This window comes from Megalobrama amblycephala, linkage group LG20 (assembly GCF_018812025.1).
Source record: "Megalobrama amblycephala isolate DHTTF-2021 linkage group LG20, ASM1881202v1, whole genome shotgun sequence".
Classification (NCBI taxonomy): domain Eukaryota; kingdom Metazoa; phylum Chordata; class Actinopteri; order Cypriniformes; family Xenocyprididae; genus Megalobrama; species Megalobrama amblycephala.
This window is the reverse complement of record NC_063063.1, coordinates 7,732,462-7,864,306: the sequence shown is the minus strand read 5'-3', so window position 1 is coordinate 7,864,306 and position 131,845 is coordinate 7,732,462. Positions and strand designations below refer to the sequence as shown.

At 35.7% G+C, this 131,845-nt stretch overlaps 7 protein-coding genes across 7 annotated transcripts in view; 2 read left to right on the top strand and 5 right to left on the bottom strand.

The window, feature by feature from the left end:
* Positions 1–899: 899 nt before the first annotated feature.
* On the bottom strand, positions 900–14,051 carry LOC125254943 (cytochrome b-c1 complex subunit 2, mitochondrial). Its single transcript, XM_048169761.1, is given in 16 exon segments — positions 900–1,378; positions 2,326–2,479; positions 2,606–2,682; positions 4,661–4,741; positions 4,826–5,025; positions 5,483–5,578; positions 5,725–5,782; positions 7,966–8,034; positions 8,036–8,064; positions 9,782–9,906; positions 9,994–10,050; positions 10,336–10,400; positions 10,492–10,560; positions 10,562–10,642; positions 12,252–12,365; positions 13,974–14,051. Coding segments are annotated over 16 exon segments (1,392 nt in total). The 5' UTR covers positions 14,007–14,051; the 3' UTR covers positions 900–1,294.
* Positions 14,052–14,198: 147 nt separating this feature from the next.
* Positions 14,199–16,320, top strand: snu13b (SNU13 homolog, small nuclear ribonucleoprotein b (U4/U6.U5)). Its single transcript, XM_048169764.1, has 3 exons — positions 14,199–14,559; positions 14,741–14,861; positions 15,905–16,320. The coding sequence occupies exons 1-3, from the start codon at positions 14,557–14,559 to the stop codon at positions 16,165–16,167; spliced, it is 387 nt and encodes a 128-aa protein (XP_048025721.1). The 5' UTR covers positions 14,199–14,556; the 3' UTR covers positions 16,168–16,320.
* Positions 16,321–18,356: 2,036 nt separating this feature from the next.
* crym (crystallin, mu) lies at positions 18,357–26,246 on the top strand. Its single transcript, XM_048169762.1, has 8 exons — positions 18,357–19,081; positions 19,168–19,318; positions 20,516–20,578; positions 20,659–20,760; positions 20,840–21,023; positions 24,927–25,048; positions 25,191–25,275; positions 25,996–26,246. The coding sequence occupies exons 1-8, from the start codon at positions 18,915–18,917 to the stop codon at positions 26,058–26,060; spliced, it is 939 nt and encodes a 312-aa protein (XP_048025719.1). The 5' UTR covers positions 18,357–18,914; the 3' UTR covers positions 26,061–26,246.
* Positions 26,247–27,721: 1,475 nt separating this feature from the next.
* Positions 27,722–36,598, bottom strand: rac1a (Rac family small GTPase 1a). Its single transcript, XM_048169763.1, has 6 exons — positions 36,278–36,598; positions 35,652–35,723; positions 33,587–33,704; positions 32,972–33,034; positions 32,446–32,605; positions 27,722–29,043 (listed from the first exon to the last, which is right to left on the bottom strand). The coding sequence occupies exons 1-6, from the start codon at positions 36,310–36,312 to the stop codon at positions 28,913–28,915; spliced, it is 579 nt and encodes a 192-aa protein (XP_048025720.1). The 5' UTR covers positions 36,313–36,598; the 3' UTR covers positions 27,722–28,912.
* Positions 36,599–37,974: 1,376 nt separating this feature from the next.
* Positions 37,975–67,094, bottom strand: sun1a (Sad1 and UNC84 domain containing 1a). Its single transcript, XM_048170868.1, is given in 22 exon segments — positions 37,975–38,728; positions 39,160–39,252; positions 40,355–40,522; positions 40,645–40,760; positions 43,073–43,157; positions 43,265–43,528; positions 44,119–44,263; positions 44,378–44,451; positions 44,650–44,742; positions 46,882–47,154; positions 47,894–48,036; positions 48,138–48,193; positions 48,986–49,034; positions 52,057–52,137; positions 53,935–54,066; positions 55,621–55,725; positions 56,019–56,246; positions 56,582–56,608; positions 57,703–57,871; positions 57,873–57,903; positions 58,197–58,373; positions 66,933–67,094. Coding segments are annotated over 21 exon segments (2,547 nt in total). The 5' UTR covers positions 58,301–58,373; positions 66,933–67,094; the 3' UTR covers positions 37,975–38,617.
* Positions 67,095–71,451: 4,357 nt separating this feature from the next.
* Positions 71,452–110,519, bottom strand: myof (myoferlin). The gene is given in 56 exon segments (XM_048170244.1): positions 71,452–71,875; positions 71,974–72,121; positions 72,230–72,339; positions 75,399–75,586; positions 75,685–75,784; positions 75,865–76,006; positions 76,865–76,960; positions 77,036–77,124; positions 77,225–77,364; positions 77,460–77,608; positions 77,696–77,866; positions 77,953–78,044; positions 78,163–78,318; positions 79,852–79,980; positions 80,924–81,022; positions 81,157–81,165; positions 81,993–82,049; positions 82,159–82,235; positions 84,220–84,385; positions 84,559–84,720; positions 84,893–84,994; positions 85,085–85,243; positions 85,530–85,711; positions 85,818–85,895; positions 86,000–86,102; positions 86,195–86,365; positions 86,447–86,586; positions 87,770–87,872; positions 88,075–88,189; positions 89,299–89,462; positions 89,550–89,642; positions 89,644–89,682; positions 89,778–89,933; positions 90,185–90,377; positions 90,542–90,651; positions 93,213–93,337; positions 93,433–93,610; positions 93,696–93,809; positions 93,915–94,039; positions 95,675–95,710; positions 95,853–95,935; positions 96,232–96,275; positions 96,373–96,441; positions 96,518–96,621; positions 97,612–97,738; positions 98,275–98,390; positions 98,474–98,504; positions 98,591–98,641; positions 98,751–98,813; positions 101,647–101,775; positions 101,888–102,009; positions 102,296–102,389; positions 105,342–105,450; positions 109,522–109,613; positions 109,875–109,930; positions 110,028–110,519. Coding segments are annotated over 56 exon segments (6,183 nt in total). The 5' UTR covers positions 110,116–110,519; the 3' UTR covers positions 71,452–71,836.
* Positions 110,520–117,640: 7,121 nt separating this feature from the next.
* The window catches only part of tubgcp2 (tubulin, gamma complex associated protein 2), a 19,426-nt gene continuing 5,221 nt past the window's right edge, over positions 117,641–131,845 (bottom strand). The window contains exons 7-18 of the mRNA XM_048171073.1: positions 131,150–131,349; positions 130,014–130,203; positions 129,019–129,164; positions 127,330–127,510; positions 125,010–125,190; positions 124,000–124,172; positions 121,825–121,953; positions 121,620–121,740; positions 121,234–121,377; positions 118,422–118,505; positions 118,097–118,260; positions 117,641–117,905 (exon numbers count right to left, since the gene is read on the bottom strand). Of these exons, the coding sequence (XP_048027030.1) occupies positions 117,830–117,905; positions 118,097–118,260; positions 118,422–118,505; positions 121,234–121,377; positions 121,620–121,740; positions 121,825–121,953; positions 124,000–124,172; positions 125,010–125,190; positions 127,330–127,510; positions 129,019–129,164; positions 130,014–130,203; positions 131,150–131,349 (1,789 nt within the window). The 3' untranslated portion in view covers positions 117,641–117,829. The remainder of the gene's footprint in view (positions 117,906–118,096; positions 118,261–118,421; positions 118,506–121,233; positions 121,378–121,619; positions 121,741–121,824; positions 121,954–123,999; positions 124,173–125,009; positions 125,191–127,329; positions 127,511–129,018; positions 129,165–130,013; positions 130,204–131,149; positions 131,350–131,845) is intronic.

Here is a 131,845-nt window from a genome sequence, read left to right as displayed (position 1 = left end):
TTCAAAAAATTAGGACATTAAAGAGACCTTTGTACCGACTCTGAAAAACACCAGAAGAAAGATACTCTGGGTCCCTGATCATCTGCGTGAACGTCCCATAGACCTGCTGCAGATCTCTCTGGGAACAGAGCAACAAACTGCAGTGTCTGTAATGTAAGATGTCTGAAGACAGTGCTACAGGCAGACAGGAAGGACAGCCGATTGTCCTTGCAGTGCCAAACCACATGTAACCATCTGTCCCCCAAGATATGTTCGGGAACTTGCAAGTGCCTTGGAGTAACATCTCACAGCAAGAATTGGCAGATCTGGTGCAGTCTATGAGGATGAGATACGCTGGAAGACTTAAAGCAGCACATACTGACTGCTACGTTTGATATTAACTCCTGCTCTGTTCAAGGAACCATTATTTCATATTTACACATTAAAAAAAATTGCTGGAAAAAAGCAGTTGAAAGTGAGAGGATGTTTTTTTTTTTTTTTACAGTCTATGATGTGTGTGTGTGTGTGTGTGTGTGTGTGTGTGTATGTATACAAGACACTTTGGACTGACCTAAAATGTTATGAGAAGAAAACAGTAACTGTACTATTCTGGAAATACGATTACAACTGGGTGGAAATAATATATATTTTTATGGCCAATGAAATTAAGAGATTCCTTCCATTTCATAAATTTCAATGTGTGTAAATTGTAATGTTTCTATAATTGTGAAATAATGCAACAAGGCTATTAAAGAATGTAATATTTTATTATTATTTGATTTTTTATTTGCAGGAGAAACATTTATTTTATTTAGAAACATTTTATTAAATATATTGTTAAATATGGGCTTTTGTTTGTTTTTACCTTTGGTTAATTTAACTTTTTTTTTTTTTTTTTTTACATTTCCAAGGTTTCATGATGGTTTGAACGATGTTTATTGTAAAAACAACCCAGTAATACTCCACAGGTAAATTACCACAATTCTTTTATATTCAGATTTCCAAAAGGTCATATTTTAATAGCCTGATCCTTTGATGTTATAAAGATCTCAAAGTGTAAGTGGTAAGAGGATCAAAATCACAACGTCTTTCATAAATGTTTGTTGGTGTTGGTAGATACTTTATTAATTTATATCTATACATTTCAAATGGACAAGTGCTGAGTTCTACTCTACAAGTATCAAGACCAACTGTTGATAACCCTTTTTTTTTACAGGAACAATAAAGATATCATGAACACGATCTCATTTCATTTTTTGTGAAATGAAGAGTTAGACACTGTTGAAGGATAAAATGTGTGAGTACTGATTGCCCATCAGATTTCATCAACAAAAGGTGTGTTGACCAACTGTCCACTGGAGGCCATAGTCTTTTTGCCAGACATGAACTTCTTTGCCACCTGAAAAACAGAATGAGACCAATTTTGTTATACAAAATTCCAATCCAAATGATAAAGCCTTAAATACACTATTATTAGCAAAAGATACATGACCATGTTGGACACCCACTTATGGATTATTACTATTTTTCAGAATATATTTTTAAAATAGCCTTAAAACCAAACTATACTTCGGCCGTCCGTGTTCCGTGAAAGGCCCATGCACTGTCCACTACTGGACTGCTGTTCTCAAAGGTGCTCAAGTCACTTGCACATACAATGCGGACCATCCCGATTTACATCAAGCGGATGGTACACGGATACGGACGGCCGAAATATACTTTGGGCTTAATTTTTGTGTGCGCGTACAGCAGCGGATAAGCAAGGTGAATGTTGAGACAGAAGAGTCCACTAGGTGGCAATATGCACAGTTGTGATGTACTGTGCAGTAGTCAAAGAAGAGTACAGAAAGAAAAGATACATAACAGTAAACAAAGCTGCCTATCCTTCTCTATCATTTTTGTGTTGGTTCTTGTTGTAATCTTTACATGCAAGTATAGCGGCTCCGCTACTTTTCTTCTTCTATCCTTCTGAGCGAGTCCTGTAAATGACAAGACTGATTGCTGCCCTCTGATGTCTGGTAGAATTAAAAAAAAAAAGTCATTGTACTGCACATGTCCAAATTGTCTATCTGAGCTTCAGCAAACGAGTATACTTTGAAAGCTGTGTGGAAATGATGCGAGACGCAGCGGAAAGTGGAAAATTAAGTATACCTGGGTCTTTTTTATGCCAACTATAAATAACACCAATGGATATTATGTAGTGAAATTATGTAGTGACCAAAAAATATTAAACATTTTGTACAGCACAATGGTGGGAGGTTGTCTTTACCCAGGATTGAACCTATGATATCCTTGTGTTACCATCCTAGAGCCTTTGCACTGGGATAAGAGAAAACATTTGCTTACGTTGACAACATCAGCCGAAGACACAGCATCAATTTTCTGGGTCACAGCCTCAGGGGAATGGTAGGTACCCTCTGCCAGCGCTTGTGATCCAATAGCTTCCATTAAGCCCTCGGAACTCTCAATAGACATTAGGTACTCGGCTGTCAACTGATTCCTGCTCAGACCAAATACATTAATAATTACGTGAAAACAAATACATGAATTGTGTACAATATAAAATGTACTGCACTCAAGTTCTAAAATGTACTGCACTCAAGCTACCCAGATGATGAAAACTCACTTAGCTCTGCTGAGGTCAGCCGCTGAAAGGTTTCCTTGAGCAATGTCATTCACTTGACCAACTGCTGCTTTGATTACCTGAACAGAAAAAAACAACATTTTATATAAATAACCTTTAGTCTCATGGGTAACACCATGTACTAAAGTCTTTTTTCAACAAAAGGGGCTTTTGCACCAGGTAGTTAAAGGAACTTAGTTATGGAACTAGCCACCAGGGTGGTTCCCCAAGAACAAAATGTTTCCCCTCGGACCATTTTCCTGGTTGCATTCGCACCGCCAATAGGAACTCTGAAGTGATGTAAGCTGCGCTTGTTGTTGTGACTTTTATTTTTACATCATACATACATACTGATAACACAGCGCTCCCATTCTCCATCTTCATTAGTTTCCTGTCTTATACATTATTAGATAGAACTGTGATACAAATAAAGAAAACAGGATATGAAAAAGTATTAGCGTTTGCCGTGCGGTTGATGCCCAATGTCGATTGCTAAGAAATACATGTTTCATGCTTCGCTTGGTCCCCTCGCGTTGGATTTTCTCCTTACCGTAAAGGTTGAGCGGTCCATCTGTCACTGTTTTCCATGTTTGTAGAGTTATCGCAGAGTAAAAATATAGGCTAATCTGTGTGTGTGTACACATAAAAAAAAGAAACAAAAAAGCGGGTGCTGGTGTTTCACGTGCGTTCATCCAATCAGCGTACGCTTACTTCACGGGCATTTCCTATTGTGCTGGGGTAGACCCTACTCTGAGGTAGGAGCTAATTTAGTTCCCCAACAGGCATTCCTAGAAATAAAACTGTTCCCAGTTCCAAAAAGTGAGTACTTCTGCTATTAGTTCTAAGAACTATAAAAAGGTTCCTCCGGTGCGAAAGCCCCTAAAATGCTGCATGTACTTTACAATCACTGGCTATTTTACTAAAGCTTCACATTTGTATTTGTGTAAAAATAAAAATCACCCAAAAATGAAATTAATGTCATTAATTACTCACCCTCATGTCGTTCCACACCCGCAAGACCTTCGTTAATCTTCCGAACACAAATTAAGATATTTTTGTTGAAATCTGATGGCTCAGTGAGGCCTCCATAGTCAGCAATGACATTTCCTCTCTCAAGATCCATTAATGTACTAAAAACATATTTAAATCAGTTCATGTGAGTACAGTGGTTCAATATTAATATTATAAAGCGACGAAGAATATTTTTGGTGCGACTTATATAGTAATGACCGATTTCAAAACACTGCTTCAGGAAGCTTCGGAGCGTTATGAATATGCGTGTCGAATCATGATTCAGATCGCGTGTCAAACCGCCAAACTGCTGAAATCATGTGACTTTGGCGCTCCGAACCGCTGATTCGATACGCTGATTCATAACGCTCCGAATCTTCATGAAGCAGTGTTTTGACATCGGCCGTCACTATATAAGTCGTTATTTTGTTTTTTTGGCACACCAAAAATATTCTCATCGCTTTATAATATTAATATTGAACTACTGAACTCACCATGAACTGATTTAAATATGTTTTTAGTACCTTTATGGATCTTGAGAGAGGAAGTGTCATTGCTGGCTATGCAGGCCTCACAGAGCCATCAGATTTCAACAAAAATATCTTAATTTGCGTTCAGAAGATTAACGAAGGTCTTACAGGTGTGGAACGGCATGAGGGTGAATAATAAATGACAGAATTTTCATTTTTGGGTGAACTAATCCTTTAAGAGCGAATCACTGACTCATTCGTTCAGAAACACTGATTCATTCATGAATCAAACACCATTTCTGTGTGTTGTTCAGAAACACACAATGATTAATTCTGCTTTAAATTAGTTTGGAACTATTTCCAATAGAACATAAACAGTAACTGGCAATATTGTTTCCAAAATTAAGATAATATTAATTCCTTGTTTCTTGAACATTTGCTTATTTATGATTTCTTTCATCATAATTAAGTCAATCATAAATGAGATGTTTCTTAGAGATCAAACCCATAGCCTTGGCTAGCACCACGCATAAAATAAATTAATGTTAAAACAGAGCATAATGTAAATCACACGTACGTCTTTGGCAGCGTTAGCCTGGCAGATGGTGTACACTCCAAACAGACCAGAGTCAGTGTAGTTGGCATTGAAGGCAGAGGCCTGCAACAAAGCAAGACAGACACAGTTACAGAGTCCTTCATAAAAGGCTTTTTTGAGCTGAAGGTCTCATAAAGTGATACTCACATCAAAGGGCTGAGCTGTGACCTTTGAGATGGCCTGACTCAGTATGCTTGTAGTGTTGGAGCCTCTCTTAACACGTGGTCCTGCTCCGAGCACATGCTGCAGTATGCTGAATGCCATGGCATCAGCTGATGTTGCACTTGCACCTTCGCTCGTCACCACCGCATGAACCAGTCCTCCTCCGGTCTGATGCCTCAGCTCACCTGGAGAACAGGGCCAGAGATTTTTATAATGCATTAAATATAAAGGTTAAGCAAATTGTTACTGTGAAAGCCTATAAAGTGTAAAAGCATTTCGCTAGCACACACATGACCTGAAAGCAAACTACATATTGGACTACTGAGCGATCGTGTCACTACAGAACACTAGGATTAAAATATAAAAATATGGATTTCATATGCATTTCTTTTACGATCACTTTATGAATGTTTTGAAGCGTCAGATTTTTGGGTGAAAAGACTTTTCATTTTTGGGTGAGCTATCCCTTTAAGTGTTGCTGTCCATTAGAGTGATTAAAATCAAGTCAGGATGCGCACTAGATTCAACAAATGTCACAGACAAGCTCTTTACATTATGTAATTTAATTCCTAACAAATAATGTGTTTTGTATGATGTGTTTTTAACATGCATTACTGTTTTAGGAGTAATAATGTTCTCTACCTCCACGGTACACGGCTTTGGATCCAACAGTGCCTGTTCCACTGCGGATGTTCAGGAACTGCTCGCCAACCTGCTTAAGTATGGTATGATCCACACCTACACAATAACATACAAGCAATCTTAATGTACCACATCATTTACAAACACTATAAAAAGTGGCAACCTGTACAGTACAAATAACTGATTTCATTGCCTTTTTTGGGTCAGATTAAATGTTTTTCTGTAAAAATATAATAACATACCAAGACCAACAAGGGCCATTCTTGCACTTGTGAAGTTGTTCTGAACAAAGCTGTGCATCTGTGTAAAAAGACATAAAAATACAGAAAACAGCAAAATTGAACTTTTATTTGCAATGCATAATACACAATTATTTGCTGTACTATTAAATACCATGGTAGATATATTTGTGCAGTTGCAGGATTGTTATTTACATGTTGTTTACTGTTCTTAAAGGGTTAGTTTACCCAAAATTACATTTCTGTCATTTATTACTCACCCTCATGTTGTTCCAAACCCATAAGACCTTTGTTCATGAAATTAAGATATTTTTGATGAAATCCAAGGGTTTTTTAATCCCCAATAGAAAAGTAAAGGCATTGTTAAAATAGTCAACGTGACTACAGTGGTTCAACCTTAAAGCTGCAGTAGGTAACTTTTGTAAAAATGTATTTTTTACATATTTGTTAAACCTGTCATTATGTCCTGACAGTAGAATATGTGACAGATAATCTGTGAAAAAAATCAAGCTCCTCTGGCTCCTCCCAGTGGTCCTATTGCCATTTGCAGAAATATACCGCTCCCGGTAAGAAACAACCAATTAGAGCCAGGAGGAGTGTCTTAGCAGTGTCAATCAAGCTTGCGTGAGCGCTGATCACACTCCTCTTATGCACAGCGCCAGCGCCGCGTACAGGCGTCAAATTCAAGATTACCGGTGTGCCGCAGCTTTGCTTATGCCGGACAAACAATCCAAACTGCCAATTCCTCGAGTGGCACCTGCTCATAAAATAAAGACGGGTAAACGGAAAAAGACAGATGACGATGATAAAAAGCCAAAAAGAAAGAATTAGATAGAGCCCGAAATAAAACGAGGGTAAATATCGGAGCGGCTTTTCCGAGGTGGAGGGAGCTACGTGTCCTGAAAGGATTAAAAACTGATGCAGAGTTAGCCACATTTCTGCTTCACAAGTAAGTATCCCTGCTTGATTTGTTTAATTTTTTAAGAACTACACAACTAAGATAATTTCAAAACAGGCCTGCCCGTCTCCTGCCTGATGCTTCCTCTTCTCCCCGCCCGTTGACTCCTCGAAGTCGCTGTGGGTGTGAATTCCTCGTCGGAGCCCATTGACTCGGTGTCAAAACTCTAGCCGCATAACATACAGATAAAATGTCACGCACTGTGCAAAGCAAATATTGAAACCTGCTAATTCACTGGCTTGTCATGTTGCTGAAATAATGTACTAGCAAACCTTATTTAGCATTACATATTGATAGAATAATTACTTGCATACTGTAACGTTAGTTACCGTTATATTATCTTACTAGCTATTTATTACTTATACAGAAATAGTGCAACGTCATATAGTTACATTACATGTATTGCAAAATACGTAATGTTTTGAGGACCAAGTTTGTAGTCAAAGTATGGGCAGGCCATAGTCAATGTAAATCATATTGTTGATGTTTCGTCTGTACCAGTGAATGTGCCATAACTGTTTATCCCTTACTAGCCTGCGCGTTCACGGCAGGCTCCGTTGTGATGGGGAAGGAGCTGTGGAGGGAGGGCTGTAGCGCAGCAGAGAGCAAGGGGGAGTGACCTGTGAGTTGTGCTTGTTCAAATTTTCAGGCTAAGTCAATGTTTTCTAAAAACTCCCTACTGCAGCTTTAATGTTATAAAGTGACGAAAATTTACAATTGAATGCCAGCTCATTATTGGCCGACGCCGTTCACGTGAGCACCAAGACACATGCGTGTGATGCTGACGCAGGAGCTGGCCAATACTGATCCGGCATTTGGACATAAACACGGAAGCTCTGGGCTGCGTTCACTGCGTCAGTGTAGGAGTCTGACCGGGTAGAGAAGAAACCACTGTACAACCACTGTAGTCACATTGACTATTTTAACAATGTCTTTAATACCTTTCTGGACCTTGAATGACGATAATTACTTTCTATGGGGCATTAAAAAAACCTCTCAGATTTCATCAAAAATATCTTAATTTGTGTTCCAAAGATGAAAGAAGATCTTACAGTTGTGGAACAACACAAGGGTGAGTAATTAATGACAGAAATTTCATTTTAGGGTGAACTAACCCTTTAAGCAACGTCCTAAATTGGTGCATTAATAAAGAATGTTAGGAATTGATGTGTGGTCATAAGTGTGTATATTAACTATTATACATCAAATACATTATACTTGAAAAGATTCAAATGAGTTTGTGCAAAGATACAAAAAAATGAATTCCTCCCAAAATGTTGTTTTACCTGTTCTGTGGTGATTTGGCCAACCATGTAGTCTGGACAGTACAAGGAATTGGACAGGGCATTCTTATAAGGCTGCAGCATGCAAATTCTCAATGACACCTGAGGCACAAACAAATAGAAATGAAAAATAGAAACAGGAAGTAGAAACATTAGAACTGCCATCCACCAAAGTACATCATAAACCAATGACAAAATTATATAGTTCATTCTCCATCAAAATTAATCCCTCCGTTACTCCTCATTTAGGGGTCACACTTGTAATCCTTGGCGGTCAAAACAGACCAAAGTGTAACATTTTTATTTTTTATTTTTAAGTTATATATATATTTTATTTTATTTACTAGACTACATTCACCTCATATTTATGCACCATTCATTTCTAATCAAATAATAAAAAAAATTAGAAATATTATTGTACAATATTAAAAATATTTCATATTATTTTCATTAATAATATATATATATATATATATATATATATATATATATATATATATATATATATATATATATATATATATATATAGTACAGTCCAAAAGTTTGGAACCACTAAGATTTTTAATGTTTTTAAAAGAAGTTTCGTCTGCTCACCAAGGCTACATTTATTTAATTAAAAATACAGTAAAAAACAGTAATATTGTGAAATATTATTACAATTTAAAATAACTGTGTACTATTTAAATATATTTGACAAAGTAATTTATTCCTGTGATGCAAAGCTGTGAATTTTCAGCATCGTTACTCCAGTCTTCAGTGTCACATGATCCTTCAGAAATCATTCTAATATGCTGATTTGCTGCTCAATAAACATTTATGATTATTTTCAATGTTGAAAACAGTTGTGTACTTTTTTTTTTTTTCAGGATTCCTTGATGAATAGAAAGTTCAAAAGAACAGCATTTATCTGAAATACAAAGCTTCTGTAGCATTATACACTACCGTTCAAAAGTTTGGGGTCAGTAAGAATTTTATTTTTATTTTTTTGAAAAGAAATTAAAGAAATGAATACTTTTATTCAGCAAGGATGCATTAAATCAATCAAAAGTGGCAGTAAAGACATTTATAATGTTACAAAAGATTAGATTTCAGATAAACACTGTTCTTTTGAACTTTCTATTCATCAAATAATCCTGAAAAAAATATTGTACACAAATATTTTGTACAATTGTACACATTAAATGTTTCTTGAGCAGCAGATCAGCATATTAGAATGATTTCTGAAGGATCATGTGACACTGAAGACTGGAGTAACGATGCTGAAAATTCAGCTTTGCCATCACAGGAATAAATTACTTTGTCAAATATATTCAAATAGAAACAGTTATTTTAAATTGTAATAATATTTCACAATATTACTGTTTTTACTGTATTTTTAATTAAATAAATGTAGCCTTGGTGAGCAGACGAAACTTCTTTTAAAAACATTAAAAATCTTAGTGGTTCCAAACTTTTGGACTGTACTGTGTATATATATATATATATATATATATATATATACATATAAATAAAATCAGACATAATTACTTACTTTTATTAGGTTTTGCATTTGGATACACATTTAGATTTATCAAAAACTACAAATTACTTCCATCATCATGGTTGATTTGTAGGTTGTACCCCCCAAAAAATTGCTTGTTATTTTTCATTTTTCCCATTCAAGTTTAACTATTTTTTAAGGCCTTTTCTAAGTCATCAAGTGTGTTCATATAGCAAGTGCCACAAAAGTCACCAAGTTTTGCACCATTCAAATTAAGTAAACAATTAAAAAAATTCATAAGGTCTAAAGTTACCATCAGAGGGTTAAAGACTTCATACCAATCTGTGGAGTCTGCTTGGCAAGTTCCTTATCCACTTTCACCCTGGCAGTGAGGTCTGACACTTCCCAATGACGAAACTCCGGTGCAGTGGTCACATTGATCAGATACTCCATTACAGTGTCACTGTGAGAGGACACACAGACAACATGTTTCCAGTGAAACACTAATCTTTACACATTATCAGACAAACTAATCGTGTGTACAACTCACATATGATCTCTCAGGCAGTCTACGGTGTACACCATGTTTTCCCTGGAGCTTGACACACTGCACATAAAAAAAATATTATATACATTTACTCACAAAATATACCATAACAGATATGCTTTGTGCATAATAATGCACCATATATAATATGCTAGTTGTTCTCAAATGCTGGCTTGCAAACCAAAAGTGGGTGGTCTGATATGGTCTTGAACAGCAAAAGGGCAAAAAACAGAAGGTAAACCTGGATCCTGAAGCGAAACCAGTTGAGAACCACTATATTATGCCACATATTTTATACATAAAAGAAGTTCAGGAGACGGTGTTCTGTGACATTATTAAACTGACCTCAAGCTTCCCCCTACAGCCTCAACACCACGGCAGATCCTGAAGGCAGATGCTCCCTTGGTTGTCTGGAATCAGCAGTATAGAGAAGTGAATGCTAACAAGAGTCACTGTACACTAGCAGTACGGCTGTCAAACAGAGTCATGATCGATGTATACCAGAGAGGCAGCCAAACGAAGCATGTGTGTGACACCGAGGTTGTCAATCGCCTCATATCGGCTTCCGGCTCCTGACGAGCACACCAATCCGAGAAGCAGGAGAATAGTTTTCCAAGGAAGCAATCACTAGCCCACTGGGCAATTTTGTCACCTGGAATGGGGAAAAGAATGAGTGCATTTACACCTTCCAATTTGTACCAATTTCTTACTCATATCATTGTTTTGGCATTTTCAAGTTAGGCTAAACATTAACACGTTATCTCGACAAACTGATTCAGCTAAGTTGTAGAAGTGTACTGATTTCATTGATTGATGTCACACTATTTTGTTTGACTTATAAAAAATATGTCAAATTGTCACTAAGTTTTAACAACATTTTTGTAAACTCTTTTTTTATTTTCATGTATACATGTATATTTTCAACAGTTGGAGGACCTCATTTTGTTGTGTCCTAATGGGGATACTAGATTTAAAGCACAGGTGACGGAAAGACTTTCTTGACTGTTGTCATTTCTCATCTCATTGCAAAGCTTTTGTTTTCTATATTATTAAATGTGTATAAAAAATATGACCGCACACTCAACTTGCGAATAGTTTATTTACCAACGTTTCAGGCAAAAAGCCTTTGTCAAGGTATTATTAAAACAACTGGTGTATGTGTTTTTTATGGATGTTCCAACTAAGATACAGAATTTGCCATTTTCAGGGAGTTTAAATGTTCATGTTATATTTTGGTTGTATATATGAGTTCATTAAAATGTAACTATTGTGTAAAAATAGTCACATAATATCAATATATTAATTGCAGGGCTCTACTTCTTATTAAATTGTAATCGTATCACAGTATGTTTTGCAGTATCGGGAAAAATATGGCTAAGAAAATTGTTGAAATGTTCAGTTTTTCAATTTAATTCAATATTCCTCTATAAACACACAAATAACAATAATACTTATAAAAAATCCAAATTGCACGGATGTTTTTTTAAGGAATGTGAAATAAGGAATAATTTAATTTCTCAGGTTTAAATTACCCATAAACGTGATCAAACACACAACATAGGAATCTAGAAAAAAAATATATATTAATAATCATCTAATAACATTGGAAATGCTGTATATAGAGATATAATTCACATATATTTTATAATATTTATTCAATTAATAATTAATTAATTAAAATGTAAATTAATACTTAATCCTCATTTACAGAAAAACATTCACAGAATTAATGGACTATGAAATTATCTAATATGTTTAATATTAGTGTACCTATATAGCTCAATATATTATGCAATCAATGTGTTAAAATATTGATGTCAATATTTATTTTTATAAAGTTACCTGAAAACAATATGACCAAAAAAAAACTAAAATTTCTTTTGAACATATCTGCTCGGTTTAAAAAAAGTTGTATTGTGCATTTCAGGGAATAAATAAGCATAATTAGTTAAAAAAACTTTTTGAATTGAATTAATAGTTTAGTTTAATCACAAAACTTGCATTGCTCTAATGAACATCTTTCTGGGATTGCAGTGCAAATTTCAATTCACCATGGGCACCGCAAATTTAATTCAAATTCTAATTCGTAGTCAGAGCAGAAACCCTCCCCAGCACCCACACATACATGAACATCCTGGTACGTGTGAGGGGCACCTGCCGAGACCTTGACCCCCGACAGAGGCACAGTCAAGGGCTGGTCCCTTTGAGTGGCCGCATAGAAGCGTCTCTGTGGAAAGAGAGACATATCATCATCCACTGACCTGCACTTCCTGCGGCAGAAACTTTAGTGGCTCCGCGGCTGCCGCAACCTCCACCTTACGGGCAGCCTGGGCGGCATAAAGCCTCCTCTGAAAATCAGAAAAGACATCACGCCTCTGAAGAAAGAATGTGTGCAAAAAGAGTAGAATAAAGAGGGGAAGTGCGAGGCATGGGATGGCTACTAAACCCAGGTTTCATAACAGTCATAATGACACCAGAAATATGCAATTAAACATTTTAAGCTGTATAAAGTAATGGTCTCATCTAATAGAGGTAAGAAGTTAAATTATCATCATAATGTTGCTACTCCTTCCTCTTATCACCCTATAAAAACGAAGTCTCTTATGCTCATTAAGGCTGCATTTAGTTAAATAAATACTGAAAAAACAATAATATTGTGAAATATTATTACAATTTGAAATTATGGTTTTCTGTTTTAATATACTTTAAAATATAATTTATTTCTGTGATGCAAAGCTGAATTTTCAGCATCATTACTCCAGTCTTCAGTGTCACATGATCCTTCAGAAATCATTCTAATATGATGACTTTGATACTCAGTTATTATCAATGTTAAAAAAAAAAGAAAGTTATTTTGCTTAATACTTTTTTGGAACCTGTGATATTTTTTTCAGGATTCATTGATGAATAAAAGGTTAAAAAGAACAGCATTTATTCAAAATATAAATCTTTTCTAACAATATAAATCTTTACTATCACTTTTATCAATTTAACACATCCGTGCTGAATAAAAGTATTAATTTATTTCAACAAAAAAAAAAAAGAAAGACCCCAAACTTGAACGGTAGTGTATATTGTTACAAAAGATTTCTATTTGTGTTAGATTTCCAACATTGATAATAAATCAGCGTATTAAATGATTTCTGAAGGATCATGTGACACTGAAGACTGGAGTAACGATGCTGAAAATTCAGCTTTGCATCACAGAAATAAATTATATTTTAAAGTATATTGAAACAGAAAACCATAATTTTAAATTGTAATAATATTTCACAATATTATTGTTTTTTTCTGTATTTATTATGAAATAAATGCAGCCTTAATAAGAATAAGAGACTTCGTTCAAAAACATTAAAAATAGTAATGTTTCCAAACTTTTGACTGGTAGTGTATATATATATATATATATATATATATATAGATAGGGGCAACAAAGTTTAATGAATCGCACGACAAATAAGATAAGTAAACTTTTCTCACTAAATTTTTATTCTGTTGTATTTTTATCCTGCTGTAGTACTGCTGACCTGAAAGTGCTGTCATCAGGAAATCAGTGTATAAGGGCCCATGGAAATGATAGATAGATAGATAGATAGATAGATAGATAGATAGATAGATAGATAGATAGATAGATAGATAGATAGATAGACTAAAAAGCCATACATTGAACAGTACAGTACTATAGTGAGTATAAAAATCATCTTTGGTCTTTAATACAAACAACTATATAGATATAAGGCTTTTAGGATGTGGTTCTGTTGCATTCAAAAGACTGAAAGCCGCTGCTCTACATAAATGAATTTAAACCAATTCGTTAATAAATTGACATGTTGAGAGAAGAACTGACAACTGTATCGTTATCTCTCATCTTGAGAACCAAGGCCAGCGTCTGTCTTATCTGGACCGCCTGCACAAAACAAGACACAAAACTATGCAGCAGAGCCTCTGATAGTCATCGTTAACCCCGTTAATCAATGTCTCACCGGTAACTGGCTTATTCCCCGGATCCCCCTCATCTTCTCTCTCTCCTTCAGATAGACCACAGCAATATGGCTGACCTAAGGATGTCCTACCCAAAATCCTTCACTCTCTGCTTCTTTACGTCGAAACCAAAATAAAGCGCAAGTGCATACTGCCACACAGGCGACTCGGAGTAGTGACTACTTCCGTTTGCATAGCGTACGCAGTACATATCTGAAAATAGATGTGAAAAATCTTAGTTCTTTTAAAATAATTTATTATAATCATTTTTTAAATATTATTATGATGTTTAATATTACATACGCCATGACTTTAATATGACATGTAAAAAAAAAAACTACAGGAAGTAGTTTGAATTGTGCGCATGCGCAGTGTGTCTATCACAAACACGTGTTGCGAGCACAGTCTATTGGTTGCGAGTCGCGCTTCTAGTGAAGATCTCTAGTCATTAAAGCGACTTCTGTTGTTTATTTGCTAAATTCTCGACTTTTCTGTTTAGTTAAATAGTACTGTCCTCCGTGAAGCTATTGCCGAGAGGACCCGTGTGTATTTACGTTAAACATCGGCTAAAACACAACAAACACGATGGTGAGTATCACGTGTGGGGCTTCTTACTATTTCTCATGTTGGGTCACTACATTAACTGTTTAAAAGTGTGTTCATACACCGAATCTTATATTGCGTTATGTTTTTTAGTGGCTGTGTTAACTTAATGTAGTCGGGTGTCTTGCTAATAACTCTTTGCTCTTGTCTGTCCATCTTCACACAGACTGAAGCTGAAGTGAATCCGAAAGCCTATCCTCTGGCAGACTCCACGCTCTCCAAAACCATTCTGGACCTGGTGCAGCAGGCGTCCAACTACAAACAGCTGAGAAAAGGGGCCAATGAAGGTAAAGTTCCTCAACATGATGAATGGTTTCTCCATTAGGACCATTAACAATATCCATGATGAAATAATCTTGCATCATTGTCTGCTAGTGATGGACGCTTTCGAAACTCTTCATGAAGCTTCGCAGCGATTTTATTTCTCGAATTAGTACTTCCAAATTATCCTTCATTACCTCGTACTGTTTTGAACCTTGAATATTTCCGATGGTTCGCCGGTGGATGGCGTTGGTCTGGGACAAGTGTCTAATTGTCTAGTGTCTAATTGTTTTAACTGATCTCGGGTCAGTTTTATAATGTAGATTAATACATTTTAATACTTAAGCGTTTAAAATACAAAAAGGGGAATATTTAAAGGTGCAATATGTAAGATTTGTAGAAATCAGTAAAATATACAAAAACCACTGGGCCAGTGTTTATATATTTTGTTCTCTTGAGTACTTAAAATATCCCAAATGTTTCCAACTATTTGTAAATCTTGAGAAAACTGCAATTTTAACCAAGGCTCCGGGACATGTGAGTCGCCGCCTATCAATTGCGCCATATCCAACCCCACCCCCTAGATCTTGTGTTCTGCAGTGAGAACCATCTCTTTAATTGACCTAATTTGCCATTCCCTACCAAATAACACAAAACAAGCACTATACATTAACAAAAGAACATACTTCTTAGATTCTTTATATTTAATGTATTATATGTAGATTATAGTTAATACATTTGTTGCATTTACATTGTCTATTACTTATTGCACATTATCAAAAATACAAGTGATCAAGCTCCTGCTAATAACCAAAGTTTGAATGAGTGATTTGCTTGTCTTTTGTTAGTGTATTGATACAACGATACAAAAAACTTGCACTTTCAAGCTCTTTGGTGTCAAGTCAGAATGGGAGGAGAAAAAAAAAACTCCAATAACCAAATAAAATTTACACACTTCAGTGAAATGGGTAAATTATTAAATATTAAGTAATATAATATAAGATCAGCTAATTATCTACCTATTAGGAATGTTACTTTTGCCTGCTCTGATTTTCGTTGTCTTCCACAGCCACTAAAACTCTTAACCGTGGGATTTCGGAGTTCATTGTCATGGCGGCTGATGCTGAACCTCTAGAGATCATTCTGCACCTGCCGCTGCTGTGTGAGGATAAGAACGTGCCGTATGTGTTTGTGCGCTCTAAACAAGCTCTTGGACGTGCATGTGGAGTGTCAAGACCTGTCATTGCCACATCAGTCACCATCAAAGAGGGATCGCAGCTGAAACCTCAGATTCAGTCTGTGCAGATGGCTATTGAAAGACTCCTAGTTTGAGCTCATACCTTTTGTTTTCAGGTTTTTTTTTTTTTTTTTTTTTTTAAACAATGATCTCTTTGTACAATCCTTAAGGTTTTTTTTTTTCTTGTATGCTAAAATCAAACAATGTTGAGTTTCTGACAGCCGAAATAAAGTTCGGTTAAAACGAAATGACGTTTGTTTGGTTGTTTGTGCAGTATGAACATTGATCAAATGCTTCTAACATTTAAAAAAAACAATGGTGTTTTTAAAATAGAATATGGTCTTCTATTTTTCTGATGTTATGCAATGTCCTGTCACACATGACACACAGAAAATAAAAAAACGTATAAAAACTTGTTTTTAATTGCAATTAATCACAAAAAATTGTGATTAATCTAGTTCATTTTTTAATTGACAGCACTAATATATAATTTTTTTTCCCTCTCCATAGTATAGGGAATATAAAAATACAAATATAGCTGCGAGCAGCGATGGCGGGCCCAAGCCCGGTGGCACCGCCACCCCGGTGGCTTCAGGGCAACTGTGCACAGCGGGCAATAGGCACTTAAAACGGTTAAACATCAAAGGACTATGTCAAATTCACTCCACATTTACTGCACTACAAGGTGCCACTATAGAGCCCCTCCTCCCTGCCCATTTTCAAAGGATTACATGTGCCAAGTTTTAACATTATTCTGATGAATTTTGAAGCAAATCAGGTAAAAATAAGAGGGTGATCTCAATGTATGCTGAAAGTGACACATTTTCTGCTTCCAGTTGGTGGCGCTATGACTTTGAATCACAATAGTCACATCCATGTGATCAGCCTTGTACAACGAAGACTAAGCCGAAGTTTCATCAAAATCAATTAATGTATGCAGAAGTTATAACACTTTGTTTCCCTTTTCTTGCCATAAATTCGTTGCCTCGCCACGGCCAAACCGTTTGAGATATCCAAAATCCGTTTGCAATTAAACAACTTCAATGTGTTAGCAACAAGTTAAAAAAAGCTTGGTGTAAATTGGATAAACCCTGTAGGAGCAGTAGTATAAAATTCATAGCCTGTTTTTTCAAAAAATTAACATTCAAACCAAAATAGCTGACTTCCTGTTGGTCGGAGCTAATGAATGTAAATTAGAAAATTGTCCGGCTTGATGAGAACAATATGTGTACCAAGTTTGGTGACTGTAGGAAAAACAAACCCCCCCACTTTTGTCAAAAGGTGGCGCTACTGAGCCCCTCCACCACGCCCATTTCTATGGCTTTGTCCAAGTCTACTGGTTGACAATATTGATGTGTGTGTCGAGTTTCATGCAATTTGAAGCATGTTAAGAGCCTCAAAAACACTCAAGAATATTATTACAGTTTGACCTGTTGCCATGGCAACAATATTTCAAATATCAAAAATCCTGTCATAGGTCTACATCTGCTGTGTATTGACATTACACTGATGAAGTTTGAAGCAAATCAGGTAAAAATAAGAGGGTGATCTCAAAACATTTCAAAAAGTGATACACTTCCTGCTGCCAGTTGGTGGCGCTATAACTTTGACTCACAATAGTCACATACATGTGATCAGACTCCTATAACGAACACACTTGTGAAGTTTCATAAAGATCAATATATGTATGCAGACGTTATAACACATTTCCTGTTTCCTTTTTCTCGCCATAAATTCGTTGCCTCGCCACGGACAAACCGTTCGAGATATCAAAAATCCCCTGGCAATTTTTAATCATCAGTGTCTTGACTTCATGCTGACCGAGTTTGGTGGCGATCGGATTAATCGTCTAGGAGGAGTATATCAAATTCCAGAGCATGCGTTTTTCAAACAACCCTTAATAGCTGACTTCCTGTTGGCGTGACGTTTAACTTAGAGCACGAAAGTTGTTCGGCCCGATGAGGTCTATATGTGTACCGAGTTTCAGACTAATACGTGCAAGCGTGTTTAATATATGGACCAAATTTTCAGACCTTTTTCAAGGGGGCGCTGTTGAGCCCCCCTGCCACGCCCGGGTACCAGCTTCTGCCCGGCCCTGTTGGCCGCGGATTCCAATGTGTGTGCCAATTTTCAAGAGTTTTTGAGCATGTTAAGGCCCCCAAAAAGCCCCGGAAGACGGAAAAAAAATAAAAAAAAAAAAATAAAAAAAAATAAAAAAATAATAATAATAATCCTTAGAAAAACAAGAGGGCCCTGCGCGAATTTTCGCTTGGGCCCTAATAAATATTGTCAGATGCACACATGTATAGGTGAATATTGCATTTTAATTGTTTATTAAACGCTAGAATTCACTGTAGTGAAATTGAGATTTGAAGAACAAATAAAACATCTTAGGTTAATTGTCAGAGGGTTTTGTCATTTTTACTTTTTTGTGCATTTCATTGGGGTTATTTGGAAAAAAGACCAAGACTCAGTTTAATTTCGATGTACATTAAGTAATGTGGTTAACAAAAAAGAAACTATTTATATTGTTTTTATATTTTCGTTACATAACTTTGGACTATAGGGTCCGAAAATGACCAAGTGAGCTGCTATTCACAAACCAGTTGTGACGTCACGTGTTCTGTGGAGGTATTAGTTTGTGGATTTTTTGCATACTAGTTTACATAAACGTTTAATGTAGCAATTCAGATTTTGTTTTGTATGAAGAGGTTTTTATTATTTTTATTTTGATACAAGATGAAAAACGCGAGCTGGACTCGAACGAGCCACGTGACTGAAGAACTAAAGTCCAAAACAAACCGAGAAGTTTTTGATAGCAAGACAGACGTGTGAAACAGCAATGGCAGAGTCTCACGTTTTATTAAACAAACATGAGGTGGAACGTTTGCTCAGTTACGATGATCTGATTCCCAGACTGGAGTCTGTTATGGGAAAGTTTTCTAAACGGGACAGTTCAGAAATAATTCAGCCTGTGAGATCTGTGGTCCCAATACAGCAACACAGTGGGTATGAATGAATCCATGTTTCAGAATATCGCTATTGTTTACTGACATAAATCTATAGTAAAGTAAAACTCTTGATGCATTTGTCAGGTTTTTAGGCGTGATGCCTGCATATATGGCCGCTGAGGGTATTTTATGCACTAAGATGGTGACTTTTTACCAACGTCCAGAGGGCTCCAGTTTACCATCAACTCAAGCCACAGTGTTACTGTTTGATCCCGAGCATGGGCATGTCACAGCGGTGAGCCACACAAACATGATTTATTTGGCAAACTCCTATGCACATCTGTGTATGTCTGAGATTTCATCTGGGTCAATCACATAAGAGTCTACAATAAAGAAAATGAAAAAAATATTTTAAAAATGTGTTTTAATAAAACATGTACCTAGACACGTGCACGTTACATACAGCTTTGTTTCGTATGGTTTTGAAAAACATACTCCATTTTAAAGAAAAGTTTATATTTAATGATAATTAAATGTAAAAATGTAGAGTGTTATGTGGCGTAACCATTAATAATAAAATGTTTATAAAACCATTACATTAATTATGTATTGTTAGATATTATATATGTTATTAAAAATTAGTAATTTTTACTCATGTGTTGGATACATTTGAGAGTACTGCAGGTATTATATTAAAAGTGTTTTTGGTTGAAAGGTGTTTATTTTTAGATATACTATATATATATATATATATATATATATATATATATATATATACATACATACATACATATATATATTATTGTAATGACATGTTTAATGACATTAGTTTGGTGTAAAAAGTTTTCCAAATATTAATAGTAATAGATTTTTTTTTCCTTTTACTTAGTAAAGTTTTTATTTTTAAGAATGTATTATTTAATTGGTTTATTTTAATATAGAAGTTAAAATGTTATATTAAAATTACTGAATGTATGAATTGCATTTTTATTAAATGCCTTATTGATGAATGTTATGTGGTGTAACCTTCAATAACAGAATTTTGGAACCATTAAAATAAAAATTAATAACATTTTCCTTGCCCCTTAGATACAATTATTATTTTCAAATATGTTTTTTTTTTTTTTAAATAAATATAATCAATTATTAATTCATAAATCTAATCAAATGTTTTTCAAATATTACTAAAAAGTAAAGCAGATTTTCTTTTTGTACTTGGTAAGGTTAATTGATTTATTTCAGTATGGAGGTAATTCATATTCATCAGAGAAGAGGTATATTAAAATCATTGTATGTCTGAATTGCATTTTTATTTTAATTTATCTTCCCATCCATCCATTAGTGATCAGTCATTTTACTATGAAGGATGACCGAACTACCATCTTACAAATAACTGTATAAATTCAGAGTATATCAATGGAAAGTAAATGTTAGAACAGCATAATTCAGCTCTGGAAATGCTTTAGTTCTGTAACTGTATCTCTAATGTCAGATCATGGATGGGGAGGCCATCACAGCCAAACGAACCGCAGCAGTGTCAGCCATATCAGCTAAAGTAGGTTCCTCAACAGACCCCAAATTTGTTATGGTGTAATGTATAAAGTCACTTATTCTGAATATATTTTCTCTCTCCAGCTGTTCATGCCAGCTCTTTCAGAGGTATTGTGCATCCTTGGTTCAGGGCGACAGGCTAGAAGCCATTATGATGTCTTTACAAAGGTCTTTAAGTTCAAAGAGGTAAGTAGTCTGAACATGGGAAATATGTCCAGGTTATTGAAAACTATGTGTGTGTCATCCAGTGTTGTGTTTACTTCAGGTCCGTGTGTGGAGTAGAAGGAGAGAAATGGCTCATCGGTTTGTTAATGATCTCCAAGGCCCTGTCAGAGTTTGTTCTTCGGTGAAGGAGGCCGTGACGGGAGCTGATGTTATAGTCACTGCCACAGGTGCTAGTGAACCCATACTCTTTGGCGAGTGGGTCAAACCAGGTGCCCATGTAGCAGGTCAGTTGCCCCACAGATTTCCAATAGAGATATTTTGTGAGTTATCTAAGCAATATGCTACAATAGACCGTGACATATTGTGAATATACAGTATCTCACAAAAGTGAGTACACCCCTCACATTTCAGCAACCATTTTATTATATATTCTCAAGGGACAATACTATAGAAATGAAACTTGGATATATTTTAGAGTAGACAATGCTTGTATAGCAGTATAGATTTACTGTCCTCTGAAAACTTAACATACAGCCATTATTGTCAAAATAGCTGGCAACAAAAGTGAGTACACCCTAAGTGATAACTGATGTACAACTTTTAACCATGCAAAGCCACATGTCCTATTCATGTTTTTGTCTGCTTGACAGGACCATACAAATGTGTTGATCTTGTATTAGAGCAGTTAAAATTTGGTGCTTTGAGTACAATTCTCTCATACTGATCACTGGATGTTCAACATGGCACCTCATGGCAAAGAACTCTCTGAGGATTTGAGAATTAGAATTGTTGCTTTCCACAAAGATGGCCTAGGCTATAAAAAGACGCCATGAAACGCCATGAAACTGAGTTACAGCACAGTGGCCAGGGTCATAGAGAGAGATTTTCCTAGATGGGTTTCAAACCAAGAAGCTTTCTGTTGGTCATTGTGGCAAATTCGCTTCACCAATTTGAACAGTTCAGGGAAGAAGGAGCAAAACAACAAAGCAAAAGTAAAGCGGAAGCCCTCGCGGCATTAATCTTGCCACTGGCCTTGCTCCATTCCCACAACTCTTGGCCCCGTCCTGCTTCTCATCACACACCCCATCACCCTTAGCAGGCAGGGAGGTATCTTTGAGACTGCGCTCTACCAAAGTCCCTTTCAAGGAAAGTCTGTTCACTCAGCAGCCATATTTGCAATGCCTTGGTGCCGCTATTTCAGGCATCCAAGACCAAGTCTTATCTACTTGAATTTGGGAATTCTGACTTCTCAAAAACTGCTTGCCGAACTCACAATTAAATTACATATTACAAAACAGCAACAAAATCTGACATGAACTGTCCCATAAATGTGGTTTCTCATGCTCAGATAGTGTTAAAAGCTTATTTTTCAGGCTAGATGCGCCAGTGCGCATGTGCAGTCCCAAGTGCGAGTCTCAGGTTTCTATGGGAACCGGAGCTTCTAAGGGGAGCTTCCATAACGCAATGACTTTTGCAATCAGAGATTGGCTCTTTTGCTTAGAAGGTGGAATGCTTTCCACCATATGGTGCGTTGAAGTTTCTGCCATTCATAAGTAATAAGAGTGAACTGTCTTTCTATATCTATAGTCTTTGGTCCAGCCCCAGTCACTCCATCCCACCGCCTAGAGCATCCATGGCGGACTCTGCTCAGCCCTATTCGATGATACCGCAGATTTCCCACTGTGGCAAGGGCTCTTTGACAGTGTGTTCCTCCTTCCTCCCGGTGAACTTAACTTTAGTAATTATATAAACATAAACAACAACACAAAAGTAAAGTTTTAATCTTTTAATTCTTGCAACTTGGAACAATACAAGTGGACACCATTATGACAAAGTTTGCTAAGAAGTATTTCCTACTATAGCAAGACAGTATTTGACTCTGGTAAGCGTAGCAGACAGGTGGGAGTGACCTTGGATGGCAACATGCCCAGTGTATTATGGGTGTTGAAGTTTTCCTACCTGTTTAACAGAAGGGGGAAGACAGCAGCCTTATTTCTCTTTTTGTCTACAAACCCGATTCCAATAAAGTTGGGACACTGTACAAATTGTGAATAAAAACAGAATGTAATGATGTGGAAGTTCAATATTTTATTCAGAATACAACATAGATGACATATCAAATGTTTAAACTGACAAAATGTATAATTTTAAGGGAAAAATAAGTTGATTTTAAATTTCATGGCATCAACACATCTCAAAAAAGTTGGGACAAGGCCATGTTTACCACTGTGTGGCATCCCCTCTTCTTTTTATAACAGTCTGCAAACGTCTGGGGACTGAGGAGACAAGTTGCTCAAGTTTAGGAATAGGAATGTTGTCCCATTCTTGTCTAATACAGGCTTCTAGTTGCTCAACTGTCTTAGGTCTTCTTTGTCGCATCTTCCTCTTTATGATGCGCCAAATGTTTTCTATGAGTGAAAGATCTGGACTGCAGGCTGGCCATTTCAGTATCCGGATCCTTCTACGCAGCCATGATGTTGTAATTGATGCAGTATGTGGTCTGGCATTGTCATGTTGGAAAATGCAAGGTCTTCCCTGAAAGAGACGATGTCTGGATGGGAGCATATGTTGTTCTAGAACTTGGATATACCTTTCAGCATTGATGGTGCCTTTCCAGATGTGTAAGCTGCCCATGCCACACGCACTCATGCAACCCCATACCATCAGAGATGCAGGCTTCTGAACTGAGCTGATAACAACTTGGGTTGTCCTTGTCCCCTTTAGTCCGGATGACATGGCATCCCAGTTTTCCAAAAAGAACTTCAAATTTTGATTCGTCTGACCACAGAACAGTTTTCCACTTTGCCACAGTCCATTTTAAATGAGCCTTGGCCCAGAGAAAACGCCTGCGCTTCTGGATCATGTTTAGATATGGATTCTTTTTTGACCTATAGAGTTTTAGCCGGCAACGGCGAATGGCACGGTGGATTGTGTTCACCGACAATGTTTTCTGGAGGTATTCCTGAGCCCATGTTGTGATTTCCATTACAGTAGCATTCCTGTATGTGATGCAGTGCTGTCTAAGGGCCCGAAGATCACAGGCATCCAGTATGGTTTTCCGGCCTTGACCCTTACGCACAGAGATTGTTCCAGATTCTCTGAAACTTTGGATGATATTATGCACTGTAGATGATGATAACTTCAAACTCTTTGCAATTTTTCTCTGAGAAACTCCTTTCTGATATTGCTCCTCTATTTTTCGCCGCAGCATTGGGGGAATTGGTGATCCTCTGCCCATCTTGACTTCTGAGAGACACTGCCACTCTGAGAGGCTCTTTTTATACCCAATCATGTTGCCAATTGACTTAATAAGTTGCAAATTGGTCCTCCAGCTGTTCCTTATATGTACATTTAACTTTTCCGGCCTCTTATTGCTACCTGTCCCAACTTTTTTGGAATGTGTAGCTCTCATGAAATCCAAAATGAGCCAATATTTGGCATGACATTTCAAAATGTCTCACTTTCAACATTTGATATGTTATCTGTATTCCATTGTGAATAAAATATAAGTTTATGAAATTTGTAAATTATTGCATTCCTTTTTTATTCACAATTTGTACAGTGTCCCAACTTTTTTGGAATCGGGTTTGTAGTCAGGTAGCACAGATTTCAAAAAATGTTTCACCTTTCTACTGTATAGGCAGCCAAGTTTTATTGAAAGCCCATTTTGCCAGCGGTGAAGTACCCCTTTAAAGTCGGCATAAAATAAAAATTCATCATATTTTCTAATTGCATGTTATAGATCTTATTTTTCATCCATATGTTTAATTTTTTTTAAAAATTGACCTCGTAATTTTTAATCAAAATGTCATAACTGGATCTTCTGGTGAAATGATCTCTGGTGACATATGCAGGACTTCTCCAATTATTTAGGGCGCATAAACCCTGCCCGTGCAAGCTTGCATTCACCTGCCACCATTGTTGAGTGCAGCGCCCACATTTCGAAATCAGATCCATTAAACTCATATGTACGTCACAATATGGAAATTAATATCAATTGTTAATTACGTTTCATGGCGACTTTAACAAGTATTGAAGCAGATTTTTTTTTTTTTTTTTTTTTTTAAATAAAAAATTACATAACCACAATAATTTCGCTGCTTTAATAGTTGCCACTCTGGATGCTGTGCAGTAATACAATAGCACTACATTGTGTTTTTATATATTGTGGTGCTGTTTTGTGACAGCGGTTGGTGCTTGTCGGCCAGACTGGAGGGAACTGGATGACGTCTTGATGAGAGGGGCTGTGGTGTATGTGGACAGCAGAGAGGGGGCTACAGCAGAGTCAGGAGACATCATTCTGTCTGGAGTATGCATCACTTCCTTTAACACTGTCTGATCAATAAAATACAACTGATTTCACCAACATTTATTTGAGTTACCTTATTACCTTACAATACATATGATATGCCCAAATTCCTGAATGTTTAAATGCTATTTTTTTTCCTCAGGCTCAAGTTTTCGCAGAGCTCGGAGAAGTTATAAATGGATCTTTTCCTGCTCAGCGTGAGAAGACTACGATATTCAAGTCACTGGGTAACTTGTTGTTTTTCCACAGCTGTGATCAAAAAATCAAGTTCAAGATGTACTGAAGATTAAAAAAAAAACATTTTCATCACTGATAGAAATTCATAGTAGCTGAATGTGCCATAAAAAGCTTGATGTTTGCATTTCAGTCCTCTCAAGAGACAAAAAAGGAAATATTTCTATTTATAACTTTTATTATGTAAGCTCAAGCAACCCCTACTTAGCCGGAAATTTGGGCCTGTCATGTCAGTTATAAAACACACATTCGATCAGTGAATATCATTCTGCGTCAAAATTGAGGAACGAATTACAGGATTTTTAAAGGCAAAAATTGATGTGAAAATGGTATGTGTACGCCAACTGAAGAGAATACAAACCTTTTGTGCTCATCTATACTAGTAATTAAAATAAATAAATGTAAAGATAGACAATCACAATATGCATTTTTATTAGTTGTAGTCAATTAGCAACTGCTTTGTGATATATATATATATATATATATATATATATCCTATATATATATAGAGAGAGAGAGAGAGAGAGACACACACATACAACATCGATACACATGCACTTGAGTTTAAGATGATTTATAAAGTGAGATGCATTTAGGAACATTTTTGTGCGGAAATTGTTGTACATTTATGTTTAGGGTTATTGGCATGTGTCAGGAAACTGGAGGAAGCTATTTGTGATGACTAGCTGAACATTTTGTATTTTTAAATGCAGGCATGGGGATACAAGATGCTGTCTCGGCCAAACTTGTGCTGGAGAAGTGGAACAGCGAACACTGAACAACCAACCAGCACGATTTCCTCCGCTGATTGCACAATTGTCTTGTCTGCCTTTTTTTCTTTTTCTTTTTTTTACTTTCAAAACTACAGAATTCAACAGCAATTTCTTGACACAATTCACACATTTTGTAAATATAAATTGAAACAACATTAATTTAAATAAAAAGGAACAAAAATTAAAGGGCATCACAAACATATGTTAAATTTAATTTAGCAAAGATACAGTTCTTTGGGCTTTTCGATTTTTGGTAAACTTTACAGATTCTAAAACTTTAAAGGCTGTTTGAAAATCAGCAAAATTCAGTTTTGAGTTACTCCATTTAGTTTGATGAATATAAAATGATCCTAATAACAAAAATAAATCGATAATATATATTTTTCTTTTGGAAAAGTCATTCATTTGAATGAAATAAAATAGTTAACACAAATAAATGCATAATAGACTCTCTTTCACAATTACAAAAAGAGCAGTTGTAATCAATATCCAGATGAAAACGCTCTGTCTTTCACAGGATATATTCTGTGAGCAATTTTAATTAATGATAAATGCAGTAACCAATCGATTAGGTCTCTTTTTGTTAATATCTCTTCTCCATCTAAATTTGTTTGGTTTAAAGGTGTGAAAATGTGTAAAATTTAGGAGGATCAATAGACAGAAATACAATATAGTATACATAACTATGTTTTCAGTGGTGTATAAAGACCTTACATAATGAACCATTATGTATTTATAACCTTAGAATGAGCCATTTCTATCTACATACACCGCGGGTCCCCCCTCCATGTCAAGTCGCCATTTTGCGCCGGCAAGTTTCTACAGTAACCCTAAGCGGACAAACTGCTCTACCGAGCGCGTTTTGTCTCAATGTTCGTTGGTGTTTTTAGAGGCAGCTTGCATCCTCACTACTTTGAATACGCAGGAAGTAGTAGTAGTAGTAGTAGTAGTCGTCTGGTTTATTAGAAGCAGAGACCGTTCTTTGTTAGAAGTAAGAAGAGACCTCATTGCCTGGTTATCTGCTGTCTCAGACAACATTTTTGTCTTTGTGTCGGCCACCGTAGCTTCTCTAAAAGTGCTTAGTGAGCACAGTGCTGAGCCGTTGGTTGCAATTCGCAGCCTCACCGCTAGATGCTGCTAAAATTTACACGCGTACGTACACACTGCATCTTTAATACGTTTCCCTCATGTGAGTGGGAACATTTTTGGGTAGTTCTTAGTCGATATTGTGTAACAAAACCGAAGAATTCTTGTCTGCCATGGTTGTCACGTCATCTTTACCTCAATGATTATGTGAACAAACAACTCTCACTCTTTACATAAATGACATAGTACAGTAGGTTCATTTGGTTTGAAACAAATGTCATGAATGAAAACTGAACGTACTTTTCGCCTACTGTTTTATGAATACTATTGACTACTACACTCACATACTGTTTTTCACCTACTATACAGTATAGAAGACATTCAGATGCAGCGTTAATAATAACAATAAAAATACGAGGGCGCACTAATAGTATTTATCATATAATAGCAAACTATCATAGTGGTATAACCAACCCTGTATCCTAATCACACACGATCTAGACAAATTACTGGTTGTGACTCAGTGTAATGTGGATAAACAAATGATTTCAGCATAAATGGAAAACAAAGGACAAAGACATATGTTTTTAGATTTCTATTTCAGACATAAAGGTTAATACATTGTAGTTTTAGTGGAGACAGTAAAATCATGAATAAGCATTTCAAACTGCCATTGTTACAGGATTTTCAAAATGAAACATTTCATGTGGCAAATTACAGCCGTTTCCTTTTTTCTTTCTTTTTTTTGGAAACAAGACCAATTAGAAGTTTAATACTTGATGTCTGTAGCCTAACAACAAATCAGTTAAATTACCGTTCTTAAGAATCCACTACATTTAGCACAGTGTTCATGGGAATCTTTAGAGGACATGAACCCCATGCCATAGTGTCTACAGTATAGAAATTTCTGACACTCAGCTTTCCAACAAAATCCTGGTCTGATACTAGGCACTGGTAGATCTGTAGTCTAAATACAATACTGGGACTGTAAAATGCATAAAACACTGCCAGACTCCTCCAACAGACGGACTAAAATACAGAGAAAGATTAAACAAGAGGTCTGCCCTTCTGAATATTCAGATACAGTAGTGAAAATATGCTATATGCTGAAAAAACAACGCTATTATATGCATTTTAACTAGGTTTGTTTCCTATACAGTTAAACAAAATAAACTCTCCAACATGGGAACCATAACACAGGAACCAATAAAGTGTTTTCTTCAGCTGTCCTCTAGTAAAATAGTTCCTTCAATATTACTGCAATCTCCGTCTCTTACAAGTACACATGATTAACACCCCCCACCATTTAGGAATAAAAAAAAAGAAGAGATTGTTAGTGTGAGCAAATTGAAATCCATGACATGTAGGTTTAACTTTTGGCAATAATTCATTTTCTACAAAAATGCAGATTGTAAACAAAATATATGGGCTCACAAAGATGGAGAAACAGAAACTGAAAGGAGTATTTAGTTTCTTATCATCAAAATGAGGGGGAAATAAAGAACATCATTAGAAGGCAGCAGGAATCTCTTAGTGTATGAGGGGAAACAACTATACATGCCATTCCCATTTCTCAGAAGCAAATACTCTGGCGTCTTAACAGCTAGTTAGTGGCGTAATTCTAATTACAATGCAAGAGAGAGAATATCTGTATGCATACACTGTGCAGACTGTTTCTTCTTCCCCAACACACATTTCCCATCATCCCTGCCTCCATTGTTCTCCTCTCAGGTGAGCTCAGATTGCAGCTGTTGCTGTGTGTGCAGTCATTTCAGAGGATTCTACACTTCCTCTTTCTCTTCTTCACCGGCGGCGGGCACAGGACCGCGCGGATGGCTTCATCGAACACCGTCTTAAGGCCGCGCTGCGTTAAGGCTGAGCACTCCAGGTACTTCACAGCTCCTGTGGGGGAAAAAAAAAAAAAAAGTTTGTAAAGTGGATCCAGACAGCTAAGGCTGGGGTATACTTCATTTTCCGTGTTCCACTCCATGTTATATCAGCACAGCTTTCAAAGTATACTAAACCGGAGATGAGTGTGGATGGGCGACAATTGCTTTTTAATACTCTACCAGACATCAGAGAGCAGCACTGAGTCGTGTCATTTATAGGACATTCGTTCGAAAGGATAGAAGAAAAGTAGCGTGCGAGTTTAGAACAAGAACCAAAACAAATGGAAAAGGATAAGCTGCTTTGTATTGCTCTTTAAACACTTCTTTGACTACTGCAAAATACATCACAACTGTGCATAATGCCACCTAGTGGACACTTCTGTCTGTGCACGGATGTCCGTGGACCTTTGGATGATGAAAATTATGTCATGCGGACTAGAGTTGTCAATTTGACATTCGTCGTAGTAGAAGTCACACTGCAGGACTGTGTGCCGAATCTTCAGACACTGCCAGAATTTCGTCGGTGGTAAAATTTGATCTGTGAACATGTCAAACTAGCGATCAAAGACTACAGATTTTAGCCTAGAATTATAGGAATCTTTTCGGATTTGCAAAATTTGTCTCAGACGACCAAATCGTGGCCAAAACCGCACAGTGTGAACCAGCCTTTAGGGATGTGACAGTGAAAAAAATTTCCCCACCGGTTAATCGACGTGACAACAGTTTTTCCTTTACGTTTGAGTTTTTCTTTTGCACCTTGCTTTTAAATTGCTAATTGGAAAGCGAAAGTAAAATGCACACAGGCATTCATTCATTAGCACCAATTTGGGGGAGGCAATTGCCCATTGCAGGCTCCCTATTAGCATTGGGTTTAAATCCAAAATACTGCCAAATAGGCGCTTTTATGAGAGATTCATTGCGAGTTCGCAGGAGTGTATATCTCAGCGAGCAGGTGCCTAAGTGATTGACAGCTTCAGTGATCATAAAGGGAGCCCTCTTTCCTCGCTTTCGGTTTATAACTCGTATACAATTTGAATGCTGCTCAGTACACTGCAAAGTTTCTGGATTTACAACTGTATTTAAATGCATGATTGAATTTGAAATGGCACTGATTGATAGTATTATAACCATAGCAACAGACAGGCCAAAACATCTAATACTGTACATGCATGTCAAAATAGATGTGCAAACTAATAGACCTGCCACTTGCTCTATGTTATGTGTATGTTTCTTTGTCCTTCATATTACAATTTCCAGGTATCAACAGTATGCTATAAGGAATACATAAAATATATTATATGATGCAGCAAATGATTTTTACAGAACCTAAACCTTTGAAAAAAGGTTTAATGTATTTAAATGTAATGTAATTAAAAGTTAAATGTATTTAACAACCAACACTCAAAAACTCATTTAAATTGCACATAGGGAAGTTATACAACTTTTTAATGTCTTTACTTTTAAATATTCATTGCTGAAGTAATAAAAACTTGGTTTCATGACTTTTTAAATAAATTAGACCTCACTAAGGTTAACTAAAAATATAATGAATATGTAATATAGTGCATTTTTTTTTTTTTTCTAGCTAACTAGCAAGCTATGGACATTGAATAGCTTTCCTGAGGTAAATTCTTGAGGGTTACGTGACATTGTTTAAGAGCCGTTTTACTGATGTCTTTCCGCTGTTGAAACACTGGTTGAGCGATTACGTGACACATATGGATTTTAGTAAGTTGTACTGCATCTTTCAACATACCTACTGACATTCATTAAATGTTTATTTCATGCTGTAACTAGTAGTAAAGAGAAAGAGATTACCCATATTACAGAGCATTAAAGAGCAGTATTTAAAGGGACAGTTCACCCAAAAATGAAAATTCTGTCATTTTCTCCCCCTCAAGTAATTCCAAACCTGTATGAATTTCTTTGTTCTGCTGTACACAATGGAAGATATTAGGAAGAGTGTTTGTAACCAAGCAGATCTCGCCCCCCATTGACTACCATAGTATTTATTTTCCTACTATGGTTGTCAATGGGGGTGAGATCTACTTGGTTACAAACAGTTCTTCAAAATATCTTCTTTTGTGTTCAACAGAAAAAAGAAATTCATACAGGTTTGGAATTACTTGAGGGGGAGAAAACGATGACAGAATTTTCATTTTTGGGTGAACTATCCCTTTAAATTTTGAATTTCACAATAAAATTGACGGAATCTGAAAGCTGAGACTTTCATATCAAAATAAAGCACAAAGTTTATTGAGATTACTGGATGGTAGACGTGCTGCAAATAATGTTTGTTCACACATCAAGTGAAAACAGCAAAGACTAAAAAGAATGATTTTGGAAGTTAAGAATTGATATCGGTCCATCGAAATGAAGATTAAAGGTGCCATAGAACATCTTTTTAAAAGATGTAATATAAGTCTAAGGTGTCCCCTAAATGTGTCTGTGAAGTTTCAGCTCAAAATACCCCATAGATTTTTTTTAATTCATTTTTTAACTGCCTATTTTGGGGCATCATTAAATATGAGCCGATTTAGGCTGCGGCCCCTTTAATTCCTCACGCTCCCCGCCCACGGAGCTCGCACTTGCCTTAAACAGTGCATGAACAAAGTTCACACAGCTAATATAACCCTCAAAATGGATCTTTACAAAGTGTTAGTCATGCAACATGTCTAATCGCGTAAGTATGGTATTTATTTGGATGTTTACATTTGATTCTGAATGAGTTTGATGGTGCTCTGTGGCTAAAGCTAACATTACACACTGTTGGAGAGATGAATGAAGTTGTGTTTATGAATTATACAGACTGCAAGTTTTTAATAATGAAAATAACGTCAGTCTTGTCTCCGTGAATATAGTAATAAACGATGGTAACTTTAACCACATTTAACAGTACATTAGCAACATGCTAACGAAACATTTAGAAAGACAATTTACAAATATCACTAAAAATATCATGATATCATGGATCATGTCAGTTATTATTGCTCCATCTGCCATTTTTCGCTATTGTTCTTGCTTGCTTACCTAGTCTGATTATTCAGCTGTGCACATCCAGATGTCCTGCCCTTGTCTAATGCCTTGAACATGGGCTGGCATATGCAAATATTGGGGTCATACATATTAATGATCCCGACTGTTACGTAACAGTCGGTGTTATGTTGAGATTCGCCTGTTCTTCGGAGGTCTTTTAAACAAATGAGATTTATATAAGGAGGAGGAAACAATGGAGTTTGAGACTCACTGTATGTCATTTCCATGTACTGAACTCTTGTTATTTAACTATGCCAAGATAAATTCAATTTTTAATTCTAGGGCACCTTTAAATAAAATTGATATTGTAAACCCAGCCCTATACACATGTGTTCAGAAATGCATTTAAAGGCCAGTGTGTTAATATTGAAGTGCTGACCTATTTCTTTGGCCATAGCAAGGCCTTGAGGGTAGGTGATCGGAGTGAGCTTCTTCTCTTTCAACTTTTCAATAGTGTCCTTGTCGTCTCTCAGATCAAGCTTAGTCCCAACAAGGATTATGGGAGTGTTGGGGCAATGATGTCTGACCTCTGGATACCACTGTTGAAGAAATCAAAACAGACATGTTGAGCTTCCAATTACTAATAGCATGTTGTTGTGCCATTTCCAAACCTAACCTATGTTTTACCCGTGGATAAACACAACCTCCTCCTACCAACAACAGCAAATGTCACTTGATCCTTGGAAATATCGCTTGGATATTGTGCAGACACAGTAGATTAAAAACAACTTTCTGTCTGCTTCATTACAGCATCAACATGCTATTTTGAGGCTTTTAAACCACATTTGCTCAATCTCTCAAGCCAGACAAACTATTCTTAGAGCTTCTTCCTCTTTTCTATTCATTGTGATCATTTCGAAAGTCGTCTACATTGACTTCAACAAAATATCCGAGGGCTTGCTTACCTTCGCACGGACATTCTCGAACGAGGCTGGACTCACGAGAGAGAAACAGATCAAGAACACATCCTATAAGAAAAGAAAAACACAAATCAGACAAAACCCTCCTTTCATGCATGCTTTCTTTTACAATTATTTGACTATCTGTAAAACACAGCATTGACTAGACTTTGGCATTAATGAACTGTAAATCGACTCCACTTGTTTCCCAAGTGAAACAGAGCAACAAAAACACAGTGAGGTTTGTGCCTAAACGACAACAGCAAACAATTGAGCCATTCACTCTCGCAGCCTTAGTAAGAGAGACAACGACAACACAGAGCTGCCATTAATGCTCTGAGCAACATAAGAAATCACTTTAGCCTACCAGGAATCAAGACCTGGGCTATTTTTAAACATTTTACCGTACTAAGGCTTAGTGTTTATTATGCTGCTTAAGCAGTATGTCAAAGTAGTTTGGAGATCCTTCCTGGTCTCATGACTTAAAGAGTCATAACTCTCTCAAAAATGTTATCCATATGGCTTTTTGCTGTTACAAAATAAAGGTTCCTCTGATAAAACCTCAAATAAACATCCAATTAATAAAAAACATATTGTGATACATGTGCTTCAGCTCTATACCGTCTGAGGGTAGGAAAGCGGCCGAAGCCTGTCGTAATCCTCCTGCCCTGCTGTATCCCACAGTCCCAGGTTCACCGGCTTTCCATCAACCATCACATTGGCAGAATAATTATCAAACCTAAATGAGAGTTAATAGCATAAAACAGATTATTCAATGGGGAAAAAAATATTTTATCCATTGGAAAGTGACGGGGTTAAAAAGAAAGCGATTCAAAAAGAACAGTTGTTTTAGAGGCAGAGCTGGATATTACATTTAGATGAAAGTTTAAAGACAAGCACTTTTTACTTACAAGCATTTTTTTTTAACTTACTTTTTTTTTTTTTTTTTACTTAAGCACAGGTGAAAAGGACAGTTCACCCAAAATAAAAACTCGTTCTAAGCCTGTATGATTTACTTACTTTTGTCTTAATATGCAGGGGGAAAAAAATTATATATTTTTTTCAAAGAATCCTTGTTTTAAAGATATTATGTTTAAAACCTAATGGAGATATAATTAATTTTGTAGTTTTATTAAGTGTTAATAATGAAATTATGTGGTTTTTATAATCAATTAACACTGCTTTTGTCATTTTTTTCCGAGATGGACAAAATTTGTAATTCGGTTTAAACCAAAATTTCAGTTTTACCAAATGACACTTTTTGGTTATACTGAATGACGATATTTTCAAACAATGCTAACAGACTGATATCTAGCTAGCTTGCTAAGAACATGACAATCAAACATTTTATATTTAGTAAAAGTTTTTAAAATATTACAACATTTTCCATGTTTTATACCAGTTGTACTGAATGACCTGATGTTTCGGGACCAAAATGGTCCCTTTATATTGGTTACTCCGAATGACATCAATGAAATTCTTTTTTCCGGACATTGTTTAGGTGCGTCCCAATTCGTGTACTTGTGCACACTTCTATGATGTTTTTAAGAACAAATAGTGTGAGTAGTGCGTTCACACAGAAAATTCCAAAAAGAAAAAGTGCACTTTAAATACCCGGATGATGCACTAAATTAACAGAAAAAACAAAGTGTGGAATGTTGGACACTTCATGCACTCAACTGTCGCAGCTTTAATTACATTGCAGCGGGGGAGGGGGATCAGAGTCTGTTGTTTAATGACAAAATAAACGTGTAAAATTCATACACTACATGGATGAGTACAAAAAAAAAAAAAAAAAAAACGATTTATTTAGTGAAGGCCGATTTCAAAACACTGCTTCAGGGAGCTTCGGAGCACAATGAATAAGTGTATCGAATCATGATTCGGATCGCGTGTCAAACTGCCAACGGCTGAAATCACGTGACTTTGGCTCTCCGAACATCAGATTCGATACATGCTCATTTGTGCTCCAATGCTTCCTGAAGCAGTGTTTTGAAATCGGCCATCACTAAATAAGTTGTTATTTTGTTTTGTTTTTAGGCGCACCAAAAATATTCTCGTCGCTTTATAATATTAATATTGAACCACTGTACTCACATGAACCGATTTAAATATGTTTTATAGTACCTTTATGGATCTTGAAAGAGGAAATGTCATTGCTGTCTATGAAGGCCTCACGGAGCCATCGGATTTCAACTAAAATATCTTCATTTGTGTTCCAAAGATTAACGAAGGTCTTACGGGTGTGGAACGGCATGAGGGTGAATAATTAATGACAGAATTTTTGGGTGAACTAACCCTTTAATACCATTTTGAAATATGATGTTATAAAATCATGGCAGAATAAAAATATATATATATATATATATATATATATATATATATATATATATATATATATACACACACACATTTTAAAGCATTTTGATCACAAATGAAATGGCTGTATTGGCCTTTGGACAGTTAAACCGAATGACCTTTTGAAACTTCAAAATCTTTAAAATACCTTTATATGTAGCAAAATATAATTAAACCTTTTGGATTCAATAAAAGAGATCTAGTTGTACTACCTTACATACTTTGGATGTCATATCTTTGTTTTTTTATGTATAACATGATAACAATTTTTCAGTTTTGGCTGAACTGTCCCTTTAAGAAACTCGGGGTAAGAGTGAGGTCGGCTTACACTGTGGGAATGTACTCCCCAGGAAAAGCATTTGTGGTGTAGCTGATCAGGAGGCATGTTTTTCCCACAGCCCTGAGGAAGAAAAAAAAAAAAAACAACAACTCAAATATCACTCATACATCCTTATACAATATAAACTGATGTCATCTCCTATAATCGTTTTTTCAACTAAACAATGATTCATTTCCAGATTAAACAGGTCATACAATTATTTTAAACATGACATTGTTACTCATATTAATAATAAAAGTGGGTTTGGTTGACTTGCTCAAGTTTACTGTATATGACGTAACATTTAAAGGAAGCTCAGGGAAGGGCAGTTTAGCAGCAATGAAAAACATAAAACAGTTCAGACTCCAGTCTACAAATACACGGACTTTTAAAAGCTTAAGTCTAAAATCATTTATAAGTATTTTTCGCTGCCACAAAATAAAGTGAAAAGCAAATTTAATGAGAAATATACGCGCTTTTAATATATCTGTGTGAGCTAAGACGCCCAAAAGTTCCCAAATCAAGGGCCTTCAAGTTACCTCAACTTAAAAGACGAGAGCAAACCAAGAAACGTCTGAGAAGTGTAAAACTTTATTCCACAACAATTATAATACTGAAAATAGGGGTAAACTCACCCGTCCCCGACGACCACACACTTTATGGCCTGCATCTGTGTTCCCTTAGCACGCTATCCCGCTAGCTTTATCTGTGAATGAATCAATAAAAGCTGCTCCGACCGGGATAACCCGCCCTCAAAATTCAACACGCACAAAACAAGAGCGGAGTCGATAAAAGATGAATGACGATGTGAAATTTCGCTCAAACTCGACGGAGTAAAGTTAGCTAGCCGACCGCATTCCAGCGCATTTACTGCTGCTGCTCCAGTTAAACAAACAGCCACCACCCTAAAATCTCAGATCCCGGTCTACACACACAGATCCCGTCCCGTCCCGAACAATAAACACGCTCTCTGCTGCCTCCTGATGGACTGGAGCGGCTCTGCGTCTCGCATGCATCTAGCGTGCGATTTCAAATATTACTTATCGTCATCAAAAGTTTAATATCTTGAAATAGAAAAAGTGTATTTTAGTTTTTGACTTTTTAACTCTGTACAGCCTGCCGTATGAAATAATTGTTTTGAAATTGAAGGTTATTGAACATATAGACAAAATATTTAAAAAAATACTAAAGCTGGCATATATATATATATATATATATAGAGAGAGAGAGAGAGAGAGAGAGAGAGAGAGAGAGATAATTTGATGCATCAGGCTTTTATGGCTCATATAGTATGATCAAGGAGAATATGGAGTTCACTCAAGGAGGCAAAGGACACAAACAAAAAAAATAAAATAAATAAATAAAAAGGATATGCTTTATATGGCCAAAAAGAAAGGCGAAATTCTTGAAATTTCCTGTAATGTAAAGCATTACTGTGAGATTTCTATAAAAGTACAGCAGATTATTTACATCAAATGCATATAAACATCATCTGTCACTCTATATTCCTAATAATATGTCTTATGATATTTAAATGCTTAGTTTTTGGATCAAAGTTTTGTAGTTTTAATTGCAGGGGTCAAAACATTTAATGCAATGTGATGATTGAAATAAATGTTCCTCAAAAGCTTGATGCATCATATTTGAAACTTAATTTAAATTTTACTTTTTTCCCTTTAAAAAAAAAAAAAAAATTGGTGATCAAATAAACCAGCTGCTTCAGTCCAGTAAACATTCATCTTGAAATATAACAATATAAAAGTTCTTATGTTTGTTATAAAAAAAAAAAATCAGAAAAGTTTTCACAGCAAAAAGCCATAACCTAACCTAAAAGGCCCTTTACTTGCTAAAAAAACCTCTATAAACTATCAATCAGATGACAGAAGGCATGCAGTATATTGTGTACAACAGGTTTTCAGAAAAGCTGATCATGCTGATAATTTAGATGCCTTAGAAATTCACATATCAAATACAGTAGACTTTATATGGTTAACTTACAAATTAGATTAATAAATGACACGGAGTATATTCTGAATAAATTTAGGGAATTGAAGGATGATTTGAACGTTACATTTTTGATGTAGAACATTTTAGAAAGTCTCAGTCGATCCATTCCAAGCCCTCTTGCATGTCTAGTGTTAGAGCACTTGACTTTTATAAACTTAAGATTGGTTAAAAATAACAAAGCTGCACATTAATCATAACTAATTTTTGTTGATCAGGTGGCAGCGAAGTGTACCACAAAACAGAAAGACGAGTAGGCCATTTTCTGCTTTTCCCCCTTCGTCAAAAATGACTGCTCTGCCTTATCCATAATAAATGCACACAAGCCTTTTTTAAAATGATTAAAAAAAAATAGAATTTTATTTCAAAAGCCAACCTATGAAGATCACATGGCAGTTACAAAATCCTGTTGCATAAAGATCATGAAAAGCATTTACAAAAATACACAATCCAAACTCGCCTATATCAACTTAAATACAGAAAAATAAATAGTGATTCTTATCCAGCCATTCTTAAATAGGGCACGTCAGCTAGCAAAAAACAGAAAACAAAAATAAGCACAAAACTGAAGAACTTATTAACAAGATTTACATTTAGTCTAAAATACATTCTTCACTTGTTTGTTTGTAGAATTGTCATGCATTTGTTGCTGGTGAATTCTAACATATATAATAATAATAATAATAATAATAATAATAATAATAATAAATAATATCCAAAGAAAAAACATTACCCTGATGACTGACAAAAGTGGAAACAGTGTGCTGCATCAGAACGAGACAAGAGTGCAAGTGCTGAGTCTGGCCCTGAGGCCTCACAGTACATGGACCAGCATGCAATCATGAATTACCAGTGTAGCTCTATGGCACATTATTTGTTTCTCAATAGCGACTCCATTCCTCTTTTTTTCCAGTGCATGAGTGACAAATTGTCAGGAGTTCATAATGTCCCAAGTGATTGCAAGTCATTCATCAACAACCTTGCCCGTGCACCCGGAAACGGTACACACAGGTGTATTCAGGATGACCCCAGTTAGACAGCACTCTCATCTCAATGATCTGAAAAGCTTGTGTGACCTCCTCCTGGAGGAAGACAGAGATACAGAATTACAAGATTACAATAAAGATTACAAATAAATAACACTGCGTCAACACTGAAAGTGGCTAAATTTAAGATTACGAGGGCACATGAATTTAAAAAAAAAAAAAAAAAAAAAAAAAAAAAAGTCATGGCTAAATCATTTATAATAAATACCACAATATACCATTAAAATAAATAAATTTGTCAATTGTGATTTCATGGTGAATTAAATGGTGACTTCTCCACAAAAGTTGTTCAAATAAATCCCTGTATTGTGAGAAATGTTTTTGCTAAAAAATTAAATTCAAGATGTAACTGATTGGCTGATGGATTTATTTAGCTAAAGCCTGATTGAATGACTGAAATAAACAGAAAAAAAAAAAAAAAAAAAAAAAATCACAATATACAGGAAATTGTGTGATACATTACTTACAGAGACCAAGAAGGTCTGCAGAGCGTCTCCATCTTCTTCATAGACAAACTGTCCGAGCAACTGCCCTTCTTCCTGCTGCTCATCATCAAGACCCTTTAACAGAACAGAGAGAAGAAAAAAAAAAAAAATACAAAATCTGTTACTTTCAACACATTACATATTAGACAGTCAGTGCCGGGTAGTAACTGATTGAGTAATCTGGATTACGTAATCAGATTCCAAAAATTAAATACTTGTAATTAGATTATATTACCTTTTAAAATACTCAGAATATTTTTTTACTGAATATATAATTACTTGATATTCACAAAATGGCAGTAAATTAGAATTATAAATGTTTTTTCTTTTTTGTATCGTTTAAATTACATGGTCAATTGAGCTGCACAGCATAAAATATTTTTTTTAAGTTAGGCGTTTTATTTTGATTGTTTTTATTTACTTATTTCTAATAATTTAACTTGATTTAATTAAGCTTTTCATTCATTTATGAACCGCTGCAGACCCTAGTTTGGGAAATCCTGACATAATATAATGTTTAATGCAAAAAGTGGTATCATTTTTCTCTCTGTCATTTGTTTATCAATATGGTACATTATTATATTACTACATTATATTATATATGTATTATATTATTCAAATCAGGGTTATAAACAATTTAGGTCAAACGTAACCAAAAAGTAACCCAATTATACTATCTAAAATGTGTAATGTAATGGATTATGTTAATAACTACAATTTTTATTGTTTGTAATCAGTAACGGACTAAATTTATAGTTCATTTGCAAGTAATGTACCCAGTACAGTAGACAGTCAAGAAAACCAGGAAATATTAAAACTGAAATGTTGACTACTAGGTTTGGGAAATTATGGATATTAATAATTTTTTTTTTTTTTTTTTTTTTTTTTACAGTGGATACACACTACTGGTCAAATAAATCAAATCAAATAAATACAGTCTTGCTGAGCATAAGATACTTAAAAAAAAAAAAAAAAGAATAAATAAATAAATAAATAAATAAAATATATATATATATATATATATATATATATATATATATATATATATATATATATATATATATATATATATATATATATATATATATATATATATAAAAAAAAATATAAAATATATTATATATTCATTGGAGAGATGTAGAAACCCTGATATGATTTGAATTTCATGTGTACTTACATAGACATTGAAGTCTCGAGGGGCACTGCTAATGTTGCCGGTGGGTGACAGGGATTTGGGCACATGATCCAAAGAAAAGGCTGTAGGCACAATCTTCATGGATAAGCCGATCACCAGATAACCATATGAACCTTTAAATGCCCAGCAGTTCCCAGGATGCACGTCTGGCTGTAGGGACAAATGGAATAAGAGAAACAGTGATTAAAAACAGAAGGGAAGAGCCATTAGAAATCAAAGCTTGACTTTACAAATGAATGCACATGAAATCAGAATTCTCAAAGGTTTCAGACCTGTATGACAACACGTGGTGACTGGGAGAAGTACCACAGCGGGAGACCAAACAGACTCAGCAATGCCGTTTTGGTGTTGAAGGACTCTGAACAACGAGTGCTTATGATGCTGCCACCTACAGACACAAAGAAATGCAGATCTTGTCACATTAAGGCTAGTCTCATCCTCAGACGTCTTGCCCACAGACTGATGGCTGAATGGTCTGATGCATAAGGCACACAAAATGGGAAACACTTCGGGAGTTTCAAAGGATTGGTTTAATTCAACAGGATTTCTGGGAGACGTGTGTGTCGCATTCTTTATAGTATTGCCCTAAATAGTATTGAATATTACTAATATCACATACTATTTAGTAATGAATAGTATGCACATTGAGACACAGGCTATGGCTACACTCAAAAACTTAAGCAGCTGATAAGGAACCTCACAAAACTCACCTCACGAAGGCACCTTTGGACAGCAATGTTACGGTTTAATGGTCTACAGCAAAATAGAGCGAGCTTTGGCGATAACCAAGCGAATATTTAATTACTACAACAGTAATTTCTCGCTAGAAATGACATCAAAAGTGGAAAACGTTGGTCAAAAATGTACATTAAACACAATCAGATGAAGGTATCTCAGGAGACAGGAAGTGAAGCTAACACTGAACACGCCTTCCTACCTTGAAATGCAGCCTCTGAAGGCAGCATTTTGCAGTTTTTGGACACAGCCTATATTTGGGCTATCTGAAATCTGAGTGGTGTAGTGTGGTACATTTAAATGCAAGATTGCAATTCACATTTACATAGGGTCAGGTGATACAGTGGAAGCATTTTTCAGTATTTTAACAGTACATTTAAATATTATTCACCAAATAAAAATCCATTTCAGTCAAACAGCCATTGTAGCAAAGCAGATTAACCATGCTTAAAGGGTTAGTTCACCCAAAAATGAAAATTCTGTCATCAATTACTCACCCGCATGTCGTTCCGCACCCGTAAGATCTTTGTTCATCTTCAGAACACAAATTAAGATATTTTTGATAAAATCCGATGGCTCAGTGAGGCCTGCGTCGCCAGCAATAACACTCCATTTTTCAATGCCCATAAAGCCACTGAAAACATATAAAACAGTTCATGTGACTACAGTGGTTCAACTTTATTATAAAGTGACGAGAATACTTTGTGCGCCAAAAATAAAAAAAAATAAAAATATTCAACAATATCTAGTGACGGGCGATTTCAAAACACTGCTTCATGAAGCTTCGAAGCTTTATGAAGCTTTACGAATCTTTTGTTTCGAATCAGTGGTTCAGAGCACCAAAATCACATGATTTCAGTAAACAAGGCTTCGTTAAGTCATAAGTGTTTTGAAACATCAATAGTTCACGTGACTCTGGCAGTTTGATACACGCTCCGAACCACTGATTCGAAACAAATGATTAGTTAAACTTCGAAAGCTTTAAAGCTTCATGAAGCAGTGTTTTGAAATCACCCATCACTAGATATTGTTAAATAAAGTCACTATTTGGTTATTTTTGGCGCACAAAAAGTATTCTAGTCGCTTCATAACATTAAGGTTGAATCACTGTAGTCACATGAACCGTTTTAAATGTGTCTTTAGTAGCATTCTGGGCATTGAAAGTGTTAATTATCTTGCTGGCAATGCCAGCCTCACTGAGCCATCGGATTTTATCAAAAATATCTTAATTTGTGTTCCGAAGATGAACAAAGGTCTTATGGGTGTGGTGTGGAATGAAATGAGGGTGAGTAATTAATGACAGAATTGTCATTTTTGGGTGAACTAACCCTTTAATACAACCAAAATGCGGAAAACAACATTGTTTCAATGGTTTCCACATTGCTTGTAATATGTACACACTAACCATTTACACTACACAACGTGACATACCCAGGTAAGTTAATGAATAAGAAAGTGGATAACCAACTTTCAGTTCCAAAAACTGATGTAACTTTCAGGTTATGCAAGTGTATTACTGATTATTACTGAGTATTATTGATGCAACTTTCAGGGTATGCTGGTACGCTAGAATCACTACCGATACTGTGAAAAAAACAGAAGTGCCGCTCTGCCTGCACATACACCGGGACGTGCGCGATTAGTTTTTAGACTAGTTTATAGTCAGGTAAACAACATGTAGCAGTGTTTTGTCATCATTCATTCCTCAAGCCTGTGGAAACACAGGCAGATTGCAACAGGTTCCAGTTTGCCGGGCTAAGAACTGGCCGAGAGCCGTGTGCGGCACGGGGGAAAAGGTAGTATAAAGTGCATAGCGTATAGTAGGTCATTCTTGAGTCCTCTAATATCCACAAATACTTCTGCAGGGAATGCATACAATCTCTAATTCTGTGTTGCACAGTCCTACAATAAGTGAAATACATGTTTAAAAATAATTTAAAATCCATCCCGTTAACATTACTATACCTCCAGATTCCAATGCATAGTCCACCAGACCAGTGCGGTCTTCAGAGTAGAGCTTCATTGCATTATTGACAATCAACTGTACATGCTGTGGAGAAAGAAATAAAACACAAAAGCAGCATTACATATATCTGACTATAATGGGTTATTTATTTATTTAATAGCATTCTTAAAGACAAGTTCTCAAAAGCTTACTTCCTCAGAGAGGCCTGCCTCCCCTGTGGCATGTAGTACAGTCTGGGTGATTGTCTCTTTAGAAGGCGACTGGCCCTCCTCCACCTGAAGGGACAGATTACCCAGAATGCTGCTCTCCAGCGCGCTGAGTGAAGCCTGCAGTTCAGTGGTGCTCACAAAGTGATCAGAGAGCCACTGCAGGAGAGATTCAGGAAGCTCCAGCTCTTCTGCTCTGTCACTGCCGTAAAACAGAGACTTGATTTCCCTTTCCACCTGCTCGGACACCTGCAAGAGGACAGATCCACGAGTTATGTTAACGGTTAATAAAAATACAGTTGTTCATTGTTTGTTTATCTTGGTTCACAGTGAATTAAATGTTAACAAATAGAAGTTGATTTTAATAATGCATCAGTAAATGTTTAAATTAACATGAACAAAGATTAATAAATGCTGTAGAAATACAATTATTAGTTCATGCCAACTAATGTAGTTAATGTTAACTAATGAAACCTTATTGTAAAGGGTTACCTTTTTTCTATGAAATAAAATATAATATTAGTAAAATAAATATTACACTTTCAAGAACACTTTCAAACAAAATATGCATTTTATTTGACTAAATTCATTTTATCACTTTCTCAGGTTGCAATGGTTCATCAATAAGTAGATATCTCCTTTTTCAAACCCACTTTCCTTTTTCAAATTTAGACACCCTTGGTCTTTATCATATGAACTACAGTCTAAAGGGGTGTAGAGCAAAAGTTCTGATTATTTATGTAATGTTTTTTTTTTTTTTTTTTTTTTTTTTAAATGTCAGGTGTAAAAAAACTAGAAACTGCAAACATAGATGATAACAGATGGCACAGAGCACTTACTGAGCTTGAAAAGGAGTCCAGCTGTTCACATTTGTCTCTGCATCCCATCAGCCCCCGTACATCATCTCTGATGCGCTCCAAAGCCTCCTCTAGCCTCCTCACCTCTGCCAGCAAAACCTCACTGGCACTGCTTTCATCCTCCTCGCTGAAGAGAAACAGACATTCATTACTACATCAATTTACATAAAGTACCTGGATTATCACTTAAACGACCAACAGTGATGCCTCTCAATCATTAAACCAGATTGAAGATATTAACCTTTGAGGATCAGGGGTGGGCGCTTCAGCCTCAGGAATCTTTCTAAACGCGGGCTCGTGTTTTCTCTGCAGCTCCTAAATTGAACATTAAATTGAATCATCAGTCCGGCTGAATCTGTTGCATGTTGCTTGTTGAATCAGAGGTCATTAAATCACATTTAAAAAGCATGTGTACTTTGGGCCAGTGGTTTCCAGCCTTCCACTACAAAAACAGAATCCTGCATGCTGAAATAAACCACCATGTGTGTTCCTAGCACAACTTGAATGTCACACCTCAGTTCTGCGCGCTAACGTCTGGAGCAGAGCCTCAGCTTCGGCGAGTCGAGTGTTCTCTGACTGACGCTCTTCTGCATGCTTTTCCTGACGCTGCAAAAAGATCAGATCAGGAACAAATTACTTTGCTAAACAAGGACTTTCAAGCATTCTTCAATTAACTGAATAATTTATCACCAAAAAGATCTTACATAACTAGAAATAAAGAAGTTAACAATGCTGTTAAACTGAGAGCAATATTATGTTCATGTTATGTTATGATGTTAATCTGTACTCCTCTCTGTGCTCTACACAGCCAGGAGTGAGTTTTTCACACCCAAGTTACTCTTTTAGGGTGAATTTCATAAAAACTGTTGATAAATAAATAAATATGCAGGTCATAATATACACTACACAGAAATTTCTCCCAAAAAAAAAAAAAGTGACTCTGTGAACCAACCAGTGGTTCAATCTCGTTGCAGAGCATCTGAAATGCTGTTTTGGTCATTCTGTAATGCCCGAGCAAGGTCTGTCATTAAAGGTGCCATTGAACGTTTTTTTGACAAGATCTAATATAATCCCCTGAATGTGTCTGTGAAGTTTCAGCTCAAAATACCCCATAGATTTTTTACAATTTTTTTAACTGCCTATTTTGAGGCATAATTAGAAATGTGCCAATTCAGGCTGTGGCCCCTTTAATTGCTTGCGCTCTCCGCCCCCTCCCGAGCTCTCGACTCTATCATTGCATAAACAAAGTTCACACAGCTAATATAACCCTCAAAATTACAAAGATCTTTACAAAGTGTTCGTCATGCAACATGTCTAATCGTGTAAGTATGGTATTTATTTGGATGTTTAGATTTGATTCTGAATGAGTTTGATAGTGCTCTGTGGCTAAAGCTAACATTACACACTGTTGGAGAGATTTATAAAGAATGAAGTTGTGTTTATGAATTATACAGACTGCAAGTGTTTAATAATGAAAATAGCGACGGCTCGTCTCCGTGAATACAGTAAGAAACGATGGTAACTTTAACCTCATTTAACAGTACATTAGCAACATGCTAACAAAACATTTAGAAAGACAATTTACAAATATCACTAAAAATATCATGTTATCATGAATCATGTCAGTTATTATTGCTCCATCTGCCATTTTTCGCCATTGTTCTTGCTTGCTTACCTAGTCTGATGATTCAGCTGTGCGCATCCAGATGTTAATACTGGCTGCCCTTGTGTAATGCCTTGAACATGGGCTGGCATATGCAAATATTGGGGACGTACATATTAATGATCCCAACTGTTACATAACAGTCGGTGTTATGTTGAGAATCACCTGTTCTTCGGAGGTCTTTTAAACAAATGAGATTTATATAAGGAGGAAACAATGGAGTTTGAGACTCACTGTATGTCATTTCCATGTACTGAACTCTTGTTATTCAACTATGCCGAGGTAAATTCAATTTTCAATTCAATGACACCTTTAAAGTGGTTCAGTATAATTCCATTCCAGAAACACCTCACACGATTGCATTCACAAACATCAGCATCTGAATGCAAGATAACATGACAGCATTTACTGTGTTTCATCTGCACGCTTCGAGAAGCAAGTATTTATTATATATGGAAATGATTATATACAGTGGCTTCTACTGCAGCAACTTTCATGTTTCTTAGTGATATGTAGCGCCAACTCATCAAGCAACAGTATAGCAGTTACTTGCATAAAATGCAATATCAGTTGTCACTATTGTATATCTCCCAATAATATGTCTTAAGATGATATTTAAATGCTTAGTTTTATGATTAAACTCTTGTTTGCATTGAGGGGATCAAAACATATGATGCAACATAATGCAATGATGATTGAGAGATGTACAAATTAACATTTCTCCGAAGTCTGATGCATCATATTTGATACTCACATTTAAACATGATTTTTCTATAAATGATGTATGAATAATAAAAATAAACAAGTTGCTTCACTCCAGTAAGTGGTCATTTTGAAATATCTCTAGTTTTTATGTTTACATTATAAAAATCCATTTCACCTCAAAAAGTCATGACATGACACGGTGGACATTTGCTTTCTAAAAAATATTAACTATCAATCAAATGAAAGGCGGCATGTAGGAGATTGTGTACAACAGGTTTTTCAGTAAAGTTTTGATCATACTGATAATTTAGGAGGTCTTACAATTGTGCATATGAAATATGATGCAGTATGCTTTACAGGGCTAAGCGTGATGTCACCTGCTGCGTGTTCTTGGCCTCTTTCTGCACCTCTCCCTTCATCAGGCTGAATCTCTCCTCCAGCAGGTCTCCTATCCACTGGCCCAGGCTCTCTCTGTCTGTGTGTCTGTGAAGCTCTGATCGCAGCGTGTTATACAGACTGAGAACTTCGGTGTGCTGCTCTTCCTGCCTGAGCAAACCTCCTGCCACTCGATCCCACAGCTGAGACAAGCTCTCCTCCAAACGCATCAGCCTCTCTGCCTCTAATGACGCCGTTGACAGCACCGAGGGCTTCTGGGAGGAGTGAGACATGGTAGGGTAAGATGAGGGAAGATGCCCTCCTCAAGAACGATGTGTATTTGCTTGTTAATTGTAACATTTAGATACACATTTAGTATGTACAGGATAATGCATCAACCAAAGTGTTATTTAAAGGAAATAAACATTTGCTCATTTACTTGACATAGCACAAATGCAAGAATATAAAGTGTTATTAAATGTTAAATAAATCAATTAAATTCAAAATTAATTAAAACTGTGTTTTGACAATTTAGTTAACCAATGACAAAGCAGATTAATCTGAAAAGGTAAAAGATTCATCTTAAAGGTAAATTCTATTGTTTATATACAGGCTTATGTTATGCCTATAGGCATAATTTTAATGAAGTGAATGTCTGAAATGTACATCTAATTCATGGAGTTACTGAATAACCTTGTGAATTACAATGCATATTAAATAAATAAAAATATTAGTAACATGGCACTCTGTGCCAATTCTTCTTAACCTAAAATGTCTAATTTTATCTGTTCACTTTTACTAAATTCTACAAATCCCTCATTAAATAGACAAACGCACAAATAAATTACCATAATTACATATATTACCATTTTCAAAGGATGAAGAGTTATCTTAATCCCAGTGGCATCATACTTCATCTTACTCGACCAATCAGTCAACTTAACATTTTGGTATTGGTAAAGTTCGCTTAACCAGCTACAATACGCTAGAAATACATTGAAAGCTAAATACTACCTGAGAGTCTGTGTCAGTGGGAGTTTGTCCGTTCTCCGGGTCGCCCATGGTTGGAGGTGTGAGATAGGATGAGTCCCTCCACTCCATCACATTAGCAGCAGGCATCATGGCTAACAGTCCGGAGGGCCCCCAGTAGCACAGAGCTATCAAGAACAGCACAGAAGAAACATGTGGAAAAATGAGGATGTAGAATCTTCTTTCCATTTAGGCAAACAGCCAGTCATGAACAGTATGGTATGCTCACCGAAGAACAGAAGGAAAGGTACAAGAAACAGAACTTTTGAAAGCATAGGAAGAGACCTGGAAGAGAAGATGGGGTCAGGTTAAAATTTTTTTAGTCACATTGTACTTCAACACACTGGCAGTATTTTGGCCACTGCTCAAATGATGAAATTATTCAATTGATGATAAACTTAATTGTTTAAATAAATCACATTATGAATAACCATTATATAATGACACTGGACGTGCAATAGTCACTAGCTATGTTTCCATCTACCTATTTTTAAGTGCATTTCAGAATATTGCATTAAAAAAAAAAATAAATAAAACCCATGGTGGTGGATTGAAAGCTAAGATGCACATAAATTCTAAAAATAAGCATAAAACACAAGACAATATTCTCATAAACTACAATGACAACATTTACCGAATAAATTAATTGATGTGCAACAAAAATCTTATGTGACTTTGTCTCAGAGGATGTGATTGGATAAAGGGGACTAACCAGCAGACCAATTTCATTGCACATCAACAATTCCCTCCCAGAAGCATCTCACGTGACTGCATTCTCAAACATCAGGCATCCGAGCGCAAGATAAAATGTAATTTATGATGCAAGAGCCACAGTGTCTTCCCCGATTGCAGCAACTTCTATTTTTAATACAGATATTTTGAAACAATTTCCCAGGAACTGACGGATTTGTTCTCTTGAACACACGGGATGGAAACTGTGCTTTATTCAAAAATGTTTTGTTGCAATAATCCAATTTTGTGCATCAGTTAAATTTGCAACTTTGGATGGAAACATAGCTACTGATAGATATAGGAAAAAAAAAAAAAAAAAAAAAAAAAACCCAAAACAAAACTTACTTTGCAAAGAAATTGTAAAGCCACAAGAAGCTTTCTGAGGTTGTCCTCCCTGTAAAGAGACACACAGTAAACCATGAGTAAAAACTGACTGTGTGCTAATCCAGAGCACAGAGTGGGGTTAGGACGCAGAGTTAGAAATCATGAGGGAGATTGGGGGGAGATTATGCACTTCATAAATATTCAATCTGTAAAAAGACAGACCTCCTAAAATTAGAGTAAATGAAACCCATACAGTAAGGTCCAGACAGCTGAGAATAATGAATAAATGCTTCCATTTGCCATTTTTCTAAATAAACAATGTAAAAATAAAAAGTCATCAATATAGTCCAAGTGAAAACGTGACAAATGAAATTAATGAACTTCATACTTATGCCCACCTTTTGCCTTAAAGGTCTCATGTTATGAGGAATCAAATTCTCTTTTATTTTTTGAGTATAGTTCACTGTAATATGAAAATAGTCAAACTTCTAAATGTCCACCTCCATCCATGTATTGAAATCAGGCTGCTAAAAATGTCTATCTCTGAAACAGGCTGAAATTAAGGGATGGGGCAGTTCAAAATGATGAACCCAAACTCACTTCAAGTGCAGCAGTGTACTCTCATTTCTCATGCAAAGAGGATGTTTACATAAATGTCTTGAAGGCACAACAGCAAAAAAGTGCCAGTTTACGTTTAAGGATCAGACAGAGTGGAAAAATTGTCATGTGACAAAGACGAAAAGAAAAAAAAAAAAAAAAAAAAGACATTTATAATAATAAAATCTCTCATCTCAAAGAGCATCTTGTGCTTCAATCGAAGAAAATCCGACAACAGTCCGATAAAAAAAACCAAATAAAAAAAAAAACCCTCATTAGCCCAATGTCACTAATTTGCTTACATTTGAGTACTGACTTCAACAGAGCAGCATATTGAATTGGACCCGTCTCCATTTTGCCTCATGATGTTGTAATTGGTTTAAATATATAAACTTTATTTCCAGATTTAAATTGGGGGCAATCTTTTGCCATGTCAGATTTTGGACCCCGCTGTATTTGTAAACAAGAACTCTATCAAGACTACTGAACATAAATCTTTGGCTTACGAGGCAACAAGCAGCCTGAAAAAAATAAATAACATGAGGTGCATGACAAGAAAAGACACTCCACCTAAAAACAGCAAAGGGATTGAAGGGGGTTACAGCACTTAAAGGGATAGTTCACCCAAAAATGAAAATTTTGTGTTTATCTGCTTACCCCCAGGGCATCCAAGATGTAGGTGACTGTTTCTTCAGTAGAACACAAACGATGATTTTTAACTTCAACCGTTGCCGTTTGTCAGTCAAATAATGGGAGTGAATGGGAACTATCAATAAGAGTCAAAAAAAAACTTGCACAGACAAATCCAAATTAAACCCTGTGGATCGTGACGACACATTGATGTCCTAAGACACGAAACGATTGGTTTGTGCGAGAAACCGAACAGTATATCATTTTTTACCTCTAATACACCACTATGTCCAACTGCGTCCAGCACTCGCTTAGTGAGTTCTGATCGCACTCTGACAGCGGAAGTGATGTCTCGTGCATATACTTCAATGAGTGCTAGACATCACTTCCGTTGTCAGAGCACGATCAGACCTCACTAAGCGAGTGCTGAACGCAGTTGGACATAGTGGTGTTTTAGAGGTAAAAAAAAAAAAATGATATAAATACTGAAAAAAATAATTCGGTTTCTCACACAAACCGATTGTTTTGTGTCTTAGGACATCAATGTGTCGTCACAAGCCACAGGGTTTAATTTGGATTTGTCTGTGCAAGTTTTCTCAACTCTTATTGATAGATTCACTCCCATTATTTGACTGACAGTTGGCGACGGTTGCAACAAAGTCACCTACGTCTTGGATGCGCTGGGGGTAAGCAGATAAACATCAAATTTTCATTTTTGGGTGAACTATCCCTTTAAGGACACAACCCACAACTAATATGGTCCTGAGAGCAAAACTGAGAAGGACGACAAAGAGTGGACATGTAGGTGATTTCCAGAACCATGTAAAGTTTAAGAAAGAGAAGAGGAAGCAAAAAAGTAGCCATGCAAGGGTGTCTGAAAGCTCTTCACCAGGGGGACTGCTGGGGAACAAACTGCCCTGACCACAACCTGAAAGACATCAATGAGGGGAAGGAGCTCACAGCAGCATTAACTAGCTTGTCAACCATTTCCAAACCAGAAGCTCTTGGAAGGACCAAGCTTGAGGGTAAGAAGTGACGAACATATAACCTGTAAAAACTATGAGCCACCATAAGGTCCCTACAGGCTTCTGCTCCTGGGAAGACTGAGTGTCCGTGGCAAAATTGTGTTTCCTTTTGCAGTCATCACCTGTTAGGATCAGTGTATGGTTGAAAGTGAATAACCAGTAGGCTAAAGTTCTACTCCTACAGCATTTGTTGTGCTGCCGTCTTCATCCAATGACGTGCACCACTGCAGACATTTTTAAACAGAGGCTGTATACAGAAGTTGTGTGCAAACACTGAGCCTGTGATATCTACCACAGCATTCATTTATGAATCATTCTACCATTATACATGAGGGTATGCAACTGGCTCTGCGACAACCTAGTGAGTGAATCTAGCTGCATCCAACTTCTAAAGTAGCATTCAAACTAGACAGTTTTTTTTTCCAGTGACCAATGTGGATGCACAGAAAGTGTGGCTTTCTGAGGGCTGATTAAACTATATCTACACTGAGAAATACACTGTCATGCAAATTTGGCCCCTTACCCTGGCCAATAAATCAGGGCGTTTTTGATGCATTATAATTGTTTGATTCATTTAGAATGATAAAATCAACATTTCTATTCCATTTCTCTTTGTCCAACTCAATGTTTTATGTGATATTGAGATAAGGTATCCAAACAGGCAGCATAATTAATTAGCACAATTAAAAGGGATACTTCATTTCCACCCCCCAACCCATCTTTACTCACTTTACTAATGTCATTTCAAACCTGTATGACTTTTTCCTATAGTAGCAACTTTAAACAAGACCTAATGATTTGAAGTGGAAAAATATCTGAAAGTCAAGAATGTGTACTTACACAGTATGCCGCTGAACTTTGGCCGTTCCTTTTGCAGCACTACCTCTTTAACACTCATACTGCTGTAGTACTTCTCATTGCCTATGACGGATCAGAAAGAGAACAAACAAACTTCAGCTAAAACCAAGAGTTCTGTACCAGTCTCTCTCCGTCCCTCCAATCATAGCTCTGCAAAGACAGACTCGAGCAGAAAGATTTGCATGTAACCAAGGCAGTGCTTACAGTGGAGAGGCACATTTGTTTATGCATGGTGTAATCATGCTTCGCAGAACATCTGCAGAAAAAAGTTTAAGGTTATAGTGGATGTAGGAGGTCAAACACCATGGAATGAAGTGAGAGAGGGTGAGAAGGGTTCGTCAATAAATGGCTGCTCAGCATACCCCTAGACACTATGGGCCAAAAATCCACAGTAGCCCCTCCTGAAAAAGACTTTCATAAAGGGAGTAACTTCAGAAAGAGAAAGACAGGTGCTCAAATGCAAATCCTGGAGAAAAAAAAAAAAAAAAAAAAAAAAAAAAAACGACTAGTGATTGTCACAGTGTCCTCAACCAGAAACGGATCTAAACGGCGATACATATCGATATTGAACGCGATATTGCGTGGCTTATCAGTGATCTACGGCTCTGTCTATTAAATGCCGCTCCATTTGAAAGCAGGTGATGGCGATTTAGCGGTAATCAGGGAACCGGCTTTACTGAAGAAATGCGCGTGACAAAAGCATTCGATACATCGCCCAGCCCTAATCTAAAGCACAAGTGTTTTTTTTTTGTTTTTTTGGTGAAAAGATTCGGAAAAACGAGTTACAGCCCCCAGGTTGTAACCAGGGTTTGACATTTACAAATACCCATTGCTTCACTTCAGAAGGCCTTTATTAACTCCCCGGAGCCATATGGATTAATTTTATGATGGATGGATGCACTTTTTTTGGACATCCAAAAAAACCCTCCGAATGTGTTTGTCTGAAAGAAGATATACACCTTGAGGGTGAGTAAATCATGGGATAATTTTCATTTTTGGGTGAACTAACCCTTTAACCCTATTTGTGGAAAGTGCTCTATATACTACACTTAATAAGAACAGATAAATATGGGAAAGTGATAAGCCTTTTGATTAAGGCTACTAATGTTAACAATGGTTATGTTCAATGCCGCAAGTGACAGTAGATACACTTCACCTTTAGGGTGACATCAACATTATGTGATAACATGATAGCACTGTGATAAAAACCACTTACTAACCTGGGTTACGCACAGTTATATCCATTATTGCAACTTCAATTTCAAGACGACGGAAAGCTGGTAAACTCGGTAACCTTTGCATGATGCCTGCAAGGATACCAGAAACGGGCCGTTTACATTAGGGCTCTTCAGTTAAATTTGTTTTAAGGGCCAGATTATTCCACGAAAAAAAAATAATATAATATAATATAATATAATATAATATAATATATATAATATAATATAATATAATATAATATAATATAATATAATATAATATAATATAATATAATATAATATAATATAATATAATATAATATAATATAATAATATATAAAAGTCCATATATTTTACTGAGTATTATTCTAGTCTCAAACAAGCCCCGGTCCAGCAGTTCATGATTTAGAAACGTTCCTGTAATAATTGTTCACAGCAGTCAAAAGGTCAGTCACCTCTAAGAGCCTAGTTGAGAACCATTGATATAACATTTCTATGAAACCCAGAAAAAAAATAGCCCCAAAATTCCCTAAATTAATAATTTTCTCTTGAAATTAATAGGTGTGACATCACAAGCAAGTTTCTGGCCGTTTGTAACAGTGTGCACAGTTGTTAGGTTAAGTGAACAATCCAGTCAGCAGAAGGGTCTGAAAGAAATCAATACCTCCGTTAGCACAGCCATTGGTGGCTCTCTTCTGCTGCACAGACTGCAATGTCTTCTTCAGCACAGTGGCTGTGGAGCGAGCAACTCCCTTACACACTCGCACAAACCAGTGCAACACTGATAACAGCATGCCTGAAGAAACATGGACTGATATTAAACCAACACATAAGGTTTGATGGTCAAAGATATCAAACCGATGGAGCCATCCGGAGAGACCATGGACTGAGATGGTGAACGTGATTACATCAAGTAAAACATGTTCCTGGAACATCCTTCTCGATTCTGGAACAACATCCCAATAAGATTTGAGGGATAGGTTTGCGGTTTACATCAAGTTTACACTTACAAAAAGAGTTATGGGCTTCTACACCATTCTTATTCACATTTCCCTCTGATTTTAAGAATAAGTTATGGGAAGGGTTAGGTTTAGGGGTAGTGATAGAGGTTAGGACTATGTTTTTGGATGCAAAAGTTGTTCCAGGATCAACAAAATGTGTTCATCCAAGTACATGGTCTTACTCTGCAAAAATCACAAGGACCGAACATAGATAGAGTGAGTGACAGTGGTTTTGGAGAACGCCTCTCCCCAATAGACTGCTTTGCATGCATACAGAGTGTAGCTCAGTACAGTAAATAGTACATCTAAGTCCCAAAACAAATTATGCAAGAACATGAACAAGCATCTAGACAGACATTTGAATTGAAAGTAACTATCAATTCAGGATTCATTTCTTTAGTAGCTAATCTAATGCACATTGTACAATACATTATTCAAAGGTCCGTGTGACACGACGCTTGCTCATAGAACATCAAATCATAAGCAACTGGGCTGTACACGCTGCATGCTGTTAGGCAATAGGCATTGGTCTTAATACTGATTCAGATCATCTACTTGGCTCTGAAAGAGAAGGCGTGCACAGAGTGAAGATTAGACAAGAGTTTCCGATCCTCTTGATATCTACAGAAATGTAAAGTGCCCCTATTAAAGTGAAGAAACTAGTGAAAAATGTACAAACCGTTAAAGGTGCACTATGCAGAAATTTTCAATTACTGTTCGGAAACAATTCAAACTTGGAGCCTCCTCTTGGGCAGAAAAACACCAGAAGAACACACGCCCTGCCCCTGATATCAAATCAGTGCCCAGAACACACGCAGCCTGACTGACTCGAGAGATTTTGCAAATATTGTGTTCATCATGCATAAATAGCATTTTTGTGTACATAAATGAAGTTAGGCTAAGTTAGATGGCTAGATGCAATTTGCGAGCGAGTTTAGGCCTCTTCAGTCTAACTCGCTTATAAACAATTACAGGAAAAAGTAATTAAAATGCTTAGTAATCTGGAGAGTTACAGATAGCGGTCAATAAGGCATTAGCAAAATTAGCAAACTGTTTTTTGTTGAGATAAGAGGACTTAATGGAGGTCAGACGATAAAGTCGCATCCTCACTTGCTTCGCACCTAGTTTCAGATATAGGGCAGTGTGTCTGTAAGCACAAACACTCTTCTAGTGGATCATAAGTGATGATTAATTTTGTGCGAGTCCATACTTTTTCAGCAGAGCACACCTTTAAGTATTCAGTTGTTAGTTTCATGTCCTGATAGTGAAAAAATTGTAGCAGGTGAAAGACTCCCAAACAGGCATAAACCATTCAGTGAGGAACACCACAGACTAACCAAGACTGATACCTTTGAGTAGAGCCATCTGCATCAGCAGTGCGCATATGTACACCACAAATGCAGCAATTTTCCTGCTATTATGAAGGCACATCTCAGACAACATCCCCAGTAACCCTGCAGAAACAATGAAGTCAAGCCTGCTCGTTTCCTTCAATATTACTTATAACAGACATCTTATCAAAGAAGCATCCAAAGAACATAAGGACTCGTGAGGGCTTGTTTCTGACGACATGGATGTGACAAATGACAGTTGAGTTTGCACTACATTAGGAACGCACAAATACTGTATCCCACAATGTAATGTGATCGACATGACCAAAAAATTAAAAATAAAAGGAAGACAGAAATACTCTTACACTGCAGATATGTAAAAGACCACTTTATAGAGTGTTTTCAAACTCTCTCACCTGGCTTGTGTCTGCGATTCTTGTCCCTGCAGTACAATGTAGTGTTTGGAAAGGAAGCTGTGCTGGGTGCCTCTGTAAAAGACACCCGAGGCCCAGTAGCATTATGAAGGGAACTGTTGTTCTTGGAGGGAGACGTGATGGTGCAGTCTTTGCAGATGTAGCCGTTCTGTGCAGTAGAAGTCTGTGTTTTGGCCTCCACTGTGCTGTGGTGTGCAATGATAGTTTGCTCTGAAATAAAAATTCCCAAAAAAGTTAAACCAAAACCAACCCTAAGATAAAAATCACAACATTAAATATTTCTTTGAAAAGAAAACTATTATACATTATATATACACACTTTCTTTCCATCTAATATTCATCCATTTATCCATCCATCTCTCTTTCCATCCCTCCATGGTTTCAATATAACCATGTTACTAAAACATCTTATGAACTCATAATAAGTCTATCTTTATGTTTGTAGGCTAATGTCAACCTACATCTCTAGAGAAAAAAAGATTTTAGCTTTGGAACCAAAGTGTTACGATCTAAGAGTATGCATTCAAGCTGGAGCACACACTTACCCTTGATATCACAGTCTTCATCCAAACCTAATGTTAAACAAAAAATACAATTACAAATCAATGCCTCAGCTGTCCATCGATCTCAGTTCATTTAAAGGTGCCCTCGAATGAAAAATTGAATTTATCTTGGCATAGTTAAATAACAAGAGTTCAGTACATGGAAATGACATACAGTGAGTCTCAAACTCCATTGTTTCCTCCTCCTTATATAAATCTCATTTGTTTAAAAGACCTCCGAAGAACAGGCGAATCTCAACATAACACCAACTGTTATGTAACAGTCGGGGTGTACGCCCCCAATATTTGCATATGCCAGCCCACGTTTCCAACATTATAAAAGGCATTAGACAAGGGCAGCCAGTATTAACGTCTGGATGTGCACAACCAAATCATCAGACTAGGTAAGCAAGCAAGAACAATAGCGAAAAATGGCAGATGGAGCAATAATAACTGACATGATCCATGATAACATGATATTTTTAGTGATATTTATAAACTGTCTTTCTAAATGTTTCATTAGCATGTTGCTAATGTACAGTTAAATGTGGTTAAAGTTACCATCGGTTATTACTGTATTCACGGAGACAAGAGAGCCGTCGCTATTTTCATTTTTAAACACTTGCAGTCTGTATAATTCATAAACAACTTCATTCTTTATAAATCTCTCCAACAGAGTAGCATTACCCGTTAGCCACGGAGCACTATCAAACTTCAAACTTTCAAAATCAGAAGTAAACAATATAACAGTATACAATACTCACATAATCCGACGCATGCATGACGAACACTTTGTAAAGATCCATTTTGAGGGTTATATTAGCTGTGTAAACTTTGTTAAGGCACTGTTTAAGGCAAGCGCGAGCTCTGTGGGCGGAGAGCACGGGATTTAAAGGGGCCGCAGCATAAAATCGGCGCGTTTATAATGATGCCCCAAAATAGGCAGTTAAAAAAAAAATTAATTAAAAAAAAAAAAAAAATCTATGGGGTATTTTGAGCTGAAACTTCAGACACATTCAGGGGACACCTTAGACTTATATTACATCTTTTAAAAACATAATTTAGGGCACCTTTAAACGCAGAGTATAACATCAGAGAGATCACAAAGGACTGCTGGCACTGACCCCAGAAGCTGTCAACTAGGGTGTGTTCCTGTATGGAGGACTCATCTAGCAGAGAGGACAGCAGAGAGGCATCACTGGGTGCACAGCTGTTGAGGGTGCTGTTATGAGCCTGCAGGATTGACGTTGAGGCAGACCTCGGTGTTTGAACAATCTGTGTTGACCCTGAAACAGGAGTGATGAGCTCTTCTGCTCTTCAGAGTCCTACAATAGAAAAAGACAGAATTAGAATAGCAAAAACATAGCTAAAGGGAGTATGAAATAAGTGTACAATTTTCATATGCTCACATAACCAAAATATGTCTTTAAATTAGTGATCAATTAATATGGATTTTTTGATGGTCGATTTAAAGCTTGTGAGATATTACACTATTTAATTTAAACGACATGAGAGTCAGTAATTAATGACAATTTTCATTTTTGAGTGAACTAACCCTTTAAAAGTTACATTCTCTTGCTTAATCCAATGCTGATTTTCATGGGCAAACTGTACTCACTTATCACGGCTGAATGTGGCGCTGTGGTGGAGTGACGAGTCAAGCAGACTGTCGTCTCCATAGTGACTTGTGTTGGTGTGCAGACGGAGACTGCGTCTGGACATCCTGGGTGACTCGTAGACGGGCCCAATCCTGAGCTCCCTCTCAAAGTCGAGCGCTAAAGAGGAGTAGCTGGAACTGATAGAGAGAGAGAGAAAAAAAAAAAAAAAAAAAAAAAAGACTAATGAACACCAAGTACTACAGAACAGACTAACAATTATCATGGGGCTGTTGAATGCTGGATTATGAATGGCGGACAAATGTTCTAAGGTGTGCAATTATTTCTCAGTAAACACAAAGCTATGAAATAGTTCCAGGTCTGTTGCCTGCATTATAATCGCATATCACTGCACTAAATTAGTGCAGTTATTTCAAAAGGTTCTTTTACACAGCCTGTAACTGACTACATGATAAAAATACTGAACTATTTCAGTGTTTTCCCACCAAATTCTCTTTTATCATCTATGGAAATCACATTTTATTTCTTTGCATGCACATATACACATAGGACTGTGCCATCAACCGTGGTGTTACACCAAACCATGAATATTATGACAAGTAAAGCACAAAGGTTTGTTTACAAAAGAAATAATAGGTTGCAATTGAATGTAACAATGTCTAAAGGATGTCCGGGAGACCTGCATGTTGTGTTCTTTAATGGTCCACCTGGAAACAAATGCCATGATGCCAAACCCTCTTGTGATTTTCAAAAGTATGTGAAATTTGCGGCTCCATTGTTGCAGTAAACTTGTTCTTGAATGAATTTATTAGATGCACTCCAGTCTGTTAGGGACATCAACTTTACATTTTCACACCCCTAAACAGGACACAAAACAACTGTGATTGGTTGCGTGACATGTCAGTCAAATGTTTTCTTGGGCAGTCTTTGGCCAATGAAAGCTGCGATAGAGTCTGGCTACCCGAGACTATCCAGGCAAGTTTGAGCCAACTCTTTTTTTTTTTTTTTTTTTTTTTTTTCAGGCTCAAGGTGGTGGATTGATATTTAGTGGTGTTCATCGCCTTTATAACTTATGCTACATGGCTAACCTGCTCCGGAGCAAGTTTTATTCTTGGTTAGACATTGCAAACCCAAACTGGACCAATCAGCTGTGAGTAAAGTGACCTGTATCTGATGCAATAAAGCCAGCTCTGCAGTTCAGCACTTCAGTGAAGGCACGTTTATTTAAATAGCACTTTATACAATAGACTGTTTTAAAAGCAAGCAGCTTTAAAGTAATAAAAAAATAAAAAAGTCATGGAATGGACTATGCACTTTGTTGTTAAATACTTTAGAAATTAAAAACTGCTTGTGTGAACCATTAAAACATACACCTAAAGAATCCTGCAATCACTTTACGATTTTCCCTTTACTTAGATTGCACAAAATGGTTATTATTGATATACAGGCAAATGATATGGTCATGATTAAATAAAGTCAAGTCATGTATGCTGGCGGGTTCTTTATGACAGTTTTCAATATCGCAATATATCGCCTTTCTTACAGTAGCCCATCACAATATATTACAATATATCATATTGTAACCCCTGTATCGTGATACGCATCATATCGCCATATTCTTGGCTATACACAGCCCTACTTGCTGCCTCCTGCTGGTCCCTGCATCCCAGTTAGAAAACCCTGCACTAGGCTGTGTGTAGATTTGAAAGCCCTTCTGTTAACTGCGCAAGAGCCAATACTTTTAATCTCTAAATGATCAAAGATTTGTCCTGGTATCACTAATCAGGGGTTCATAAAAAACCCCAAGTCCAAAGTATGAACATTGTATAAATTGACAAAGCACACTTCTTAAATGGTTTAAAAATAATGAATAAAAGTTTAAACTCTGTGAGCAAAGGCCAAGTGGAGGGTTTCATAAATTGGTACACATTCAAAATTCTATTCTGATTGGACAGAACACAACAGCTGATGAACACCACAATACAGCTGAGGAAACCCCAAACATGTCATACAACCCATTTAACAAGAAATCAAAGCAATACACTAAAAACGAAATACACAATGGATCTAGTCATATTCTACGAGCTGTGCCCAGCCACCGCTTCTAAACTCAATCTTTCCAATCAGACAGTGCCAATGGTTCATGGGCAGCAGCAACTGCCATCTCTCTAGGAACAATCCCAGCATTCACGTCTGAACTTTGGAGCTGTTCTGCTTGCTTGAGGTCTGAAAGTGTGACAAAGGCCATTCAGACAGCAGCTGCTGAGCAAAACACATGCTAAACAGTAACCTGACAATGTATAATTAACTTCAGCTTACCGCAGCTAAAGTTGCAGCCTTAAATTGGAAAAAAAAAAAAAAAAAAAAAAAGAAGCAGCACTAGCATTCAGGCTAATGCTTTATTATATTAATACATTCAAACAGATTCAAATAAAAAGAGAATACACACAGCACAGTCCAGCCCCAGCTCTCTAGATCCCACGTGTCGTCACCGGTCATCCCATGAAAAAAAAAAAAATCAAATTACTGCACGCACTGACGGGCACAAGGAGCTCTGGAAGGATCAAGCGAATTAAGAAGGCTTGTTCTACTTCCTGTGTTTAGCTCCTGTATACGTGACATGTGAGCCACTAAACATTCCCTGTCCCTCCCTCATTACCCTCAGGATCCTCGTCACTATCTACCCATTTTAAAGGTGCATTGCTGTACTTTGAACATGAATTAAATTGCATCTGTAAAAAAAAAATAGGGGAAATCCAGAGTCAGTCCCAGTTCACACCTGGTAATAATCTCTGGTGATCCAATCACATGTGATCAACACAGACACATCATGGTTTACACTGCACAGTAACATGCAGGGCTGAGCAATAATGATGTTGTGCTGATCCAGGGTCAGTGCAAGCGCATTTTGGTTTAGTTAATGGATCTGTTATTCACACTGGCTAGTTGTGTTATGCCTTATGTTAATGCTGGTTTTCTGAGTGTTTAAACTTTATTGTAAATTGTTGCAAATTTTTTAGTTTGTTTTGCTTAAATTCCAAGAAAGCTGCACTGGCAAGAATGCTTTGAAAACATTAAACCAATCACTGTTTTGCATCCCATGACTTTATTAAAGAGTTGTTTATGAATTTATGTGTCTCAGACTGAAATTATAGCCATAAAGTCAAAATATTACTAGCTTTTAGTTTTTTTATTTTATATATGGGCTGTCAATTTAACACATTAGATTTACTACGGTGAAAAATAAAGCGTTAAAATTATTAACGCATTTAATTATCTTGCCCCACCCCAGACCTACGTAGGTCATCTGACATGACGACGAATATGAAGCAGGGCAACAACCCACTGCGTGACAGAACCTATAATATGTAGTTAGAGTGTGCCTAAAATTTAAGATAAGGGGCAAAAATTGCCCCTGTATGAGTTTGTCTCATATTTACATTTACCACCACCTACTGGCAGTTTTATTTTTTTTTATTTAGAGCATAATTTCATGAGCATAAAAAAAAAATAATAATAATTTCAATAGTAATATATATTTTTTTAAATAGTTCACCCAATTACTATTTTTTGGGAGTAATTTCTCAGCCAAATTTGATGTGCAATTAGTTTGTATAATATAATATAATATAATATAATATAATATAATATAATATAATATAATATAATATAATATATTCAACATCTTCCTGTCTTTATAATCATAATGCAAACAGCAGTGTAGATGTGCATCTGTGATCACTCACTCACTGTCCGCAGTTTGTTCTTCTCAACCTGTCCTGAGCCAAATTTGCAATGACAAATGGGTGGAAATAAATTCACTTGCACAAAGAACCACTCATTCTGTTTAAGGGGGCTCTGACCAGATGCCAGATGACCCAAAAAAACTATCATTGCTGAACAATCAGATTTTTGCCATTAAGCCACCATTCATATCTTTTAAAAACCAAGATCCACAACATGTCGTAATAACCGTAATTGCAAGATTCGAAATTGTAAAAAGAGTTCACATCCTTGTAGAATTCCTAAATTACAACTTGTACCCTGGGAATTTTCTGAGAGCAACCACTGTACCACCTGACCACTGCATATTTAATAGTGTTACCATAAAAATGAATAATTCCCAGTCCGAGGATGTGAAGACCATTTAGTAGAATGTCACGTGTTGTCATCTCAAAATTTTGGTAATTAATACACGGCATAAACGCAGCCAAATACTTAACCTGTAAAGGCCAAAACTTCATTTTGGGCAAGTTTGGAAAAAATGGTAGCAAATGAAATTTGAATTATTGGGAGGTTGAAAGGTGCTCGAAATTTGTCTCAGCATGCAATTCCTCTCACACAATGCAAGTCACAACCATACCAGCATTAATGACTTCCACATAATTTCTCCAAAGAGATATATATAAAAAAAAAAAAGTCTGTGAGCTCATACGACATCAAAAATCGGACAGTAACGTACAGTAATTATTTTCTGAACGTGTTGGACAAAATCTATTTCAACCACAATGTTGAAACAAACATCCAGAGTGATGTTTCAGAATCAGACTCACCCACACACTCTTACACAGACAGAGAGAGTGAAATGAGAACCTATGACTAAGCATTACTGCAAAATTTAAAACGTAAACAAAACAAAACCTGGAAAACAAAACTGGAAGAATTCCAAAACATGTATAAGAAATAGGCTTTTTTAGAAAGGAAATTTAAAATAAAATTAGGACAAATAGTGAGAATCACTGAATTATGAATAATTGACTGACATTGTGAATACTAAGTAATCATGTAATCTATATAAAAAATAAAAAAAAAAGAACTTGTCTGTTGAATATTTTTAAAAGTATTTAATTTTAGCAATCTGATTATATAATTCAGATTACATATAATCAGTTACTACTCAATAGACCAATTTGGAGCAGACGTCACAGTTACGTCACTTGCATCTGCGTGCGCATAGAGGTGCCAGAAAATGGTGGTAACAAGTGGAGGAAAATGGGCAAAATCCACAGAATCTCACAATTCTATTTTTCCTTCCAAGAATTGTGAGATATAAACTCAGATTTGTGAGAAAAAGAGTCAGAATTGTAAGATATAGACAATTTTTTTTTTTTATTCCGTGGCTTCTAGACTGCTACTGCTGAATTGTCATTTTCTGCCACCAGGTAGTCTACGCCTAAAAAAAAAAAAAAACCCATCACTGTTTGAATACACAATAGGTCTTTATGTATGTGTATATATACACACACATACATGTGTGTCGAAAAAAAAAAAAAAGTCCAAATGTATATCCAGCAGACTTTTGCTGACAAATAAACATCTGCATGCATGTAACATGAAGAAACATTGTACATTTACATATACTACAGACATTGTAACAATACAGAGCTGGTTACTAAAAAAAAAAATATTGGGCAAACTTGTCCTTTTAGTGAAGCATTAGGTTTGACAGGCCACGTTCACACCAGAATGCTTGCTAGTATGGAGTCAAATTAATGCCTTAAAGTTTTGCACAAAAATAAAGTTTTGCAAAACACAAAAAAGAATTGAGCAATAAAAAAATGTTTTGCAAACAAAAATAAAGAATTGCAAAGGAAAAATAAAGTATTGAGCAGAAAAAAAATAAGTTTTGCAAACAAAAATAATAAATTGCAAAATAAAATAAAGTAGTGCAAAAATAAAAATATAATCAATTACAAAAATCAATGACAGCTGTAATCCTATTTTATCTTTGCCAAAGATTTTTCATGCTCAAACCTACTAAATCATTTGCAACGCTCATTTTATTCTGCGTTTCAGTCAAGCGTGCGCTCACGATACCGGCTTTCGTTTGCGCTGCACTGTTCTGTGCAGATCTCTTTATGGCACTGGTTTGACGTGGGGGTGGAGTCAAGAAACGGGGGCACGCCCCCGCGAAATGCATTGGAGGGGAACGTAATCAGCGACAGGTGAAATAATTCTTTGACATGGTTAAAAATAATGAATGGTTTGTTTTTGTTGGTTTGTTTAGCATATGTTGTCGCCAATTACGACCCCCTCCAATGCATTTCTTATAGTAATATGACCTGTTGTGCTCTGTCTCACTGCCTGTATCCACTTTTGTGTCCTTAAACATTCGTTTTTTGGGGTCGACAGCTTATAAAAACTTATTTCTGGGTTTTTAGCTTGTTAGCTGTACACCTTGTCACACAGCAGCTTTTAGGCATTGTTCTGTTTTTTGTAATGAGTCAGAAAAGACAAGGAGGCAGCATCATGCATTACAAAGTCAATGGAGACGGTTGGATTGATTTTTCCCCCGGTTGGATTGTTTTTCCCCCGGTGGGCATGGTTTTCAGATTATAATAAATGCGCTCTGTCTCTATGCTTGATCTGTTCTGTTGCGATCTGCGTCTCCTGTCGATGACGTGTTTCGCGGGGGCATGCCCCCGTTTCTTGACTCCACCCCCACGTCAAACCAGTGCCATAAAGAGAACCGCACAGAACAGTGCAGCGCAAACGAAAGCCGGTATCGTGAGCGCACGCTTGACTGAAACGCAGAATAAAATGAGCGTTGCAAATGATTTAGTAGGTTTGAGCATGAAAAATATGTGGCAAAGATAATATAGGATTACAGCTGTCATTGATTTTTGTAATTGATTATATTTTTATTTTTGCACTACGTTATTTTATTTTGCACTACGTTATTTTATTTTGCAAAACTTATTTTTTTCTGCTCAATACTTGATTTTTCCTTTGCAATTCTTTATTTTTGTTTGCAAAACATTTTTTTATTGCTCAATTCTTTTTTTTGTTTTGCAAAACTTTATTTTTGTGCAAAACTTTAAGGCATTAATTTGACTCCATATGCTAGCCCTTTTTGGAAGAAATTCATATATTACACCAAGAAAACAGTAAATGTTGGACTCTCATCATGTATCAAACTAACTGCAATGTACTAATGCATTCAAAATACAGGACACATGTTGTATTATAATTATCTAAAGCAAGTACAGATAGTCTGGGTCCAACTACTTACTGCAGAAAAACAATATTCTAAGTCTTTAGACAAAAAGACAGACGGGACAAACAATTTCTTAAACACGTTTTAAAATTATCGGTTGGTGCTCATAAGATACTCGGGTCAGCTCGTAATTCCTCACACATTAAGTTGCGACCATAAGAGCATCAGCAACTTCCACGTAATTTCTCTTGAGAGGTTAAGAAAAAAAAAGAAAAAAGAAAAAAAAAAGATGACCACGAGCTCATACGACAGCAAAAATCGTACCATAATGCACTGTAATTGTTTTTTTTTTTTTTTTAAACGTTTTGGACAAAATCTATTTCAACCACAATGTTGAATGAAAATCCAGAGTGATGTTTCAGATTCAGACTCACCCACACACTATTTGACAGACAGTGAAATGAGCACCTATGACTAAGCATTACTGCAAAATTTATGGTAAAAAAAACAAAAAAACAAAAACAAAACAAAGACTTCCCAAACATAAGCAATTGGCTTTTTTAGAAAGGAAAACGTATGAGAAATTGGGAGAAATCACTGAATTATGAATAATTAACTGCTATTTTGTGAATATTAAGTAATCATGTAATCAATAAAGTAACTAGTCTGATTACAAATATTTTAAAGTATAATATAATCTCTACAAAGCAAGTACAGATAGACTCGGTCCAACTAATAGCTGTAGAAAAACAATGTTCTGCTAATAAAAGTGAAGTCTCAAACAAAGAGACAGACAGGACAGACACAGGTCAAACCTATAAATGAGTCTGATTTTCATAGTACAGAAAATTCTAGACAAGCTTATTACAAAATGTATAATATTTTAACTATAAAAACCACATCTCTCAAAAGACAAGCCTATTCCATGTCTTATTCTAATTTTGTAGCACTACACTTTGTAACAAATATGCTCATATTCCCTGTGCTATCAGCATGAATAAACAATACAGAAGTAACAAAAATAAACCCAACACAAGTTGAAGTCTTATTAGCTTATGTGCGGAGGAGGAGGGTGTGTACAATGACAAACACCATCTCTCATGCACTACCTTCGGCTGTGAAATAGCAATACGCCTAACATTTTTCACACAATGCAGGGTGGATACATTTCAACTACACCAAGATAAATACGAAACCATATATACAATAAATAATGACAAATAGCAACTGTGCAGTCAATCGACCAGCAGTGTGTTGTGTTATTACCCAAGCAGGTTTCATGATAATACGCAGTCTCGTACAAATGCAGCGTCTTCGCTTTAACAATAGAGAAACAGGAGACTTACTTAAACGTTTCTTGCGCCTCAAACCTCAGAATCGCACCTTCGACACACGAAACGGCAGCAGTATCGCCGTTAAACCATTATAATCCATATGTGGCCGCCTACAGCAGCTCAAATACTGAAAAGCTGCTGAATGAACCAATGAGAAGAGCATCGGCTTACCGCCGCGAAATACAAACAGTGATATCGTCCAACATTAAATATCAGGCAGGATTTCACACAGGGATCATTTCACTTACTGATATTCTACAGGAACAAACAACTAAACGTTGAAACTCCTGAATGAATACAATAAACGTACCAAACGCCATGGAGAAAATGTATACTTTTCAATAACGAAAGCTAGTGATGTTTAGCAAAGAGTTTTGGGTGAATGTTGAATCAACAGAAACGTTACCTGTCGGAGCTGACTAGCCAGTTAACGTTACTTAGCTCAAACAGAACTTAAAATAACTTACCTGAACTCAAACGTCTTTATTTTTCTCTCAAATCAAATACAAATCTATAAAAACTGAACTGCAGTTTAGTAATCAACGTTCGTGTGTTATATTGTCTTCGCTTCACACTGTGGCGTAGCAGCGTTAACGGTGTCGAATCGTTCCTCTAATCACGCCTCAGGTGGCTATTTAAATATCACGTCACGCACTTGAATTTGAGAAACGACGTCATATCCGCTAAGCTCTACCTCATTACATACGCCTTGTTATCGTTTTACTTTTTTTTTTTTTTTTTGTAATTAATAATGTTTATTGTAATATATTTAATGTAACGTTTTATTTATACAACGTCCTTATTTAATTTTATATATTAAAACATATCCATTTTTTAATGTAATTTATTTTCTTTTTACTACACTTTGTTCATTACGGAAGAGGATTAGGGCCAAGCAATAATAAAAAAATAAAACAATCTCGAGATTAAAGTTGTTAAATTTCGAGAAAAAACTCCTTAAATTTCGAGAAAAAAGTCGAAATAAAATGTTGAGAATAAACTCGTTAAATTACGAGAAAAAGGTCGAGATAAAATGTTGAGAATAAACATTAAATTACTAGAAAAAACTCGTTAAATTTCAAGAAAAAAGTCGAGATAAAATGTTGAGAATAAACTCGTTAAATTACGAATTTGTTCTCATAATCTAACAACTTTTTTTCTCGTAATTTAATGACTTTATTCTCAACATTTATCTCGACTTTTTTCTCGAAATTTAACGACTTTTTTTCCCTCATAATTTAACGAATTTGTTCTCATAATCTAACGACTTTTTTCTCGTAATTTAATGACGTTATTCTCAACATTTTAACTCGACTTTTTTCTCGACATTTAACGACTTTTTTCCTCATAATTTAACGAATTTGTTCTCATAATCTCATAATAGTTATGGGAGCCATACCAACGGGAATCTGTATGCTTTTTAAGAATTACACTCACTCTACTACTATAACTACTACTTTCCCTGAGCCAATAGACACTACTATAGATAAAATATGTTTTTCAGGAAAAAAAAGATAGAAACAAGAAAGTTAGATACCTGTATCTTGAAGATATTATCTCGATGTCTCCTGCAATCTTTTACTGGAATAATTTATTTAAAAATTTAAATTGGAAAAAGATTTGGTCTTTCCAACAAAAATATTTTCTTACCAATAAAATAAAAGAAGTGTCTTTTAAAATAATAAATAAATTTTACCCTGCTAAATATTTTATGATTAAATATAAAACCAATATTGATACAAGATGCTCATTTTGCCAAGTTTACACAGAAACTGTCTATCATCTATTTTGGTTTTTCCTCATAATTTAACGAATTTGTTCTCATAATCTAACGACTTTTTTCTCGTAATTTAATTACTTTATTCTCAACATTTTATCTCGACTTTTTTCTTGAAATTTAACGACTTTTTTTCTCGTAATTTAATGACTTTATTCTCAACATTTTATTTCGACTTTTTTATCGAAATTTAATGATTTTTTTCTCGAAATTTAACAACTTTAATCTCGAGATGGTTTTATTTTTTTTATTATTGCTTGGCCCTAATCCTCTTCCATGGGGGTCATAATTTTAACATTTAATAATGAGATATTATAAGCAGTATTGTTAATTATTTATTTATTTATTTATTTATTTATTTATTTATTTTTTTAAGGCGAGACACCCCAGGTGAATAGGGTAAAAAAAAAATAACTAATAGATATCGCCATACTTCCCCATCTGGTTGATTACATTAAAAATTCTAAAAAAAAATTGTATTACAAATGTTCTAAAATGTTATATTTAAATATGCAAATGAGGTGTTATCTAATTAAATATGCACTAATTTGCATAAATTTCTAAAACAAAAACAAAATCTGAATATTGGATTTTTGAACGTATTAAATTAAAAGGTTTTTACAGAGGGAATTTTGGATATCTCTTTTTATCACTCCATAAATCAGAAAATATCAACAACAGCCAAAAAAAAAAAATAATAATAATAATTCACCTTTTTTTAGGAATAAAATGTTGCATAAAATCAGGCTAATTATATATCAACTAATCCCTCTGTAAAAACCTTCAGAATATAGATAGGAATAAAACTGTAAAGTTTAATGTATATAATTTCTGCTGAAGTGGAGATTTCTGACTCAGAGCAGGAGAAAAAATTCATTTTGAGAAAATGGCCTGTAAAGATATTTACTGTAATTGAAATATATAGACGCAAATAGATAAAGTGCTATAAAACATACACTTAAAAGTATATTTTGGATGTTTTCTTTTTCACCAGTCTGAAAAAACACTTTATGAAAAGCCAAAAAACACAAAATCTCAAAATTGACAGGTGCCTGAAAAAACTGTGTTTTTGCCTGTAGTGTCCCCCCTTAATTAAAATTAAATCAATTTTAAAATTGCTCTGACGTACCCGCTGGAGATGAAGCATACTATAAAGACAGCAGCTCTATCAAACTTTCAAATTTCCACCATGGGCTTTAATATATAAACATAATTTCACTCCCCATAATTTTTTTTATTTGGAACAATCAAAATATTATATACAAAAACAGAACTTTATTTTTTGATCAGTAGTTTAATAATGGATTACTTTTAGTTTGTCAGCTATTTAACAATAAAGGTTTATTAATGACTTCTTTCAGAATACAATGTGCCAGTTACTCCCAAAGAATTTGCCATAGTTATGGGAGCCATACCAACGGGAATCTGTATGCTTTTTAAGAATTACACTCACTCTACTACTATAACTACTACTTTCCCTGAGCCAATAGACACTACTATAGATAAAATATGTTTTTCAGGAAAAAAAAGATAGAAACAAGAAAGTTAGATACCTGTATCTTGAAGATATTATCTCGATGTCTCCTGCAATCTTTTACTGGAATAATTTATTTAAAAATTTAAATTGGAAAAAGATTTGGTCTTTCCAACAAAAATATTTTCTTACCAATAAAATAAAAGAAGTGTCTTTTAAAATAATAAATAAATTTTACCCTGCTAAATATTTTATGATTAAATATAAAACCAATATTGATACAAGATGCTCATTTTGCCAAGTTTACACAGAAACTGTCTATCATCTATTTTGGTCATGTTTGGTCATGTTTGTTTATTAAAGTTAATATCCAACAAGATATATCTAACTTTTAAAGATATAATTTTTGGCCACTTTAATTCTGATTCTAATAAAAACAAAGCTTGTTTTGTTATAAATTTAATTTATTTTCTTGGCAAATTCTATATCCATAAATGTAAATTCGCTAACAACAAACCAATTTTTCTTGTTTTTTTGATAGAATTTCAAATGTACCTTAACACTATTTCATCCTCTGTAAATAAGAAAACAAGAAGAACAACCTCAATTTGTAATGACTTTAATTTGTATACTCTAATTGAAATGTAAATTACGTAGATAAAATGAAATGTAAATACGACGCAGAAGAACAAGACCAGTTTTGGGGGTTAAAAACCTATGAGGCTGGTCGGTCCTAAGCTAAATGCTCTAGCTCAGGACCAGCTTAAACCAGCTCATGACCAACTAAGGACCAGCCTAAACCAGCTCAAAACTGCCATGCTTCAAAACATACCTAACCAGCATATGCTGGTTTTTTCAAAAGGGCAGTCCTATTTTGCTTTGAACAACCAGCACAAAAGTAAGATAGATTGATCCTTGATAGCAAAACATGGCATTCAGTTAATTTTTCCTCATTGAAAAGTACTTTAGGAAGGCATGTACAAATCATGCACACAAGATAAAGTTCCAGTTTTATCCGTAGCTGAATAAATTGTCTAAAATCTAAGTCACTTAATATTAACTTCTTGTTTATTGAACGGTTTTATAAAATCAACATCACATTTTCAATCATGCGGAAGTTTGGAAAAACAGCACCTGTGCCATATTGATTAACTATGTAATGATATTAAGATTTAAAAATCAAGAACTTGTACAGGGACATATAACAAATAATATAATGTATTTATTTTTATACTTTAAGAATGTTTTTTCCACTGATAAAATATACCGTGTTTGTGTCCCATTTTCATGGATAAAGTAAACTGAACTAGGGCTGTCAAACGATTAATCACAATTAATCGCATACAAAAAAGTTTGAGTTTGCCTAATACATGTGGGTGTACTGTGTGTAATTATTATGTATATATAAATACAAACACATCCATGTATATATTTGAGAAATATTTACAAGTATATGCATTTATTTATATTTTTATATAATTTATATTATATATAAATACATTTTTTGTACATAAATAACATTTCTCTTAAATATATACATTAATTTGTGTGTATTTACATATACATATTATTTACATACATTACTCACACATATATTATACAAACTCAAACTTTTATTTTGTATGCGATTAATCGCGATTAATCGTTTGACAGCCCTAAACTGAACATGACAGTTTTCATCATCAAAATGCTAAAATAAAGTCTAATTGAAGTTTCTGAAAACAAATGGACGCAATTTAAACAAACATTTGTCTTTATTTAACAATTTTATATTTTTAACCAAGAAACTTTAAAATGATCTGAGAATATAATACAATAAAAGATTTTCACAATAGAAAACACTTCATGGTTTTTGTACAAATGTTTCCAAATATCAGAGAAACCTGAACCAAAAAGTGAAAATTCATGATTACATTTAATAATGGTGCAAAGAGTGATTAATTGTAAATACCTAAACAACCACATGAAAAATTAACCACAACAAAACGAACACTGTATTAATGTTGTGTATATCATTAAGAAAATGAACCATTTTGTGTAACTGCTTTCACTGTGTGAAACCCTGATCACACCAATTACATCACAGGGATAAAACAGAAAAAGTTGAACTCCTCTTGAACTCAATTGAAGGGTTTGACAATTTTCATGGAGATGTAGTTCTGAAAAAAAATAAAAATAATAATAATCAGCATTGTACATCTCAAATGAAAAGTCTAACCATAAGCTTTGTGAAAGGATTGATGAAGTGCATCCTTACTGGTAAAGAATACAACAAGATCCCAATGAATAATAGTACTAAGATTAGCACAATCAGACCGATGAACAGCCACTTAAATCTTCGCCACACTATGAACTTGCATGTCTTGCATGGATTTGAGAACCAAAAGAATGAGGTTTCAGGTCGCCTGAGAGGTTTAAAAAGAAGAAACAAATCTTGTGATGATCTTCTGTTAACACATATAACAAACATATTTAAAGCAAAAAAAAAAAAAAAAAAAAAAAAAATCAATTACTTGGGAGGATCCAGTTTCGGATTCATATTGGGCTCATCTCTGCCTTTTCCAGCAGGTCTCTCATCCGCTTCCTTCTCGTTCACAATCTCCAAAGTCATCTCCACCTTTCCCTGAAACAACACATCAACAAGGCCCAATTAATCAAGCTTTAAGGAAAAAATGTCAACATGAAATGTCATTCATAACCCATTTTTATCAAAATATCACGCAATTCTAAGAGAAGCATATTTAAAGGGGTAATTCACCGCTGGGCTTTCAATAAAAGTTGGGTGCCTATGCAGTAGAAAGGCCTTTTGGCAAATAGGAAAACTTCAACACCAATAATGCACTGGGCATGTGACCGTCCAAAGCCACTCCCAGTATGCTCCTATTGGACAGGCTTGACCAGAGTCAAATACCTATGCCGATATGGCTAGGAACTATACTCTCATTCCGGCGTAATAGTCAAGGAACTTTGCTGCCATACCATGTGTGCAGCAGGCGCAATGATATTAGGCAGCGTCTCTCACAATTGGCTGCAAGGCACGCTCCCTGTGCAAACAGGGGGTCACATGTGGTGTGTAATATCATTGTACTATCCCATGGTACGGCAGCAAAGTTCCTTGATTATTACTCCGGAATGAGAGTATAGTTCCTAGCCACATCGGCCTAGAAAATCACAACTTTTCATTTTCCGTCGATCTTAGTACACGATATAACTACAGAAGAGTCAAGTTTTAAATAGGAAAAATATCAAAACTCTTTGCCCATTTTTTTGAGTGAGATGCTAACGGTCTAATCAGATTCAATGAACTATGCTAAGCTATGCTAAAAGTGGTACCGCCAGACCCTGAGATCCGCTGAATGGATTCGAAAACGGTAAAACTCAACTGTTTAACTTTAGGGGAGTTGGAAAATGAGCCTATTTTCAAAAAAAAGTGGAGTGTTCCTTTAACTCCGACTGAAAAGTCAAAAATTATTAAATAAGGATGCAATGCTAATACTATACTAGAAATTGCAGTTAAGGCATGACCAACGGACAATGAAATGCTCATTGGATAAGCAAGGTCAGACAAAAATAGGTGGAGAAGAAAAGACACATGTTAACTGCATAAGAATTAAGAATTAAGATAAATAAAAGCCTAAATTCAATCTGTTCATCATATAAAGCAATCGCATCTCTTCAGAAAATTTGGACTAAACCACTCATATGGATTTCCTTTACAATCTCTTTATGAATTTTTTGAAGCAACAAATTGATAGATGTATAGCTTTAGATTTAGATTTCATCAAAAAGATCTTCATTTGTGTTCTGAAGATGAGTGAACGTCTTGCGGGTTTGGAAAGACATGAGGGTTGGTAATTAACGAAAGACGAAACGCAATAAAGTCATCTTGCTTTCAGAGGCGGATGCCTGCTGTTTGGGAACACAGTCGTGTAAAGACAGTTCTGGGACGTAATTATACTGAACCACTTTCGCTGGCTCAGGCATTTCAGAACAACTAAAACATTTCAGATGCTGTGCAACGAGATCGGTCCGCTGGTTAATACAGTCACGTCTTTTTTATGCGCATCAAGGAATTTTTACGGTGAATGAGTTTCCATCGTTTCCATCCATTTATACGCATGTTTTCTTAACAGATAAAAAGTTTCAGACTCAGTTGAGCATATACGTTTTTTTTTATGTGCATTTTTGAATTTACTGTATGCTCATTTTGGAGTTTCAATCCAGAGTTTTGTATGCAATATCCCAAAATGCACATAAAAATAGGCGGATGGAAACATAGCTAGTGTATTAGAACAAATGGAGGGGAACAAAAACGGAAAGAAACTGAAAAGGAACAGGGAGCACCTTCTGCCCAATCCCCTGAAGCAAAATGTTGTTGGGTACAGGTAAGAAAGCGGCTTCTCCATTTTACCATAATGCTGTGTAAAGAGTAGACAAAGAAAGATAAAATTCTCTGTGATGAACCTGTTCTTACAATAACTGTTTTGTTAATAACCCTCTGTTGATCCGACTGTCTGTTGGCAGGGATACAAAAATGCTTAAAACATTATTTTAAATTTTCCCCAGAGCTGTCAAAATCAAAAATGTGCTTAAAAAAAACCCCCGTAAATTTCTCAGCCCAGGTAACACAGAGAAAGAGTAAACATTGTTCATTTACATATACTTCCAACATTGCAACAATACAAAGCGGGTTGAAAATTGGCATACCAAAAAAAAAAAAAGACGATTTAACCCTTAAATGCATACCTCGGGTCTTTAGTGACCCGTGACATCATTCACTACCCTCCTCCTCGTTCATTTTTTAAAGTTAGACATCAACCTTCTTGGTATTCCTCAATCAATTCATTATAAAGAATATAACAAGAAAAAAAATAATAAAATTATAAAAGAATGCCTATTTTTGTATTCATTTTTTGTAAAAATTGTATAGGGTCGCTAACGACCCGAGGTGTGTATGAGTGTACGTATATTTTTTCTTCACAACAGTAATTGAATCTTAGATGACGGAATAAGTGTAATTCACCTTTATTCCACAAGGTGGCAATGTCTGATACACAATGCTGAAGTGATGATTCATTCAGACAGAAAACGAAATAAAACAAACATGAAATGGCTCAGCGATTTACTGCAGAGCAAGTACTGAACGCAATCAAATATGACTATAACTGTTACTGGATGGATCTGGTGAAGCTGTTAGCGATTGAAATATTGATTTTGAAGATGTTGAAAATTATATCGTTTTGAGAATACGTTTGAGATTGCGAACGGGCTCATATTCGTGACCTCAAACATAAAACTAGCCTATTATTTGCTGAATTTACTGGGAAATGAGCTCTGACGAGGACAGTGATGATGGCATAAAACATCTGCTCAAACGGAGCCCTTTCAAGCTCCAAAAGGTAACAAAATATGCTTTATTTTATCCTTCTGTAAGTGTTACTCTAATATCAGAGGAGTTTTATATTATCACGACAGGTAGAGATCCTTCCGTGTTAGATATAGATCCGGGTCGATAAAGACCCGAATATGTAAGAATGATTGGCGAAACAGTCATGCATTTAAGGGTTAATATCCATTGGAATTTGACTGGATCATGGACAATTAATGTCATACTGCACCACACAGAGAAACAAAAAAAAAAAAAAAAAAAAAAAAAAAAGACATTGCATTAGCTGTACTTACACCAAGCTCCCTCTTCCCATCTTTATCCATGTAGCATGGCCACCATCCTCTAACTGACTTCTGGTCAAAAAGAGACTTGAATTGGTCTGATTTTGGATGCGTAGTTCCATCCGGCACCATCCTAAGGTCACATTTCTCTGGTGTTTTGGAAGGGTTGATGAGGTGGTGCAGATCAAGTTCAATAGCACCTGTAACGCAAGTGAAATAATACACAAGAGGACCCAAAAATGTAAAGAAAAATAAAATTCCTAAGAGCTCAGAAAAGAGCTGCATACAGACATCTCACCTAGGTAATCATCCAGTGAGAATTTGTCATTATCCCATATTTGAACAATCAGCTTGGGTGGGATTCTAAACTCTGATTTGTCCAGGTTCCAGAAGTGTTCCTTTTTAATGTAAAAGAAAAAGAATATTTTAATACTTCCAAGTGCTCTTCATAACATATTAAACAGTCAATCTATATTACCTTTTTAGATACAAGACATAGCTGCTCCGCAGGTAGGTATTCAAATCCGAAGACAAACCTCCAGTTGAAATTTCCATCGCCATCTAAAGATCGATAATGGACGTCTGTTTTTTGCTTATTTTCTTCCATACCTGGCATCCAACTAATCAAAGACACAAATGCATGCATTATGACAAATGCTACAAAATTTATTAGTAAAACACATTAAAGTGACCCATTACGCTTTTTTGGATATTACCTTTCATGTAGTGTGTAATACAGGTGTTTGTTAATGTAAAAGGTCTGCAAAATTTCAAAGATCAAAGTGCACAATGAATGTAGTGTTATTCTCTCCAAAAAGAAAGAACCAGTTCCGGAAATGAGTCCAGCCTTACTTCCTGCTCAAACTTACAGCCTATGACCAGCCTATGGTTCTTCATTGGATGCAAAGTGATATGGTAAAACTAACGGCATCATTACTGTTCCTATCACTGTGTATACACGCTGAGGAAGCCTCCAGAGATTAAATTTAGACATGGTAATGGGTGTTTCGTTTTCAACAAACGCTGTAAGAAACAGACCAATTACAACAGCCTGGGCCATCTGACCAATCAGAGCAGAGAAGGCTCTCAGAAAGGAGGGGTTTAGAGAGACAGAGTTCTTGATTGAACCGTTTGACATTGTGAGAAAAGAGGTGATGCTGCAATGTATATTGGGAAAAATAGTGTTTTTTGATCTTGGATGCATGTAACTATGAACTCATTTGCATACATTTCCATAACAAAAGATAAAGCCAGGTTCAAAATTTTTGTTTCATTTTGTTTACATATTAAAGGTTTTTACGTAGTGGATTTTGTATCTCTTTTTTTAATAACTCCATAAAACAGAAGATTTTTCTGTTTTCTTTCCACTAGTCTGAAAGAAGACATCTTATAGAAGCAAAAAAGCCTAAATTCTAAACAATGGTTTTGCCTGTAGTGTCTTGTCTTGTCTTAAGAGACAGCAAAGATCTTTTACATACCCCTTTACATAGACGTCACTCATATTTTCACCAGTAATGCTGGTTTCATCTAACACTACGTCAGTCGTGTTCCAAACGATGACGCGCAGAAAGTACCTGATAAAAAGAATGAACGTGAGTCTATCGTCAATCAACATAAAAGCATAACCGAAAGTACCAGTTTCTTCTCACTTTTTTGCTTTGCGTGGCGATATGTCAAAAGGAGGTCCAGGAGGCCCGAGGGTTTTGGGGAAAATGTCAACCCACATCTGGAGTTTTCCCTATAAAACAGATAAAGCAGTGTTTTGAGCTTGCTTTCAAACAAAAAAGGGGTCTATAAAGTATATCATAGGAAGAAGCAGGTTGTGAGCAGCATCACACCTGCGGCAGATTCGGTTGGAAGCTACTGTAAAGAGTTCTGGTTTCAACATGCTCCGGAACCAGGCCTTGAGTTCGGAGGACGTGCAGAGCGATCCGTTCACTTGGTGGACCCAGGTGTTCGTGAATTTTCTGGTTCGCTTCTAAAATGCATACATATATTTTATAATATAATACATTAACAGATTGTCAAGCCACCATAATAGTGTTCAAAAGAACAAATATCTCTTTAACTCACCAAAGTCAGAGAGGCAATACAATCGGCCACCAAAGGATAAAGTGTTTCCATTGTCTTCACTTCTAGGTGGACTCAATCCTTTCAAACGGGCATGATGTTCAAGAATCTGAGATGGTTTGTTCTGATCACGCCACTGGTTTGGTCCAGAACTATTTAATGAATAATACATTTGTTAACTAATGTTGTCCTCAAAGAAAATACTAACTTTGTATTAAATTATATTGTATGGGTCTCACATGCAGTATGTCTGGGCTAAACCACAATAAGAACCAAAGTGAGAAAGGAAGCGGTTTTCCAAGTCAATCACTGTCTCCCCAACTTTCTCATCACGGCTGAGCAAATCGAAGTCATAGACGGCAATTTTCAGGTCTTTGTCTTGTGGGAGGAAGCATGTAATTTCAAACATTCTGTTGAGAGACAGAGAACGGTTCTCAGTCAGTCCTCTTCGACAGTCTGAATGCATGATAAACTCTCAATAAATCTCTGGCATTACCTTCCAAACACTGGGTTAAGTGTGTACGGTATATAGTTGTCTCTGTCATCAATAGACTTTTTCCCCAAAGAGATTTTGATGTATGGGTCACACTGAAAAAGAAAAGGAGCTTTGCTTTTTCTTTTTACTTAAAAGGAATTCCACAAATTGAGTAATTGAAACTCAAAATTAGTTCTCAGGTTTTCTAAAATGCTGAATGATAGAAAGTACTTTGCCATTGTTGTCTTTGGGTTGCAGGTCGATAGCCTGAACTACGTAGATTCTGACCACACACTCCTGAGAGACGCTTTCGGGCAGCTCTCTGAACTGACGTGGCGGAGGAGCCACCCCTGGATCATCTGGCAATGGGTAGACCTTAAACGAGCCCTGAAAACAATCAGAATGATTAGAATTAGAATCAGCATAAGCATATTAGAATGATTTCTGAAAGATCATGTGACACTGATGACTCAAGTAATAGCTGCTGAAAATTCACCTTTGCCATCACAGGAATAAATTACATTTATTAAATATATATATATATATATATATATATATATATATATATATATATATATATATATATATATATATATATATATATGATTTATATGACATTTAAATGATATATATATATATAATTCTATATATTTCTATTTCCCAATATTATTTGTTTTACTTTTAATAAGAGACTGTTCTAAAACATTAAATAATAATATTTTAATTGAATAATTAAAATGTATTTAATTATTTATGTAATTATATAATTTCATTTAATAACATTTTACACAACCAAGACCAGAAAAAATAGTCAACAAAAAGTCAACATGAAATGCTGTTTTCAAGCCATTTTACTTCTGTAATGAGACATTTCCAAATGATATGGAATACTCAACAAATATGTAGGGTGTTAAAGGTGCCATCGAATGAAAATTTGAATTTACCTCGGCATAGATGAATAACAAGAGTTCAGTACATGGAAATGACAAGTCTCAAACACCATTGTTTCCTCCTTCTTATATAAATCTCATTTGTTTAAAAGACCTCCGAAAAACAGGCGAATCTCAAAATAACACCGACTGTTACGTAACAGTCGGGATCATTAATATGTATGACCCCAATATTTGCATATGCCAGCTCATGTTCAAGGCATTACACAAGGGCAGGACGTCTGGATCTGTGCACAGCTGAATCATCAGACTAGGTAAGCAAGCAAGGACAACAGCGAAAAATGGCAGATGGAGCAATAATAACTGACATGATCCATGATATCATGATATTTTTAGTGATTTTTAAATTGTCTTTCTAAATGTTTCGTTAGCATGTTGCTAATGTACTGTTAAATGTGGTTAAAGTTACCAGCGTTTCTTACTGTATTCACGGAGACAAGAGAGCCGTCGCTATTTTCATTTTTAAACACTTGCAGACTGTATAATTCATAAACACCCCTTCATTCTTTATAAATCTCTCCAACAGTGTGTAATGTTAACTTTAGCCCGTTAGCCACGGAGCATATAGCCTCAAACTCATTCAGAATCAAATGTAAACATCCAAATAAATACTATACCTACAGGAATTGATGCATGCATGCAGCATGAATGACGAACACTTTGTAAAGATCTATTTTGAGGGTTATATTAGCTGTGTGAACTTTGTTTATGCTGGTTAAGGCAGTCGAGAGCTCGGGGGCGGGGAGCAAGAGATTTAAAGGGGCCGCGCACTGAATCGGTGCATATATAATTATGGCTCAAAATAGGCAGTTAAAAAAATGAATAAAATAAATCTATGGGGTATTTTGAGCTGAAACTTCACAGACACATTCAGGGGACACCTTAGACTTATATCTTGTTAAAACTGGTTCTAAGGCACCTTTAAGTACCAAATACATTCATTTTTAGACCAAATTAATACAAATCTTGCCTTGAATTCCCCAACTACAGCAGGATCATCATCATCACTATCATTTTTGCCACGTTGCAATTTGAAGGTTTTGCAGAAATCTGTAAGACCCATGAATTCCTTGACATTTTCAAGCTCATGTTTATACACCTATGAAAACCAACAGAAAAGAACATGGTTACAATTACTAAACAATATAGGAGCTTCAGTAAAAACTTTTTTTAACTTTTGTGGATTCAAGTATTCTGAAGTCATACAATAGCTTAGTGTGAGTAAAACCAAAATTTAAGCTGTTATTCACTGAAAATCTTTCTCTCCAAAGTGAATTGTTAACCGCTCATCCAGATCACTAAATCAGTAAACTTAAGGTTGGAATACACTACATGATTTACAGTCAGGACAAGTTGATTCTAGTTGCCGAAAGTCAGAGCCAGTCTGAAGATTTGAGTTGACAGATTTCAGAAAATCGTATCGTGTATGATGGTCACAGCCTCCAATTTTTTAGCTTCAAAGTTTGATTCCATCCAGTCGGAGGATATCGAACATGTTTGATATTTTGAGCCAATTTTAGAACATGTATTGTTTTCAATTTGTCATGTGTCTTCTAGCAACAAGGGAAGTGTTTTTCTGCACAGGTTTGCTGTGTTCGTTTGACTGGAAATAGAAGTAGAGGTCTGGTAGTGTGTGATCTATCCTTAGTGTATGATGGCCAGTTTTTCCTCTCAAACTATTTACAAAGTCGGCAGATGCCTAGCGTTTTAAAATATATTCAGATTTTAAAAGTCGTTTAGTGTATTCCAGCTTTTAATAAGTGCAGGTTTTGAGAACTGGACCAACTCATTAATTGAAAAGACCAGATTCAAAAGAACAATTTGGTTCACAAATCAAACATCTGTACTTCTCATAAGAATGAATGAACGCACTGAGGAAAGCTAGGGCAGACGTCATGATTTCTAGTAAATAACGTATTCAAAAATCTAACTAAACCATATAATAAGGAAAACATACTTCAGAAGCTTCAGAAGAATAGCAGTTTTAATGGACTGGATTTAGGCATTTATTAAATGTAATATTAAATAAATATTCAACTCACTTCCAATTTGTCATAACCTTTGTCAAGGTATGGGCGGCATTTCTCACTCTCTCCAACTGAAGCATAAAACTTACTCCACCAATCAACAGTCTCTTTTTCCTGTAAGGTTAACAAAATAGACAGTTTCATCCTCATGATAGAGCTAATATAGACATATGATAAATTTAAGAGCATTATCCAAGACCAAACTTAGCTTAAGTGGAAAGTGTGTAAATTTAAATCACAGAACTCACCTTCTCACGCTGTTGAAACACCAGGAAATGTGCAAACAGACACACAAAGAAAAAAAAAAAAAAAAAAAAAAAAAGTTAAGATTTGTTAAGATAAATTATTATTAGGCTTGGAAAACCTTTTACATATATGTAATGGTTCAGTCTAATCTCAACTATCAGTATAACGTGTAACAAGATTTAAAAGAAGTGATGATTTTATCTGAAAAATGTAAACTGAATGAAAACTTGAAATAAAAGTATAAATGTAATACTTTAAATTTACTACTACTTAAAGCCTCCATTATTAAAATGCCTTTAGTACACACAAGGGAGTTCATTTCAAATCAATCAATAGGATAAAGTTAGTTAATAAATGTAAAGTTGATTTGCTTATGAATGCACACATTCAAATTTTGAATTCAGAAAGGCATTAGAGATCGTTTAAACGGCACACTTCAATGAATTTTAGTATGATTTCATATATAGAAGGTCAGCTGTACAAAAATCGCCTGAACGGGAAATTAAATTGATCATTCTGAGCACAACATATTGATTAGATATTCCCTCAATTTAGCCCATTTCTAATTACAGAAGTACAAGATTTCATACAATCAGCCTGAGCATATAGGTATAAGGGAAAATTAAATGTTTGTGTTGAAATATGTAATTTCAGTGCCTCTAGTGGCACCAAACAGAATTGCAATCTGTTTTCTGATCAGCCAGCTAGGCAAAACCACACTGGCTCAACCACAATGGCATCGGTTTGGTACCTTTTTGCTGAAATTACACACTTCAACCTTTAACCCAGAATTAAATTTAATTACATTTTGATTTAAGTGCCTTATTACTATACATACTTGAAGTTGACTAGCAGTGCCCATTTTGTCAACAGCAGCTGAGATGCCATACATATACTGAAATTCACAAAGTTAAAAATCACCATTACATAGTTTTTCTCTCACAAGGTGAGGCTCAAGTTCCTAAACCTACAAACTACAAAGCCAAGTGACTTGGTACCAGTACCTGAGCTTCTAGAAGTTGCTGTCTGCCATCATCAATGTTTACATGGAGGTCTCTTGGACCAGCTGCCATCAAAGACACTGTAAGAATGCAAATATTCTTTCAAATTTTTTAAATCAGCAGTAAGGCGACTTTTGGAGAGACATAATATCAATCACAATTTAGTATGCAAATAGAAGATATTCCATCACACTTCAGCAGATATATTACACACACACACACACACAAATGTCCCAGTTACACTTAATGTTGTCACATTTTCCTGGTTAAAGCTGCAGTCTGTAAGTTTTGCCTCTTTGTCACCATCTCTGTTTAAAACCTGCAATTGCAGTTATTTGCGGAATTAACATCTTTACGTGGGTTGTGCATCGGCACGGTTCCTCAGCATGGATAAATCTAATGCTTTGAGGAGAATGTGTGGCTGTCAGTCACCGCACAGGTTGATACTGTACTTCAGAATCACAGATTGTAGTCTTAGAAGTAGGATCAAAATAAGAATTTGGAAAATGTCATCTGTCAAATCAGCAACTTTTGTTAAAAAATTACAATAAATCACGCTACCAATGATTAAATCTAACAATCACTTAGCTCATATCACATCCGTGTGATATGATAACAGTGCAAATTATTATTATTATTATTATTATTATTGTTATACTTTTTCTCAAATTGTTAATGTTAACAACATCAGCATAGCGTGACTACGTGTATTTAGTGTGTATTAGCGTTACCTGTAGATTTCAATTTCTGTACACAACTAATCTCGAAAGTTAATTTGTCATACCATACAATCCGCCAGCAAAATTATAAAGTTTAATATATATATATAACCTACTAGCTGGGACTCTTATGTAAACAGATGTGACTAATGACGAAAGACGAATGGGAGCATTCAAATTTCTGTGGAAACCTACCAGTACCACTCGAATTACAAAACATTATTACAAGCTTACCATTGTGAACCGAGCTAAGGTAAGTAGATCATTTTGAACACTGGCTGGTTAATTTGGAACAATTTTTTGGAACTTTAACAAAAAAAAAAAAAAAAGTTACAGACTGCAGCTTTAAATAAACAGATTAAAAAAAAAAAAAAGAAGAACCCATAGAGAAACCATATACAGTACAATTCAATATGCGAACAGAAGAAACAAAGACATTCAATCGTGTTATATTATATATATATATATATATATATATATATATATATATATATATATATATATATATATTATATATTTTATATATATATATATATATATATATATATATATATATATATATATATATATATATATATATATATATATATATCTCAGTGGTCACAGACACAACGATGTATTTCATAGCCAATTATAAGCAATCACATCCAATCATAGCGCGATGGAAGCATTGCCTCCTCTCACGTGACTTTTCCCCATTCATTCACAATTACACCCCACCAAACCCACTGCACACTTTAGGGGATCTGTTAAAAGTCGTTTGTGTGGATGGGCTCAGGAGAGGCACGAGAAAGATTAATTAATCACAGTGTAATTAATTAGCTATAAGTTTACCACAGACACAATGCTGCCAATTATAACCGATCACATCTAATCATAACACGTTGCTCTTCTCACGCTGGACATTGTTACTTTAGAAAATCTGGTGTTGCTAGTGATTTAGAAAAACTAGTGATTTATACACTTTTTAATGTCACATTTAGTAATATTTGCATGGTTTTATTTTTGTAATATGGATTATTTTCTCATCCTATATATATATATATATATATATATATATATATATATATATATATATATATATATATATATATATATATATATATATATATATATATATATATATATATATATATATATATATATATATATTTTTTTTTTTTTTTTTTTTTTTTTTTTTTTTTTTTGCCAAAGTTTAATAGTTAGTGTTAAAAGGTTTACAACAAACTCAATATTTAAAGAGAATGTTTAAAGAATATCAATATATCACATCACCTTATGCACACTGTAATTGTCTCTCTGTATATAAATCAGATAAACAGAAAATGTGTAAAAGGGGATGTACCTTTTGAAGACATGGCAACTTCAGCTACTGTGACATAAGGGTCACATCGAAACTCTTCCAGGGTACATATAGTGCACTGACCCACCACAGGTTTCCGTCCAAAGGGTCTGTGGTCGATGACTTTCAGTACTATAGGGGGAGCATACATCTCTTCTTTGGGTAGAAGCTAAAGTTATAAAACAAGACACTGATGGTATATGGTCTGTGGCCTCAAAAAGCATTTGGAAAATTAAACCACATTCAAATGTCATTGTATTAGACAGAAAAATATCAAAGCAAGCAGCATTTATTTTAAAGAATTAATATGCCTTTTCCCAACAGGTAGAGATGGATGCTCACCACTTTTAATAAGAGGACATTTCCTTGGAAATTAGGGCACTTCTTCATATTTTTGATGACAGCTGTCTGAACTCTCTCTCCTCCGCATTCCACCACCAAACTGGGTGACGTTACTGGAGCCAACTGATACGTCTTCATGTTACGCAATCCCCAAGCTAGAACCTGCAAATATCAAACATCAGTGTGTAAATATTGCCGTCTGTGTGTATGTTTTAATTCAATAAATGGTCTTTTGGACTGGAGAGAAAGTTAATAGTACATTATCTTGACAGATTAAATAAATTTTGATTCTTTAAAACTCCCACAAAGGACAACACACAGAGATGAAACTGACCTCTATGGCAGTGAGCTGCACCACCGGTCGCACCCCTTGTGGAACCATATAGAGCTTCTCTCCTCGTTTAGGAGGAGCAAGGGGAAGTTCAGTGTCATTTCCCTAGAGTTAGAAAACATAAGAATTATCAAGCAGAATTTTTATTGGAAACATAGCAGCCATAATTGACCCAAATTCCATGAAGAACCATACCTTGGTCTTCAAAATGAGCTCTGCAGCCACTAGAACCTCCCCAGCAGGAGCATTTTTGTGCATCACAGGCTCCCAGAGGAGTTTAGGTGATTCATCCATGCCTGGATTCAACTTCACCAAAGGTACACATGTACTTCTGCCAAGCATTTCATCTTTACCCTAACAGATGAACAAATTCAAATCATTCAGTGTCGTGGCACTTGCATTCTAAAAGGCAAGTATATAGAAAAGCTAATATTTGTCTGGTTAACCAGTAAAGTACAAATTCTCTTTATATGTCATTAATTTTTTAAAAATTCACTTAATTATTCTTCAAAAAAAATCTTTTGTGTTGTAAATAGTGAACTATTTTTTAAAATTTAATAGGCATCCTGAGACACCTTGAGAAGCCAATATTTTCAAATTTGTTAAGTAAAGTGAGAGCATAAATATATATCAGACCAACCACTTGATCGCTGTCAAAGATTTCCATAACCACTCTAGGTGGATTCTGGGCGAGAGACTGGGGATCACCATAGATTTCCACATTTTTAAATATAAGAGTCTGATCCCATGTCGGGTTCAAGGTGCTTTTGATTGTTTCTGTTGTTTGACTGTGATGCAAGAAGGACACATGGACATATGGATCTGCAATTTAAACCAATATGATTTTTAGTTATAATAAAAGCCAGGTAATTTTTCCAGATTATTGCAATTTAAAGACAAATCAGCAATATTAAATCTGCTATGAGACCTGAGAAGCTGTCTTTGTCCAGAGCAATAAGGTTTCTGCCCTGGTAAACATAGACTCTCAAGTGGTATGCATTGGATCCTGCAAGAAAGTCAGGCTTAACATTAATAAAATGGATATTCTGGAATAAAAAAAATAATAATAAAAAAAAGCCTTTCTGAAATCTCTGTCCTTAATGAACTCACGGTCAAATGTGCATGATACAGTTGGCGTATTTGCACCAAACTGCTTAACTGAAGCTTCTGTTTGGGTGCCTTTTTCATCACCTTTAGATTCCATGTCGACTCCCTGTCAAGCAAATCAACAGTGAAGAAATCATATGAAGAATATGTGGACAATAAAAAGTATTAGGATAATATAAGAGTAGCTTTGATGCTAACCAGAGCCCCCTCCAGTTTGAAAATGGCTGATGCTCCAACCCGATCAGCGGGTGCCATCTTCCTTCTCCAACGCCGCCGGCGGAACGTGTCAGAGGATCGCTGCTGCCTGTGAAACTTCCAGCCAATGAGTGAGGAGTATTCCCATCCTTCAGCATCTCCTATATCCTTCTTCTGCATGTCAGACAATTAGAAATACATTTTAAAAAGGCACAAATGTAACAGAATCGTTTAAAATGCACAATATACACTTGCATCAGTGGTTGTTTTGACACCAGGAATCCTTTTGCGGGGTCGGACCATTCTTCTGCGACGATGAACATGGTACATCTTCTCAGCTGCCACCCAGGATTTGGGCTTATCATCAGGTGGAATTGTGACACCATATTCCCAACCTAGACTCACAAACACACATCATATAACTGCCAAACCAAAGCTTTAATTTGGATTACCTGAAAATTAAGATTCTGTCTCTGTCATTTCAAACCCATGAGACTTTCTGTTGTGGATGCCATGTCTGACGCAGCACATTTTTCACAATGAAAGAAAACCAGGGGCTGCAAGGCTCCAAAAAAAGGCAAAATATACCATAAAAGGCATCTTAAAGCAGTCCATTTGATTTGTGCACTAAATTCCAAATCTTCTGAAGCCATACGAGATCTCTGTGTGATGAACATATCCATATTTTTCATTGTGTAGTGATAATCTTCTCCTCTGACTAAGCTTTCATATATCAATTTATGTTTGCCTATGTTCAGAGCATGAAGATGCTTTGTGACAGATTTGACATTAACAGCATTGGTTCACACAGTGTTACATTTACATACATATATTTAATGTTTTTTTTATAATTAACTAAAAAAAAAAAAAAAAAAAAAAAAGTCAATCATCACAGAATGGACTTGCTACTGCCAATAGTTACACAGACACACTGCTGTGAGAACATAAGCGGTATACTGCTGTGGCATGAATACGTATATATAAATCACATAGCAGATCTAGACAGGTGGAGCTAGGGAGGGTGGAGGGTTTCAGATAAATTCTGATGGCATACTGCAGGACCAGCTTACCACGAACACTGTACCAGACTATTTAAATGATGAGCAAACAATCTCACTGGCTACAGAATCAGCAGAGGTAGAAGTTAGCGTTAGAGGAAGGCAGGATTTTAAGAGACTAGAAAATTAAGCCTCAGTCTGTTTCTTAAATAAAGCCATGACTTCAGGAGACTTGAAACATAGTACACAAGTCTACTTTGTGCTTTTATAATGTTTCTGTTTCTCCATTTTAGAGACAGCCCCTGGTCACTGTTTGTTTTACTTTCATGGAAAACAGCAGTAAACATTTGTGTTCCAGAGAAGATAAGAGAAGATTGAATAAAACAGATTTGGAATGACATGCAGTTGAGTAAATGCTTGAATTTTAATTCTTTGTAAATTGAATTTCTCAGAAATGGAAATTTTTAAAATGTTACAATTTTTTTTTCTTTTTTGGGGGGGGGGGGGGGGGGTATTTTAAAGGTGATGCAATGGGCATGGAACACAAGTCAATATAACAAAATGACAAAGATAGACTCACCTTTTTCATCGACAGCCCGGTTGCCATCAAAAGTCCAGTTATCCTCCCACTGCCAGCCAGGTGGGCATTCAATCTCTGTAGGGCCCAGAAGTTTTTCTCCATTCTTTAAATACCAAAAGGATAATAATGAGAAATGGAAGGATTTTTGAGAGATTCTACAAACTTTTCTATCTTTCTTTCTTGGTTCTAAGATGATTGAGTACTAATGCTATAGATTCTCTTTAAATAGAAACCATGGAGAATTAAAAAAAAAAAAAAAAGATTAGACATCTGATATGAAGCTAAAGTTTGGCAGATTCTTTTACCACATCAGTGTAAGGCACCGCTGCAATCTTCCATTCTCCTCCTGGGAATCGCGTTTCGTTCTCATAGACCTCATCCACAAACTCTGTGTGTCCAGCATCAGCCTCGGTCAGCAGACTACCCATTAACCCAAGACAAATACAATTTAATGACTAAACTAGAACTATTTCTGAAGGAAATATGAGTGGTGGTTGTCCATGCAAAACTTTCCATTATGAAGCTAGGCGTTGTGGTAGGTTACCCAGGCATTGTTATATGGTAAAGGCTATACAGTAAAAAGTGTGGGACTAAAGTCCTGTTCAGACCAACACAAATGTTTGGCATGAAAATTTGGTCTGATATTTACGTGTTCCGACCGATGTGTTTAAAAAAAAAAATATTCGCATCTATTCACATTAGTTTATATCCAGCTGGTCACTTTTATGCAGTGAAGTTGCATATTTAAAGCTAGTGACATGAACGCAGTGAACGCAAACTGCATCGTCATGCAACTGACAGAAAGAAACAAATAAGAAACTCATTCGATTCCAGTTTTTTTTTTTTCTCGTCACGGGAATACATATTTTGTATCATGTTCTAAAATAGAAGCAAATAAAGTGTGAGAGTATGCATTCAATTTCAATGTCTAAATTCAATATGGCCCTTTATGTAGATATTTAAAGATGGCCATCTTTAAGCATAACTTTTGGATTTATATGAAATGGTAACAGTTTACAATAAGAGTCCATTTGTAACTAAGGTTAATAAAAGTATTGCTCATTGTTAATTTCAAAATTTGCTAATACATTTTAAAGTTGTATCTCTTAACATTAGTTAATGCACTATGAACTAACATAAATGATCAAGGTATAATATTAATATTTTTATATTTAAAAGTACAGTAATGGTTAATGGTTCAGTACTATTTTTCATTTTTTGTAATAAAGTTAAGCACTATTTTATGTGTTATGTTTGTTTTCATTCAGTTTCCATTTTAAAAATGATCAGTTAATTAATTGGTTGTCGGTCAGCGTGGTCCAACCTAGTTATCGTTAAATCCATATTAACGAATGTAAAAAGTTGCCAACTTTCAGCAGAACTGTCACATTAATGGACGCAAATGTTTGTGGCAGTCTGAACAGACACAGAAATGGCTATTCATTCAAATTACAAAGTCTACTGCAACAAATTTTTGCAATTAAAAAAATTTGCACCCTCAAAATTGTTGAGGGTGGTGGACAACTCACTTTTTCTCTGGATCAACAGACCAATCACCTTCCCACTCCCAGCCAACAGGGGGCATAAAGTACTCATGCTTCAGCTTAACTTTGCCTGTGACATCAGAGAACTTGCTGCGATTTAGCAGACCGGTGGTGCCCCATTTTCCCAAAACCTGAGCCTGGTTCTCATACTGAAAATAAAACATTATTAGCTCCAAACTTATGACTGCATCTCTCCAGACCTCAAAGCATTAAAAAAAAAAAAAAAATATCTTTACCAGTTCTGCAAATACATTGAAAATCCCCTCAGCATAATGATTAAACTTCTTTTCTTCTGTTGCCAGCCCAAGCCACATGTTCACACGTATCTGGAACAGGAATCTTCAAACCTTTTTTGATGTCCATGGGATACTGTTAGGAAACAGTCATCATGGGATACAGCACATTTAATAAAGCAGTTTAAATATGATTTTTGCCTTGTGTTTGAAGAGCAGCATGGTACAAACCTGCATAAAGACAGTCTGAGTCTTCCCGCAGTATTGGCCACATGCCTGCTCACAGTAGGATGAATAGAGCACTTGATAGGCTGGGATGCGGGTGTACGCTACCCTCTTCTCTCCTCTCAACATCCAGATGATCACATCAGGCATGCTGTTCTGAGGCTTTGGAAAAAGACGTTGATACAAATTATGTTTAAATGTGAATTAATTTAAGTCCGATTAACAAAAATTAGCACCTAAATTACAGCAAAAGGCAAAAAAAGAGGTAAATGAGCATGCACAACTGAATATCCAATATTGGTTTATATTCATAATTGACTAATTAGTATGGATTAGTTTAAAAAAAAAAAAAAAAAAAAAATCTCTGTGTATACCTAATTGCATCTCCATTCTTACACAAATTTAAAACATACCTCCTCTGCCAGTTGCTTGAGTTTGTCGAGCCAGCCTTCAATGATGCTCAAGCAATTATTAACATCTGTGGCCTCCTCAAACAAGTGTTTGGCCCCCTCCATGATGCTCTTCAGAGCACTGTCCCGCAACTTCTTTATCTGAATATCCAGGGTTGTGAGATTTGGCTTTCCCTCCAGGTCAGGAATTTTGATACTGAGGACACAGTTTGTATTTAGTTAAATCATGCATGACACAAAACACTTTCTCTTTGCCCTACATACAAGAAAATCTCCCATATTTCAACAGACAACATTTAACAATGTATTGATGACTGTTGATCTAAAGTTGATCTAAATAGGATCTAAAGTGGACAGTACCTGCTGATATCTTCCATTAACTGATTGATGAGCTTCAGCCAGATTTCTTCTAGTCTTGCATATGTAGCTTTGGACAGCGCTGCAGACTTTAACATATTGAGGTTTGTTTGCTGGAAAAGGAGGAATCGTATTAAAAAGTTTGGTGCACAAAGAAAGAATTATATTCACCATTTTGGAAATTGATATTGATATTGCCATTTACCCGTTTCAATGTTATTTGCTTCTTTTAAGTTAAAGCCATATATGCTTGAATGAATATGAAATTAAGTAACTGCAATACTTCCTTTATTTGTTATAAGATAAGATGACTAAGCAACAGTTGTGAAAGTTACGTTTTTGAGTTTGAAGTTTGTAACCAACCACAAAGGTTAACAATAAGGGTAAAGAGCATGTTGCAACCTCAAGCGGAGGTGAGCCAGACGAAGATTTCAGTGAAGAAGAGGAAGAGTGCTAGAAGACAACATTGTAAGCGAAGAGGAAGAGTTTAGTAAGCAAGAGATACAGAGATTTGAACGCCTACAACAGGAAGATTGGATCAGTGTTAATTTTGACAGCAAATTTTGATTTAGTTTTAGTCAAAGTCTTTTGACTAAAATGCCATTTAGTTTTAGTCATATTTTAGTCATCGGAAATTGTTTTAGTTTTAGTCTAGTTTTAGTCGACTAAATATCATAAGATTTTAGTCGACTAAATCTACAGTAGAATTAGTCAACTAAAATCTAATTTAGTTAAATTGTAATGCATTAAGCATTTCCAATAAAAATGCTTCCACAGATCCAATACACTGATATAGGTACATCTGATATTCCCCAAACTGTTTATGTTCACGCAACTGTACTTTGCTCCCCAAAGCGGACGGTTTTTGACTGTTCAAGTGCAAAAACACGCGAAAGAGCAAAATTCAGTACTTTTCAGGGATTGACACACTTATCATTGAGGTAGGCTACTTATAGTTTTCATTTAAATTTTATTAGATTTGATTTTTAGTTTTTCCTGCTTTCATTGTAATTTTAGTTAAAAGTTTTAGTAATTTTTTGTGTTTATGTCTTTTAGTTTTTGCTTTTAAATGTCTATAAGTTTTTATTTCGGTTTATTTTAATACCTCAGGTTAAGCTAAAGCTTAGAAACTAGATGAAATAAAATAAGTTTACATTTTTATATATTTATCTTTTATTTCAGTTAATGTTTATTTCAAGTAATGGAGATTTCTTTGGTTTTAGGTTTAGTTAACTATAATAACCCTTATACTTGTAAAATATATTGAATAATGTGTCAAATAATGTTCTTAGTCTTTACTTCCTGTGACAGAAGGTACAGTAGTTTACTATGAATTAAATAGAAATTAAATTAAATACAGTTTATTGTTTAAACAAAATAACAATAATGACCAGGAAAAAAAAAAATAATAATTATAAACCATCCCGAAATAAACTCTTATTCTGAAATGTCTGCAGTCTGCACTGTAGCAGGCTGCTCATGAGGGTGATAAATATGCATTCTTACAACCGTCTAAAACATGCTACCATATAAACATCGTGTAGTAAACATTGTCATAATTCATCAACATTAGCTTATAAGCAATCACTTGGCATAAATATGCGCCATTCAATAATTGCACAGCAGTCAGATGTGCTGCTGCGCGAGCCTGTAGAGTGCGCAACAGCGCCGCGTTTCCCGCAGTTAGATAAGCACATGACAATTCAAATGTGCGCATCTTCCACACAGGACAGCAGTTCTGACTGGTTATCTTCCCAAATCGTCCCTCTCTTTCATTTTCATCTTGTTTTTATTCGTTGAAGAAAATTAGAGTAGATTTTAGTCATAGTTTTAGTCATTCAAAACGCATTTTTATTTAGTCATCGTCTCGTTTTCGTCCGTGAAAAAAATGTCATTGACGAAAATTATTCGTCAACGAAATTAACACTGGATTGGATCATACAAGGCATTGATCAATTGATGAGTTATATGAAGTTGGAATTTCCCAAAAAGGAGTATAAAAGTCTGAGGAGTAAAAGGCCTCCTCAGATGCTGCCTGCATTAAGTGTAGAAGGACACCTGATACCCTATCGAGGGGCGCGTAACAGCATCTCCAATATTGCTGGATAAAGCTAGGTTATAGAGCTTTTTAGCTTAAGCGAATTTAAGTTTTATTTTGCATTAACTCCTTTGTATTGTAACCAATAAAAGAGGTATTTTTATTGTTACGACTGCCTTCTGTGAGACTTCGCTGATTTTTATTTTAATATATTTTAAAAGTAATTTATTCCTGTGATGGTAAAGCTGTATTTTCAGCATCATGACTCCAGTCTTCAGTGTCACATGATCCTTCAGAAATCATTCTAATATGCTGATTTTCTGCTCAATAAACATTACTTATTATCAATGTTAAAAACAGTTGATATTTCTGATGAAACTGATGCACTTTATTCAGGATTAAAACGCATGCAAATAATAAACTTTAGTTATCGTGAAGAACTGCAATGTCAACCCTACCGCCACATTGCTAAACGTATGATGTGAATGCATGATGCCTGCAACACGTTGTAACTGCAACTGAGAGAATGTACACTATAGCACAACACTACAGATGGAGAGAATTTAAACGTTCACAATCTAAAATAGTGATAGTCGCACACTCCAAATTTCATTGTCATACAAAACATTCACTTACCAAGCGGTTAGATATATACAGAATGATGTTCAGTGAGTCTAACCGGTGATTGATATCCTCCCAAAAGGATGTAATGGAAACCACAGGCTTAGTGTTGCCCCATGGCAGGTAGTAGTAATTATTACCTGGAAGGACCAAAGTAAAAAACTCAATACCACACATCCTATTTTCATCACCTCAGTACCTTTAACAAACACCAATACTTCAAAATGTGCATCACCATCAAAAACAGCACAGGTGTACTGTGTGGTCGAAGCCAGTGGTTTGCACGTTAAGTCCATCTTGTTGCCATAGTTGCCGATGCTAACTTCAAACTGAATGGGCTCCCCGGGTTCTTGGATCATAGTGGCACTGTGAAACACTGCACACAGACAATACTTCCTTCTGCGCTGGTATTTCTATGCAAAGAAAAGAACACAAAGCTGTAAATAAAGGCTTCAAGAGAAAAACTACTCTGTATGCAAACTCAACAAAGAGCCACACCTGAACAACCAAGATATCGTCGCTTGGTATTTCTTCCACAGACGTGTCAGCCTTTCCATCAAGTTTAGTAGAGAGTTCAACAAGAATTCTCCCTCGATAAGCCGCCCCTTCTCCCTGCAAATATTCAAAAATCCTTCAGCGCATTTGAAAAGCATTTTTACTGAAAATAAATTCTCATTACTTGGAAATGGAAACATAAAATGAATCATCACTACTTGCCTTGCCTAAATTAAGGTCGTCATATGAGTCAGGTAATCCTGAGAACTCTCTCAAGCTGCCATACAGACTTATATAGCAAGGCCCAAAAGTAGGCAGGAAGCCCATCTCAGATTCCCCAGTTTCTCCTGTGGAATAACACATTCAGTTAAAAGTTTCCAGTGACATGATATTAGTTAGACAGACAGAGTGAGGTTTGTTAAAGAATCACAAAAGCAGTGTTCTTTAAATTAGTATTATTAATTATTATGAATCATTTGAAATGCATACAGAAAGCCATGATTCATTTAATTATATACACTTATTAAATTCATGCTGCGATTTCGACTACATGGATAAGCAATGTTAGTGATTAATGTCAGCACAATATGATTTCACAACTGAAATATTATTACATATTTATATCATTTTTGGAATAAATAAGCATCTCTTATGCTCACCAAGGTGGTTTAAAAAATAGAAAAAAAAAGAAAAGGGGAGTAATTATTGTATTGTGTATTGTTATAAGTGTTGTGAAATATTACAATTTAAAATAACTTTTCTATTTTAATATATTTCAAAATGTAATTTTATTCCTGTGATAGAAAAGCTGAATCCTTGCTGAATAAAAAAAAATTAGCTGAATTAAAAATATTAACTTTTGAATGGTAGTGTATCAGTTTCCACAAAAAAAATTAAATAAATAAAATTATATTGTATATATACAGTCACGCTCAAAATTATTTATACCCTTGGTAAATATGACCAAAGAAGGCTGTGAAAATAAATTTGCATCGTTAATACTTTTGATCTTTTATTTTATTTATTTTTTTTAAATCTACAAAAATCCAACCTTTCATTGGAGAATAATAATTTTAAATGGGGGGAAAATCTCATTATGAGAGAAATGTTTTTCTCTAATACACACTGCTCACAATTAATCATACCCTTTTATTCAATACTTTTTGCAACCTTTGAAACATTTGAAAAGTAACTGACACTACTGGAAATTCAAACGGGATGGGTTGTATAGTCAGTAATTTTGAGCACGACTGTAATGTATGTATATATATATATATATATATATATATATATATATATATATATATATATATATATATATATATATATATATATATATATATATATATAAAATAAATGTTTCTTGAGCAGCAAATCTGGAAGACTGGAGCAATGAAGCTGAAAATTCATCTTTCATCAAAATTCAGCGTTGATCACAGGAATAAATGAATGACATTTGATGCCAAATGACATTTTAAAATAGAAAAGTTATTTTAAATTTAATATTTCACAATATTAATGCTTTTTTTACTATATTTTTGATCAAATAAATGCAGCCCTGGTAAGCATAAAAGACTTAAAAAAAAAAAAAAAAAAAAAAAAAAAAAAAAAAAAAACCATAACCTTAATTATTCCAAACTGATGTTAGTGAGATGATTAATTATGCCATGCCATTTTATTTAGGTGATTAAGGTTATCATAAATTTCATCGTTTAACTTTTTGTCACATTGCATTGAAAAAAATAGCATAAGCGCTCCATGCTTATGCTAATTCGAAAGCGTGCGTAGGAACAAATGAACTGCAGCCCCTTGGGTACCACATACTTTCAGAACAATATGAATAAAAACTTGCTTTGAGAGAATAACCTGTTAAATAAAACTTAAAAAAAAAAAATGCATGTTAACTAAAATTTTCTTTAATGCCTATATTGTGTGTTTGGACACAAGGGACTGCAGACATGGAATTAGCGCAGATATTCAACCTTTATTTGCTGAAAATTCATCTCCTGGGTGATCCTCTATCACAAAGAAAACAAATAAAGATGAATAAAAGAATATTTGTTTTGAATTTCATACTACAACCTCAAAAGTTCAGGACATAACCCCTTTAATAATAATAAAAAAGTTTGACATGAAAATAGTGTATTCTGTATTTTATACCTTCAACTTCACCACCAGAGGATGCTATTTTGGACAAATCCAGATAAGTGGTGCCTATGGCATCATTCCCAGTGAGGCGATCCCTGAGAAAGAGGGGGAGTCAGCTTAAATGTTCCAGTGTGTCATAGAATCAGTCCAGCTAGGGGACATCTCAGTTTTTCCACTGTTCCCTAAGCAGCTGTAATCTGGTTTATGGGGAGGAATGCATTGTGGGAGAGGGTGGGACAGTCCTGCTATGACTCATACTGCCTGCCTGTGTCCTCCCAGCTCAAAACACTGACCAAACTTTGACTCCCAGCTCACATTCCAAGACTAACACAGGGGATTCTCTGAAATGTTCATATCCGCTGAGGCCATACAACTTTACACTTATGCTCACCAGTCAAATACACTCAGCTTGATTCTTTCACACATGGACGGGAACTGTAAAACAAGTCAAAAGTGTTCCCAATTAGAAACGTCTGTGGATTAACAAATTAATAAAGTGCAAAATCAGAACTTTCCCAATCCAGCCAATTACCTTGACCTGCAGATTGAGCTGCTGGTTCCACTCTGGGTTTGCATTCTTCTCAATTATTTTTGTGCAGAGCTGAAATACATGTAACTGTAGTTCAGAAAAAAGGTAGAAGAAATATGTGCGTACAGTATGTCTGGGTGGACTGTACCTTTTTGCCAGCAAACCAGGCCTCAACAAATGGATCCACTAGATTTTTCTTGTTTTCTTGACCCCCAAATGCTTCTTTTATACTCTGGGTGATGGAGTCATCCACTGAAAACAAAAAGCATTTTAATGTTACATCTTACACTTTCAAGTCGGGTTCATTGTTTCACAGTCTGAGAAAAGAATACAAGTTATTAAATACTTATTTTGCTATATTTTTTTTTTTTTTTTTTTTTTAAGTACAACTTAATTATATCTGCAAATTAAACAGTAAGACACACATAAAACACCATTTAAAAATTACAACTTTTGAAACCCTCATCTTTCCCTCGGGTCATTTTGACCCGAAATTAATTTATTATTATTCATTTTAATTTTTTTAAATCTAGTGTTTATCGGAGTGGCCCAAGACCGAAGGACTTTTGTCACACTTGGAATTGGAACACACAAAAAAATTTGACGAAATAAATTGGCTGAAATTAAAAAAAAAATACTGTATTTTAATACAACTTATCTAAATATTTTCAACTACATCTGCTAGTTAGGCAGTAAGTGAAATGCAAACAAATACAATTTCAATGTTTCAACTTCCATCACTTTAAAGCGGAGTTTATTCTTTCACAGTCTGAGAAAAGAAACTGTTTGGTACAACTTACTAAATACAACCTAATTTACTAAATTTTATTTATACCTCATCTAAATATTTTAACTGCATCTACTAGTTAAGCCATACTTAACCATTTTTAAACACAAAAACATTCTGTATGATCATGAACAGAATAAAATACCATCATGAACAAAATAATACCAGCTTTCTCTGATTTTTTCAGTCATTAGCTTAACTGAAAGACATTTAAGAATCAGAGAACTCTGTGCATGTGTTAAAAGTCACAGACTCAACAGTTAATGGCAGGGAACCGTTTCATGTAAGCTAGTGTGATACAACCTTGAGGTATCGGGAAGTGACTCAATATGCCAGCTCAACAAATAAATGTGGCCTTTTCCTGGGCTAACAATAGAATTAAAATCATATCATCCAAAGAAGATTGTTTTCTAAAGGAGCACATCAGACAAACACAAAAGGAAAAACTGTCATACTCTGGGGCAGGTCCTCAGCCCGAAACACTTTGAGTTTAAGTGTAACCCATCGGAGAGCGATGCCAGCGGGCAGCAGCAAGTTACTCTCCACATCATCTTTATCACTGTCCTCCTCTTTCCTTTCCATCTGCCAAACAGACATTAACCAATAAGACCAGTTTATACAGCTTGTATAGCATGAGCTTACACAGTTTAAGTTTGATTTTTCAAAATTGATGGCAAGTAGAAAGTGTTTTTTTACAGTTTAAAAAGTCTTCTCTTGTGTGCTATTACATATTCAATAAAATGGTAACACAGTAGCACATTCTGATTTTGTCAAGTTAGATGCGTTTCTGGGTCAACACATTTTGTTGATCCTGGAAAAACATTCCTGTCTGAAAATGTAATCCTAACCATATCCCTACCCCTAAACCTAATAATTTATACCTAAAATCAGAGGAACATGATAGTTGAATAACACCGAAGTAGAAGCACCTGACCCTGGTTCTGAGCCTAAACTTGACAAAATGTAAACTTGTCCCTCAAATCTGACTAGTTGATTGGAATGTTGTTGCAGGATCTGCATGTTGATCCAGGAACATGTTGTACTTGGTGAAATCAGGTTCTGCAAAAGTGTATCTACAGTGCAATGATGCCAATCTAAATTATCTTCAGGGGACGTACCGGCGGTTCATCTCCTGTTCCCACCACAAACATGCTGACTTTGATGTAACCTTTTGCTCCTGAGCTCGAGTCATCTGGGTCACTCAGGAGAACCCATTTCTTCATGATACAGTGAGCTGGGGTTTAAAAAACTAACTTTTAATGATTAGTTCAACTACAGATAAAATGTAATGAATATTTTGTGAGTGTCAGATATTACCTGGTTCATCATAGATGTAGCCAATATCAAGCTACAAAAAGAAAAATTCATAAGTTCATTTTGAATTGCACTGTGTGTCTAGTATTTAAAACAAAAAGCACTTTTTTACTGAATTACCTTGAATTCACCCATGAGACAGTCTGATCTAAAAGAAGAAGAGTTATACACCTGTAGAAAAGAAGAACAACACCATCACAGATAATAACATTAGATCCCTCTGTTTTGTGATATTATAAACATGAAAAAAGAAAGGAGGGAAAAATAGTTTGTTTCTTACCCGGAAGCTTATAACCTCATCGAACAGTTCAGAGGGCAACATGTTGATGTTAAAAAAGAACATCTGCAAAGAGTGATACATACAGTATTTAGTGATATTCTATTTATATTTTAGTAAATGATGGCTTTCCAAATAATCATGAATAGAGTCTAAGGCACATCACTAAGACTACAGGCTTTTTTCGCTCATATGTGACTCTGATCTGATTTTTTCGATTCTGATTTAGGCCACTTACATATGTGGTACTCAATCCAATACAGTTCAGATGTTTTGCAATGCATCCACAGCCTTAACAGTCATTTCAGAATTTGTGTGTCTTTTACGTAACTCTAAATCGACATTTGTCACAACTCTGCGCTGACAGGAGTGACTCCAAAAGATTTTATGGTAGTTTTTTGGTCAATCGGTTAAAGGTGCCCTAGAATTAAAAATTGAATTTATCCAAATAATGATTGAATAACAAGAGTTCAGTACATGGAAATGACATACAGCGAGTCTCAAACTCCATTGTTTCCTCCTTCTCATATAAATCTCATTTGTTTAAAAGACCTCTGAAGAACAGGCGAATCTCAACATAACTGTTACGTAACAGTCGGGGTGTACGCCCCCAATATTTGCATATGCCAGCTCATGATTGAGGCATTACACAAGGGCAGCCAGTATTAACGTCTGGATGTGCACAGCTGAATCATCAGACTAGGTAAGCAAGCAAGGAAAACAGCGAAAAATGACAGATGGGCCAATAATAACTGACATGATCCATGATAATATGATATTTTTAGTGATATTTGTAAACTGTCTTTCTAAATGTTTCGTTAGCATGTTGCTAATGTAGCATGTTGCTGTTAAATGTGGTTAAAGTTACTATTGTTTCTTACTGTATTCACGGAGACAAGAGCCGTCATTATTTTCATTTTTAAACACTTGCAGTCTGTATAATTCATAAACTTCATTCTTTATAAATCTCTCCAACAGTGTAGCATTAGCCATTAGCCACGGAACATAACCTTAAATTCATTCAGAATCAAATGTAAACATCCAAATAAATACAATACTCACATAATCCGACGCATACATGCAGTATGCATGACGAACACTTTGTAAAGATCCATTTTGGGGTTATATTAGCTGTGTAAACTTTGTTTATGCACTGTTTAAGGCAAGCGCGAGCTCCGTGGGCGGAGAGCGCGCGATTTAAAGGGGCCGCAGCCTGAATCGGCACATTTCTAATTATGCCCCAAAATAGGCAGTTAAAAAAATTAATTAAAAAAAAAATCTATGGGGTATTTTGAGCTGCAACTTCACAGACACATTCAGGGGACACCTTAGACTTATATTACATCTTGTAAAAAACATTCGATGGCACCTTTAATATGGAAGACAGCCGTGCCTGTGACGGTAATCAGTGGAGGGACAGTGAAGTCTAAGTATCAGCTCTATACAAGCAAAACTTGAGGGAAAACTATAGATTTAAAAAAAAAAAAAAAAAAAAAACACTTTGCTTTCTTTCTCCTCATCCTTGTCTTTATCCTCCTTCTGTGACACATCAGCTTATAAATGAATGCGTAAACTGATTTCAGTGTCCTCTATGTTTACGTCTGTATGTCAGCATAATCTGCACCATTTTGTTTTTATTCTTTTGCAAATGCAGGTCAGTTTGGGACTGTGATCAGTTCACACTCAAATCTAATATTGGCAACATTTAAAAAAAATAATAATGTAAACAGAAAAATACAAAAAAAAATATCTGAGCAATAAATCAGAATTGAGCACTAAGGCTTGCAATGTGAACATAGCCTAATATTTTTTTTGTCAAATTCTCTTCCGGCGAAGATTAACAATGAATGTTATTACAAAAATGTCATTTTTTAACACTTTAGCTAGCATTACATTATATGATCACATTTTTGTTCATGCAAATGCTTCTCGTATGAATAATAACCATTCAAGCGCAACAAGACACAAAACAGAACACACTGTCTGGTGGAAACGTTTTTTTCTTTGTATGGATGACAATGTTTTCAAAACCATCCTTGTGCACACGGATCCGCACTTTGATATCCTTCTTGTTATTTTCCTGTAGTGGCTAATAAATCGGAAGTCTCACACATTCACATAAAACACTTTATTTCTGCATTGAAAAACAAGATTTAGTAGACTAAACACATAATACGCATGTGCAAGACATAATCGTTTTCACAGATTCGTGTTTTTTGCAGTTTACACGGAGAAGATGACTAACTTCCACTTTGAAACGCGGTTTCAAAAGTTTGCGTTTTCAGGCCACCAAAACATTGTTGTAAATGAACGGCCAAAACGCATAAAAAGTTTTCCGTTTTTAGTTGAAAACAGTGTCGTGTAATCAGCCCCGAGTTCTTTCATGCTTGAACGGACAAAAACACACAAAATTATGCCAAAATGCCGTTTTGTTGAGTAACCTCATAAGCGCAGTCTTAAATGAACGTAAAGAGTTGTGAAGAACAGAGATGTGTGTCAGGTCTTAAAGTGACAGAGGCCTAATAAACCTGCTGCAGTCTCTCATTAAGGATTAGCTTTAATAAGGATTAATATATATTAATTTTTAATTAATCTATATTTAATTTATAATTTATGCAGTGAAGACTGAAGTGTTTGAAAACTTGTATATTTCATACCTTTTCGATCAAACATTTATATTGTCTTTTTGTAGTTTCTACACTAATTGAGAATAAATGTGAATTTATTACAATATAAAAATATATATTAACTTTAAAGTTAGGTGTGATTAAATCACAGAAAAAAAACAACATTATTATTTAGTTCATTTTTTAATCGAATGACAGCACTTATAAATTAATTAAATAATAATAATAATAATAATAATAATAATAATACAAAAAAAATGTCAACTGTGTACCTCATCAAAGTATGGGTTATTTCCTTTCCTGATCCTAGTTCTGTGTGTATCTCCACACACATGCACTTTGACCACAGGTTTGATGTTATTTCCAGGCAACTGACGTCCCTCAATCACCCGCACACGTATCTTTGACAAAAACAAAAACAACAACATTTTAAAATGACTAATAAAAACAAAAGCAGTCAACATTTAAAATGGAAGAGACATTTGTAAAGATGACTACAGGAGGCTGCTGTACCTGAAAATCCTGAGGTTTGTTGGCCAAATTATTACGTTTCCTTGTCCTAGACGAAAGTTTCTGGCCAGGCTCACCAGGGGATGTGACAGCGCCCGGTACCCCAGCATCAGTGACGTCTCCTTCTTCACCCCCAGGTGATCAATGCACATCCACAAAGAAAAAGAAATACATCATGCAGCATGTTATTGGTCAGACCAATATGCAATTCACATATTCAAAGCTAAAGCCTTTCACAAAATGATCTTCACAGATTCCTGTATTCGACATATAACCATAAAGTATCTGAAAAATGTATTTCTTTACAGTTCATTTTTACACTTCATTTTTACACACCATCAAGCAAGTCAACTGTAAAACACTCCATTGCAAGATCAAACAGAAAAGCACTGAGCCACACACTCCGCTAACCTGTGTTTCCGGCCATGCTGCCATCTTGTTGATCTTGTGGATTTGTCATAGCACCGGCAGGTGGCTCATAGCCAATCACCATGCTGATGGTCCCCTACAAAAGGACGCAGCTAATTATCTCATAATAATGTGTCAAATAGACTACATAAATACTGAAAGTGCCTCAAATGTGAAAATATTGACACTGATGCTATAATCACAAATTTCATCACAGGAAATGTTTAAGGGCCGTTTAAATATGCCTCTCAGATTTAATACATGTGATGACCTAATTAAAATTAACCAGTCAATTAAGCCTGTAAAGTCTGTTGTAAATAAATGGGAGCAAATGTTTTAAACTGAGCTCACAATGGGTCTCATTCAATAACACTGTGTACGCACGAATTTGTACACGAAATCTGCGTACGAACGTTTTCACAAACAATGAAACAAATTCATCAGAAACTTTCATTCTAAAATGTATTCAAAATTCATGAAAAATGTAGAAACAAACATACATAAAAATCACATACACTTGGTGGACTAGATGACATTATTAAAGATGTATATCTGTGTATATATTTAATCATATATATGCATACACAGTAAAAGAGTAAGAAAAGGTGTGTTATATCTTAAGCTGCCTCTGCATAAAGATGCAGATACGTGTATATACACCTGACTAATAAGAAGTCAGTAATCAGGGGCAATTTTAAAGCAGTTTATTGTGTTTGAACTTGTTTTGAGGATGGCACACTTGGCATTGCTCGAGGATCTTGCTGTGAGTGCTGTCAGGCAAGAGAGTGACTTTAGAGGGTGTTGTGTTTGCTAAGAGTAACAAAAGGAAATGGTGTGCAGAAAGTCCTTATATGGACATGGTTTGGGTGTGTTTTATACAAATTACTTACCTTGGGCATGTGGTCGCTCATTTAGAATACACCGAATTCATTAACATTAGAACAAGGTTAAAGGGTTAGTTCACCCAAAAATGAAATTTCTGTCATTAATTACTCGCCCTCATGTTGTTCCACACCCGTAAGACCTTTGTTCATCTTCGGAACACAAATTAAGATATTTTTGATAAAATCTGAGAGTTCTCTGATGGACAGCAATTTAATTACCAAAATATCAAAAATATCTTAATTTGTGTTCCGAAGATGAACGAAGGTCTTATGGATTTAGAACAACATGAGGGTGAGTAGACGGAAATTTTTCATGAGAAGTTCTCCTGTGCATATAAATAAGAATAATCCATACAATTATTAGTGAATGAGACCCAATATTACTTATTTGGTAGATTAAAGTATTTAATAAAAGAACACGCAAAAGATAAGGATGTGCAGGAATTTGTGAATGACGGATGTTTTAATTTAGTGGAAATTAATTCTGCAGGTACAGATTACATGAATACCTACTTAATATATTTGAAATACAAACCCGATTCCAAAAAAGTTGGGACACTGTACAAATTGTGAATAAAAACAGAATGCAATGATGTGGAAGTTTCAAATTTCAATATTTTATTCAGAATACAACATAGATGACATATCAAATGTTTAAACTGAGAAAATGTATCATTTTAAGGGAAATAAATTTCATGGCATCAACACATCTCAAAAAAGTTGGGACAAGGCCATATTTACCACTGTGTGGCATCCCCTCTTCTTTTTATAACAGTCTGCAAACGTCTAGGGACTGAGGAGACAAGTTGCTCAAGTTTAGGAATAGAAATTTTGTCCCATTCTTGTCTAATACAGGTTTCTAGTTGCTCAGCTGTCTTAGGTCTTTCTCTTTATGATGCGCCAAATGTTTTCTATGGGTGAAAGATCTGGACTGCAGGCTGGCCATTTCAGTACCCGGATCCTTCTTCTACACAGCCATGATGTTGTAATTGATGCAGTATGTGGTCTGATATTGTCATGTTGGAAAATGCAAGGTCTTCCCTGAAAGAGACGACGTCTGGATGGGAGCATATGTTGTTCTAGAACTTGGATATACCTTTCAGCATTGATGGTGCCTTTCCAGATGTGTAAGTTGCCCATGCCACACGCACTCATGCAACCCCATACCATCAGAGATGCAGGCTTCTGAAATGAGCGCTGATAACAACTTGGGTTGTCCTTGTCCTCTTTAGTCCGGATGACATGGCGTCCCAGTTTTCCAAAAAGAACTTCAAATTTTGATTCGTCTGACCATAGAACAGTTTTCCACTTTGCCACAGTCCATTTTAAATGAGCCTTGGCCCAGAGAAAACGCCTGTGCTTCTGGATCATGTTTAGATATGGCTTCTTTTTTGACCTATAGAGTTTTAGCCGGCAACGGTGGATTGTGTTCACCGACAATGTTTTCTGGAAGTATTCCTGAGCCCATGTTGTGATTTCCATTACAGTAGCATTCCTGTATGTGATGCTGTGCCGTCTAAGGGCCCGAAGATCACAGGCATCCAGTATGGTTTTCCGGCCTTGACCCTTACGCACAGAGATTGTTCCAGATTCTCTGAATCTTTGTATGATATTATGCACTGTAGATGATGATAACTTCAAACTCTTTGCAATTTTTCTCTGAGAAACTCCTTTCTGATATTGCTCCACTATTTTTTGCCGCAGCATTGGGGGAATTGGTGATCTTCTGCCCATCTTGACTTCTGAGAGACACTGCCACTCTGAGAGGCTCTTTTTATACCCAATCATGTTGCCAATTGACCTAATAAGTTGCAAATTGGTCCTCCAGCTGTTCCTTATATGTACATTTAACTTTTCCGGCCTCTTATTGCTACCTGTCCCAACTTTTTTGGAATGTGTAGCTCTCATGAAATCCAAAATGAGCCAATATTTGGCATGACATTTCAAAATGTCTCACTTTCAACATTTGATATGTTATCTATATTATATTGTTAATAAAATATAAGTTTATGAGATTTGTAAATTATAGCATTCCTTTTTTATTCACAATTTGTACAGTGTCCCAACTTTTTTGGAATTGGGTTTGTATGACAAAAATATATATTAAAATCACATTTCTTGTGTGGCATTTGATTTAAGAGAGAAAAAGAGAAAAAAAAACTCACTCCTATGTTCTTGCCATTTTCATCCACTAGAGCCAAGTTTTTCACCGGAAGAGATTTAACTTGGCTGCTGGCAAGGTCTTTCAAAGAAACTTTTGCTGAGCCAATTAACCTAAAAAAAAAAAAAGAAAAGATGATTAAAATAAAGACCTGTTGTAAATCAAGCAGGTTAACTGATATCCCATGTTTCTGTCAAGCATAATATCGGTCTCATATACAGCGTTTCAAATACTGAATACTGTGAATTATCTGACATTTTATTTGCATTGAAGTGCAGTGCACCATGAAATCAAAACTTATTTTCATAATTCATGTTCCTGGTCTTATTGTGAATTATTCATCAGTTAATATTATTCAAAAAAGCAAGAAACAACAACAACAACAAACCAACAAGGTTTGCCTTTATAATCTTTTATAAAAACCATCAAAACTTGCGCCACCTCTGAAACAACTTTCTTTTTGGCTGACATTATGAATTCCTCTCATTTATATATATGAATACGGAAGCAAAATTAATTGCAAAAATCATTGTCTTTTTCATTTGTTCTGCCGGTCCAACAAATGCTACATAACAAACAGAGGTGGCACATAACACAATGCGTGAATATATACATAGAGAGAAGTTCTTTGTGTACTTTAACTCTGAAGTCACAAGAGAGATCTCCTCCAAAAGTAAATAATGCCACCCAGATTAATACTGTGATCAGGACGTTTAGTAGGTCAGCATCCAAAGCCCATTTTCCATCTGAGCATTGCCTTGGCCAAGTGAAATATTTGCTATAAAACTACTTGATTAACTTTGTAGCCACAAACAACAGCACATCTACCAAATCTACCTCTACACATTTGATTAGTGGGCTGGTGTTGTATCATTTCACAATAATAATAAGACATAAACATTAGACCTGGGGCCTTTACCATGAAGCTGGTTTAGGTGGCTAGCCAGGTATGTTTGGGTTTAAAAATTCATTTAGAGAAAACGCCCCTTAAAGATATGTATTGTTGCAATTGAAATCTACATAATTCCTCAGACATTATGTTAAGAATTGCAAATAGATAAACTGCAATAAAATACACACTTAAAAGTATATTTTGAATGTTTTCTTTCCACAACAGCCAGAAATACTTTTTTTTTTTCTTTTTTTTTTATCTGAAACAATACATAATTAAATAGCCTAAAATAATGGGCCATTTACACACCATTTTCAACTAAAAATGTAAACTTCTTATACGCTTTGGCATTCTGGTGGCCTGGAAACATAAACCTTTGTAAACGGTTTTCAAAGTGCAAGTTTTTGAAAACGATACTGTTATCATCTCTGTGTAAACCGCAAAAACATGAATCTGTGAAAATGGTGACGGCATGCACATGCATATTACGTCTTTAGTCAATAGGCGTGCGCGTTTGGTGTGAGTGCTCTGTAAAAAAAAAAAAAAAAAAATGTGTATGCGCAGATGTGTAGTCTTTCTTGACAAAGTGACATTGCCAACTACTTGTCTGGCATGCATAATAACGTTTTTAGTTGTTCTCGTGAATGTGTGTGAACAGGGATAGTTTTGATAAAGCTGTCATCTGTACATAGAAAAATCTTTTCCATTTTTAGAACATCGTTGTGTAAACGTACCTCATGTAAACCTGCACTTTTCTTGCCTTAAATTACAATTTACACAAGAATGGTTTTATGAACAGTTTACACCTAAATGAATTTTGCCTTGTAAATCTTTACGTATTAAACTTATATTTAATTGTATTTAATAATTCTATGCAACATTCATGCAATTGGTTTTCAAACAATTTACAAAAACATCAGCTCTTGTGTTTCTTGAATGATGCCCATAAGAGTTCTTGAGCTTAGTTTTGCCTCATATATTCTTATGAACAAAATTCTCAGGAAAAGCATCACAACATCCTACGACAATAAAACAATATTTGTACCGAGCGAAATTCTCAACAGACTTCAAACTAATATTCAAACCCTGTTGATCTTAAGTTTCAAACAAACATGCCAAAGCAAACATATAAAGCAAAGGTAACCACACCCTCCAACATATCGCTTCATTCCATTTCCTTTATGGAATGCTATTTCTGAGATCCTTAACCTGAGGTGATTCCAAGTATGATTAATATTTACTTGAGTCAAACACACTCCCTGTATTTTAGCACACACATGAAAGCATTTAATTGGGAATTAAACTCTAAATGCACTGTGTGCTCCAACTCTGGCCTTACGGGAAGCAGACTAGATCAGTGCCGTGATGCTCTTCATTTGCCAGACTCTCAAACAGAATTGATTTGAAATGCTACAATGCTACTTTTGTTCCAAAGAGAAAAATACATGTGTCCCACAAGATTTTGCCAAATACATTGCCGGCTCAACATTCTAGAACTACATTCTCAGACAGTCCAAAATTCTAATTTTATACGCCTGCCCTATCCCTAAAATCTGATTAATTGATAATATTGTTCCAAGACTAACAAAGATGTTGATCCAGGAACATGTCCTACAGGAAAATGCCCAACAAAATCAGTTAAAGATCCCATGAAATTTAAAATGTTGAGTTTTTAGAGCTTGTAGTTCATGTCTATTAGGTTTGTAATGCAAGGTAAAGGCTTTTAGATATCTGCTGCTCCAAATTCCTGTTTGGATAGGGATTACATCAACACAGGAAAGAAAATTGCTAGTCCAGCCCTTTCATAGTCATTAAACATACAATACATTTCCACTGTCTGGGATACACTTTAAATCCCACTGATATTAGAGTTAAATTGAGCAATAACTGTGGTGTTTTACTCTGATTAGCCAATATTATCTACGTATGTGCTATCCTGCAACACCATAACTAGTGCTCTTTCAACACAGCAACAGGTAAACACATTAGTATAATGGTGTTCTTATAAGATCACGAATAGAAGCTACATGTCAAGGCCCCAGATAATTGCTTTTTCCTCATATATCTTCAATGTAATGTTTCTTTTACTTTGGTGACTAACGTATAGCTGTCAGAATAAAAAAAAAAAAAAAAAAAAAAAAAAAATGAGAGAGTGATCCTTAAAATACACCTCAGTTCATTTTACTTGGTTTGAAAGCATCTCAATGTCAGTCCAGTGTAATTTCTCAGTATATAGAAACATCACAATGAACAGAAGACGGTGATTAATACTTGGCAGCATATGATAACATTTATATAATGTGAGAGAGAAATCATCAGGGACTGTAGTTCATTATAAAAAAAATTAAAGTGTAACATCTGACACACTTAATATTCTGTCATAATCATAGGTTATGGCAAACTATTTTGTTGATGTCAAAATAATTTTACTGTTTACAGCCCTATAATTATTCAAAAGAGGAAGAAATCAATAAATTGATTAAACTGAAGTATTTGACATTTAAAAAAAAAAAAAAAAAAAAAAAAAATTACATTTCTTCATAAAATATAAAGGATGTCTATGAAAATCAAATGGAATAAATGAAAGTTATGGAATAAATGACAGACCCACATGACATCAACAAGACAATTTGCATGAAATTGCATAAATGTAAATTTCTTTGTGTTCGCCACTGGATTTCCTCTAATGCTGTTCTCACAGAAAAATCTGGAATAACTGGAAATGCATGAGATTTATAGCCCAAAATGGTGATGAAGCCCTATAAGACTCTTCTATTTTCTATTCTTTATGCAAGAACTGCATTTCAGCCCAGCAACTAACAATCACTTATTCATCCAGTACTGCGAACCAAACGCCTCCGTTCCACCCCTCATGGCATTGTAGAGCAGGTCTGAACACGGCCGTGAGGGTGTGTGAGAGGTGGAGGGTATTACAGTATCAAACTGGGAAAACCAAGATTAACACAGTTCACTATTACCCTGAAATGCAGGGACTACTTTAAACTGTGACATCAATACAGAAGTTACAGATATGAATCTAACCAAGAGGATGAACTGATGCAAAACTTTGCATTGAACTCGCTCTGCATTTTCCTGAATTGCAAGTCACTAGGAGTTAAAATGTGTCCATTCCAGCAGGTCAAAACTCTTAAGCCCTATATGCTTATTAAACTAATGTAGTCATACAACTTGTATTTGATTAGGGTGGGAGCAAAATTCAACACCACACTGTTTGTCTTACACTGGTTAATATTGAGTGTATGACTCAATTGAGCAGTTGAATAACACTTACTTGTCCTTGCCAATAGTCTCGTAGTCTTTCACAAACACATCAATGTAGGAGGAAGAATCAAGAGGAACACCTTTTAAATCAAACTCAAGTGTCTAAAGGGGAAAAGAGCATTCAAAACTTCAAAAACTCTCACAGCAACTGGAGAAATGCTAAACTGTGCCATGCAGAAGGTTAATATGAAAGCAGTCACAGTCTCAGGTGATTAAAATCCCATTAAATAAACTTAAAAACAACAAATAATAAAAAAACAATCTTATTAAACATACTTTATGTGCATTCACAGTTTATATGGCATACAACTTGAACTTGAATCCCATTCTTTTGAAATTAGCGTAAACAAAAACTCAACAGACCTCATTCCACACCGGGTTCACTTCATTGCTAATGGACTTGGTTTTCTTCTTTTCGTCTACAATTATACGAAAGCCATCAAGGTCAAAACTAACAGTCGGTGCCGCTATTTTGCCGTTTTAATGGCTATAATTGAAACAAAAAGGATTTCTTACCTTTAAACACCACAGATGTGATGGGGTCTGGACTGCCCAATTTCTTCTTGGGCAAACCCGCCGCAGACTCAACTGCCACGCGCAACATGACAGAAAAAAGCACAAGAGGCTTTCATTCAATGCACTTTCATAATGATGTCTCTCTGTATGTGAGAATGTGCACTCATTGCAATGCCCTCATCCATTTGAGAGTTTGTAAAGGGTGTGGACTTCACTGACACAATGTGGCAGACTGCCTACCTGTTCAGTTCAATTATATTTAAGGATAGGACGCTCGCATATTGCTTTTAAATTAAGAAATACTTTTTGGTATATCATTAAGAATATTGCCTGAATGCTTGCCCAAACTACAAGTAAAATTCCTAATCTTATTTTAAAGTTAAAGAGATGAGACACAAGCGCCACCTAGCGGTGCATTGTACGAATCACATAGATGAACATAATGTTGTGCTCATCAAAGGAACATGTTGACATAGTAATGAATCTGGGATTGTTGTATGTGATGAGAGTTAAGTAACTGGACATCATTCATTCTCCTACTACCTTCAGAGTGCCTGGGGTTAAGAAAATGGCGTGCACTCTGGAGCAGGTTTTTATGCGGCCTGTTGGCATCCCCTCTTCAAACAGTAGCGTTTAGTTCCGGTCCCTCGAGTTACTGCTGTCACGCCATCTGCGCTTAAAATATATTGGCTAAAGGTGTGGGCGCTTGGTATCGGTAGAAATAATTTTAAAATAATTAAAAAATAATTATAAAATAAAATTGTTTTCTGCAAACTCCACCTGATTATTTTTCTACATCTCCCCAAGTACCACTGTGGTGATTTTCATGTTTTTTTAACCTACTGTTTTATTCTTTAAAAATGTTATGCCAAAGTCATGACCAATACTATTTACCTCGCTATACAGAAAAATAAAAAATAAAAATAAAAAAAACCATCTAATTGTTTTCTGTAAACTCCACCTGATTCTTGTTCTACGTCTCCCCAAGTAGCCTAGGGATGGGCAGTATTTATAATTTGTATTTCAAATACGTATTTGAAATACAAAATAGTATTTTGTAATTTGTATTTGATTGGGTTTATGAAAATAGATTCATATTTTGTATCAAAATACTTTAGTGTTTTGTATTTTTGTATTTTTAAAATACTGTAAAATACTTTGTAAGAAATCTACATGATGACATCATAAAATTGCGGCCTCTGATTGGTGCATACTCAGTAGTTTGCAGAAACTTGTTGAGATCAGAACAGAAAATTGATCCAAATGGAAGAAGGTGGTCAAGAAACGTGCAGGCTGACAGCTTTCGATCAATTTTTTGCATAAATTGCTATAATTTTAGTAGTTCATGTTAAGTTTTGGTGTTCATTTTGGTAGCCTAGGCTAAATAGTTTACCAATTTACATAATGTTCTTGAAAACTATTGTACCGAGCAGCAGCCCCCTATATTTAGGATTAACAATCAAATGATTAATTGGTTAGAAACTAGTTGCCATGAATACAGGAGCCATCTTCTTATGAATGACTTGTTTGTCATTGAGTCAGTGTTGCTGATGCAAAGTAGGCCCTTCGTTACCAAACACCAAGTAACTAAATTAGGATATAATTATGGGTCATTCGCAAACATTAAACTGTTGGTTACTTTAAAACTAAATTTCATCTGGGAGATCACAGGGATATGTGAATATTTGATCTGTTAAAGCCACAATATGTAAATTTTCGCCACTAGAGGTCGCTCATTCAGAACAAAGGCGTAGCTCGATGATACCTTGATTTCACGGAATCATGGGATGTATTGTTTTCACGTCTACAGCCAGTGGAAAAGAATCGGGATGGGACTCAGGCAGAAATAATGTTCATGGATGAGATTATAAACGTTACTGTAGTATGAAACGGAGCATGGCCGAATGCTGTGAGAGCGACAGCAGTGGAACTTTTATTATGCCGCAGTCGCTGGTTCCGCTTCTTCCGGTCATGTGCACGTGGGGTAAAGCATCGCTGTTTCATATTAGATACATTTGAGTGTTGAAAGTTGTTATAGTACTACTTCGTGCATTCACTCAGCAGCTGCTATAAGACACTTGTTGCACACTGCAGTAAGCTAGATCGTTATCAGGCATGGTAAAACATGGTACCCGAAGTAAATCTAGAAAACAAGATTTAAACAATAAGACTTAATGTGTTGAGATATATAACATGATTAGTTTTCTGTTGACGAATGTATTCAAACAGTTTCTCCCCTGTCTAATAAAACATATTATATATTAAAGTGTCTTTGATGTTTCCATGGTTTCATCAAATTAAAAACGGAAATCGAGGGTAACGCAGATATGATGTCATTGATAGGTGACACACGGACACAGTCCGTGTCCTCAGTAAAATTGCCTTTTTTCTGGATTTAAACATTATTGGAAACATTCGGGATAATGTAAGTACACAAGTCAACAAAATATCACTGTTCAAGTGGTTATTGGATATTTTAATCTAAAATATTACATATTGTGCCTTTAACTGGCTGCATATGTCAGATTTATTGCATGACTCGGGCAGAGAAAAGCTGGTGCAATCAAACATTGTGTACTTAATCAACTGAGTCAGTGTAATGGTGAAGGTGTCGATCAAATAGGCCAGTTGATGGAAGGTTCATGAAGAAATTTCATGCTCCCTTGTAAAAGCATTTTTTAGTATTTTTAAAATACAAAAATACAGTAGTTTATTTTGATACATGGTGTGGCTGCTGTATTTTGTAGTTTATTTTGATACATTTAAAATTAAGGTATTTGCTATTTTATTTTAAAATACATAAAAATACAGCCCTGCTACCACTGTGGTGCTTTTTTAAAATATTTTATTCTTTAATAATTATATGTCAAAGTCATAACCAATACGATTTACCTATCTATACAGACATATTTAAAAAATTCATAAAAATATAAAATCAAATTGTTTTCTGCAAACTCCACCAGATTCTTGTTCTACATCTCCCCATGTACCACTTTGGTGATTTTCATGTTGTTTAACTGTTTCATTCTTTAATAATCTTATGCCAAAGTCATGACCAATATGGCTTACCTTGCTATACAGATGACGGAAGACAGAAGATGGGAACCCACAACGGCAGGTAGGTACACAGGTGAGTATCTTGATGGAGTCTGTTTGTGTAAGTAGAGATGAGACCAGACAAAGGAGTGCAGGTTGTGAGGGTATGTATGGTGTGTACTGATGAGGAGGTGCATGTGCGGGGAATCAGAATTCAGGGGTGAGTGAATGAGTGGGTGGAGCATGCTGATCTGGTGACGATCGGTTGATTGTGGTCTGAGATGGCTGCGACTCCCTGACAGTACCCCCTCCTCCACGGGCGGCTCCTGATGGCCGGATGGTGAAACAACAGAGCCTACCTCGACCCCTGGGAGCTGGGCAATCTGGGTGTTCGGTGTGAAATTGGGTGAGAAGAGCTAGATCAAGAATGTCATCAAGGGCAACCCAGGAGGGTTCCTCAGGGCTGTAGTCCTCCCAGTCAATGAGGTATTCTAGTTTCTGGCCCCACCGCATCGAGGATGACCTGGACCCTGTAGATCAGGGGTGCCCAATCCTGCTCCTGGTGATCGACTGTCCTGCAAAGTTACGCTCCAACTCTAATCAAACACACCTGCCTTTAATTTGAATTAGTTTAATTAGTTGCTTCAGGTTCGTTTGATTAGGGTAGGAGCATAACTTTGCAGGACAGTCGATCGCCAGGAGCAGGATTGGGCACCCCTGCTGTAGATGGCCTCTTTGTCTTCGAAACCTCCTGGGAAAACTAGGTTGCTGCTGGAAGAGGTGTTAGTGAGGCCAGCAGGGGGTGCTCACCCTGTGGTCTGTGTGGGTCCTAATGCCCCAGTATAGTGATGGGGACACTATACTGTCAAAAAGCACCGTCCTTCGGAAGAGATGTTAAACCGAGGTCCTGACTCTCTGTGGTCATTAAAAATCCCAGGATGTCCTTCGAAAAGAGTAGGGGTGTAACCCTGACATCCTGGCCAAATTTGCCCATTGGCCTCTGTCCATCATGGCCTCCTAATCATCCCCATACACTGATTGGCTTCATCACTTTGTCTCCTCTCCACCAATAAGCTGGTGTGTGGTGGGCGTTCTGGCGCAATATGGCTGCCGTCGCATCATCCAGGTGGATGCTGCACATTGGTGGTGGTTGAGGAGATTCCCCCTTCAATATGTAAAGCGCTTTATAAATGTAAGGAATTATTATTATTATTATTACGGCAGGGTAGGCAGAGACGGATGTCCTGTGTCGAGAGCCACACCTTCCAACCTGGTTGGTAGCGAGGGGTCGGTGTTCTTCGGGTGTCAGCCTCCCTCTTGTGTCTCTGCACTGCCTGCTGGAGATGCACATGAGCCACATGCACTCACAGCTTCAGTGTTTATAAAAGGAGGGAGAAACGCGGTACTCGCTTTGTGTAATTCATTCGCAAGAAAAGTTATTGTTTTTCATGAGATTTTGTGGGTACTTCATACTTCATTTTTGACAAAATGTATTTTTAAACCTAGTGATTTTATAATGTTTATTATTTATTCAAAAGTGAAACTGAGTGGAAAAACTATTACAGGAAATGGCTAATACGAAATCAAAATCAAAATTTGTTTATTCTTACAAAATACAATAAAGTTGTTCAGTGACAACATTGGAAATCTTTTCTTTGTAGTTTTGTCAGTTAAATGGAGGTTCGAAAGAATTAACAAATCACAGATTCTTGATTTTATTGCATTTTACAAAATGTCCCAACTTTTCTGGAAATGGGGGTTGTAATTAAGCAGCAAATCAGCATATTAAAATGATTTCTGAAGGATCATGTGACAATGACGACTTTAAAATTCAGCTTTGATCTCATGAATAAGTGATATTTTACTATAAGTTCACATAAAAAACAGCTATTTTAAATGTAGCTAATATTACTATTACAGTTTTTACAGGCTATGCAAATAAATTCAGCCGTCTTCTGTCAAAAACATCGAAAAGGTCTTAATTATTAAATTATTATTTCAAACTTTTGATCGCCAGTTATAGCTATAAAATAATGCAGGTGAACTAATTAGCAAATTATATTTTATTTTAATGTATGACATTCACTTTCCTATTCACGGGACGTGAAAATGAAGTCGTCAGATTTAGTTTAAGTTTGAGAACGATATCTTATTAATCATTTTCTTAGACAAGTGAAATTAGGCTAGGCCTACTAAAGAAAGCCTGGAAAGAGTTATACAAGCATTTTCTGTGATCTGTTAAAGCTAACCACTGTTTCTTTGTGCATTGTGTGACAAATGGCATTGAGACCTGATGAATTCGAAAAGGTCAGTAGTAGTAGTTTGCATCCTTGTGAATTAATGTCTGCCGTTTGACATTTTATCGTAAGCAGAAGGCAAATATTGCTCTTGTCTCGTCATGTTCAGTTGCTTCTGTCGCATTCAAACGAAAGCGCTGTGCTGCTCTGCTTTGCTCCTGTGAACAGTAAATCCCGTATCCTTCGATTTGCTGGAAAAAATGTTTTGTGTACGTGTCTATTTACAGACACAGAGTTTCTTATTCAAACCTTCCCATTAGCTTCGTCTTTATTGCAATCAATAAAAACTGATTTATTGGCAAATTAGGCAAGTGATAACTGCATTGAACATAAATACATTAATTTAAAAAGTCAACCATGGATTTGTGTCGATGTACAGCGAGTTCATAATGACAGCAGTTCACTGAAAATGCCCAAGCTGATTAACGAAAACCAGCAATGCATAGGCTATATATATATATATATATATATATATATATATATATATATATATATATATATATATATATGAAACCATATATGGTCAAGATAAGGTCAAAGTTAAAACTCGTCAAATAATGCAACGTTTGTATCATGTAGGCTACACTTTGTCTATTTATTAAGCCTTTAAAGGGTTAGTTAACCAAAAATGGAAATTCTGTCATTAATTACCCACTCTCGTGTCGTTCTACACCCGTAAGACCTTCGTTCATCTTCGGAACACAAATTAAGATATTTTTGATTAAATCTGATGACTTAGTGAAGCCTCCATTTGCGGCAAGATAATTAACACTTTCAATGCCCAGAAAGGTAGGCTACTACTAAAAACATATTTAAAACAGTTCATATGACTACAGTGGTTCAACCTTAATGTTATGAAGCAAGCTACTTTTGTGAGCCTAAAAACAAAAATAACAACTTTATTCAACAATATCTAGTGATTTGCGATTTCAAAACACTGCTTCATGATGCGTTGAAGCTTTACGAATCTTTTGTTTTGAATCAGTGGTTCGGAGCATGTTGGTGCGTTCACGTCCTCCTGGGAAGTTCGTATTTACGAGGTAGGAAGTCGCGTTTACGACGGTAGGTGCATTCAAGTCACTTTCGTCGGAGTATGATGGCGGTGTGCTTTCTCTAAATTAATTACACAAAATAACAACACTTCTACTTCTAGAAAATGTAGCTCAAGAATGTGCATTGGTTGTATGTTGCTTTTTTGTGTTTTTAATGAATTTATGAAGCCATTGTAAACTTTATCGTTACATATTACATTTTTATATGATGCTATCGTATTTTTTTGCTGGGAATCAGCTTACTTCGTTGTGAATCGAAAAGCCTGACAATGTCACTGCTAAATACCTATAAGTATTGTGATATTTCGCCATGTTTCTCACTGACACAACCCTAACTCGTTCAGATCGTGGCTTAAAGAAAATCCTGAGCTCGTATTTACGACATTGTGGTGGCGTTCATGTGTGTGTTCAGCTCGTAAATACGATCTTTCCTACATGACTTGAACGCACCATGTATCAAACTGCCAAAGTCATGTGAACCATTGAAATTTCGAAAGGTTTCGAAACACTTATGACATAACGCAGCCTCGTTTACTGAAATCACGTGACTTTGGCAGTTTGATACACGCTCCGAACCACTGATTCAAAACAAAAGATTCGTAAAGCTTCAAAGCTTCATGAAGCAGTGTTTTGAAATCACCCATCACTAGATATTGTTGAATAAAGGCGTTATTTTGTTTTTTTTGAGAAGAAAAAGTATTATTGTTGCTTCATAACATTAATGTTGAACCAGCTGTTGTCACATGAACTGTTTTAAATATGTCTTTAGTAGCTTTCTGGGCATCGAAAGTGTTAATTATTGGATTTTATCAAAAATATCTTAATTTGTCCTCCGAAGATGAACGAAGGTCTTACAAGTGCGGAAGAACATGAGGGTGAGTAATTAATGACTGAATTTTCATTTTGAGGTGAGCTAACCCTTTAACCACAATAAAGATTTTGTCGCCATAAAATAATCCCCCAAACAGCTGTCAAAAATATGTATGTTGTTCTTTACATAGTTAGCTGCCCTATTTCGAGCACTGGTCATTTGGATTTGGTTATCTGGAAGTTTGTATCTGGATCATCCAATCCCATCCAATACTTAGTTTGTATTGTCACAGACATATTCAAGTATAGCATCATGTAAATACTAAAAGCACACTGTCTTCTCTTGTTAGTGAAAAGTAATACATCTGGGTTTATAATAAGAGGCAGAGAATGAAAAATAAAGAACAGAAGACAAAGCTACATTTTTACTTTATTATATTGGGTTTATTCCCAATAGAGGATTGGGTATATTCCCAATAGAGGAGAAATTCTTAAGTGCTTTGTTACAGCACCGTGTAATAGTACTACATTTATGTAAGTGAAAAAGAGGCAACCATCAGCACACTGAACACTTTAAAAACACTGCTGATTTTTATGATGGACAATGCTACGCAGCAGTCTTCTGGCTCCTTTCAATGGCCATTCGCTCCAGTCTCTCAGTGTAAAAGCCATTGAAGTCCAGCCTATAAAAAAAAAAAAATAAAACCTCATTATTCATAGCACCTCTAACATTAAATTTAAATGAGGGTTATATAAGCTCTTCAAAAGTAAGAGATATCAAAACTTGCTCTACACATTTCTATTGTCACTATTAAGGCCAGGTTAAACCAGTAAGCACTAATACATGCACTCAAATGTTCCTTCCACTACGCACCTGTAGATGATGTTGATCATGCTGTGTTCACAGTCATTGGTGCTGTAAATGCTGAGCTTATCCAAAAGATCCAGCAATAAGGTGCTGAAGTTACTGTCAAACTTGCTGATGGTCCCCTCAAACCCTGAGTCAGACTGGAGGGCTTCCACATGCTCAGCTAGGAACTGAGATAAAGACCAATGGATTATATATATATATAAATGAGTAATTTGTTTGTGGTTTATTATCTTTTGGCAGATCATGGCATGAGTGATGACAGCGTGTTTTTAAAGTGCCTTTTTATTTTTGGTATTGTATAATAACTGATTCAATGCCAGTGACTCACTTTAGAGGCCAGTCTTTTTTTCTCTGCCTCTTCTGTCCGCTCAGCCTTCATCTCGCTGTCTATCCTCATGCTCTGAGTGAACCGCTGCAAAACAATCAACATGAACTCTCCAGCATTAGTCTGACATTAAAGGCCTGACATTACGGTTATCTTCATTATGAAAATAACAGCAAATTTATGCATTTCATAACATGTAGTCTAAGACACAATTCCGTTATAGTGACCATCAGAGATGATAAATTATATAAGTAAGCAATACGGTATGAGAGGCTGTGCTGTATGCCTGCAACCCCTTCAGTCGTGACTTATTCACGATACAACACTAGCCTCGAGTACCTTATTGCTTTTATAAAACGGTTGCCAGACAATACAAATATTGAAGCCAAAAAATATGTATCAATGCAACTTTCATTAAGTAGAATCACTAAAAGCCTTCCTTCCACGGGAAAAAATAGTCCCTGACCGTGAACAGCAACAGAAGTTACATTATTACGCCATTAGATGGCGGCAAAGACTGTCTTTATGAGTGTGTCAGTCAATTGCAAAGACTTTTACATTAAAAAGACTGAATTGTTGTGAACACGGAACAAGACACAACTGACAAATGCTTTGACTAGCGCTGTCAGTCACGGGAAAACCCCTTAACTGTTAAAAGGACAAGATATTGCAGCGGACATTTAAAAATATTTTTAATTATGAATATAGGACTGACCTGAAGGAAAATGCTAAATATGAATGCAGGTAATAAACTCGTTCTCACAATACTCTTCTACATAATACAGTAAGCTTCACTGAACAATATCAATTGAACATGCAGTTCACGTTGCTAAGAGTGGTTGCTATGGATGTTGTGTAGTGATACACAGAACCGTTGGGTGAAGCGTCATAGCCTGTTTTATCAAGAATAAAACTCACCTATTGACCAATCAGAATCAAGGACAGGAACTAACCGTTTTATAATTACAAACCCGATTCCAAAAAAGTTGGGACACTGTACAAATTGTGAATAAAAAAGGAATGCAATAATTTACAAATCTCACAAACTTTTATTTTTATTTTATTCACAATAGAATATAGATAACATATCAAATGTTGAAAGTGAGACAATTTGAAATGTCATGCCAAATATTGGCTCATTTTGGATTTCATGAGAGCTACACATTCCAAAAAAGTTGGGACAGGTAGCAATAAGAGGCCAGAAAAGTTAAATGTACATATAAGGAACAGCTGGAGGACCAATTTGCAACTTATTAGGTCAATTGGCAACATGACTGGGTATAAAAAGAGCCTCTCAGAGTGGCAGTGTCTCTCAGAAGTCAAGATGGGCAGAGGATCACCAATTCCCCCAATGCTGCGGCAAAAAATAGTGGAGCAATATCAGAAAGGAGTTTCTCAGAGAAAAATTGCAAAGAGTTTGAAGTTATCATCATCTACAGTGCATAATATCAGTCAAAGATTCAGAGAATCTGGAACAATCTCTGTGCGTAAGGGTCAAGGCCGGAAAACCATACTGGATGCCCGTGATCTTCGGGCCCTTAGACGGCACTGCATCACATACAGGAATACTACTGTAATGTAAATCACAACATGGGCTCAGGAATACTTCCAGAAAACATTCTCGGTGAACACAATCCACTGTGCCATTCGCCGTTGCCGGCTAAAACTCTATAGGTCAAAAAAGAAGCCATATCTAAACATGATCCAGAAGCGCAGGCGTTTTCTCTGGGCCAAGGCTCATTTAAAATGGACTGTGGCAAAGTGGAAAACTTCTGTGGTCAGACGAATCAAAATTTGAAGTTCTTTTTGGAAAACTGGGACACCATGTCATCCGGACTAAAGAGGACAAGGACAACCCAAGTTGTTATCAGCGCTCAGTTCAGAAGCCTGCATCTCTGATGGTATGGGGTTGCATGAGTGCGTGTGGCATGGGCAGCTTACACATCTGGAAAGGCACCATCAATGCTGAAAGGTATATCCAAGTTCTAGAACAACATATGCTCCCATCCAGATGTCGTCTCTTTCAGGGAAGACCTTGCATTTTCCAACATGACAATGCCAGACCACATACTGCATCAATTACAACATCATGGCTGCGTAGAAGAAGGATCCGGGTACTGAAATGGCCAGCCTGCAGTCCAGATCTTTCACCCATAGAAAACATTTGGCGCATCATAAAGAGGAAGATGCGACAAAGAAGACCTAAGACAGTTGAGTGGGACAACATTCCTATTCCTAAACTTGAGCAACTTGTCTGCTCAGTCCCCAGATGTTTGCAGACTGTTATAAAAAGAAGAGGGGATGCCACACAGTGGTAAACATGGCCTTGTCCTAACTTTTTTGAGATGTGTTGATGCTATGAAATTTAAAATCAACTTATTTTTCCCTTAAAATTATACATTTTCTCAGTTTAAACATTTGATATGTCATCTATGTTGTATTCTGAATAAAATATTGAAATTTGAAACTTCCACATCATTGCATTCTGTTTTTATTCACAATTTGTACAGTGTCCCAACTTTTTTGGAATCGGGTTTGTAAATATAAAAGATTAAAACAAAAAAATGATACTAGAAATTATTCAAATTATGTACACTACCATTCTGTTTGGGGTCAGTAAGATTCTTTTTTATATAAAGAAATTATTACTTTTTTGTATTAAGCAAGAACGTATGATCAAAAATGAAAGTAAAAACATTTATAATGTTACAAAAGATTTATATTTTCCTATAAGTAAATGTTGTTTGAATGGTAGTATATTTGCTAACAAGTTTTTAGTACTTTTATCTCTATCCATAATGTCTGTATTTTTTACCTGCATGCAGTTGGTGAACATGACACAGACAGACATGAGCTTCGAGAAGATCCGAAGCAGCTCAGGATTGGTGAGCATACAGTCCTTTAGACAGTTATCCAGGAAACTGGTGTGATGACACAGCACATCGTCAATGTTTGAGGCCTAAAAAGACAAGTGATTTAAGCACACACTGTGAATTAATTTAAACTTTTGTGCTCAGCCAGTCCTATCACGATTATTACATAACAGCCTGATTACCATTATTTGAGAGAACCATGATCATCGTGCTCTTTAAATTCTAACCACTAATGTGTTTATATGTGTAGATAGACAGATAGATAGACAGACAGACAGACAGGCGGGTAGATAAGTGGATGTAGCCGTTTTTTGTTTTATTGACTCACAGACTTCAGGTTGTTCTCCATGATGTGCCACGTGGGCTCCATAACCTCAAACATCATGTAGTACTGAATGTTCTGAACAAAGTTGAGCATCCGTTGTCTTAATGCAAAGGCAGCAGCAAACCTACAATCAACAAGAGCTACTTAATAAGATGCTCACTTGAAATTACACAGTTCAAAGTCAAAAACTACATACATATAGTCTCACCACTTAGCACAGTGAAGTGAATATTGCTTAGCTGTTTTATTGCTGATCCACACATTACAGAGCAGCCTTTCCACATGCTTGCAGTAGAACATGTGCCTGAAGAGCATCTGGTATCGTGTCAGGGCTTTCCTGTACAACAGAGCATTGTGTTAAAAGACTGGTTAATTGTAAAGGTGCTGTCACATTAGTGAATTTTTGGTGAAATTTTGCAGAAAAGAAAGGTCCATATTTTATTAATAGTGTTGCGTATGACTATTAATAGTCAATAGTGTTGCGTATGAAGCACAGTTCACAGAGAAGTCACTTTCAAACCAAGCAGCTTTGTGTTGGTCATCGCATCAAATTTACATGACTTACTTGAACCCACTGCAAAATCTGTGTGGGGATAAATTTCAACCTTGTTAAATGTACATGGGAATGTACATTTCTGATTTGAAACATTTCTGATCATGTAGTGTGTAATGTGTAATGTGCGACATTTCTGATTGCAAAGTGTGTAATGTGCAACATTGCCGACTGAAAAGTGTGTAATGTGCGAAATTACTGATCACATTTCCGATCACATAGTCTGTAACGTGGGGCATTTATCAAAACATTTTGAATCGCGTAGTGTAACATGCAACATTTCTGAACACAACATTTCCGATCTCATAGTGTGTAACCTGCTACATTTCTTATCAAAATATTTTGAATCGTGTAGTGTGTAATGTGCAACATTTCTTAGCAAAATATTTCCAATCACATTGTGTGTAACGTGCAACATTTCTGATCAAAACATTTCCAATCGCATTACGCGTAACGTGCAACATTTCCGATCATAGTGTGTAACATGCGACATTTCTTATCAAAACATTTCCAATCGCATTACGCGTAATGTGCAACATTTCCGATCACATAGTGTGTAACGTGCAACATTTCTTATCAAAACATTTCCAATCGCATTACGCGTAACGTGCAACATTTCCGATCATAGTGTGTAACATGCAACATTTCTTATCAAAACATTTCCAATCGCATTACGCGTAACGTGCAACATTTCCGATCATAGTGTGTAACATGCAACATTTCTTATCAAAACATTTCCAATCGCATTATGCGTAACGTCCAACATTTCCGATCACATAGTGTGTAACATGCAACATTTCTTATCAAAACATTTCCAATCGCATTGTGTAACGTGCAACATTTCTGATTAAAACATTTCCAATCGCATTGTGTGAAACGTGAAACATTTCTGATCAAAACATTTCAGATCGTATAGTGTTTATACGTGCGCCATTTCTGATCAAAACATTTGCGATCACATAGTGTGTAACATGCAACATTTCTTATCAAAACATTTCCAATCGCATTATGCGTAACGTCCAACATTTCCGATCACATAGTGTGTAACATGCAACATTTCTTATCAAAACATTTCCAATCGCATTACGCGTAACGTGCAACATTTCCGATCACATAGTGTGTAACGTGCAACGTTTCTGATCAAAACATTTCCAATCGCATTGTTTAACGTGCAGCATTTCTGATCAAAACATTTCTGATCACATAGTGTGTAACATGAGACATTTCTTATCAAAACATTTCCAATCGCATTACGCGTAACGTGCAACATTTCTTATCAAAACATTTCAATCATTTCATTTCACAACGTTTATACATGCGGCATTTCTAATCAAAACATTTGCGATCACATAGTGTGTAACGTGCAACATTTCTTATCGAAACATTTCCGATTGTATAGCGTTTATACATGCGGCATTTCTAATCAAAACATTTCTGATCACATAGTGTGTAACGTGCAACATTTCTTATCAAAACATTTCCAATCGCATTGTGTAATGTTCAACATTTCTTATCAAAACATTTCCAATCGCATTGTGTAATGTTCAACATTTCTGATCAAAACATTTCCGATTGCATAGTGTGTAATATACGACTTTTGCGATCTTGTGGATTCTTATCGAAATAACTGGATCTCCCCCAGCAAAAATTTGCCAAACAACAGTAAATTTGACCACACATTCAATTTCATGGAATACAGGTTTTGAAACAACATGTGAAGGGTAAATGATGACAAAACAGTTCCTTAAAGAGGCACAGGGCCAAAGCTACAATCCCAAGCTGAAGTTGTTTGAAATCAAAGATTTACAGCCATTTAGGAAAGCTGATTACCTGTTGATTATGAGTGAAAGTGGCCACTTGACGATGTAGTCAAAGGAGAAAGCCTCCAGGCCGCTAAGTGACACCTCTGTGGGTTCTGCATTAATAATGGCTTTCTCTTGCTTGGTGTCTATAGCAAGGACACGTAACAGCTGGGTGATTACATCATGGGGCATCAAGTCAATCTGGAAGAGAACACTTATGTTAAAGATTGCAACCTCAACAATGACCTGTTGCCTATTTTTGGGCACTTGCACAACCTTTTTTTTTTTTTATGAAGAATCTCAACCATCCTTCTAAATAATAACCATTTAGATGGGTGGCAACAGCCACTTTCACACACAAAATGTGTTAAATTGCCAGATGTCATTTACTTTTTCATTTGGATTTTTTCTGTGGTTTCTTTTATGGCTAGATGATAAATCTTGTTTTTTTCTGATACACTTCTGATAAATTGCTGATATTATTATTAATATCACTAAGTAAAAATATAAATAAAAACAAAACCAAACGATAATGAGCTGCTCTCATATAAGAACACAGAACCATGCTTCACTTTGAAACACCCAACACATATATATATTTAATTTAATTTAAATGGCAGCCTTTTTAATTTTACAATTGCACTAAGCCATATCACAATTACGCTTTTATTTTGATTAATCGAGCAGCTGTAGTTTCTTGTGTCAGACCATTCTCCTTTTTCACATTCAGTGTGGACAGACAATTGTTTGTGGCTGGAATCTTGTTGCATCATGTCTGGTTAGGACACAGGAGTGCAATTTGAGGTTAACTGCCACAATAGTCAGGTGCAACATAAACAAAAAAACACTGAGTAACATAAACATATCTTTACGCAAAAAATTTTTACTGAACTACAGTTTGCTTCATTTGGATTTCCCACTGCAGAAGCAAAATGGCTCATCACCTGAAATCTACACTGTTTTGTAGCATGCTCAAACATATGTATTACAAAGCGCTACTTTCAAAGTAATTGCTGAGAACACGGATGAGCATTCAACCTTTAAATCATCTTTGAAGGGGTCTGTGTTGGCAGTGCTCATCCTCAGGGCCAGCTCCAGCAGTGCCTCCAAACGCGGAGGAATGATGTCATCAACCGGCTTCTTCAGTTCCTCCTCAGTCAGGTCCATAAAATGCACGAAAAAGTCTCCTTTATCCATTAAGAAGTAATGCTTGATTGACCTGCACCACAAATGTAAGAAGTGATGTGATACTGAGATATTCAGTTCACAGCTATTAAGTATACTTCGGCTTTTTGTGTGTATATATGTGTTTCTCATTGGGTGGGTCATGACCCAAAAGTGACTCGCAAGCAACATCATATTTACGTTGTCAAAAAGTTGTGAAATTACCAAAAAGTACCAATAAAGTACAAAACTGGTATGTCATGCCTTAGCTTGGAAGGATTTGCATGCAGGTGTGATGTTCATTCTATTCATCAGGACCATTATCTATGTTTTATTAACAGTTCACGTTAGTATTGTGCATTTGCCAAGGTAACAGTAGTTTCCATAACCTTAACCCATTAATACTACTTTATTTTTACTTTGTGTTGTTTTCTATATTTTAGATGATTGTGGTGGCTACCAACTTACTAATTTTACTGTATTAACAAAAGTTAATTTGGGACTGCTATTTAATTGCCTTAACTTATACTGTTTATTCATTAGTGTTAGTGATTAAGTGGGACTTTGTTTCAAAGTTGCAAAAGAAATGGAGCAGACAACAACAAACAACTGGAGATGGCAACAACAACCTATGCCTGCCTTGACAACTGCTTGTGTGTGGGATTTCAGAGATGCTCACACTCTAGTTTAAATGACAAAGACATTTTTAGCACTCAAACTTTTGGAGAAAAATAGTGCAGACATTGGACAAGAAAACATTCTAGTACACATGTCCACTGACTGTGTTCATGTACATTATCAGAATGGAGTATACTTAGAAAGGCAATGCTTTTGACTGTGCATGTACGTGTAAAGAAAAAAAAAGTAGTATACTTTGGGCTTTAGAAACAGATTACATGCAGATTAACTCAAAGAACAAAAAATCTGTTTGTTAAGCTTGTGATTTATTTCACCCCCAAAAAATAAAAATTGTCATTTACTCACCCTCATGTTTAAAAATCATAAGGCTTTCGTTCATCTTAAAACAAAAATGAAGATATATGAAGAGATTTCTGTCCCTCCATTGAAAGGCCATGTAACCAAAACTTTTAATAATTCAAAAAGTTAATACATTTTTTTTAATCATCTAAATTTAGATTACATGCACTTCCAATGTTTTGAAGATAAACTAAATGTTTATGCATTTGGAAATGACATGAGGGTGAGTAAATGACAGAATTTTCATTTTTGGGTGAAATATCCATTTAAGTCTGATGTCACATCTCACCTTTCCAGGTTTAAATAATATCAGATCCCAAAAGCAAACAAACAACAACTACAGTACTATCAAAAAAAAAAAAAAAAAAAAAAAAAAAAAAATCACAATCTTAACCTTTACCTCCATACTGAAATCTTAGTTTGATTATTATGTCAGAATATAAAAAAGGACCAAGAACCATTACCATGTTATGTGCAATTTTTCTAAAAACAAATTGCTTTGTTTTTCTTTAGCATCTTATTAGGGCCAATATCTTACAGTTCTCTCTTCTCAATAACAAAATCCTTTTGGAAATCTAAATCTAATCTCATGTTTGATTTCCTGTTCACTAGGGTCTAAAGTACATTTTCTATTGCCTGGCAAGGCCAGACTGATATATCTTCTACAAGATATATCAGTCTGGTCAGTCCGCCCTCCGTCGCGATTCGAGTCAACTCCAAACCGTACCGTGCAATCAGATTTGTTTATTTCAGTGACGCAAACAGCGTCACTCTAGTGCGGCGAAAGTCCCTTCAATATCAATAAAGATTGCGCACACGAGACCCGAGAGTTTGTTCTATTCAGCCGTGAATTCAGTTTTAAATGACCAAAAACACATTAATTATTTACTTTTCGCTGCTGACTCTCTTATTGTTTTGCTAACGTCATATCCGCCCCTCTCTGATTGGTTTACTCCGCTTCCCGTTTGCTCGGATTTGCTCCGCCCTAGAAATCGAATTGATTCAATGGCTGACCAGACTCATCCGCTGGTACAGTGGTGAGGCTGGATTTTCCAGGCAACATTTTCTATAAAACTACCTTGAAATGCTATATGTATTGCTATATGCTATACTGTACAAATACACTTGACTTGATTTGAAATGACTGCAGGAAACAATGTAAAAACAAACAAACAAACAAACAAAAAAACAACCAACTTAAAACTTTAAGTCTTACCTCAGGCGTGAAACGAGCTCCTTTTCCTCCATCAGGAAGTCAAGCAGAACCTTGCTAGCATAGTAATATGCTTTTTCGATCTGCTCCACATACGCTCTCTCTTTAAGTGTGTAGAGAACCTCTTTGGCATCTGGACAGGTAACGTCACGGCCGCACTCTCGCACAACATTCAGATACTTGCCTGAAATTAGAAAGAAATTATGACTGTTTATGAAAAAAAATGCAATTAGCTACTCTATTCTTTTCAGCTGGGCATTGCAATCATTAGAAATTGTTAGAATTTTTCTGTTGACATTCTTACCATTGTTCCAGAATTGCTTTCTAGTAGACATAAATCTTATGCTGTATACTATCTACATAGACAGATGCCTTCTATTTATCTATTAGTCTTAAAGGGTTAATTCACCCAAAAATGAAAATTCTGCAACAGAGGATGTTTTGTTTTATACATTTTTGCAATATTACTTGAAACTGTCTTTACTAACTGATAAAATACTATTTATTAGGTGCACTGAAAGGAATAATATTAATATACATCATCTGTGCACGAGGTATGGCCTTAAAAACATCAGCCAATGATCGCGTAAACGATTGGCCCTCTGGCTTGTCAATCACTGCCATTACGTTCCTTGTGAAAGACGTGCACGGATTGGCCCTCTGGCTTGTCAATCACTGCCGTGACGTTCCTTGTGAGAGACGAGCGCGGCTGCGCGCTCCAGTAACTTTCCACACTCTACAGGCGCCGCATGCAATGTTTTTGTCAGGAGACAGGAGTAGCAACTGCAGATTATGAGTTATCTGCGGTGAGTCCGACATAATGAATCCACTAACACGACACAGTGAATGCCGGTGGTAAACACTCGTGTTCCAATACTCGTGCACGAGTTTTGGGAGGCGTTCTCTCGAAATGAGCTGTGAAGGAGGGGGGTTGTTCTTACGCATGCGCTCATTTCAAAAACTCACTAACAGTCTTTGGTTTCTCAGTCGACGAAAAGATCCTCTGTAGCACCTTTAAGTACTCACCATCAACGTGACTACAGTGGTTCAACTTTAAAGGGTTAGTTCACCTAAAAATGAAAATAATGTCATTTATTACTCACCCTTATTCATCTTCGGAGGAAATTTCATTGCTTTGAATGCAGGCCTCATTGAGCCATCGTATTTAATCAAAAATATCTTAATTTGTGTTCCAAAGTTGAACAAAGGTCTTTCTTACGGGTGTAGAACGACATGAGGGTGAGTAATAAATGACATCATTTTCATTTTTGGGTGAACTAACCCTTTAATGTTATAAAGCGAGGAGAATACTTTTGGTGCACAAAATCAAAACAAAAATAAATACTTTATTTAACAATTTGAACTGTTGTTTCTGCACACAAAAAGTATTCTCGTTGCTTCATAACACTGTAGTCTCGCTTACTATTTTAACAATGTTTTTACAACCTTTCTGGACCTCAATAGGTGCAATGACACTGCTGCCTATGTGTGGTTCAGATACCCTCGTATTTCATCAAAAATATCTTAATGTTGCTGTTCCGTAAGATGAACGAAGGTCTTACGGGTGTGGAACGACATGAGGGTGAGTACTTAATGACAGAAATTTCATCTTTTGGGTGAACTAACCCTTTAAAATGCTGTCTAGTTAAGTTTTGGATTTGAGCTAACACTTTGTATTTAAAAATGCCTCACCTGTGTTTAAAATCTTATCTGCCATTTTCTGAAGGAATGATGGGATCCTGTGCTGGACAATAGTGTATCTCTGATCCCAGTATTTGTCATTATAATCCTCCTGAATCTTCTCTTTTTGCAGCTCATGCTCCTCAACCATGAATTCACTATAAAAATAACACACACACATATATACATACATACATATACATATATATATATATATATATATATATATATATATATATATATATATATATATATATATATATATATATATATATATATACACACACACACACATAAATTAAATACAAAATTTCAACAGGTGGTATTTCTTAACATATCTTACTAATGTCCTCTAATGTTTCTAGAAATACTCAATTGACCCTTTTCACAGACTGCGATGACGTGTTTTCACAGTTATTAACATTGTAAATCAAGCATTTTTTTTTTATATTTATTTTTAAAAATGTAATGTGCATTTATAACACTATACTTTGTTATATTACCTTGGCATTAAATTTCAGAAAACTAGTTAACGCTGTATCACTAACACAACGGCTGAGGGAGTAACAGCAAATTTGAAATCTTTTTTGAATAATCAGTCTCTCTCTATTTTTCTCCTCTTTTGGAAAGTCACAGAAACGCTATCATGGATTTTTTTTATTTTGCTATTGGACCAAATGGGAATGCAAAAAATATATTTTGTTGTAGTTTCTGTTCACCACAAAAAAAGTCTACCTAACTATGAAGTCTTCTGCTTCTGAGAACCCTGGAAATGTGAAAAGGGTCCATATGTTGTGTATATAACATGTTTATTGGTGATTCATACTAAAAACTGAAATTTATTAACAACAACCACCCTTACCTCAGTTACACATTAAATTCAAAACGCTATTAAAATTCAGCATCCTTTGCTACCTTGATTTAAATTCAGAATCTGTAATTTGATAACTGTTCTCAATAGAGCTCTGAATGGATCAAAGCCCTGTTGGTCAGGGGTCACACTGTACCTGTATGGGTCTTTAATGATGCCCCTATAGATCCACTTCTCAAGTATTTCAAAGTAGGGGACACTGGCTGCTTTGGTCAGATAGAGGCAGAGCTCTTGAGCCTGACTGTCTCCGGTGTAATTGAATGTACGATCGTGAAGTAGACTTAGTGTCGAGCCACCCATACACTCGCCCTTGTCGACAGAAGTGGCTGCATGAAAGAGACCAGGGAGAAAGCGCATTAGCATGAGCACGTCAACAATGTTACTTTATTTATTTACTTATTATGTTGGCTATCTATCTATCTGAACATAGGAATATGCTAAAACATGTTAGAAACAGGCTACCACCCAAAAATTTCATCATTCGTCATTTATTACTTACCCTCATGTCATTCTACATGACGTAGAACGACATGTTAATCATGTTAATCTTCATGTATTATCTTTATAATATTAATATTGGACCACTGTACTCACATGAACCGATTTAGATGTGTTTTTAGTACATTAATGGATCTTGAGAAAGGAAATGTCATTGCTCCCTATGAAGGCCTCACAGACCCATCGTATTTCAACTAAAATATCTTAATTTGTGTTCTGAAGATGAACGAAGGTCTTACAGGTGTGGAACGGCATGAGGGTGAGTAATAAATGACAGAATTTTCATTTTTGGGTGAACTAACCCTTTAAACATGTCAAAAAACTGCTAATTCTGTGATGTGTTAATGCATTAGAAACATGCTAGAATCATGCTAAACATGATAGAAACGTTAACAACATACTAACAATGTGTTAAAACATGTTAGCAACATGTTAGTATGATGTTCAAAAATGTTAGCAACATGTTAAAAAATGCTATCTAAAATCATGCTATCAATGCCTAACCATCAAACTTAAAACTTTATTTTAAACTTTCAGAAACCAACAGCAGAGTTTGCCTTGAGAAACTTTACTTCTCTAGTTGACCAGAATGCTGTTGCAACTAATAAAGGTAAAGAATTTAGAACCAGTTATCAATGAACATGAAAAATATATCATATCAAGACAATTTACAAGAGCAAGAACCAGCTCAAAGTGAAAAAAATAACTCATTACTTCTGTTGACACATCCAAAATGCTGAGTGCTGCTCTTTTAACAGTAACCACACAAATTACCAATGGAGGCCAGGATTTCCATGGTGCGCATGGTGGGCTGTATGTAGAACCAGAGCTTCTGCAGGGAGAGCGTGCCCTGTCTGTGGAGATGCTCCAGCTGTGTCACCAGGATGAGATACTCCTTCATCAGAGTCCTCATGGCTGCAGTCAGGGCGTGATTCACCTGACCGTACTCAAACGATGACTTCTCCTCTGTGAAGCTGGACATGGATTATGCAAATGTGAGCAAGCCATGCAAAATTTGATCATGAAATATCAATGCTTTTCAGAGAATCATTTCACTGGGCCAATAAAATCCCCTGATATTATTAACAAAACTGGTTTAATATTAAAGGTGCCCTCGAATGAAAAATTGAATTTATCTTGGCATAGTTAAATAACAAGAGTTCAGTACATGGAAATGACATACAGTGAGTCTCAAACTCCATTATTTCCTCCTTTTTATATAAATCTCATTTGTTTAAAAGACCTCCGAAGAACAGGCGAATCTCAACATAACACCGACTGTTACGTAACAGTCGGGGTGTACGCCCCCAATATATGCATATGCCAGCCCACGTTTCCAACATTATAAAAGGCATTAGACAAGGGCAGCCAGTATTAACGTCTGGATGTGCACAACCAAATCATCAGACTAGGTAAGCAAGCAAGAACAATAGTGAAAAATGGCAGATGGAGCAATAATAACTGACATGA

Coding starts and splice junctions, on each gene's coding strand:
- crym (XM_048169762.1), top strand. CDS start 18,915: ATGGCAGAGTCTCACGTTTTATTAAACAAACATGAGGTGGAACGTTTG. Junction 25,049..25,190: donor GAGACATCATTCTGTCTGGA/GTATGCATCACT, acceptor TTTTTTCCTCAG/GCTCAAGTTTTCGCAGAGCT. Junction 25,276..25,995: donor TACGATATTCAAGTCACTGG/GTAACTTGTTGT, acceptor TTTTAAATGCAG/GCATGGGGATACAAGATGCT.
- snu13b (XM_048169764.1), top strand. Junction 14,862..15,904: donor GAGAAAAGGGGCCAATGAAG/GTAAAGTTCCTC, acceptor TGTCTTCCACAG/CCACTAAAACTCTTAACCGT.
- rac1a (XM_048169763.1), bottom strand. CDS start 36,312: ATGCAGGCCATAAAGTGTGTGGTCGTCGGGGACGG. Junction 33,705..35,651: donor GGGGAGTACATTCCCACAGT/GTAAGCCGACCT, acceptor ACTCTCATTTAG/GTTTGATAATTATTCTGCCA. Junction 32,606..32,971: donor TCGAGAATGTCCGTGCGAAG/GTAAGCAAGCCC, acceptor TTTCTTCAACAG/TGGTATCCAGAGGTCAGACA.